Consider the following 144,179-nt stretch of genomic DNA (forward strand, 5'->3'; position numbering starts at 1 on the left):
ATGGTTAAGCATCTGCCTTCGGCTCAGGTCATGATCTCAGGGTCCTGGGATCGAGTCCCGCATCGGGTTCCCTACTCAGTGCAGAGCCTGCTTCTCCCTCTCCCTCTGCCACTCCCTCTGCTTGTGCTCTTCTGTCTATCTCTCTGTCAAATAAATAAATATAATCTTAAAAAAAAAGAGTAAACATAGGCAAGATTTTTGAACACGTTATGTAGTATCAATTAACTATAATTTATCAGGACCATGGATATTATTATGGTTTTCCTGCATATTTAAGTTCATGTGGCATTGTAGTTTTCCAAGTTTGAAATACAGAATGTTATTGAATTTGCACTCTAAAATATTCTGTACAGTTAGTATACAAAAATTTTCCCCTTAGCTTACATATAATGTTTAGATAACACTTAAAATATGTGACCATAAGGTGATCTTCAATACATAGTCAAAAATTCTCTGACACTTCATCTATCAAGAAGCAGGGTCTGTATTCCCTCTCCTTACTTATAACTGCCCTCCCCAATAGCGTAAAAGTATTACTTTGTGACTTCTGAGACTGAGTCATAAAAGGCCTTGTAGCTTCTGTCTTGTTCTGTTTTGTTGCCTTTGAGCCTTGAGCCACCATGCAAGAAGCCCAAGTACTCTAAAGCTTCCATTGTATGAAGTAGTCCAAACTACATGGATACATGAAGAGGTCATGTGTAGCCACTGGTTAATATTTCCAGTTGAGCTCAGCCTTTAATTCATCATAACTCAGGCATCATACATAAGAGTGAAGAAATTGCCAAATGGTTTCAGCCTCTGGCCATTACGGATATGCTCAGGTACCTAAGTCTTCTCAGCTGTGATACCAAAACAGAAGAGGACAAGTCATTTCTACCCAAATTCTGACCCATGGAACCTATGAGCCCCTAAAAAAAAAAAAAAAAAAAAAAGCTTTGTCAGTTTTGCCCATATAAATATCTGATAATTCAAATACTTTAATTCTTTTAATAATACTTTGATCTGTGGTAAACAATGTTTATAATGTGATAGAGAAAAATCTATGTACAATTTTTAACTTTGGGTTAAAATTTTCTACCCAAATCATATAGAATATAACTTTCATTCTAGAGTGGAACATCTATGTTCTTATCTTTAGTGTAAAGCAGAGAGGGTCAGATGACATAGCCTGTGATAACAAACAGTAAAGACATGGTGGTTAGAACCGGGGGCTCCTGAGGCCCCTGGGTGGCTCAGTCGTTAAGCGTGTGCCTTCCGCTCAGGTCATGATCCCAGGGGCCTGGGATTGGGCCCCACATCGGGCTCCCTGCTCCATGGGAAGCCTCCTTCTCCCTCTACCCAATCCCTCTGCTTGTGTATATCTAAAATTGATAAATCGATAAATAGAGCTAGTTACATTTTTTCCCTAATAAATATAGTTTCTTTTAAATGATGGAATGTGTACTTGGTTAATAGGAATTATCTTTGCAAAAAACAAGAAAAAGTCTGGGGAAGACTGGGATGGAGGGTTTGTTTTTGTTGTTAGCTTTTAGCTTTTTTACATATGAATTTTTAATCATGTGCATGCATTTTTTTGATAAATATCTGTAATTGGTAATCAAAGGCAAAATACTGGATTCACTGTGTGGAGGGATAAAGGAAGGCTCATTTAAGGTATGATAGTAAAAGTACAAATACAGCATAAAAAGAATTAGAAGGGCATAGGGGACATGGCAACCAATTACATAAATGCTGAAGTAGATGAAAGACTAAGAAGTGGGAGACTGGGATAAAGAGACACTCTTCACCTGAAATCTGATCAGAGCTAAGGAAAGGCAAGGAAATGGTAAGTTTAATGGAGTAATCAAAGGAGAATATATAGAGTAGTTTATTTGACTGCAGGAGTTTGAAGGAAGGGTGAGAATTGTGTTTATTAACATAGCAGTTATTGATTTAGGAGTAATTGATAACAAATGAGGTATGCTTTCTGAAGCAAAGAGAATTTTTTTTTCAAGATAGCATGGTTGTATTCCTGGAAAAGCTAGAAGGAGAAATGAAAACTCATTAGAACTAATAAAAAGTTTGGTGTAGTGGCAAGCTACAAAATAAAAGAAAAATACAATATTTCCTTTTTATATACTGTAAAACAACTCTGAAAATAATATATTTATAGACAGGAACATTAAATCTATATACCAAGTTATTAATAGTTGCTATTTCTGTGTATTAGGAGTAGTGAGTAATGTGATTTTCCCTCATTTTTATTACATGCTTTCTACATTAAACAATTTCTTTTTTAAAAAGATGACATATGATTTGTGCACATTATATCGTAAAAAATATATAATGACATTACATACAAATAAAATATTGAGAAAGAAGTGGAGAATAGTAAACTAGTAGCAGTTTGGGATATAGCAACAAATTAAAGAAGGAGTATGTGGGCCAGAAGAGCATACTAAAATTATGAAAATATAGTAACCAAAGGCACAAAATGAGAACTCAATTCTAAATGTCTAATTCTGGGGGCATCTGGGTGGCTCAGTTGGTTAAATACCTGACTTTTGATCTCAACGCCGGTCTTGATCTCAGGGTTGTGAGCTCAAGCCCCAAGTTGGGCTCACGCTGGGTATAGAGCCTATTTAAAAAAAAAAACAAAAAACCAAAAACAAAAAAAACCCTAATTCTGATAAATATATATGCTCATGGTACTGATTAAAGATTGTTTTTCTGTAACAATAAGAAATAACTGCAAAAACATTTGATAAATTATAAATTTTATTAATCATTTGGATGTTCTTGTTACATACCATAAATAAATATTTTTTCCTGAAGAAAAAGAAGTTATTTTCCTGAATAAATTATCTCAAGTTATTCCTGTTATAAAAACCACAGTAAAGGGAAAATACTTGTAATGTTGCAAATGGATTACATATAACCTAGATTATGCAAGAGTATTCCCCAAGAGGTGTAAAGAATTGCACAGTTTTAAAGAAATTAATTAGCAGAAATTCAAAATCTTTATGTACCATTTCTAATATTTATCTTCCTGAGATTGTGTTTTTATTGTGTTGGCTTTCTGACACCATTTCTAATTTTGCTTGCAATCTCCCTTCTCCCACTTTATAGAAGAAAGCATACCATTTACCCATTTACCCATTCAAACATGATTACTCAGAGGTATAAAAACTACATGAAAAATTGGCAACAATTTGCGCCTCTATTGTAAAAATGAATGACTCTAAAAACCATTGAAAAATTATTTTTGCACAAAAGGTAGCCTGTAATTACCTGTTTTCATTAAAATTGCAGGAGACCTAAATTGAATTTTTTTTAGGTCATAGACAATTAAAATTAATTTCAGTGATGGGCTACACAAGTTTTAAGGGGTTAAAAAAATGAATTTCATGGTCCTGATACTGTAGTTAACTGATATTTTCTCAATTCCTATGTAAGTATTTTTGTGAAAAATTTCTTCAGCTGTGTATCTATGAAAAATTGAAGAATAGAAAAAAATATTAATGAAGTCTGCCTTCTTGTAGCAGTGTAAGCAATATTGATCTATGGATGCAGAAAATAATTTTTAAAAGGTTACAGTAATCTCCTTAAGAGTTGTGAATTTAATTGAATATTGTTATTTACAAAATATAAAAATTTTAAGGTACCTTTATATTGTCTTGGTTAAATTTTCACTATTAATAAGCTCAAACCAAAGACATTTTAGCAAGGAAAATTGTTTTTAAACTTCACATATATTTAAAATTTACATAGATATAGTAATATAAATATGAAAGAATGTGCAATGAAAGATTTATAACATTTAAATATGCTATTATTACATATCCCATTAGTAAAGTTTAATTGAAATGAATTAAAATAAAGCTTGCTTATGAATTTTATTTTAATTGGAAGATATAAATCACCATGGTGTTTAGTTATAATTGGAGTCATTGAATAATGATGTAATGGCTTTAGATTAAAATTTTGATATTAAAATAAACATTATTAAATATTAAATATGTAAAGCAAAATTAAATCCCCTTAAATACTTTTAAATTAATATATGATTTTTAGGATTAATTGGGGAAACAATTTGATTTTTCAGAAACTCTTAGGGAGTGTACTAGTAATAGATTTGAAGACAACAATGCACAGGGACATGGGAGTGTATGGATTGGACAAGGTGAATTCAATAAATATGTTTATATGACCAATTAAACAATGGTTCTGAACTACAGGTATTCATTAGAATCACTCAGTGATCTTTAAAGAAATGATCATACCCAAGGTTAATTCCAGACCAACTGAATCAAAGTTTTTACACGTGAAGACCAGTCATTAGTGTTTCATTATATTATTTATTATTTAGAAGCACCCACCAACTTTTTCTAGTGTTAAATAAGAACTGTCTCTAAGGTTAATCCATGGAAAACAATAGGAGATGAGAAATAATATGGATTAACTAGAATCATTTTTCTCTTTGGTGCTGATATCTGTGAATGATTTTCAAATCTTTTTTCTTTTATTGTTTTCTTCTTTTCTCCCCCTTCTTCATGTAAGTGTAGATTAAAGAAATAATGAGGGATGCCTGGGTGGCTAAGTCAGTTAAGTGTCTGCCTTTGGCTCAGGTCATGATCTCAGGGTCTTGGGATCGAGTCCCACATCAGGCTTCTTGCTCAGTGGGACCCTACTTCTCCCTCTGCCTGCCACTTCCCTCACTTGTGCTCTCTCTCTCTGACAAATAAATCTTTAAAACAATAAAAATAAAGAGATAATGAGTTTTCAACAGCATAGCTTCCTAGATGTTAGCAAGGAGGATAAAAAATAGAAGACAATAAAGACAAGACAAAAAAGGAAAGATGCTCAACTGGAATAAGATAAAACATTTTTGTTTGGTTTTAGTTGATTTTCTTTTTTTTTTTTATATGTTTGTTTTTCAGCTGAAATAAATCCTTAAAGCTGAAGAGGAATCTAGGGGAAAAAGTTCCATTTTCTGAATAAATCCAGGAAGGACGAACACATAAACAATACTGGAAGATCTCCCGTTAGGCAAATGGGAACTGCTCCTTGAATCTCTTAGGAATTCAGTGGCTTTGGTCAGTATCCCCCATTCTAATTAATGTAAAAGTGCAATTGCATGTCCTCATAATCAAACTTCTTAACATATCCTTTTGCTACTGACTATTTTATATTTTAAAGAGAATTCAAAAAGGGATAGTGATATAATGAAATATCTTATAAAATAAATACACCGAGAAATCATGAAAGCCTATAAGAATTACATTATTATTTAAGAAATTTCTGTTTATGAGAATGTTGCAACAGTTGCAATATCATAGTATATTTTAGAAAATATTTTATAAAAAAAAGAAAATATTTTTATGTACAACATTTTAAAATAACGTATAAATTGATGTTTCTGACATAACTCTTTTCGCTATAGTTTTTCCAAATGCATTTTAAAAACCACGAGGCAAATTTTATCTGTAGTAAACTAAATATAATTTCCAACTCAAAAGCAATTCTGCATATGATAATAAAAAGAGTTTATATATATAGTTTGAATTTTTCTGAAAATGATTTTCAGATTACCTGGCAACCCTATATATTATATCATCAAATTTATGTTGTTTCTAAACAAATATAATCCATTCATCAGATTAGTTCATTTTTTTCCAGTTGTTTACACTCTTTCTCTAGAATTTGGTTCAATATTTTCATCACGTTAAAAGCAGAGTTTAAATCAAATTCCACACAAATTTCACATATTTAATTACCTAAATACTAAGACATCAGAACTGAGATACGCTGCACTGTGGAAATGTTCTACCTTCTGTCATATCCAAAATTAATATTTCTGCAATCCTTATAAATTGGTTTCTATGGACTGTCAAGTACCCCTCTGGGGCTCATTGTAAAGCACAGAGATTCTGTAGATGTAATGTAATAGCTTATTTTAACAGGGTCCACAGACATTTACTTCTAATTGGTCACACTGAATATGTGAAAATTAATCTGAAAGGTTAGGTATTCCTAAAGGAAGATCAAAATATTTTCATTATATCTGCCATAATTTGTCTCATTAAGACCATGAACAAGTCACGGCATTTTATGTTTGCATAGTGTTTCCTAATTTGGGATTTCAGAGACAAACAGTATAAAACTTTTGGCATAGCCAGTAATCACATTTAATAAATATACACTTTAGTTTCTTTGTTTTAATTTTGTTCCTCAAATTATACTGCCACATTATGATATCTAAAACCTTAAAATTGTTAAAATATAATAACTTATTTAATATCATGGTTTGAAAATCACTTATGAAACATTCTTTCTGAAATATTTTAATATATATTTTCCAATTAATAAAATACAATCAAGATTATTAAAATATTCCCTCTTTAACTCTAAATATTTATATATGTTAATATTAATTAAAATTATAATGACTATCAAAAGCTTTAATAATTTTATTCTACATTTAGTGGAAAAAACTATATTTCACAAATTAGAATACATCTATTTATGCACTTAGAGTTGACTTATAATATTTACTCTCTATTAAATAACAGAATATAAACTAAAAACATTATTTGGGGAGTATATTTATATATATTTATAAATTATACATATGCAAACATATACCAATATGCATTTATATATCCATATGCATACATATTTATATAGATATATTTATACATTTATATTTAAGATATTTATTTGTATATATATTTATTTTTGAATAAAGTTTGTGTAGAAATACTTACATTTTCCATTATTATAAGATTTTATTTTGCAGATGCCTTCATTAGGTTATCTTTCATATTTTTTCTCATTTTAAATTTCAGTTTTTTTGAGCTTTATTATACTTTTTTAAGTATAAATTTAATCAAGGCTAATGCTTAGGTAATTGAGCTAGCACTAACAGTTAATCTCCATTAAATATCTGTTATCTAACCATATCCTCTTTCTTTAGGTTATTTCTTTGGAAAATTTTCTTTTTATGACAGGTGGAAAGACTAGAAAATTCACTTCAATTCATGAAGTACTTGTTGAGTTGTTTGCATTGTTTTGTTAAGCCCAGTGCTGGTTGAATGAAATATGTGAAATGGAGATGTGAATTCATCAATGTACCAAACCTTGAGAATGTGATTAGTAAAAATTTGTTTTATTCTAGTTGAATAAATAAGTAAAGCAATACAAATATCATATGCCAGTAAGTGTGATACAGAGAATTAAGAAAGGGTATGGTTTAATAGGAATTTGCAACATAATATAACTAGGGTCAGGGTGGCTAACTGAGTTTTCAGAGTTCTCTTGAGAAGATAATATTTAAGATTTGACCAACATAAAGGAACAGAAAACTCTTTGTGAAAGATTAAGATGAAAAGAGTTATGGAACTAGTTTTGCAAGTTTGAGAAAAGAAATAAAGACATGGATATTTGTGATGATTAAATAAACCCCCTCACACACATATACACACAAAGATACACATAAAATATAAGATAAACTTTAAGGTTATCAGCATATGATGAATATTAACCAGGCAGTATGGATTGTCTTGTACCTTTGTATTTTCTATTTTTTCTACCAAACACAAAATGTGATACATTATCAGGTTCAAAGAAATTCTTAATGGGCTCTTTTTGCCATTGTATACAGTGGATGATGTAGAATAAATGTAAAGTAAATGTAAGCATAAAAGGCAGGAAGTAATTTTGCTCAATGTTATTTTCTGAAATTAAATGGATATATATGCTTTATATATCTATTCATACAATAAATAACTTAGAAAATTAGTGTGACTACGGTTTTTTTTAGAGAAAGATTTAAAAATTATATTTATCAGTACAAAAACCTGGTAAATTCACCAGAGGATCAACTAAAATTATTTCAATGTTCTCTTTTATAATTTGAATAATCACTTTTCTCTCTTGCTTTTAAATTTTTTGCTAATATTTAGCCTAGTTAAGTACAGTGGAAAAGAGTCTAATATACTTTTCTTAGATTTCTTTTATTTTTAGGAGTACTTCACAATTTATTTTATTAAAACATTAATTGAACATAATTATTAATATTAAAAAGGACATGCTTTGCTTTTGTTTACAGACTGATGAACACCCTCACAGACAAATGAAGGCATGCATCTATAAAGGGTCAAAACTACCACTAGTCAATTTATGTTCTGACAAAATGAACCATCCAAATATTAACATCTAGATTTTTTAAAATATTTTATTTATTTGAGAAAGAGAGAACATGAATGGGGAGAGGGGCAGAGGGAGAGGGAGTAGCATACTCCCCCTAAGCAGGGATCCTGACATGGGGCTCGATCCTAGGACCCCCAAGATCATGACCTGAGCCAAAGGCAGATGCTCAACCGAGCCACCCAGGTGCCCTTAACATCTGTATTTTGATCACATTATTAAGTAGACAGAAGTTTTGTCTTATATTTTATAAATACCTTATCATTTTTAATGTTTCAAGTCCTTTAAAATGACTAAATTTTGATTAAGATTATTTTCTGTGTCAGAAATATAATGTATCGGGGTGCCTGGGCGGCGCAGTTGGTTAATCGTCTGCCTTTGGCTCGGATCATGATCTCTGGGTCCTGGCATCTAGCCCCGGGCTCCCTGCTCAGCTGGGGGTCTGCTTCTCCCTCTCCCCACCGCTCATGTTCTCTCTTTCACTATCACTCTCTCTCTCTCTCAAATAAATAAAAATTGAAAAAAAAAGAAATATAATGTTCACTTTGAAGACTAAGTATGTTGACAGAGTAACAAGTACATTTGTTTCCATCATTTTATAAAACACTGTTATAAACACTGATTATAAGCACTGTTTCTATCATTTTATAAGCCACTGCATACAAGTGTATGCATGTGGGGGTATGTGTGTGTACTTAAAAAGTTCTTACAGTGGGGCGCCTGGGTGGCTCAGTTGGTTAAGCGACTGCCTTCGGCTCAGGTCATGATCCTGGAGTCCCTGGATCGAGTCCCGCATCGGGCTCCCTGCTCGGCAGGGAGTCTGCTTCTCCCTCTGACCCTCCCCGCTCTCGTGTGCTCTCTCTCTCTCAAATAAATAAATAAAATCTTAAAAAAAAAAAGTTCTTACAGTGTAAACACAGAGAAAAGTATAGAAAGAGAGTATGTAGTGTTCTGAAGAGTCTCTAAATCAGTATGTTGGAAGAAGTGTAACAAAAAAAAAATAGTAAAATGTGAAAAATAAATTTATGAAAACACAAATATCCTTATTAGTTAATTCTGGTACTCAGATATTATGAATACATCACAATTCAGAAGCTTGGATTAATTCTGTGCAATCTTGGATTGCCTTCTAAACTACTGTTTTGGATAAAGTTTGCCTTTCTTTTTAATTAAGTATCTTTATATTTCGGGTGCCTGGGTGGCTCAGTCGTTAAGCGTCTGCCTTCGGCTCAGGTTATGATCCCAGAGTCCTGGGATCGAGTCCCACATCAGGCTCCCTGCCCAGTGGGAAGCCTGCTTCTCCCTCTCCCATTCCCCCTGCTTGTGTTCCTGCTCTCGCTGTCTCTGTCAAATAAATAAATAAAATCTTAAAAAAAAAATCTTAAAAAAATAAGTATCTTTATATTTGAATGGTTGAAATGCAATTTAAATTGACATAAGCGATATCTATTATGAAAAAGATGCAGAAGTTTTACACCAAACACAAGTGTAGAAATGTGACTGGATCTCAGTAACAACTAGAATTGGTAACTTGCATGCCCAACTTCTGTTCCCTTTGTGAATGTGTTCTTTATTTATTCATATATAGATGTTCTTCCTATGCTACTTTGATACACAATGCAAGAAACACACATTCTAGCAACTCTTTAATTTTATATCATTCTCTTTTAGCCATGGCAATAATTCAGACCATAGTTTTTCTTCTAATTCATAATAATAAAGAGTCACGTATTAAATTGTAAGCTTTTTTAGGGTATTTTATGCCAGACCCAAATCTCTAGCCTGGAAGCAATGTATATAATAAAACCTTCTTGCTGAGAGCCATTAGAAGAGGGAATAGGATATGGGTCATAGGACTGGTTCCTAGAAGAAACTATATGCCAAAAGGAAAACCCTGTTTATTCCATGACAGTCTACACGCATTTTATTATATACTGTTATACTCAATTGTATTATTACTTTTTGAGAATCAATAATCTATGTAAATTTATTTAATCAAAATATTTTATGATCGAGGATGCTTTTTCTCTAACCATTATATTTAAAAATGATTTCATCTTATGTATGAAGTAAGGGCTAAAAGGAACTTACTAATATTTCATATATTGTGAACAATATTGCAAGTTGATATTTTCTTATTAAAAAGGGTTTTTAGGGGTGCCTGGGTGGCTCAGATGGTTAAGCATCTGCCTTCGGCTCAGGTCATGATCTCAGGGTCCTGGGATCGAACTCCCGCATCAGGTTCCCTGCTCAGTGAGAAGCCTGCTTCTCCCTCTCCTTCTACTACTCCCCTTGCTTGTGCTCTCTCGCTCTCTGTCAAATAAATAAAATCTTAAAAAATAATAAAAATAAAGCTTAATTTAAAAAAAGATTTTTAAAAAAGGTTTTTCTTACTTTTTCATCTGTATGCATGCATTTATATTGGAATTGTAAGGCCCTGTGCTCTTTATAGTTGGTCAACTGAATTGCTCTCAAAACAGCTATTTGGTAGGATATAAATTTCTCTCTCCTCTTTAGCGATATTTAAATTTTTACAAGTGATAAATAACTAATCAATATATAAGAAATATCACATATTATATAAAACAAACTAGAGATAATGTATCTTAGATTGCTTTTATATTTATCCTATGTGTCAATTATTTCAATGACAAACTAGACCACAGTTTGTGGATTTATTATTCCTGGCATCTTTCAATATTAGTTCTGATGGGGACAGCCAGACTGATGACATGGTAATCTACAAAAACTATTACAGCTTTACAACTATACAACTAGTGTGGTATGAATCATGCATTCTTTCCTTTGAATTTAGGAGTCAGGTTGCATGATTAATCTTGGATTCTGATTGGCCATTTTTTACATGCTGAAAAACATGATCAATTAAATTAGTGAAATAAACCCTGGAATTCAAGTAAGGCATATTAAACTGTGTCAGTCATAAAATCATGATTTTCTTGGATGGGGGCTGAAATCACTTTAAATGTTAATTAAATTAGTATAAAAAAACCTTAATTTATATTTCCAACATTTGTAGTTTGTCCTAAAATAGGCACTTTATAAATACTAGCTATTTGAAAGTTCTCAGAAGATTAATATGGTAGGAAATAATTAAACTTATTGTCAAATAAGTAAGCCAAAATTAAACTAATTTTATTGCAGTTACACCATGCATTTTTGAAACATAATACTATTTATTTTACCTAGCAAGAATATTAAGGATATAGATACTGAGACTTAGAAAGCAAAACAAAGTATTTTTGAAGGAAATAAAATTATGCTGACTTTATACTTTTACATTTCTTAATAAATTTAATTGAAATTTTAATAAGACCTTTAGATTAGATTTCAAGGAGGCTTATTATATTGATTAATATAAGTACTTATTTAGTACTTGATTAGTATAGTACTTGTTTTTCTTTTATGTGTGCATACAATAAAAGTAAAAATAATAAATATGAGAACTTCAAAAATAAAGATATATTTCATATATAACAGAAAAAGTATAGAATCTTCTTTAGAATATAGGATTGCAGGTAACCATTAAATATTCATTCAATGAATAAAAAGATGCAATAATAAAAAATAAAGTATAATCATAACAATGTACCATTTTGGAAACCAAATCATAAACCACAAGATGGAGCTGGAATTACATTTTCAATAAAATGTAAGTGAAAATTGACTTGTCATGTTTACAAAATGTATGCATTCTATGCATTACATGTATATGATTTTTAAAACCCCATAAAAGAATGTGTGTATCTAAGTATTCATACATGTTCATTAATGAAATTATTACTGTTTAAAATATGACTCTAGGGGTGCCTGGGTGGCTCAGTTGTTAAGTGTCTGCCTTCGGCTCAGGTCATGATCCCAGGGTCCTGGGATCAAGCCCCACATCGGGCTCTCTGCTCAGTGGGAAACCTGCTTCTTCTCCCACTCCCTCTGCTTATGTTCCCTCTCTTGCTGTCTCTCTCTGTCAAATAAATAAATAAATAAAAATCTTTTAAAAATTGTCTATTAAAAATAAATAAAATATGACTCTACAGTATACATGTAAAACTTATGAAATTACAACCAGAACAGTTATGTTTAAATTTTCATCATATATCTACCTCATAAAAAAGAGAAAAGAAAGAAGGAACAAACAAACAAATACAGAGTACAAACTGATTGTTACCAGAGGGAGATGGGTGAGGAGATGGGAGAAATAGAAAAAGAGGATAAGAGGTATAAACTCCCAGTAATAAAATAAATAAGTCATGGAGATGAAAAAGTATAGCATAGGGGATATAATGAGTAATGTAGTAACGTTGTATGGTGACAGATGGTGACTATACTTATCATGGTGAGCACCAAGTAAAGTATAGAATTACTGAATCCATATGTTGTACACCAGAAACTAATATAACATTGTATGCTAATTATACTTCACTTAAAAATAAATAAATATAATTAAATAAAGAGAGAAAATATAATGAGCCAAGCTGAATGGAATTTGTGGAAGTGACTACTGAGTTTTTTCCTATATTAGTTACCAAATAATAATATTCACTTTAGAAAGAGGATTTTATTTTATTCTTTAAAGATTTTTTTATTTAAATTCACTTAGCCAACATATAGTACATCATTTGTTCTTGATACAGTGTTCATTGATTCATCAATTGTGTATAACACCCAGGGCTTTATTTTTTGTAATCTCTACACTGAATGTGGGGCTCAAACTTACAACCTTGAGATAGAGAGTCATATCTTCTACTGACTGAACCAACCAAGTGCCCCTAGAAAGAGGATTTTAATCATGATACTAGAGATGATCATTTATACAAACTTGTGCATATTTTATATATGTGTAAAACATATATATTGAGCATATTATACATAATCATATATATAATTTATCATATATATTTGTTATTTATGAAAAAATATTTAGTCACATTTCTTTCATTGTATTAATTGTTTTTCTGTCTTTGGTATCCGTATGCACTGAGACAAAATTCATCTTCTGCAACTTCCACTTGGGAAATAGTCCCAGATTCCTATCTTGACCTCTATGCCTTATATGAATGTGTAGTAGAGTCATCTTAACCATAGCAAACCCTTAAAAACACTGCTAAAATAATAGTAGGTTTTTAAGCAATGGAAATGTATATAGCTGTGATTGTTTTTCAGTATTTTATTTCTAGATTTTTGACAAAACACTGAAAAGAGATAGCCAGGAAAGAACCAAAACTGTTTTCATTTTATTTATTTTATTTTTTAAAAGAAAATACATATTTATTTATTTACTTTTTTTTTTTTTTTTAATGTAGGCTTCACTGTGGGCATGGACTCAATGCAGGGCTTGAACTCACGACCCTGAGATCAAGACCTGACTTGAGATCAAGAGTCAGACACTTAACTGACTGAGCCACCTAGGTGTCCCTGTTTTCATTTGAAATTTTTAAATTGAGTAGAGATCATGCCTTCTGTTTGAATTAAGATCTTCTACTATTCGAAAGAACACACAATACCAGAGAAATAATACTTTATTGCTAAAGAGAACTTAGCACTTCTGATATATGCCAGTAAGTCTACCACTATATGAATATTTAAAAATTATCTCTAGATCAGTTTAAAAGTGGATTATAGACTCAAAGTTTCTCCCTAATGTACATATGATGTATTAAAACAAAGATGAAAACCACTGAAAAAATACATGAGGTTAGAAAATTTAATAAATACTTCTAAGGCAGTATAATCAAACCAGGATTTAGGACCATTCTGGGGTGCTGAGAAAATTCTAAGAAACTTCATTGTTCATATTTTTGTACCAATCCCTCCTATATTATCTCAGTTGCATTCTTTTTCGTAACTATAATAACTCATCTTGGTCTGATCCTCTATGAGGAAATTACTTCAACATAAAAAAAATACTAAAAGTTTTAGTGGTAATTTTAAATATGTTTACATAGTGAAATTGTTAGCCTTTTTTATGAAGAATCATGAAGAAACATCTCCTGGATGGTAAGAGGTGAGGTTAGTGTACTGCTATTGTATCAGATTGTCTCTTTTGATAATCCAATCTTGAGGAATAGAAGGCTAATGGAGGAGCTACTCAGATGAGACAGGTTATACTGAGAGAAGAAAAAGAAAATTTTGCACCTTAAATGATCATCTAGCCACCCAGGCGTCCCATGCCTTTTCATTTATTGATGGCCTGTAATAGATACTGGAGTACCTAAAAGAACATATTTGATATAACATTTTGAAAGGGATTAGAAGTGGGACGCCTGGGTGGCTCAGTTGGTTAAGTCTTTGCCTTTGGCTCAGGTCATGATCCCAGGGTCCTGGGATGGAGTCCTGCATTGGGCTCCTTGCTCAGCGGGGACCCTGCTTCTCCCTCTGCCTGCCACTTCCCTCGCTTGTGCTCTCTCTCTCAAATAAATAAATTAATTAATAAAATGTTAAAAAAATAAATGAAAAGGCAACTTATTGAATGGGAAAATATATTTGCAAATCATACATCTAATATGGGGTTAATATCCAAAATATATAACAAAGCAAAAGAAACAACCTGATTTTAAAAAAATAGACAGAGGACTTGAATAGATTTTTTTTTTCCAAAGAATACATACAGATGCCCAACAGGCACATGAAAATATGTTCAACATCACTAATCATCAAGGAAATACAAATCAAAACCACAATGAAGGTATCACCACAGATTGCTATTATCAAAAAGACAAAAAATGACAAGTGTTGATAGAATGTGGAGAATAGGAACCTCTGTACACTGTTAGTGGAAATGTAAATTGGTTTGAGTTACCTATGGAGGTAACTCAAAAAGTTTTGGAACTACCATATGGTCCAGCAACTGTACTTCTGGGTATTTATCTGAAGCAAAGAAAAACACCAAGTTGAAAGATATATGAACCCCTATGTTCACTGCAACATTATTTACAATAGCCATGATATGGAAGCAACCTAAGTATCCAGATAGATGAATGGATAAAGAAGATGCGTGCGTGTGTGTGCACACACACACACACACACACACAATCAATGGAATATTACTCAGCCATAAAAAGGAATGAAATTTTGCCATTTGTGACAGCATGCATGGACTTAGATGGCATTATGCTAAGTGAAATAAGTCACAGAGAAAGATAAATACCATATGATTTCACTTATTGTCGAATATAAAACCAAAACAAATAAACAGTGGTGCCTGGGAAGCTTAGTTAGTTAAGTGTCTGACTCTTGATTTTAACTCAGGTCATGACCTCTGGGTCATGATACTGAGCCCCATGCCAGTCTCTGCACTGGGCATGGAGCCTGCTTAGGATTCTCTCTCTTCCTCTGGCCCTCCCTGCTTCTCTCTCTCTCTCTCTCAAAGAGCAATAAACAAAGACAAAACAAACAAGCAAAATGGAACAGAAACAGACTCACAAATACAGAGAACAAACCAGAGGAGAGGGGCATGAGAAGATGGGTGGAACAGCTGAAGGAGATTAAGAGACACAAATGTCCATTTATAAAATAAATAAGTCATGGTAATATACAGCATAGGGGATATCTCAATAATATTGGAGTAATTTTTTATGGTAACAGATGGTAACTAGACTTATCCTGAGGATCATTTAATAATGTACTAAAATATCGAATCACTCTGATGAACACCTAAAACTCATAGGATATTGTATGTCAATTATACTTCGATAAAATAATCATCAAGGAATAAGGAATCCTAGAATATCACAGATGATTATAGGGATAATCTCATCTTAAAATATAAATAAGTTCATTGTCAAGACATTTACAATTAGTTGGTGGTGACTGAAGGAAACACTGTGTAGACTGAGACAAATGCAGATTTAACTATAAGGAGGGTTTTACTGTATAAATGCACCCATTATTGGTTAAAGGAGTTGCTGCATAAGATGCAGTTATCTAAAACCATAACCACACTTAAAGATTTATACAATATTAAATAAGATTGATATCACTTAGAGCCAAAACTATAAAGGTACAGATTCTATATTTAGAACTCTATGTTGCTATTCTAGAAGTAGTAAAAATATCAGAATACAGTTTGGTAATTTCAAAAGGTAAACAGAGGCACATTACAATTTTGAGGAGTTTGAAGAAGAAAACACAAGGGGTAAGCTCTTTGACATTAGTCTTCACAGTGATTATTTATTTATTTATTTATTTAATTTATTTGACACCAAAAGTAAAGGCAACAAAAACAAAAGTAAACAGATGGGACTGAATCAAACTAAAAAGCTTCGGCATAGCAAAGAAAACTATCAACAAAATGAAAAGGCAGCCTATAGAATGAGAGAAAATATTTACAAATCATCTATGTAATAAGGGGTTAACATAAAAATATATACAAGGCATTCATACAACTCAACAGCAAACAAATAAACAAAGAAAAACCAATAACCCAATTTAAAAAATGGGCCAAGAATCTAAATAGACATTTGCCCAAAGAAAACAAAAAATGACCGACAGTTACATGAAAAGGTGCTCAACATCACTAATTATCAGGGAAATGCAAATCAAAACCACAATGAGATATTCCTTCACCCCTGTTGGAATGTTTATTATCAGAAAGACAAGAGACAACAAATGCTGGCAAGAATATGGCGAAAAGGGAGCACTTGTACATTCTTGATGGGAATGTAAACTGATAACATCTAGTAAGGAAAATGAAAGAGATGGCAAGTTATACAACATGACTACTCAAGCAAGTACTATTGCTTCCACATTTTGTGGGGCATTTAGTAGCTCCTTGTCAGCTAACATTTTTGTGTAAATGCAATTGCATAAATAAATCTTACCATAATGTAGAAATGTCACTTGTTACACAGGTTATAAAAGTCAGCAAGTCTAACATGCAGCTGGTCTTGGCATTAAGCTGTTCCCCTATTATCTCTTTTGGTAGTTAATTAATTGATCTCATTGTAAAAATAGGTGCGGTAAAGATACTGAACAGGATTACAGACAGGGAAACTCTATGGAGAGATTTTAGAGAGAAATTTACACATTTTGCTTGAAGTGTTACATATTTCTAAATTTCAGAAACACGTACATTCAAATCAAAGGGTGTAAGTATCTCAGGTCAAACATAGTTATCTACACTTTCTCCTGATTTTGTGGATGTGAGAAAGTTGACCACATGCATGCAGCTTTGTTAGTCTCAGTTCCCCATTCAGTAATGTCTTTTCTCTACCCTAAAGGAACAGCCAACACAGTTTCAGTATTAAATCTACTATTCACAAACTAGTTTAATGGCATCATAAAAACATGCACAAAATAGCATTAAAGGTCAGCAGTAAACTGGCTAAATCTTCTTGCCTTTTAAATATATGGGTGACCAGCATACCCCCAAAAGCTCTGAGTTTGAAAATTAGCTGTTGAGCATGCACTGCAGTTAATTTTCATTGCTGTTTAAATATGATGCATCAGCAACATAATAAACCATACCTGCATAATAAACCCTACTTTGATGCAAATCAATATGCAGTAATGCTGTATAAAAAGAAACTAAATACATGGCATCTACAATACGCCTATGAATAGAGCATCACAAAGCTAACTAAACCATTTCTGATATGAATATTGGAACAAACTAGGAATAACCAACTGCATTACAAAGTATAAAACAAATATAACACAATCAAGTAGGACTTAGGTAATAGGAGTCCAACTCTGTCACATGGTTGTTTCCTAGGTAACCAGACAACGGAGTAGGGACATCTCAAATAATCAAAACTGCAAACGCTGTAACTTTAAAATGCTTTTGTACTTAAATCTTTACTGATCCACAAGAATAAAATTCAACTTAAATGAAATCCAGGGATAATTTTAAAACATGATAAGAAAAAAAAAAAAAAAAGAGAGAGAGAGAGAGAGAGAGAGTGGTCCCATACTCTAACCATCACATTATTCCAGAAGTAGTAGTTATTGCCTTGTTGGCGTTTGTAGGTTAGATAATCTGATAAATTTGCCTTAACACACATTCATCTTCTGGTTTGGTAGAACTGATTTAGAAAGATAATGTCATAAAAGCAAAGCTACTGCTAACTCTTCGTCCCTCTTAATTCAGTCTTCTGAGAAACTTTGATATCAAATGATCACTGGAATGCTGGATGTAGCATGGAAATAGTTGCTAATACATGCATTCTTAAGAGATCTGAATGATTTTTCTTTACCATTAGCTGAAAGGTAAGGAATTTTAAGGAAGACCTCAAATAAAAACTGTGCAGAATATATGTTAAAAAAAAAAAAAAAAGAAGAAGAAGAAGGTAGCGGGAGGGGAAGAATGAAGCGGGGGAAATCGGAGGGGTGGACGAACCATGAGAGACGATGGACTCTGAAAAACAAACCGAGGGTTCTGGAGGGGAGGGGGGTGGGAGGATGGGTTAGCCTGGTGGTGGGTATTGAGGAGGGCACATTCTGCATGGAGCACTGGGTGTTATGCACAAACAATGAATCATGGAACACTTCATCTAGAACTAATGATGTAATGTATGGGGATTAACATAAGAATAAAAAAATAAATAAATAGATAAAAATAAAATAAAAAAATATACGTAAAAACTGTGCAGAATGAAACACCAAATTACTAAAAACCCCATCATGAGAGTATTACGTTTTGTTTTTAAAATGACCATATTTATTGCTTTACAATGATAAAGCATTTGATTTTCCAATCCTTCCATCTCTTCAGTGTTAACATAACAATAATACGGTCTTCAAATTACTCTAGTCTGTACAAAGGGAAAAAAAAAGAAAATTAAAGGGGATGATGTTATTCTAAACTTTAAATTCTGTTTCACTTTGTTTTGTGTTGTGTTCAAGATACCCCATGTAGGCTGGGATAGGCAGAATCCGAAGAAGCACACCTATTTTATGTCCTGGAAGTAACTGGTCCAGAAACTTTCTTCCATTGATACTTGCTTTTAAGTTATTTATATAACAGGACATTACAGGACAAGTATACTTATGCAGGCATTTAAGCGAATTCTAACAATCTATAATGGGTGATAATATGATAATGTTATTTCTCCAGTAAAACATAACTGAATTGTTTATTCGTTCATTCATTTGCCAGACTTTAATCGATTACTTAGTCACTGGGAGGCACTGTGCAAGATGATGAGGGGGCAAAAAACTGACCATGACAAAGTGAATCCTGTTAAGTAGTCTTATGTTATGGAAGTTTGTACTGTTTAGCAGAAAGTACACATAGGTTATTTCTATTCCCCTCATACCAACACTTTAACATAAATGTTATCTTCATATTGCAACTGAGAAGGCAGAGAATTAAAAAAACTTATTCACTGTTAATTGGAAAGCAAAGAAACAAATCAACCAAATACTTCTTTCATGGTTCTATACATAAAGGGAAAACTAAACAAAATAAAAACACATAATCAAATAGGAATAAAACAAAACAAACCCAAATATGTAAGTAGAACTTTGGGGGAAATATCTGATTCAGTAAGTAGTTGTAGACTTAATTGCTTGCCCTGTAAGAGATCAAGGTTTTGATCAAGAAGATATACTTTTTCTGATCTTAGAACTTCAGATAAAGCCACAAAATTATGGCAAATAAGCAATTAGCATCCCCATATTCTAAAGAGAGTGCTAAACAACTTCAATGCCTCACTGCTGTGTTTATAAAATTACCGAACTAAAAATCTTCAACTCTCAGCTCACTACCAGAATCACCCCCACGTAAAAAAAAAATCTGAAAACTCAAAAGAAAGTTCTATTTTTTGTGAGTTGGTCTGAACTTTTTCTCTTTCCTCTGCACTGGTCCAAGTGAGCATGACTCAATGATATCTGTTGTTGGATAATTTTTACATCTAGAACAGGAGTTTGACAAGTATTATGAAACAAAAATAAAAATTTTCTTTATTTCACTGCTTGACATAGCCCATGTGTATACTGGGGAAAAGCCAACAGAAATTAAGGGTCATGTATTGTTAGGAACTCTTAAATAGTTAGGCTTCTTTTTTTTTTTTTTAATGTCTTCCTTTTTTTAAAGATTTTATTTATTTATTTGACAGAGAGAGACAGAGAGAGAACAAGCAGGGGAGCAGCAGAGGGAGAGGGAGAAGCAGGCTCTCCACTGAGCACGGAGCCCAATGCAGGGCTCGATCCCATGACCCTGGGGTCATGACCTGAGCTGAAGGCAGACACTTAACTGACTGAGCCACCCAGGTGTCCCAATAGTTATGCTTCTTTAGGTAAAGGGAATTCCTTGGTAAAGGGAGGTATAAATAATACCACACAGCTCTGACTCTTTTTGCTGGTATCAATCAAGGCTGTACACATATTGTTTTCTTCTCTGGCCCTGTATAAAGATTTTGACAATTCCTTAAGTCAACACAGTCATTCATTATAGTTATAATTAGACTTTATTTCAAATTTCTTCTTTCTGCATACATAACATTAAAGAACCTATAATGAGTACATGGCTAGAGATACATGGTACTAATAAACAATTGCTGACAATTTCTCAACAAATGTCAATAATTAAGAAGTAAAACAGAAGTCTTTTTCTCTATTTTTCCCAGGAATAATCTGTTATGGTGGTAGGGGAGGTGAGGAATTAAAAAACAAAACAAACAAAAGTACTAAAATGAAGGGAAGTATTTGCTGAGAAAATGAATACTAGAAAATGTGTTAATATGTGTATTTTTAGAATAATTCACAGTAGATAATGTAACAAAATGACCAAATATCTTAGTAGCTTAACAAAATAAAATTTGTTTTAACTCTTAGTGTGTCTAGGTCTTCAGGTACACCTCTTCTAGTGATACAGTAGTCCTTACTCATTCCAACTTTTAGCAACACTATCTTATAATAACACTAGACTAAATTGAAGTCCTACAGGGTCCTTCTGTCCCTCCATCAGTTGTCCCGAAAATAAGGAAAGGAAGAAAAAAGAGATTTCACATAACATTTCACGATAAGATGTGATAGTGAAATACATCACAACTACCCATATTCTATTAGCCATTAAAAAAAAAAAAAATCACAAGACTCAAACTAACTTCAAGAGAGGCTGAAAAACAGAGTCTTCCTCTATACGCCAAAAAGAAATGGAATTTTAAACTTCTAGCCAGTTTCTTATATTACTTTGCCTTTTGATAATCTAATTACTGTTTCATTCTTTTATCAACATACGCGATACATTATCCCCAAAGTAAAGACACCACAAAGTCCCTTATAGTCATTACATGCTATTCAAAGCCCAGGATTTCCAATTGATGTGTGATTCTCATCATCATGGTCAGATATGGTACATTGCGCTCAAGTAAGTAGGAACTAAAATAGATAAGTATATATCTCCCCACCAAACTCAGTACAGTGAATTGAAAGAGATAGGATGATTATAAGAAATATACTCATTTAGAAAAAGGAAGAATAGGAGGCAAAGAACAGGCTTTGAGCTAAAGAAATTCTGGAATATTCTGGGGATCTTACTCTTGATGTGTGGAAAGTTTCCTAATTTTACTTTCTAATAGAAATTTCCTTCTCTCCCCAAAACCCTTAGTTGATCTCCCCACATTATTTACCAAGTTTGGGGATCATGCCTTTGACTGTATATTTCCAACTCTTTGAAAACTTTAGAAAGGTTGGAGAGCCAAAAGTTGTTTGAAGTTTGAAATAGTTATCCCCCACCCGCCCCGCAGGGCTTATTTGACAACACAAATCCTCCAAAATTTTAATCTTTGTTTTATCTGTTTGCTTCCAATTGGATCCATGTTTAAGAAGTCATACTCATAGTTTTCTGTTAGGCAGAACTCTAACCCTTATTTTCTTTTTCACAACATAATTACCTGTGCCTTAATGTCACCTAAATTTGAGAAGTCACTTAAAGTTGGGATCTTTGTATTGAGTCACATTATTTAACAAAATGTTTTCTTTGTCTTTTATTGCACAAAACTTTGCATTTTAATTCTTAGCTGGATCTAGACTCAGTTGACATTTCCACCCGTGCAAATACTGTGAATATTTGAATTAGTTTTTTCCCTTTCATGTCTGCTTACAAACTATTCGGTTCCTTTCAGAACTCATCTTTTATAGGAATATCTGACCAAGTACAACCAATAATAATCCAAACACATTTTGAACTTTAATTTTCCACTCTCTTCTTGTATATCTACCAATTCAGTATATATGTGGTTTGCTTCTTAGGTTATGGGAGATGAGAGAGGGGTTTTACCCAATATATTACCACCATATAACAGGCACTGTGCCATCTTCCTAGACACTAAAATTTACTTTGCTTCCAGTTTTCTTAATATTAAACCAATACCACATATTTTAGGTTTTTTTTTTAAAGAAGTACTATAATTTAAGTAAAAAATAAGATAACAAATAACACAAAATTTTGATGGCTCATCAAAATTGTCATCTTATATATACACAGTCAAATAGGGAATTGCCAAGCACCTTTATATGGAGACTTAGCGACTCTGGTGTCCTCCTTCTTGTGGCATCTCCATTTTCCCAGGTCTCTTCCAATCATACACAAGATACACTGCTTTGATCTGGTCTATGAACAAAGAGAGAAACAAAGGAAGATGTCTTGGTCTAGTCCAAGGTGATATACATCTCTCCTACCCAAGTTTATTGGAGAGAACTTGCTTATCATCAGGGAGACTAGAAAATGTCCTCTGCCTACAATTAGAAAACAGGATTTCTGAACATCTTGTGTATCTTGACCACCTTCTGCATAAAAAAAAATTAGCATACCACAGAAAATATCATCTTAATGTTTCCTCCTCATTTAACCAGTTATCACATTAGTTCTGAAGGAGTATTTTCATCGACTGGATTATGCCTCCCCACCACCAAATTCATACATAGTTGTCTTAAACCTCAATGTGACTATTTTGCAGATAGAGCCTTTAAAGAGTAATTAAGGTTGAATGAGGTCATAGCGGGGAGACCCTAATCTAAGATGACTGATGTTCCTATAAGAAGAGGAAAAGATACCAGGGATCTGTATGCCCAGAGAAAAGGCCCGGTGAAGACACAACAAAAGATAGCAGTCTCACAAGTCAAGGAGAGAAGCCTTAGAAGAAATCAATTATGATGGCACCTCATCTTGGACCCCTAGACTCTAGTACTGTGAGAAAGAGATTTCTGTGTTTAAGTCACTCAGTCTATGGTACTTTGTTATGTCAGCCCTGGCAGACTAACACAAATATACTTTTTGTTTCTGTAAATATCTTAAGCAGTCCTCTGAATTTCAACATAAAAGTCTTTGACTGTGGTAAAAATATATTAAACACTCATCTTTCAAGATTTTGTGCTCACCTTTGGATTCCCTTTATTATTTTGTTTTTTTTTTAATAACTTTTTTTTTAAAGATTTTATTTTATTTATTTGAGAGAGAGAGAATGAGAGACAGAGAGCATGAGAGGGAGGAGGGTCAGAGGGAGAAGCAGACTCCCTGCCGAGCAGGGATATTTTGGATATTATTAGTAAAAATTAAATAAATATGCTATGCAGGTATACTATACAAAGAAAAGATTCCACCAGGAAATATAAAATGCTAGAAAAAAGGGACTTCTTAGTTGTCTCTCACTTATGAAGTGGAGAAAGTCATGAGAGCAAAGGGGTTGTCATAATAAGAGTGCTTGGCTTTGGGTGAAATTATATCCTGTGAGATAAATATGTAGAGGGGCTAAAAAGACATCAAACTAAAATATAAATAAAATCTAAAAATAGATTATTTCTTTTTTTTAATATTTTATTTATTTATCTGACAGAGAAAGACACAGCAAGAGAGGGAACACAAGCAGGGGGAGTGGGAGAGGGAGAAGCAGGCTTCCCGCAGAGCAGGGAGCCCGATGTGGGGCTCGATCCCAGGACCCTGGGACCATGACCTGAGCTGAAGGCAGCCGCTTAACTGACTGAGCCACCCAGGTGCCCCTAAAAATAGATTATTTCATTTCATCCAGTTATATGTTTCGAGGCCTGCAAACTTCTATTCATGTAAAATCCCCTCTCTCAGAAGCCAGTGGTAGAAGAGATACTACACACAGACGGGTGATACATTCAAGTTTCTATCTTAATATCTTTCTCCTTATAATGGGTTTCTATAATAAATTACTTGTTTGGAAAATAAAAACGGATAGAAGATTTCAACAAATCTACTATCTGTCAGTTGAGATGGAAACCACGAATCAGAAAAATATTGAAAAGCAACCAGGGGCGCCTGGTTGGCTCAGTTGGTTAAGCGACTGCCTTCGGCTCAGGTCATGGTCCTGGAGTCCCGGGATCGAGTCCCGCATCGGGCTCCCTGCTCGGCGGGGAGCCTGCTTCTCCCTCTGACCCTCCCCCCTCTCATGCTCTCTGTCTCTCATTCTCTCTCTCTCAAATAAATAAAGGAAAAAAAAAATCTTAAAAAAAAAAGAAAAACAACTAGTTTTCTCTGTGTATATTCTGATCTAGTCAGAATATGCATGGAATAGACCTTCCTGACACACTTTCTCATCTGTGTTTATACCCATTCCCAGCTACATAGCTAAGAAGTAGATAACATGCTATCTACACAATTTTCAAGATTTGACAACCTTAATGCCCTTTAAGGTAGAAGTGTCTAACACCTATCATCAACAGCGATAACTTCAAAACTCATAATAAATTGAATAATGCATAAGCACCATTAAATAGTAAAATTTTGATGAAATAGTAAAATTGAATAATGCATAAGCACCATTAAATAGTTAAATAGTAAAAATTTGATGGTCTTAAATTAGATTTTCTTTTTATATTGTTTGTATAATTGAAAAGATAAATCGAGCTGAAAAGTTATACTTTAAGCAACACAAAATCAATAAAAATATTTAAAATTAGTACAAATTATGCAAAATATAACATTAAAAACACACACATGTGATATATGCTGTTGTGTTGAATAGGAAACCACACTCACAAAATGAGTATGACATATCTAACACATGCTAAGTAATGAATAAACCATCCCTATCTTATTTCCTTTTAAATTACAATAATTTCTTTATTTAAAAAAAATATGCTATGGTATTTTTGACCTTCACTTGGTCAAAACTAACATATGTACTTAAATTACTTTGTAGTACTAAGTTATTGTCATGAAATTGATTAAATGAACATAACTGATTAAATGTCTTTTTTTTGGATTACCTTTTGAATAAAAGCGGAATTCTAAAAATGCTAAACATATTGCTTAAGAAACACTAAAGTCTAAAACGAAGTAAGAAGAAGCAGATGCCAAGATTCTTAAATCTGATTTAGACGATACAGTGAAATCAGATTAGAATTCTACAATAAATATGATGATTTAGAAAATAAGAAAGCATAATGCATAATATTGAGATGAAAAGATACTCTTATTGATATTCAATTTTCACACCTCAACTAAACAAATATTTAAAACTGAGAACATACAGTAAATAATTCCTCATTTAACTTTTTTCTCCCAATGTTCACTGTTGTTGTCCTAGAAAATTCTTTCAGGAAAAAAGTAAAAACCAAATATTTACTTTACTTTTTACTTTTTTTTTCTTAATTTTTTTTTAATTAACATATAATGTATTATTTGTTTCAGGGGTACAGGTCTGTGATTCATCAGTCTTACACAATTCACAGTGCTCACCATAGCACATACCCTCCCCAATGTCCGTTACCCAACCACCCTATCCCTCCCATCCCCCTCCACGCCAAATATTTAATTTAAAATAGATTGTAGTAAATAATTGGGCTGTGTTTCCTTCCAGGATAATGTTTGTTTGTTTTTTTTTAATTATTCTTTTTTTTTTTTTTTTTTTTTTTTTTATGAGAGACAGAGAACATGAGAAGGAGAAGCACCCCCGCCCCCGCCCCCGCCCAGCTGAGCAGGGAGCCCGATGCGGGACTCGATCCCGGGACTCCAGGATCATGACCTGAACCGAAGGCAGTCGCTTAACCAACTGAGCCACCCAGGCGCCCATTCCAGAATAATGTTAACACTTTCATAATCTGCCTATCTACAGCAGCTGGAATATATTTGTGAAAACTTTGTGACATTATTATTATTATTATTATTATTATTATTATTTTTTTTTTTTTTTTTTTTATGTAATCAGGGACAAGATGTTTAAGCAGATGAACCCTGGAAAAGAATATGTAAACATGAGTTTGTTTGATTTCCATCAGTCATGCACCGCAGTGCCTGCCGTTGTTCAAATACTGGGAATCCATCTAGTTAGATGAATTTTTAGGAAGAAAATTCACCTTCTTCTGTGATGTGTATTGATAGAAAATCACAGTATGAGATGGAAACTGCATCATGATAGAAAAGAAAATTAAAAGTTATAAATGATATCTTGTACTTACAAATTAATATATCATGTGGAAACTTTGTGAACAGTTTAGTATAATGAAAATAGCAAGCACAAAAGGGAAACTAGAAAATGAAACTATTCTTACATAGAAAATTATCTTAATCATCATGTCTGGAAAGACTAAATAGTGTAAGTAATATGAGCTCATTTTTTAATTTTATTTTTTTAAAAGATTTTATTTATGTATTTGACAGAGAGAGACACAGTGAGAAAGGGAACACAAGCAGGAGGAGGGAGAGAGGGAGAAGCAGGCTTCCTGCTGAGCAGGGAGCCTGATGTGGGGCTGGATCCCAGGACCCCGGGATCAGGACCTGAGCTGAAGGCAGCCGCTTAACGACTGAGCCACCCAGGAACCCCAATGTGAGCTCATTTAAAAAAGAGTTTGGAAAACGATATACAAATGCAGTTGAATGACAGGACCTGGTAAAAAAAAAATTAAAGAAACTTCTCACTTTTGTGTGCCACGGCACCTATACCAGGCGTTAGATTATTTTTAATAATATAGAGAATCGTGATGTGTGAACTTTCAGTGAATTTATAAATAAATATTTTGTTAAATCTGTTATAAAATGAAACCATCAAATTTCAAGTTATTAATTAAATGTTAACAATTTTATATTTAATGCTTAAAAAAGTTCCTGACATTAATATGTTCTCAGTAAATATTGCTGAGTGCATTCCATAGTGAATCAAAAAATACTTTAAGATTGAATTTTTCAGTCTACCCAGAATTTGACTTTTTGGCTTAGAATAAATAAACAAAGCATGTTTGAGGAAAAATGGCAAATATGAAAATACATGATTACAGGGATATATCATTAAAGTCAATGAAAATGAAGAGATCAAAATACTTCAAAGTTATTAAAATATTTGATGCTTTTACTAAGTTTTATATTAACTTATAAAAAACTATATTATCAATGAAAAAATTGACAAGAAAACACATACTTCATGGAAAAAATAATCAAAATATAGCCATTTATTACCTAAGACAAAAAAATAAAAATTACTTCTGTATGTCCTTATTGCATATAAAATTTGAGATGGAGATAAAAGTAAAAAATACGAGCCTTACATATACCTTTAACAACTGGACAGAATCTCAAGTTATTGGAAACGCCAATGGACATCAAAAGACATAACTTAAGCTTCGAGGTGGTTAAAACACACTTATTAAATAAATGAATTCAATTTAATTGAGATAACAAACTGATATCTATATTTTATTAAAGTAACTTTAAGAATAAATGGTTTACTTAATACTAAAGTTATCAAATTTTATAATCCTTTTGAAAAGTAGTACTAAATCCTTGTGTACCATCTTATAAAAAAGAATGCATGTAACATTTTTATTTGAAAAATTAAAAACCAAATGAAAATACATTGAACGTGGTAATCAGAATTTAGACTGGCTTTATCATGCAGCAGCTCATAATAAGATACCCAGGTATCTATATGTATTTTTTATATTTTTGTATTTATATAAGAATGTTTAGTTGATATAACAATTTATTTTAGGGGTACCCGGGTGACTCAGTCATTAAGCGTCTGCCTTCAGCTCAGGTCATGATCCCAGGGTCCTGGGATCGAGTCCCACATTGGGCTCCCTGCTCAGCGGGAAGGCTGCTTCTCCCTCTCCCACTCCCCCTGCTTGTGTTCCCTCTCTCGCTATCTCTCTCTCTGTCAAATAAACAATTAAAATCTTTAAAAAAAATTATTTTATATTTCCTAATTTCCAAGTAAGCCAATGCATTTAGAAACTAAAAATGAATGTCATCACATTAATTGGGCATATTAAGTCAAGAACTGGCTATAGGTTCAAGTGAACCAACATATTCAGTTAGATATGTTGAGGTTTCAAATGTCATAGTAATGTAATGTGACATTTAAATAATATAAGGTCCGAATTACAGAATTCATGCAGGAATATTTGAATGATGAATGATTAAATCATAATTACTTCTATTAGTAGTTCTTATAAAAATACTCTTAAATAATGTAAAAAAAAGGCAATATTAAAATGTCATATTTATTTCTTTTAAGATTTTATTTATTTATTTATTTATTTCACAGAGAGAGAGAGCATGCACAAACAGGGGTAGCAGTAGAGGCAGAGGGAGAAGCAGGCTCCCCACTGAGCAGGGAGCCCCATGTGGGGCTGGATCCCAGAACCCTAGGATCATGACTTGAGCTGAAGGCAGATGCTTATCCATGTGAGGCATCCGGGCACCCCAAAATATCACATTAATTTGAATTACCTATATTTTTATTTGCATCTAATCTGTACTTTATTTATCTAATTAGCTTTAATGAAAACTGATATATCATTTAATATCATTTATTAATTATAATTAAGAGATTCAAATCAGAACAAATAAGAACATCTTAGACACCACTTTTTTCATATTTGTCCCCTTATTTATTGAAAATAATGTGTAAAAGTAAGAGCAGTTTTTAGGCTATAACATTAAAAGTTAAAATTATAAGATTAAAATTAAAAATTAAAAGTTAACAAGTAAGATGACAAACTTAGAAAGAAATGAGAAAATTGAAATATTTAGTCTTGGAATAAAACATTACTTTTAGTCAGCAATGCTTCTAATACAACTGAATGTACAGCCATACTGTGATTAAACTTATAAAAATGGCATGCATTGTTTATTATTTCATAATGCAGAATTACTTCAATAGAAATATAGAAAATATTTTGCTAATTTCTTGCATAACCAGAATAATTCATAATTTGAAAATATAATTTTTACTGATTAACAAAATATGTGTCAGTTTCAAGCATCAAGGTGACAGAATTGTAATTTTAACATAATACTTACATTAATCGAAAAACAGGCATGCCACTATGAGAACTTCCATATTTTAACATAAATTGCTCTCCATTCTTTTCAAGAAATAAGAAAGGAAAATAATTGATTCAGCAACGGTGGGTTTGAAATGTGTTTGAAATGTGTTGTCCAGGCAAACACAAGGTGAACTTTCTTTCAAGGGCCTTTTAATAGTATCAGAAATGCTAGTTCAAAACTAGAGATACTGAAATAGAGGAAAATGATCCCAAGAAAGGACTGATTTTGTTTTCCCAGTATTAGTGATGATGACCAAGGTCCTGTTGCTTTATATACTATGTCATAATTTGGCATGAGAAATATAATAAAACTACACTTCTTAAACTAGGTGAAAACTTAATTGAAATGATGGTTAGTCTACTCTTACAAGTTCTTGGTTCCAATATCAGAACAACTTTAAAACAGCTGGAACGATCTGAAGATAACAAGTTCATTCTCTTAAACAGTTTCCCTTGCTGTTATGCTTCTCATGATCTTTTATTTTTCTTGCTATCTATGGATCTTAGCTCAGTCTATTATTTAAATTAGAGGGAAAACGACATTGCACCAAAGATTTTGTGCTTTAATGCTATAATCCAAGCAAAAAAGTTATTCAAGCAAACTGGCCAACTGTAACACTTAATGTATTACACTTTTGGATGAAAACCTAATAGCAATAAACTTTTGTTAAGTTGGAACCTCTAATTATGGAACATGGCTAGGAGGGGCCAAGACTTGCAAAATCTTATCATGTACTTTTAATGCATGTCTTCTATCCCCAACAGTACAGAGGGATATTTTAAAATTAAAACTGCATTAAAACAGCAAATTTCAAAACATTGGAAATACGAAAGCTGAATAAAACATATTAACTTCCTTAGGCAAATATCTTGTATGTTATGGAAAGATAGTTAATCTAATTGTAGAGATTCTGTGTCCACTAATATTAATTTTTAAAATTATGAATAATTCATTGCATTCATATATTAGTTACTACTGATAATAGTAACAGCTATCACTGATTTTGTTATTTTTAAATGTCAGGTGTTATATTGAGGACTTTATATATGTTTAAGTTTACATCAAATTCTCATGAAGGCAGTGTGTAGGTACAGATCCGCTGAGAGGTGCAGCTGGCTTTCACACCCAGATCTGTCCATCTTCAGAGCCAGGGACCTCAACCACTACACTAAAGTGAATTGAAATATAAAAGTAAGCACATGCTTTCTAGGGCTCATACTCTGTAATTTTCAAACAAATGAAGCTAACTGTTACAGAAAGCATGTTGGGCTGGCTACTGGCTACTGGAATGATTCCTTGTTTTCTTTTTGTCAGGTTAATTCTACATACTCTATGTCCAAGGCCAAGTTCCCTGGAGACAAATTCAGAGAAAGAGATTTGCATATACACTGTTTATTGGAGAGTACTTATATGGAGTACTCAGCAACAGTACTTAGGAGGGAATGAAGGAAGCAGGATGAAACAGACAAAGTTGAACTCCAAGGTACATAATTATACATTATATAGCATGGATAGATCTTAAAAACAAACCAACAAACAAAACTTATGCTAAGGGAAAGATATTAGACACAAAAGGCCCCATATTGGATGATTCCATTTATATGAAATGTCCAGAATGGAAAAGTCCATAAAGACAGAAAGTAGATTAGTAATTTCCAGGGCCTGGGCATAAGGGAAAATGAGGAATAATTGCTAATCAGTATGGAGTTTATTTTATGGGTTATAATTTCCCAAAATGGTGATGGTTGCAAAACTCTTTGAATATATTTAAAAGACTGAATTGTACACTGTACATGGATGGATTTATGGCATGCTAATTAAATCTCATTACCTGTTATAAAAATACAAAACAAAAGCCACAACTCAAAAAGTAATGCAAAATATCTCTAAGGGCACTTAATATCCATATTATGTAATAAATTTATCTTTTTAATCAGAGATTTCAAAATCCATTAAGACTTTCTGATTTCTAGTTAAGGTAAATAAGAATCAAATTCTCATTAATTTTAGTTTGGCTATATTTTTTGCTTATGGACTAACGGGCGGTATTTACCTGAGAATATACATCTAGCATGTCATATATCATCATCAGAAAACATATAATACTTGAACATGATACATTGCATGCTTTATCATTGCAAAGCTTATTGAAAGAAAATCTGATGAAAGAAGTGTTTGTATTCTGGTCACCTGGGCCGATCCGTCTGTTAAGTGTCTGCCTTCAGCTCAGGTCATGATCTGGCTCCCTGCTCAGCAGGGAGTCTGCTTTTCCCTCTCCCTCTGACCCTCCCCCTTGCTTGTGCACTCTCTCTCTCTTTCTCTCTCAAATAAATAAAATCTTTAAAAAAAGTGCTTGTATTCTAATCCAGTGAATCTAGATCAACCATTATATAAAGTAATATACTTCTTTATCATTTAAAAAAATAGTGGTACACTGAAGTCTGTGACGATTAAATATTTTATTTCTTTAAAAGAGTTTATTTATTTGAGACAGAAAAAGAGGGAGAGAGAGAACACAAGCAGGCGGAGTGGCAGGCAGAGGGAGAGGGAGAAGCAGGCTTCCTGCTGAGCAAGGAGCCCAAAGCTGGCTCGATCCCAGGACCCTGAGATCATGACCTGAGCTGAAGGCAGGCACTTAACTGACTGAGCCACCCAGGCACCCCTAAATATTTTGAAAAGTATAAATTTTTGTAGAAAAATGTGAAAAACACTTTTTTTGGTATAACTACAAGGTAAATATGGCCTAAATAACTAAAAAAACTAAAAATGTTGTTCTGTGCTATTCATTTAAGTATGTTATATGATTTAACTGTGTTTAATTTCTTAGATATTATTTCCCAACTGAAATAATAATATTGGACATTAGATATTCTTCTATGCATAATAAAATAGAAAAGGTACTAAACCATTTCTGATGATCTTTTCGAATGCACCAAAAAACTTTCTTATAAAGAAACAGTGTCAAAATCATGATTATTTGTCTATTATACATGGCCCTTTTACAATATTGTAATTATGGAAGGTGATCATTTACATTATAAACAGACACAGATTTAATCTTTATTTCAGAATTGCTGGTAGAGGTAAAGTGTTTAGATACAGTTTTAAAAGGCAGAAAAAATTGTTTACACTATTTCCAAAAAGAAAATAAAGAACATTATCTATGCTCACCACAATAATTTATTATTAAATGTATTCTGCTTTTTAAATATTTCTAAGTCTATTAACTAATTCCCTAGCTTCTTCAAATGACATTAACTAAGGATTTTAATTGAGTATCCAAGTATTTTCATTTGACTTTGTAGGTCAATTCACATTTAAAACCTGACAATTTAACAACTTTAATAGATGCAAACTTTTAAAACAAGAAGCCTAAATACATTTTAATATTTTAATGTAAGTTATGGATTCATTAGGTAATAATAAAATTTTATTTGGCATTATGAGTGCTAGAAGACTCAGTGTAGTTCAGAATATATATTACATATTTTTCATTTGAATATTAAATTATGACATTATTATGGGATAATGGAATATTACCAGCTAATTTTTTATTTTGTACACACATACATATAATCTATCATGCACTAACAATATGTTCAAGCACTCTTTTAACTATTAGGTACATCCAAGTAGATATTCTTACAAATGTGTGTATATAACACCCATTTTTTAAAATTAGATTTATATTTTAATAATAAGCTTATTTTACTACTATAACTTCACCTGCACAACATGGCCACGTTATTTTATAGAACATATATATGTATTTATATTGTTTAGGATAATAATGAAGTATGAAATAATAAATAAGAAAGAATGTTAATGCCTCTTTTCTCATAGCATCTTTATTATCATTTACTATCATATGTTTTCACAACTTCCATTTGTAGTAATATTCTAATTTTTGTTGGTTAATAAGTTGAAAATCTGTTTATAGTGTAAAATCCCACAGAGAAGTATAAAATATTATATTAATGCATTATGGAATGTTTCTCACTTAAAATATATTATGCATTCTTACAAAACACTTGAACACATTTGCATTATGTATAATCTTAAAACTTTCTTTTATGTCCCCAATTATGGTAAAATAAACACATTAACATTCAAACATTTAGACATGTATAGACACCTACTTGCATATTTGTCTTGTCATCTTGGGCTCCCATAAAAATGCCACAGACTGGGTGGCTTAAACAATTGAAATTTATTTTCTCTTCGTTCTAGTGTTTACATGTCTAAGATAAAGGTCCCAGGAATGTCTGTCTCTAGTAAGTCCTGTCTTTTTGGGCTGCCTTCTCCTTGCATCCTCAAATAACTTCCCCTGTGGTTAGGGTTTCAACATACAAATTTTGGGGAAACAAAAACATTCAGTCTATAACTGCTGTTTTTTAGGACTCTTTTTAAAAGTTTCTATTTATTTCTATTTGAAATTATTTGATTTTTTTAGTCATATTAATACAATTTATACAATAAAAATAACAGATATTGATATTAATCTGTAAAGCTAATTGTAGTTTGAGGTCTACAAGCAAAGATGCTAATACAGAGAGGAAAGTTATTTACTTCATTAAATGTAACACAAATTTTCGGGAGGCAATAGTCATTTATTCTATCCTAGCTCCATCCCACCTTGGAGTCATAGAAATCACTACATTACTGTTATGCAGGCAGATACATGTGATATATATATGCATTATTGTATATGATGTAAGAAGATGGTGATAGTATTAGATACATATCATATAATTGCAAATGTTAGTTTTGTAAACATCTAAGCTTATTATGTTGGACTTTTAGGGCAACTAAGAGATTTGTTAATCCTTAATGAAGGATTTTTCAGAGCATCAGGACCTCATCTTTCCCAGGAAGCATCCCTTCCCACACAGCCAAGTATGTTTCCTTTCAGGAGGTGGGGAAAATGTATAAAGTTGGGATATTACAAATGTCATATATTTACTAAAATGGTTATTTACAATGCCTATGTAAAACAATACAGCACTTGATATTCCAAACATTGTAGGTTTTTTTTTTTTTTTTAATTTCAAGATTGTATTTAAATTCTAGTTAGTTACCACATATGGTAAAATTAGTTCCAGGTGTAGAATTTAATGATTCATTACTTACGTATAGCACCCAGAGCTCATCACAGTATGTGCCCTTTAATTTTTATTATTATCCGTACAATATTTTATTAAATTTGTAATTTCTGTAATAGTTTGGATACCTTAACAGCTCCAAATACTTAGCCTCCCTGTATCCACATCCTTTTCCATATAACTTTGTGCAGCCCATCCTATTGCTTCTGAGCTCATCCATTTGACTTGACTTTGCCAACATTATTTTAACAAGTGTCACATAAGCAAACTTGATAATAAATTATGTAGCTAAACAGGCCCATTCTTGACTTCAAATATTGTAGTAAGACAATGCCCAAGTTAGCTCACGGGTGGTTGAAAAACATATAAGACAGAGTCAAATATCCTAAATGTCTCCAGTCATTCTAAACCAACCAAAAGTCAACCTAGCACAAGATGTGAATGAGCCTAGTCAAGATCAGCAGAGCCAGGTAGATGACCTATAATGATCATACAGTTACATGAGTGAGTTTAGTTGAAATAAGCTGAGTCCAGTCCATAACCCTGAAACCTGAAGACTCATGAGCTAAGTGAGTATTTATTGTATGTCACCGAGGTTGGTGGCTGTTTGTTATTGTGGCAATAGATAACTGTTGCACCTTAAAAAGTCATTTTATTTATTTATTTATTTATTTATTTATTTATTTATTTATTTATTTATTTATTAAAAAAATATTTTATTTATTTATTTATTTGAGAGAGAGAAAGAGAGAGAAACAACATGAGAGGGGAGAGGGTCAGAGGGAGAAGCAGACTCCCCGCCGAGCAGGGAGCCCGATGTGGGACTCGATCCCAGGACTCCAGGACCATGACCTGAGCCGAAGGCAGTCGCTTAACCAACTGAGCAACCCAGGCATCCAAAAGTCATTTATTTTAACTAAAATAATAGCATCTAGTAAATTTATGTATTTATTATATTTTTAAATTCTGACAAATGTAGGGGCACTTTGGTGGCTCAGTTGGTTAAGTGTCTGCTTTTGCTTCAGGTCATGGTCTCAGGGTCCTGGGATCAGGGACATGCTCTTTACCCACCAGACTCCCTGTTTAGCGGGGAGTCTGCTTCTCCCTCCGCCCCTTCCTCCCACTGCTCATACTCTCTCACTCATGCTCTCTCTCTCATGCTCTCTCTCTCAAATAGATAAATAAAACCTTTAAAAAAATTCTTCTGATAAATCTAATATATGTATTCTGATAGTTTACATATACATAAAAATAAAAAATCTGAGTCCCACTCTTCTTTTCTTGAATGTTTACAGGAGAAAAACTTTGTATCTCATCAACTTATTCATCAATCAGCATTTCATCCTTTACTCAGTTTCTGACTTATAAAATCATTGTTCATTCTCACATAAGTCACAATTCACCTTGATAATGTTTAACTCTTTCATAGACCATTCCTACCAACATCATACTGGCTTGGAGGAAAGGGTTATATTCTTATTTCTATTCTGTTCAAAGTATCAATCAGGCCCATTTTTTTTACTTCCCCTTACACATCTAAGAGGTGACTATAAAGTCAACAGAGGAAGGAAAGGATGGTGGGTAAAAGCATGTTCCTTGGATCACATATATTGGGCTCAAAATATATTGTTCAGGGGCGCCTGGGTGGCTCAGGTGTTAAGCATCAGCCTTTGGCTCAAATCATGATCCCAGGGTCCTGGGATAGAGCCCTGCATCAGGCTCCCTGCTGGACAGGAATCCTGCTTCTCTCTCTCCCACTCCCCCTGCTTGTGTTCCCTCTCTCGCTGTGTCTCTCTCTGTCATACAAATAAATAAAATTAAATATATAGTTCACATGTTAGTTATGTGACACTGGGCAAATGACTTATACATGCCATGCCTTAGCTTCCTCTCTGATAAAATGTGGAAACAGTACCTGTTTCATAGATCTATAGGAGATATTAAATCAGTTAATTTATATTAATTTATATTAAGTACTTAAAAGAGTGTCTTATACTAGCATTAATTAATTTTAGAGTTTATTACTATTACCACTATTATTGCTAAAAAGATTTATAAGGTATGGTGGGAAGAATAATGGCCCCCCAAAGTCCACAACTTTGGCATTGTGAATATGTTAGATTCCATGGGCAAAAGGAATTAAGGTTCCAGACGAAACTAACGTTGCGAATCAAATGATCTTAAAATAGGAAGAAATAGGGAGACTACCCTGGATTGTAAGAGTGGGCCCAATTTGATTAAAAGCATCCTTGAAAGTGCAAGAGGTGGGAAGAAGAGGACAGTCAGAGAAAGAGATGCAACAACAGTTCAGGATCAGGGAGGTAATGTTTCCCGCTTTGAAGACTGAGGAAGGGGTGTCATGAGTCACAGAATGCAGACATCATCTAGAAGCTGGGAAAGGCAAGAAAGTGGATATATGCCTAGAGCATCTGGAAAAGAACGCAGCCCTGCCAACTCATTGATTTCAGCCCCCAAAAAGCTGTCATATGTCTCACCTATAGAACTAGAGAATAATGAATTTGTGTTGCTTTAAGCCATTAGCTTTATGGTAAATTGTTATAGCAGTAATAAGAAACTAATGCAAAATGATAGAAATTTCAACAGAGAAAATTAAATTGGATACAAGATATATTTGATCTTATATTCCAAATTCCCAATTCTTCCCATTAGAATCCAATATGTATTTATACAACTTGTCATCTTCTTCACTGCAATAGAAATGCACCTTGTTTTCACATAAGAGAGAATTCTAAAGTTTAGGAGTCCCATCTCTTGCTTACATCTATATTTGGAGTCCTCATTCCCAAGATGTTTGAGACCAGAAATGTCAGTTATACCCAGAGGATGACCTTAACCTATGGCCCCTAAGACAAATCCATTAAAATTATAGTATAAAATATAAAATTGTGCAGAAAATGTTAGGACAGCAACTGAGGCTTCTTACAAGGTTGGGAACTTGGCACACAAACCATTCCTTAACGGATAAGGGTGGTTAACCGCCCAGACTGTGCATACAAATAATGTGGTTTATCTTTAGTTCTTGGTTTCTTTATGAAAGTCTGAATTTCTGTATGTGCTAAATTACTGAGGGTAGTCTACATAACCAGTACTATCACAAAGAACTTTGGGTGTTAAGTCATTAACAGGACTCCTGGAATAGAAAAATTGTACATGTTATGTCTTTTTTATTGCTGGAGAAATGAGTATACTCAGACCATTCACAGGAGGAAGGGAGCATAAGATAACCTGTGCGTGTGGGGCGCCTGGGTGGCTCAGTTGGTTAAGCGACTGCCTTCGGCTCAGGTCATGATCCTGGAATCCCGGGATCGAGTCCCACATCCGGCTCCCTGCTCCGCGGGGAGTCTACTTCTCCCTCTGGCCCTCCCCCCTCTCATGTGCTCTCTCTCTCTCTCTCTCTCAAATAAATAAATAAAATCTTAAAAAAAAAAGATAACCTCTGCGTGTGTGCATGGATCTCTCCAGATTCTGCCTGTGCCTACTTTTCTTTCTGATCCTGTCATGTATCTCTGCAATTTAATAAACCTTAACAACAAATACAACTATATGCTGAGTTCTGTGGGTCATTCCAGCAAGTCACTGGTTATTGAGGATATAGAAATATAGAAATATTAATAGTTTCTCATTAATATATAATTATTCAGTCTGGCCTAACACTACATTTGAGAACTTTAATAGAATGTAATAGTAGATTCTACACTGAAACTTAGAAATCAAAGATAAGGTTTTGTTTTTTGTTTGTTTTTGTTTGTTTGTTTCTTTTCTCTTCTATCAAGTTGAGATAAAGATCTAGATTCACCTCTGTCCTTCCTACGGTTACCTGCTTTTAGTCAACTTCAGGAAAAAGCAACAAAAATATGGTTCAAATAGCTAGTTATTTTCTTCTTTACCAGAATGATCAGTGTACCTCTATTTAAATCACTTCCTAATTAAGATTTTCTCTGGAATTTTTAAGCATACAGTAAAAGTATACAACGGAAACATTTTCATCCCAAGGTAAGTACAGCTTATCCACAACATGTTCAATATTCCAGTATGGTACAAAGAAATAACAGTGAAGTCATTGTCAATTTCCAATGTGCCATTTTAGCATTTGCATTTTAGTGTAATAACAGCATTTTGTGTCTCCATTACCATACTTTAAAATTTTAAAAAGCTAGTAAAAAATAAAGAAGGAGAGTGCTATCTCTGGGGCCAGACCATTTGGGTTTGAGCTATGCTTCTGTCATTTTCAAATTGTGTGACCTTGGGGAAATTACGTTAGCTCTTCCTGATTCCATTTCCTCATCTGTTAAGTAGAATTGATAATCTGATAATACTACTGATATCCAAATGGGATTTCTGTAAGACTTAAGCAAATTAATACATGTTAAGTGCTTAAACCTGAACCAGGCACATGGCATTTTTTAAATATTAGTTATTATTATCATTTAAGCTTTGGTATATATTGATTCCAAGGTTTTACCTTGTTAGTGGTGTGGAGAGAAACATAGATGGAGAAAGTGGTAAGTTTTAATATAAGCAATTGAAAATATGTTCAAGACCATCACCAGAGCTACTGAGATTTTCCAAAAAGATCCAACTTTTCCTTTAACAAAATAATAGTTCAAACTTTCTGAATGTAAAGAAATAAAGGAAAAGGAATAAGAATCATATGCTTTAACATTTAGTCCATCAGTGGTTAACACATCCATTAACATTTATAAGGCTTTCCTAGAGTGCATAATGATTTGACTTTGTATGTTAACATGTGCAGAAAGCTAAAGATGTGATACCTAACAAAGATGACCAGTTTTTCAATCTCAAAAGAATATTATCTAAATTAATTTTATTCTCTGAGATGACTTTAGATAGAATTATCTTTGCAACATGAGAACAATATATGGAAATAACAAAAGTAAAAAATGGATTGAGTATCAAATATTTAAATAGATTTTGCCAGTTTTTCCATAATCTTAGAAGTCTTTATTATTGCCAAACAACTGAAATATAAATTGCAGGACTGTGGGAACACATATAGTATGGCATTTAATTTAAAGACAACATATCAGATAAACTAAATAAAACTGAAAACTCCAGATATGGAAAAAAAAAGGTACATGTAAAAAGAACACACTTTTTTTTTTGGTCTCAAAATGAATATGTGTATATGTATGTTGTCCTCATATAAAAATGGAGAATTTTGAATAAAATATGTAATGTGTATATCATTGAAGAATCATTAAGTCAAAGCATAGTGTTAAAACTTGAAATATTTATTATTGTGAACTAATTGTTTTGTCATAAAAGAAATTTATCAAGCAAAATTAATACAGGTGATGTTGCACTTTACAGAATGAAAAGAAAATATGTGTAATAACCCATAAACATGTGTATTAACCCATAAATTAGATTCATGAAATTAATTACAATCCTCTTCTTAATGTTATCTTAATTGGCAGTATTAAACGCAATTGAATATATATTTATGAGTGATGTACCATATTGCAGATTTTGAAACAGGAAATCTCAGTATTCTAGAGATATCAGCTTTATCCAAATATATCAAAGGATTTAATATATGCTTCTTGAGGTAGGTCTCTATTTGCTATATACTTCCCTCTTATGACTGCTTTTGCTGCATCCCAAAAGTTGTGGACCATCATGTTTTCATTATAATTTGCTTCCATGTTTTTTTTTTTTTTTAATTTAATTTCCTGGTTGAACCATTCATTCTTTAGTAGGATGTTCTTTAGCCCCCACACATTTGTGTTCTTTCCAAACATTTTCCTTGTGGCTGACTTCAAGTTTCATAGTGTGTGGTCAGAAAATATACATGGTATGATTTTTTTTTTATAGATCTTATTTATTTATTCATGAGAGATAGAGAGAGAGATAGAGAGAGAGGCAGAGGGGGAAGCAGGCTCCCCGGGGAGCAGGGAACCCAATGCGGGACTCGATCCCAGGACCCTAGGATCATGACCTGAGCTGAAGGCAGATGCTTAACCAACTGAGCCACTCAGGCACCCCATGCATGGTATGATCTTAATCTTTTTGTACTTGTTGAAGACTCATTTGTGACCTTGTATGTGATCCATTCTGGAGAATGTCCCATGTGCACTCAAAAAGAATGTGTATTCTGCTGCTTTGGGATAAAATGTCCTGAATATATCTGTTAAGTCCATCTGATCCAGTATGCTACTCAAAGACATTGTTTCCTCATTGATTTTCTGCTTAGATGATCAGTCCATTGATGTAAGTGGGGATAAAGTCCCCTACTATAATTGTATTATTATCAATGAGTTCCTTTATGTTTCTTATTAACTATTTTATATATTTGGGTGCTCCCAAGTTGGGGCATAAATATTTACAATTGTTTGATCTTCTTGTTGGATAGACCCCTTTATTATGATATAGTGCCCTTCTTCATCTCTTGTTACAGTCTTCGGTTTAAAATCTAGTTTGTCTGATACAATATTGCTACTCTAGCTTTCTTTCCACATCCAATAGCATGATAAGTGGTTCTCTATCCCCTCATATTCAATCTGAGGTGTCTTTAGTTCTAAAATGAGTCTCCTGTAGGCAGCACGATACTCTGTGTAGAAAACCCAAAAGACTCCACCAAAAAAATTGCTAGAACTAACACATGAATTCAGCATGTCGTGGGATGCAAAATCAACATAGAGAAATCTGTTGCATTTTTATATAAAATAATGAAGCAGCAGAAAAAGAAATTAAGGAATTGTCCCCTTTTACAATCTCACCAAAAACCATAAGATACCTAGGAATTAACCTAACCAAAGAGGTAAAAGTTCAGTACTCTGAAAGCTATACAACACTTACGAAAGAACTTGAAGATGAAACAAAGGAATGGAAAAACATTCCATGCTCAGGAATTGGAAAAACAAACATTGTTAAATTGTCTATACTACCAAAGCAATCTACACATTTAATGCAATCCCTATCAAAATGGCACCAGCATTTTTCAGAGTGAGAACAAACAATCCTAAATTTGTATGGAATCACAAAAGACCCCTAATAGAAAAAGCAACCTTGAAAAAGGAAAACAAAGCTGGGGGCATCAAAATTCTGGACTTCAAGTTATATTACAAAGCTGTAGTGATCAAAACAATATAGGGACACCTGAGTGGCTTAGTCGATGAAGCATCTGCCTTTGGCTTATGTCATGATCCCAGGGTTCTGGGATCAAGTCCCACATTGAGTTCCTTGCTCAGAGGAGAGCTTGTTTCTCCCTCTGCCTGCCATTTCCCCTGCTTGCTCAGTCTCTCTCTCTCTGACAAATAAATAAATAAAATCTTAAAGAAAAAACAAAACAGGGCGCCTGGGTAGCTCAGTTGGTTAAGCGACTGCCTTCAGCTCAGGTCATGATCCTGGAGTCCCGGGATAGAGTCCCACATCAGGCTCCCTGCCGAGCTTCTGCCTCTGGCCCTCCCCCCTCTCATGTGCTCTCTCTCTCTCATTCTCTCTGTCTCAAATAAATAAATAAAATCTTAAAAAAAAAAAAGAAAAAACAAAAAAACCCTGTATGGTACTGGCAAAAAAACAGACACACAGGTCAATGGAAAAGAACAGAAAACCCAAAAATGGACCCACAACTATATGGTCAACTAATCTTCAATAAAGCAGGAAAGAATACCCAATGGAAAAAAGAGTCTCTTCAACAAATGGTGTTGGGAAAAATGGACAGCAACATGCAAAGAAAGAAACTCGACCACATTTACACCATTTACACCATACACAAAAATAAATCCAAAATGAATGAAAGACTTAACTGTGACACAGGAAACCATCAAATGATAGAGGAGAACACAGGCAGCAACCTCTTCGGCATCGACTGTAGCAACTTCTTACTAGACACGTGGCTGGAGGCAAGGGAAACAAAAGCAAAAATAAAGTACTGGGAATTCATCAAGATAAAAAAAACTTCTGCACAGTGAAAGAAACACTCAATAAAACTAAAAGCCAACCTTCAGAATGGGAGAAGGTATTTCCAAATGACATATTTGATAAAGGGTTAGTATCCCAAATCTATAAAGAACTTATGAAACTCAACACCCAGAAAACAATCCAGTTAAGAAATGAGCAGTAGACAGGCACCTGGGTGACTCAGTCAGTTGAGCATCAGACTCTTGGTTTCAGCTGAGATCACAATTTCAGGGTTGTGAGATGGAGACTCGAGTTGGGCTCTGCGCTCAGTTCGGAGTCTGCTTGAGATTCTCTCCCTCTCCCTCTGACCCTCCCTGTGCTTGCTCTCTTTATCTCTCTTTCTAAAATAAATAAGTAAATCTTTAAAAAAAAAATAAAGACCCATGCAGGTGTAAGTAGATTTGACTTACGTAGAAGGAGAAATGTCAGTTCATGCAAAGACGGGAGTGGGGAAGTGAGTTTTCTAGAACAAAGTTAGGTAGAGTGTTGATGCAAGAAAAGGGAGTTTCCTTAGGCACACATCTATGTAAAATTTGTGGATAATTTGTAAGGCAAATCTATAGCTGTTAGTAGAAATTATGGAGGTGATTTTGGTATATTACATGAGAGAAAATGTTCTGAAGATTTTTAGAGAATAGTGGACCTAGGAATAAAATAAAAACATAACAGTTTTATTGATTGCATTGCATATTCATTTGTCCAGTCGGCTTAACAGCACTAAGAGTGCTATTAAAATAAATTATAAGTAAGGATGATTTAAGTTTGGGGATTGGCAGAGTGGCTTTAAAAGAGAGTTATGGACCAAATTTTCTCTATCTATAAAATATAATTTTTTAAAATATCAACTTGTAGCTCCAGGAACTTGAGTACCTCAGCTATGTAATTCACTGTTGTATCTTTAGGTTTAGCAGGATACCTTGCACAGAATGAGACTCTGCATATTTACTGCATTGATGAATAAATAGGGTTGGATGAGAATTAACCAAAACAATTCATCATAGATTCTAGGATTATGAGTTGTATGGAAACCAAATTTTATAAATGCAATGAGGTCTTAATGAATATTTCAGCTAGAATTAACAACAGAAATACATGAGGGCACTTCTATAAAATAAGCATGATAAATATATCACTTGATATAAAAATTATCTGACATAGACTATTGTAATTTACTTCAGTTTAAGCATTATATGCATGCCTAAAATAAATATTTATTGCATGAATGATATATTAACATAGGAAAACCTAATCCTCATTAAATATATTAAATACACATAAATTGACATTTTAAAATTATAAACTATCCACATGTCATTAAACATTTTAATTTTTAAGAAATGATATCTTAAATTATTCATAAGTATCACATTACATTTCATTTGAAATTATATATATATATATACATATATATATATACACACATATATATACATATATATTACAAGTATGGCAAGCCTATCTCCCCAAATGGCACAAATAAATTGAGGTTGCAAGAGATCAAAGACTATCAAGTATTTTCATCAATGTATCAGTCTAACCAGATGAGACAATACATGGAAATGTATACAACTACATTAGTTTTCTTTTTTTTTAAGATTTTATTTATTTATTTGAGAGAGAGAGAATGAGGGACAGAGAGCACGAGAGGGAAGAGGGTCAGAGGGAGAAGCAGACCCCCCGCTGAGCAGGGAGCCCGATGCGGGACTCGATCCCAGGACTCCAGGATCACAACCTGAGCCGAAGGCAGTCGCCTAACCAACTGAGCCACCCAGGTGCCCTAGTTTTATTTTCTAAGCTTAGAGAAGAATTATGATTACACCTCAAAATTTAAATTTCTTAAAATGAAGTGTGATTGTGTGATTTAGAATGTTGCCAAAATCCATGTAATAAATATGACTTTGGAAGCATTCTAAAATAATATGAAATAGGTTTAAAAATATTAATCTGTTAGAGAAAGACATGTATCATATGATCTCACTGATATGAGGAATTCTTAATTGCAGGAAACAAACTGAGGGTTGCTGGAGTGGGGGGTGGGGTGGGAGGGATGGGGTGACTGGGTGATAGACACTGGGGAGGGTATGTGCTCTGGTAAGCACTGTGAATTGTGCAAGACTGTTGAATCTCAGATCTGTACCTCTGAAACAAATAATGCAATATATGTTAAGAAAAAAAGAAGAAGAAGAAGGTAGCAGGAGGGGAAGAATGAAGGGGGGGAAATCGGAGGGGTAGATGAACCATGAGAGACGATGGACTCTGAAAAACAAACTGAGGGTTCTAGAGGGGAGGAGGGTAGGAGGATGGGTTAGCCTGGTGATGGGTATTAAAGAGGGCACGTTCTGCATGGAGCACTGGGTGTTATGCACAAACGATGAATCATGGAACACTACATCTAAAACTAATGATGTAATGTATGGGGATTAACATAAGAATAAAAAAAAATATATTAATCTGTTATAGCCATGCCTTCACTCCAGAGGCATATTATATGTTTGCCACCTTTACTGTTGTACCTGATGTGGAAATAGTGGACATCTATAATTAATAACTTGGTTAACACAGTAGGATGTTAATGTGTTACTCCCTATGAATGTGATAGAATCAGTATGAAGATGGAGAAGCTATGCCAAAAGCTTTCTGAAAGCAATCAGCCTCATCTGATATTAAGAGATAACCAATTACTTGATGTTTCAACTGATGTCCCCTAGTAAATACAGCATTGAACAAAAATTCTCAGGGTTTCAGAAATTATGATCCAGGCAAATTAGCATATCATCAGAAGTGGAAATCCACTCCATGACACCAAATTAGAGAACTAATAGGAAGCATAGAAAAATAAAATTCTAGGGTGCCTGGGTGGCTCAGTCGTTAAGCGTCTGCCTTCGGCTCAGGTCATGATCCCAGGGTCCTGGGATCGAGTCCCACATTAGGCTCCCTGCTCGGTGGGAAGCCTGCTTCTCCCTCTCCCTCTCCCACTCCCCCTGCTTGTGTTCCTGCTCTCGCTGTGTCTCTCTCTGTCAAATAAATAAATAAATAAAATCTTAAAAAAAAAAAGAAAAAGAAAATAAAAATAAAATTCTAAAAAAAATGTCCAAGAAGAAATCTGTAGAGTACAGCAGTTAACAGCTGTGGAAACAGGTGCAACACACATAACTAAAACAAAGTAAAAAAGAAAAAAAAAACTATTAAAAGATTAAAATACATATCTTTACCCAAAGAACAGAATTCAAATATGGAAGAGCACACCATATTAGAGCCATTAACTTTTTTCAAAATTGTAAAGTATGTGAATCTGATCTTCTAGGGATTTTCTACTTGCCCTTCATCACTCTGAATGCACGTGTATTAAGTACTTTTAATGGTTGTTGATTATTTAGAGAGCCTTGGAATAGTGCTTCGTCCTCCTTTGCCCAAATTCAGAATCATAAAGAAGTGGACAAATCTCCCACACAGGGATCTCTATGGTTTGGAAACCAGAGTAGGGTGATGTCTTTTCTACTGGGAAATCCTGAAAGAAGTGCTAAGAAGAGATGGATAGAGCATGTACAACTGCTGAATATACCACTCATTCATTTGGGAAATTGTTCCATCTCCTAAGGTAAAGAATGAATAATGGACAGAGAGAGAAGGGAAATTTTCCAAGCTCACTTCACCTGGTTCCTACTTTGCAAGATTAATCTTTAAAAAGGAAAATAAAACAAATTATACTATATTACAAACAGCTTCTTAAAACTTAGATGTTGCCCTGGGTGGCTCAGTCGGTTAAGCATCTGCCTTTGGCTCAAGTCATGATCTCAGGATCCTGGGATCAAGCCCGCTTTGGGCTCCCTGCTTGGCAGGGAGCCTGCTTCTCCCTTTCCCGCTCCCTCTGCTTGTGTTCTCTCTCTCACAGTCTCTCTCTGTGTCAAATAAATAAATAAAATCTTTAAAATAAATAAATAAGGGGTGCCTGGGTGGCTCAGTTGGTTAAGCGACTGCCTTCGGCTCAGGTCATGATCCTGGAGTCCCGGGATCGAGTCCCGCATCGGTCTCCCTGCTCAGAGGGGAGTCTGCTTCTCCCTCTGACCCTCACCCCTCTCATGCTCTCTCTCTCATTCTCTCTCTCTCAAATAAATAAATAAAATCTTTAAAAAATAAAATAAAATAAATCACTCCCTTTGGAGACCTATGATATGATGAGATATCACTCTCATGAGTGGTTACTAATCAGTTCCTTAAAGTAAATCAAAAGGGAGATTATCCTGGGTGAGCCTCCCCTAATCAGATGAGCCCTTAAGAAAAGTGATGGGTCATATGGCTTCATCTGACCAATGGTCTTGAGGAAATAAGCTATCACATTGTAAGGGAGCTTATGGAGAGGATCATGTGGCAATGATCTGATGCCAACCTCTAAAAGTTGAGAGATATCCTTGGCTTATAACTGGAAAAAAAAAATAAGAAAGAAAGAAAAGAGAAAAAAAGAGAAAGATTTCACTCTCACAAGAACAAAGAGCTGAATTCTGCCAACGAGTGAGATTGAAAGATGACTGTGAGCCTCAGATTAAGTTGCAACCCTGCTCAACAACTTGATTTAAACTGGGTCAGACCCGGAGCAGAGGACCTAGTAATCTCTACCTGTACTTCTGCTCTATGGAAACTGTGAGACAATAAATATATGCTGTTTGAAACCACTAAGTTTTTAGTAATTTGCTATACAATAATATGTAACTAACAAATATTTCCTATTTCAAAATATACTGCTATTTTACATTCTAGAAATATAAGTATAATCAAATTTGAGTTTATTATTTTAAGGTGATTACTGTGAGCCATAATTTCAAGGTAGATTTTCCTGAGAATCAGACTTTGAGAGGGAGATTCGCATGCCAAAAGTTTGTTGGGAATTGCTCTTGAAAACTACACTGATGAGAAAACAAGAAAGCAAATCAGAGAGAGAAATTGAACTATGATGCAACTGGCAAGAAGGGCCTCAGCTAATACCATGGAATGTTCTGGAGTGGGAGGTCTTTCAGAGTTGCCCAAATTAAGATAAGGAGACTGCAACTTCATATCTACACATCCACCAGTCATTAGATTTGAGCTGATCTTGGGGAGGTTGATGTTTCCAAAATTTCTTTGGATGAAGGCAGTTCCTATAAAGTGATTCATATGTGGACATTCACCAGTCTACACTCCCAGGAAGAGTAGGAATGAATGCCTTTGCAGTGTGATTACAGAGAGATTTCTCATCTGTGAAGCAGAATGGGGCCTGGGCTCTGTAGTCTCTGAGGTGGGATAACTGAAGAGAGATATTCACTGTACTGGAATTGTGAAGTCATTGAGAGATTGTACGCTATGAGTCAGCAGCTGCAAGGGTAGCACTGAATGTCCCCACAACTCTTAGTTCAAAATAAGCAAGAAGTAAACAAAATGAAAACCCATCTTCCTGGAATGTTTCTCCACTGACAAAGCATTGTGTTCAGTGCACAGGAAAAATTATTAAAATGTCTATCTCCATTATTGCTTTGCTTAACTGGCAACCACATGTCTTCTTATTAAAAATGTTTGCTCAGATCTGCCAATTTTTAATTTGGATATTTGCTTTCTTATAATTGAGTTTTGACAGTTCTTTATATATTTTGAATATGAGTCCTTTATCTGATATATGCTTTAGAAGTATTTTAGTCTATATTAGTCTATGACTTGAGGTTTTAATCTTTAACAATGTCTTTTGAAGACCTGAAGGTTTTAATTTTGATGAAGTTCTACTTATTAACATATTCTTTTTGGATCACATTCTTTGCTACCAAAAGTAAGTAATCTTTGCTTAACCCAAGGTTATAGAATTTTTTCTCATATATTTTATTCTAGAAACGTAATAGTTTTAGATTTTACAATTATTTTTCTTTTCTTTTCTTTCTTTCTTTCTTTCTTTCTTTTTTTTTTTTTAAGAGGGAGAGAGACAGAGAGAGCGTGAGTTGGGGGGGGGCAGCAGAGGGAGAGGGAGAGAGAGAATCTTAAGCAGGTTCCACACCCAGCACAGAGCCTGATGTGGGGCTCAGTCATGATCTTGAGATCATTACCAGAGCCAAAATCAAGAGTCAAACACTTAACAGACTGAGCCACCCAGATGCAAAATTTTATCTTTGATCCATTTTGAACTTTTTTATATATTGTAAGGTATAGACTGAAGTACTCATTTGCATATGGATATAGAATTGTTCCAACATCATTTCTTGTGAAGGATATTTTTTCTTTAATAATTGCCTTTGTATCTTGTGAAAAACCAGTTGTACCTATACATGTACATCTATTTCTAGATTCACTGTTCCATTTATTTATTGATGTCAATATCACACTCTTTTTAATACTGTAACTTTATAATAAATCATCAAATCTGGTATGGTTGCCCTCCAATACTGTTGATTTTTTTCAATTTTGTTTTGGCTATTTAAGTATTTTGTACTTACATATGATTTTTTATTGAGATACAATTGATATATACTCATATTAATTTCAGTTGTACAACACAATAATCCAATATTTGCATATATTGTGAAATAATCGCCACAATAAATCTAATTAACATCTGTCATCATACATAATTATACAAATTTTTTCTTATAATGAGAACTATTAAGATCTAAACTCTTAGCAACTTTGAAATATAAAATACAGTATTACTGGGGCACCTGGGTGTCCGACTCTTGATTTCAGCTCAGGTTATGATCTCGGGGTTGTGGGATCAAGCCCTGCATCAGGCTCCTTGCACAGTGCAGAGTCATTTGAGATTCTCTCTTTCTCCCTCTGCCAACCCCCATCCGCATACATGCTCTCTCGCTCTCAAATAAAAAAATAAAATTAAAAAAAATATATATAGTATTATCATCTATAGTTGCCATCTTGTATGTTGTATCCCATGACATTTATTTTATAATGGGAAGTTGTATCTTTTGACTCCTTTCATCCATTTCCCCCACCTCTCAATCCATACCTCTGGCAGCTACCAATATGTTCTCTGTATATACGAGCTTGATTTTTTTGTTTTCGTTTTTTAAATTCCACATACAAAGAAGATCATATGGTATTTGTTTTTCTCTCACTTATTTCACTTAGCATAATGTGCTCAAGCTCCATCCATGTCACAAATGGCAAGATTTCCTTCTTTAATATGGCTGAATGATATTCAATTGTATATTGATGGACACTTAAATTGTTTCCATATCCTGTCTTGGCCATTATAAGTAGTGCTGCAACAAAAATTAGTGTGTAAATATTGTTTTGAGTTAGTATTTTTATTTTCTCTGGATAAATACCTGAAAGTAAGATTGTTACATCATACAGTATTTATTTTTTTATTTTTTATTTATTTTATTTTTTTTAAGATTTTATTTATTTATTTATTTGAGAGAGAGAGAGAAACAGCATGAGAGGGGAGAAGGTCAGAGGGAGAAGCAGGCTCTCCACTGAGCTGGAAGCCCGATGTGGGACTCGATATACTAGTTCAAGCTGACAATGTCTCAAAAGTAAAAATATTGAATTCTCAATTTTATGGACAATGGAAGCATTTTGAAAAAGAACTATTCACATTTTGATAGACACAAGTTGAGCCTGAACATAGCTTGAAAATTCTTTTATTGGAAGCAAAATAGCTTTATAGGTCTTGTAAATAGTTGTGGCTCTGACACTGTCACATATTTTTAATTAATAGCATTTCTATTATTGCTGATAATTGGAAGCAAGTATTTTTGGGATCAAGTTATTTTTGGTTGATTTGAAGATTTAAGCACTAATGGCATGTAACTGTGCAAAATCAACTGCTAAGGAAAACAGCAAGAAATTCAAGTGTTTTGTTGTTGTTAAACAATGACTCAAAATGAAATTGTATGCTGTTATTCATAATAATATTAATTAGCAATTAATTTTATGTGTATAAACTGATATTACTTATCTATTACTTTCAAGATTACCTAACTTTCCCCTTTTTTCCTCAGTTTGTTTTTAAATAAGTGATTTATAACATTATTACATTCATATATAAATACATGAATGTGTAAATGTTTATTTTATATCATATATAAAATATAATATAAATATATCATTTATACATATGATGTACTTTTTCCATAGAGAGATTTTTTTTTACATGTGAACAAACAATTTTCAAGTCTTTCATAACAAAGCATACCTACACGTGTAAAATTAATGATAACTGGATTTGCCATGTATGATACTGCATATAATAAATACTGATAAACTTGTCCAGGTACTACTACATATTTTTTTAAAGATTAAGGAAACAAATTATAGACATTACATGGATAGTGTTAATAAGGTCCATATAATACAGAATAATTCAATGCACATAGAATGTTTATTTCCTCAGGCATATACTGTGATTTTCAGACTACCTGGAAAAATGTCATTTGGTGTGTATATATTTAAATAATATTTATTTAAGTGACATTTAGCCAATACATGCTGCTCTGACCTAAAAAGAAACGGGCACATTTTCATCTCATTTCTAAATATATCATCCTTCCTATACCTCTATATAATACTCTCTATTTTCTTAACTTTTTTTTAAAGATTTTATTTATTTGTTTGATAGAGAGAGAGAGAGAGCACAAGTAGGCAGAGTGGCAGGCAGTGGGAGAAGGAGAAGCGGGCTCTGCTGAGCAGAGAGCCCAGTGCAGGGGTCCATCCCAGAACCCTAGGATCATGAACTGAGCCGAAGGCAGACACTTAACCAACTGAGCCACCCAGGAACCCCTATTTTCTTTTCTTTTCTTTTTTTTTAAAGATTTTATTTATTTATTTGAGAGAGAGAGAATGAGAGAGAGCACATGAGAGGGGGGAGGGTCAGAGGGAGAAGCAGACTCCCTGCCGAGCGGGGAGCCCGATGCGGGACTCGATCCAGGGACTCCAGGATCATGACCTGAGCCGAAGGCAGTCGCTTAACCAACTGAGCCAACCAGGCGCCCCGGCACCCCTATTTTCTTAACAGTTAATGTAAGCTTTTTTAATCCCTTTTTATAAAACCAAGGCTTTGGGGTGCCTGGGTGCCTCTGTCACTTAAACATCTAACTCTTGATTTCAGCTCAGTTCATGATATCAGGGCTGTGAGATAAGAGTCCCACGTCAGGCTCCGCACTGAGTGTGGAGCCTGTTTAAGATTCTCTCTCCGTCTCTCTCTGCTCCTCCTCCAAATACTTGCTCTCTCTCTCTAAAACTAACGAACTAACTAAATAAATAATAAAATCAAGATTTCAATTTTTGCTCTGAGTCTATATTTCTCTTTCAAGTTCTCATTATTGAAATTATTGCTTTTCTCTCATACATGATCAATTTCTATTTCTATCTCTCTACTAAATCATTCTTATTAGCATATAAATAAGTTCTAAAATTCCCATCTCAAAATATATCTTTATCTATCTATAACTATCTACCTATGTATCTCTCTATATATGCATTCCAAACTTGAATCCATACCCCTTTCCAGCTATAAAATCATTTTTCACAGAAAATTTTTTCAAAAAGTGTATTTTTTATAGTAAGTTAATCTTCATCCTTGCCTCACTATTTCCCTAAACAACTTCCAGTAGACTTTCATCCCAATACAATACTGAAACTGTTCTTGATATTCACCAAAGACTTCCATATCACTGTTCAGCCAAATTAAGCCTACACATGATTTGTACATACTTTACCAGTCCATACCATGTTTTAAAAAAGTGCAGTTTTATTGGCAATATTTAAAAATTAAGACATCACAATTATATTTTTGTTATCTCTAAATTCTTGAAGATCTGGCAATGTCAAGGTATGCCTAGAAATAATGCACTAGAGGTGAAGAGCCTTATAACCTGAGCAAAGGACACTCTAGTTCACTTGAGTTAGAATCATTCCCTTTGACTCCCTGAGACTATATCATCATTTGCTATTTCTATTCCTTTTATTATTCTTTTGGAAGGGGATGGAGGCATGAAATTACCTACATTTATCATCTCACAGTTTCTTTTTGTTTGTTTGTTTTCTTTTTATCCTTCATTTATTTAAAATATATATATATAGATGTAGGGGTGCCTGGGTGGCTCAGTCATTAAGTGTCTGCTTAGGTCATGATCCCAGGGTCCTGGGATGGAGCCCCACATCAGGCTCCCTGCTCAGCAGGAGGCCTGTTTCTCCCACTCCCACTCCCCTTGCTTGTATTCCCTCTCTCACTGTTTCTCTCTCTCTCTCTGTCAAATGAGTAAATAAAATCTTTAAAAAATATATAGATGTAATGACATACAAGAAATCTTTACATATTTAATGTATACATCTTAATGAATTTAAAGATAAGTTAAATTGTCACCATATACAATGCCTTAAACTTAACCATAACCTCTACAAATTTCCTCCCCTCCTCTTTTTTAAAAACATTTATGATCATCTTAAATTTTTAAGTATACAGTACAATATTGTTAATTATATGCACTCTGCTGTACAGTCGATCACTAGGACTTATTCATCTTTTATAAGTGAAACTATGTACCCTTTGATCAATATCTCTCTGATTTCCCTTCCCCCAGTCCTTGGTAACCCCAACTCCACTCTCTACTTCTATGAGTTTGACTATTTTAGATTCCTGATAGAAGTAGGATCATGTAGTATTTGTTTTTCTATGCTTGTTTATTTCTTTTTTTTTTTTTAAGATTTTGTTTATTTATATGACAGAGAGAGACACAGTGAGAGAGGGAACACAAGCAGGGGGAGTGGGAGAGGGAGAAGCAGGCTCCCCGCTGAGCAGGGAGCCCGATGCGGGGCTCGGTCCCAGGACCCCGGGATCATGACCTGAGCCGCAGGCAGATGCTTAACAACTGAGCCACCCAGGCGCCCCACTATGCTTGTTTATTTCACTTAGCATAATGCCTTCCAACTTCATCTATGTTGTAGCAAATGACAGGATTTCCTTCTTTCGCAAGGATGACTAATATTCTATTGTATGTCACACATTTTCATTATCTGTCCATCCATTAATGAACATTTAGGTGGTTTTATCCACATCTCGACTAGTGCTCCAATGAACATGAAAATACAAATATCTCTATGAGATCCTAATTTCAATTCTTTTGTATAAATATCCAGAACTGGGACTCTTGGATCATATGGTAGTTCTATTTTTAATTTTGAATAATCACCATACTATTTTTCATAATGAGTATACCATCTTACATTCACATCAACAGTGTATGAATATTCCCTTTCCTCCACATTCTCCCCAACACTTGTTATGTATGTCTTGTCTTCTTAATAATGGCTATATTAACAGGTGTGAGGTGATATCTTCTTGTGGTTTTGACTTGCATTTCCTTGATGATTAGTGATGCTGAGCACCTTGTCATATATTTGTTGGGTATTTGTATGTCTTCTCTAATGCCAAGTTACAAGGTCAAACTCTGCAAACTTCTATTAGTAAATTCTATCTCTAGGTTAGAGTAATGAAACCAGTGCTGGTGGAAACACCAACTAGGAATTGCTAAGCCTGCCACCTCAAAGAAGAATGATAACTGTCGCACAATATAAATTGCCCAAGGGCATAAAGAAATAGGAGAAACTATCCAAGAGCTGCACGAACTGCGTATTATACACCCAGCCCATATTGTTTCAATAGCCCAGTATGGCTGGTATAAAAGCTCACAATGTTCTTCTTCTTCTTCTTCTTCTTCTTCTTCTTCTTCTTCTTCTTCTTCTTCTTCTTCTTCTTCTTCTTCTTCTTCTTCTTCTTCTTCTTCTAATTCTTCTTCTTCTTCTAATTCTTCTTCTTCTTCTTCTTCTAATTCTTCTTCTTCTTCTTCTTCTAATTCTTCTTCTTCTTCTTCTTCTAATTCTTCTTCTTCTTCTTCTTCTTTTTTTCTTAACATATATTGCATTATTTGTTTCAGAGGTACAGATCTGAGATTCAACAGTCTTGCACAATTCACAGCGCTTACCAGAGCACATGCCCTCCCCAGTGTCTACCACCCAGCCACCCCATCCCTCCCACCCGCCACCACTCTAGCAACCCTCAGTTTGTTTCCTGCGATTAAGAATTCCTCATATCAGTGAGATCATATGATACATGTCTTTCTCTGTTTGACTTATTTCGCTCAACATAATACCCTCCAGTTCCATCCATGTCGTTGCAAATGGCAAGATTTCATTCCTTTTGATGGCTGCAGAAGAAGGTAGCAGGAGGGGAAGAATGAAATGGGGGAAATCGGAGGAGTAGACGAACCATGAGAGACGATGGACTCTGAAAAACAAACTGAGGGTTCTAGAGGGGATGGGGGTGGGAGGATGGGTTAGCCTGGTGGTGGGTATTGAGGAGGGCATATTCTGCATGGAGCACTGGGTGTTATGCACAAACAATGAATCATGGAACACTACATCTAAAACTAATGATGTAATGTATGGGGATTAACATAAGAATAAAAAAAAAAGCTCATGATGGATGATATTGAACTACCAAGAATTGAACAAGGTGGTATCCCCCATGTATGCAGCTGTGCCTGATAATGACACCATCTTAGATACATTGGCTATGGTCCTAAGAGTGTACCATACTGTGCTAGACTTAGGAAAAATTTTTTTTTAGTATATCCCTGGCTGTTGAGTCACAAGATCAATTTGCTTTTATGTGGAAGGGTCATCATGGACTTTTCAAGTGCTTCCTCCAAGTTACCTGCACAATCCCACAATACGTCATGAGATAATAACCCAAGACCTGCCCCTGTTCTCCTTCCCTACATCAGTAAAATGGGTTCATTACACTGATGATATAATGATAACATGTGAAGACTTACTTCTGCTGCAGGACTCTCTACAGACTTTGCTGGGACATTTGCAAGGAAGAGGCTAGGCAGTGAACCCACAGAAAATTCAAGATCCAGACACTGCCGTAAAGTTTTTGGTAGTTGTTTGGTCAGGTAAGTCATGTGTTGTTCCAGAGGCCTTAACTAATAAGGTGTGAGCCTATTCAACTCCTAAGAATGTGAAAGGAGTGCAAGTAGGGATTTGGGGGTTTGGGAAGACTTATTCCCCAACTGTCATTGTGTCTTCATCCCTTATACTGACTAATAAATAAAGGACAAGTTTGGGACTGGGAATCAGAGCAGCAAGCCAACTCTGAGAAGGTAAAAATACCAGTGGAGCAGATTAAAATTCTGAGCATCTCCCAAGCAGGGCTACTATTTGAATAAGATGTGTCTGTGACTCTGGAAAGTACAGTGTTGGACACTGTGGCAGAGACAACAGAAGGAGGGAATACTAAGATTTTGGTCCCAGCTCTGCAAGGGGGCAGAAACCAGATGTAATCCATAAAGCAACAGCCCCTAGCAGTGTACACATTTCTCCAGGTAGAGCCTCTCACTAAGGAACAGCATATTATGGTAAGAATTTTCCTTCCTATCAAGGGATATATTGAGAATATGTTGTATTGACTCACCTCTGTCATAGCTCAAACCCCCAATTTGACTAAGTGGCATGCGTATTTGCAGCAGGGGACTACTCTGTCTTCCAGTCCACTGTCTTCAGAAATGCAGGTGCTACTAGGCTCTGTAGAGTATGTAGATACTACAAATGTCCCCACCCCTATTCGTGCGGTGGCCCTTGTGGCCTGCAGAGGAGTAAGGAAATTCCCATAGATGTCTAGTATACAGAAGGATAGTCAGGGCAATCTGCCCACAAGGACTATAGTGACTACTCACTCCAACACTGACACCACCTGGATGGAAACAGTAATGAACCACAGCAGCCAGTGAGCTGGACTAAGAGCGGTTTGACTGGTGATCAGTTATGAGCCCTAGTCATTAACCCTTTGCACTGACAGTTGGGCTATTCTAAAGGAATTAACTCCATGGCTTAGGTAACAGGAATCTGAGAGGTAGATGATCACAAATAAGCACTTGTGGGGTGAGGATATATGAAAAAAACATTTGGATTCACCTGCAAGAATCTGAGGCAGTCCTCGCTCTTACACATCCAGTCTTGTAAGACACTGACACGCCCCCTGGCAATTAGCAAGCTGATACTTTAACTTGGGTATAAGCTCTAGCTATTGGTCCTTTAGTAGATACAGCAGATTGGGTGCATAGAAAGAGTGTCAACCATAGTGCCCCAGTGGAAGACTTTTCTATACAAGTTCCTACTAAACATCTATCTTCAACCTTAGGATCCTGGTGTTCTATGGTGTTCGGTCACAGGTCTGTGACTCATAGTGGCACACGCTATCAATAACACTGGGCATGGATATTCTTTTTTTTTTCTCCAACTATCTAGGAAGCCTATCAAACTGTTGATTAGAAGGGTCTTAAAAATACCACTCTCAGAGCCAACGGTGGCTAAGCTCAGATATGGGATGGGTTCATGTGGCTTACCTTCAGTTATGAACGCTTGATCACTCACAGACCCCTATGTTGGGAACAGAAAAATCACTGAACAGAACCAGCTAAATTGTCCCAAAGATATGGCATGGATGTCATTAGAACTCTATAGTCATTCTATCATAATAAAGATAGTGACCGTTTTGGCACTGACTGGTGCTACCACCCACATATTTATTGAGAGGGTCAGAATGGGACCCAGTGGTTGGTGGCACTAATCTTTGGCCTTAGCTTCCACTTGGGTGGTTGAACCACTGCACCCTGGGTTTTCCCTGAGCACAGAGGAGAACCTGCCTCAGAGTAACAGTTGCCAACCTCCCTCCCCTCAGTGGCAGTTGGGCACATCCTGTTTTTCACTTGGTACAGTCATCGGAACACCATCTTTGTCCCCTCCATTGGCTTGGAAGATGTTCTTTGTTGTGGGGTTTACCATGTGCATATTATGATGTTTAGTACGAGCATGATTCCAGTAGCACTCTATCCAGTTGTGACAATTTTAAAGAAGAAATTAAAAAGGAGTTTTTACAATATTCAAAATATCAAATATGTAAATATAGTAGTAAGACAGATCCAAATGCAGTACTTTTTAAAATGTTTTTATATATAGTTTAGTATGCATTTGTCAGGAAAATGGCATACTTGAATAACTGGATAGTAATCTAGTAGTGCCACCTTAAAGAAATATATGTAAAGATATTTATATAGAGTCTCAATTTTTAAAGATTCCAATGTTTCCTTTAACAGGTTAAATCACAAGGAATAATTACTGGAATTCTAAATGCCAATATATTCTTCATAAGTGGCCAAGTGATCTTTTTTTTCTTTTTTTTTCTTTTTTTTTTTTGTTCTTATGTTAATCCCCATACATTACATCATTAGTTTTAGATGTAGTGTTCCATGATTCATTGTTTGTGTATAACACCCAGTGCTCCATGCAGAACGTGCCCTCTTTAATACCCATCACCAGGCTAACCCATCCTCCCACCCCCCTCCCCTCTAGAACCCTCAGTTTATTTTTCAGAGTCCATCGTCTCTCATGGTTCGTCTACCCCTCCTATTTCCCCTGTTTCATTCTTCCCCTCCTGCTACCTTCTTCTGCTTCTTCTTCTTCTTTTTTTTTTTCTTAACATATATTGCATCATTTGTTTCAAAGGTACAGATCTGAGATTCAACAGTGCCAAGTGATCTTTTTACCACCTAAATCACATTATGCAATAGCACTATCAGCCAACATACCCCCACCCTACCACAACCACTAGCTTTATGTTCTGGAAGCTGTCCATTCAGAGTAAAATCTATGGTTCCTGCTCTGACATATAGGGTTCTTTGGTCTAAGGTGACCTACTACACCAGCCAAATCCCATGATGCTCCACCACTTGTTCCCTAATAACCAATGCCTTTTTCTTATTCAACAAATATACCAACCCTTTCCAGGCTTAAGGCCATTGAACAGGCTGTATTCTTATGGAGTGCCCTTCTGTGGCTCTAAATCATCCTGGAGGTTTCACCTTGAATATCATATCCTCAATTAAGCCTTCTGTGATAACTTTGAATGCCTCCCTCCCATTACTTGCTGTAACAGCTTTTGGTAACTTTCTTCTACTTGTACTTTACATTTTGTGTTTTTTGTGCATTTATTTGTTTTTCAAACCGTTGTCTCCTTTCCCACCCCATATTAGGAGAAGAGAGATTATTTATCTATTTTTCTCACCATTATATACATGGAATATAGAACAATAGCTAGACACATAATTGACTTTCATAAATGCTTGTCAAATGAATTTTATTTTTTTAATTTTTTTAAAGATTTTTTTTTAAAGATTTTATTTATTTATTTGAGAGAGAGAATAAGAGACAGAGAGCACTAGAGGGAAGAGGGTCAGAGGGAGAAGCAGACCCCCGACTGAGCAGGGAGCCCGATGCGGGACTCGATCCCGGGACTCCAGGATCATGAAGGCAGTCGCTTAACCAACTGAGCCACCCAGGCGCCCAGTCAAATGAATTTTAAAGATGCAGTGTTAAGAGATAATATCTCCTAAATGTGATTTATCTTTGTATGTTAACTAATTATCTGATTTAGTTACAACATAATAAATCAATTAAAATTTTATAAAAGAATACTATGTGTTCAATTTGAGTATTTTTTTAAATTAGGCAATAACTACATAAGGAGAAATGTATGACTTTTTGCATTTTTGCAAAGTGATATTTAGGCCACTTAAAATAGACTTTAAGAGGTCTTCACAATATTAATACCAAGATTTTGTTATTTTTTAACTGAGAAACTATGTTAAATATTAAATAAAGTATCCATATACAGTAATCTCTTAAAATAGGACTGTTAGAAAGATAACTGTAAAAACTTGCTATGGTAACTTTGAACAACTTTGAAGAAACAATAAAAGCACTTTAGCTTACTTTTGATTGAAATAGGTGAGAAATGCAGAAAATTGAATGAAGTTTATATTTGCTTATCTGTATACTGGAAATGAGAATTTCCATGAATATAAAACTAAGTAAAATATAAATACATTTTTATTTGGAGTAGAAATGCATTTCATTGACAACTTTATGATTGAAACATTATTTCTTTTAGGAGCATTTATTTTTCTTTTTTTCCTGAGCAAATATTGAATACTATTGGAATAAAACAAACATTCACAGAGCAACCTGAATAAAATCATCTATTCTTTGAAATGTTACTTTACTTATTCAAACAAATCCTTCATTGCCTTCTATTATAATTGAGAGTGGATTCTATTTCCTGTATTTTATAACATAACAAGGCACTTTCCCTTAATGTTTGGTATTTCCATAAGTTTACCTTAAATTGGCACCAAAATTCTGATTTTAATTATGAAATAAAAGTCTCAAAGTCCATAAGTTTTGATGTATAAAATTAACTGGAAATTCTTTTTGTTTTGTTTTGTTTTTAAACTGGATACTAAAAACAAGAACAGCAAAAGAGTGACTTTGCCCATAAAGATAAATGACTTATAAACTGTTTTTATATTTAACTCAGATATGCCCTAAAACTACAAAGGAATTAATCTACAGTAAGCTACGATTCTGATAATAAACTCTCACTTCCTGGGTAAGAAGTTTTGTCATTCTGACTTATAAATTATATTAATCTGATCAGGAGTCTTCTTTCTAGTTTTTACTTATTATTGTTTTAATTTTTCTGCCTTACTTCTCCAGTGTGTTACTGGGCTGTTCTTTTCAGTCTTTTACTTTTTCAATAATTCCAGGTTTAATATATCTAAGGTATCTGCATATAAATTGCAATAAATATGTTCCTAACCACTCTTCTTTATCTTGTACCCTAAGGCAGCTGGTGATCTCACTGGTAATATTCTTATCAATTCATTAAGCCAATAACTGTGGGCCAGATCCCCTGTTTTACCTGAGATTTTTTTCACTGTCCTGTATCTGATTCAATAGGGACCATTCATCTAGCTTCTTATACATATAGTTCTCATACTAGTTGATTTACAAAACTGTCTCAAATGATTTAATTATTAACTAGTTCTGTTATTATTGGCCCTATATTCATTAAAACATTTTAGATTAAAAGTGAGAGAATTCTAACTTAAAATACCTTAAAAAATAAGGACATATTTTTATACAGACATTTAGGCATGGCTGAAACTAAATGCTCAAGAGATCTCTGATCCCAGGCCATCTCTTCATCTCTTAGACATATTCTTGCTAATTGCTGGACATGATGTCCATTAGTAACCTTATATTTACACCATATAAATTTTTTAGGCAAAATCTTAACTAAAAATTGTGGCACACGTTCTAGAGGAGGTGTTTGCTTGGCCTAGCTTGAGATGCAAGCTGAAATATGTCTGAAGAAGGAGAACCCATTTTTTAAGCAAAAGATGATCAGGGTTCCAGAAAGATATAAACAGTATGTTTATTACATATTTCTTTTCCTATATCACTTCTTCATTTTTTAAGCATCTACTTAAGAATGCATAATATAAACCCTGAGGAAACAAGAAATGTCATTTTGGTTAAATCAATATATTTCCTCTTTGCAAAGCACTACCTGTGCGTTAAGATACCTTACATTCAAAGTACTCCAGTTAATTTTTTTGAGGGAAATTTTCACACATGCAAAAATGTAGAGTCTGGTATAATGAACCATCAAGGATTCATTACCTAAATTCAACTTATCAACTCAGAAATGATTGTGTTTTATCTATAGATCCTAAAAAAAAAACAAAAACAAAAACAAAAACAAAAACAAAAACAAACCCACCCAACCACCCCCAGTAGATTATTTTTAAGCCAATTTTAGATATTACATTATTTCATCCACATGTATCTCAGTATTAGCCAGTGGGGATCTCTCTAATTTGGACCCTTGTATTTTTGACATGACTAAAATTGTCTATTACAGTTTCATTTGCATTGCTGTTTGCACAATATCCCAGGCACATCTTGTACTTTTTCTACCAGACCTGGAATCAGTTTTTTCTCCAAGGAACCCTGGGGATTCCACTGGGATTTGCATACTTTAAAATACTATTTTGGGGCACCTGGGTGGCTCAGCAGTTTAAGCATCCCACTCTTGGTTTTGGCTCAAGTCGTGATCTCATAGGTCATGGGATCAAGCCCCGCATCGGTTCTATGTTCTGCGTAGAATCTGCTTAGGAGTCTCTCTCCCTCTCCTTCTGTCCCTCCTGCTTGTGCTCACTCTCTCTCTCTCTCTAAAATAAATAAATAAATCTTAAAAAAAAAAGAAAGGCACTGAATCATTGCCACTATTCAAAAGGTATTGAATTGGGCCACTGTAGTGTCAGATATACAAATTAATACAAACATGAAAATTTACATTTATATTTTACAGATAAATAAAGTGAAATTAGATAACATATTTTAATACTGAATATTTTAAAGAGCAAAGTTTTTGTTATTGTATTTATTTTGTTGTATGTTATATTATATATTTTATATATTATGTGATTGTATTATAATTATAGGAAATATACCATTAATTATACATTTTATGCAGCTCATCTGGAGTAAATAATATACTTGAGGTAAATAATTAGTTCATGACTTCAAAGACTCTTAACATAGATTATACCATAAATACTAACTGAGTTGGATTTTCTATCTTACTTCTGAGAATTTCACCTCTTAAGAATTGTAACATAACAAGGCACTTTTGCTGATGTTGTAATAAAGCATTTCTTGTAGGAAGTTAGTTTCCTAATCAACATATAATTTAAATTCAATTTATTGGCCAAATGACAGAGAGTATGCAAAGTTGTTATGATTTTTTTTATATAGGTGAAACAGGTAGAAGAAATTGATTTTTTCTACATAAACCAATATTGTATTAGTTCTATATTAGATTAATTCCTTGGAGGTAGAGGGAAGGGCTGGTTGATTGATGTTATAAATTATTAGCCTAACAGGTTTGGACTAATTATGTTCAGTAAATAGCATTTTATTTTGATTTTTAATTGTAAGTATACTACAATAATTGTAGAAGTTACTTTTTCTAGTCATTTCAACTTTAGTCTATAGTTTTTATTCAATAAAGAATAAATTATTCCATTAAATATTCTTGCCAGTCAGAGTTGAGAGATAGTCTGTTCAGAAATGTCAGCTTTCTGAATATGTTTAGAACAGTTAGAACTAGCAACACAAGTTTTAAATACCTGTCATGGGCTGTGACAGCTTAAAGCCTCCCTACTTCACATTACAAAATAAAGTTGAAAATTAACTTGCACATTTTGTAGTGGGTTGAATAAGTCACAAATGACAGTGTTCTTCCTCTGGATAACAAAGGAGGCAACACAAGCACACATAATTAAATTGATGATTTCTGTTTTCTTCCTTGCTGAAAAAAAAAGACACAAAGAATACACTTCATAGTAGGTTGTTAGCAATTCATGGATTCTTCAGCACTTACTTTAATGTGAATATTTGGTATTTATTAGGTCAGCTGTAACAGGACTTTTAGAGTTAACTGGTGTTTTACTGCAGCAATGACTATACCTTAAAATCAGGGAAAAGAACTCAGCATAACGTCCCCTCTTTTATATTTAAGATTATAATATGCTTACCTAGGTTCTCATATGTTTTTGCCAAATATAGGAAATCCATAATTATAATTACACAATTATTTTTTTCAAATACCTAATACTTTCAGAAGAGTATAGTAGGAAATAAAGTGGAAAATAAGAAGAAATAGATTTTGCCCCCGGAAATTTTAATTTTTCATTTGAATTTTTGAACTCAAGTTGTCTGTCACAATAACTAGGATAGAGTCTATAGACAACCTGATAAGGTTATTGTACTTGTTTATTTTAAATCTCTAACAATAAACATTTATTATCATGCTCAAAGATCTATTGGGAAAGATCTTCTTTAAACTGTGAGTCTGCTCATTGGCTGGATGTATTCTGCTCCATGTGTCATTTGTTCTTCTGGGACCAGTAGGCTACCTGGGAATGTTCTGTGGTAATGGCAGAAACCTAGGAAGACAGGGCCTATGTTCTTGTCTAACTGTGCTTAGTGCAAATCAAGCCTTGGCATGAATCAACTCTGCTACCATACCACTGACTAAAGCAAGTCACTTGTCAGCCCAAAGTCAAAGTGTGGAGAAATATACCTCAAGGGCTAAGCAGATTATATTGCCAAGTTCACAACATCAATAGAGCAGGAAACTATAATTTTTACATGGAGTGTGTGTGAGTAGGTTGGGGGCATGGAAGAGTGGATATTTACTGAATGATACTCTAGATGATACTACCTCCAGGAGAAGTGGGGAAAAAAATGCAAGTATGACACTGGGAATGATGGTGGGAGGAGTCAATTCTACTTCTATACAATATATCATGTTTTCATTTCAGTGCATATGCTGCATCTTAGAAAATGGCATCCAGGTGTTATGGCCAAGACTTTTGTATGCCACTGTTGTGTGACACTGGAATGACACAACATGCACCTCTGGGATGTGGTATATGGGAAAAGCAGTGCATCCCAGGGTCATGTGCCATTCAGAACACATCCTTCATCATAAAATGGGTCCCTTGGTCAGAGGCTATGTTCCAAAAGATCCCACATCAGTAAAGAAGTCAAAATTTTACTTTAAATACATATTACCTTCTGTTTCTAAGTAAGTAAATTTATTTAGAATATAATGATTTTCATTTATGTATTAGGCTGAAGAAATTCTCTCTCTCTCTCTCTCTCTCTATATATATATATATACATATATATAGCTGTACATTACTATAGACATTTTTAGGGTTGTTCAACATGTTGAAAACAAAACAACAGGCCCAAAATGGAGTCACTTATGCCAAGTCCCATGTCACCAAACAGACTTGACAGTTTTAGCTTTCCCAGAAATGAGTTTCAAAACCTGTCAATCAGGAATCATGTGATCAACACTGGTTAGGTGATCTGCTTAATAGATCCCGCCCATCCTCTTAAGTAACTTTACAATAACCAATCTGCTTTTTTGCCAATATAACTTCCTTGTTTCCACTTCCTTCTGTCTATAAAAGTCTCTTTTTGTATAGCTCTTCTGAGCTTCTTTATATTTGCTAAATTGGAATCAGTTTTGCTCAAATAAACCTTAAATATTTTTAATATACCTCAGTTTATTTTTTAACAAACAACTATAATATTTCAGCACCCTACTAAAATACTTATTAGACTTTGAAAAGAGCACTTATGCATGTGTATTTCTTATATCATAGACTCAAATATATATATTGAAAAAGAAAACAGTTATTTACAATGTCCCATATAACTTAAATAACTGTAAGAGACTGATATATTTTAATATAGATATTCTAAAATATTTATTTTTAAAATTAATGAAGGAGATTGCTGGAGCTGATTCTTTTGCTCCAAAATTTTGAATTATAAGTGTCAAAGTATCTACAAAGTTATTATCAAACTGATTAACAGAAAAAATTTATTACAGAAAACAATTTTATATAGTTTATAGACATTGAGAGATATAAAATTCTGTGAGCCAATGTCTTATGATATAGTGTATTCTTCTTAGTTTAGACCATGCTAGTAATTATACTCGTGATATTTATATTAGCTAACAACAGATATTACGAAAGTCATATACCATGCATTTTTGTACTTCACAAATGCCCTATGAGTTACATATCTTGTTAAATTTCCATTTTTTTTATTCTTATGTTAATCCCCATACATTACATCATTAGTTTTAGATGTAGTGTTCCATGATTCATTGTGCATAACACCCAGTGCTCCATGCAGAATGTGCCCTCCTCAATACCCACCACCAGGCTAACCCATCCTCTCACCCCCCTCCCCTCTAGAACACTCAGTTTGTTTTTCAGAATCCATCGTGTTAAATTTCCATTTTATAGAGGTGAAGTGACAGAACTTCAACGTTTATTCACTAAAAGAAAGGATGGAATGCATAAGAATCCACTTATTATAATATGCTCTGAGTTGGGGGTAGCTAACTGGCTATTTTTAGGTGTGTGCGATTTGGAATATATATATTGGTGTTCATTGTATATGATCATGCATTTCTCTACATGAAGAGAACATAATAATGCTATTGCATATTCATATATCCATGATAATCTTTGTGTGTGTTTGTGTACTTGTGTGAATGAGTGTCTATATATAGGTAAATATGTGTGTATGTATGTAAGATATATATGTATGTATATACGCACGTGTATCTCTATGTGTAGACATTTACACTCCATTGTATCATGTTTTATACACTTATTTATATTTGTTTTCATGTAATTATCTGCAAAAAAGATGGTTTAATAATTAACTTGTCTATGATACTAAAAAGTTATTTTCTATACAGAATAAGTAAAAACTATAATAGGAGCAATATATTTTATATTAACTTGGTTTGCAATTATCTTTAAAAAGTGATGTCATGTATAAATAGGGACTCTCCAATAGGCTAACCCTCAAAAGTTGGCCTTTATGAATGTTTAATATATTTTTTTATTAGAAGACTGACACATGAGGGGCGCCTGGGTGGCTCAGTCGTTAAGCGTCTGCCTTCGGCTCAGGTCATGATCCCAGGGTCCTGGGATTGAGCCCCACATCAGGCTCCCTGCTCCGCGGGAAGCCTGCTTCTCCCTCTCCCACTCCCCCTGCTTGTGTTCCCTGTCTCACTGTGTCTCTCTCTGTCAAATAAATAAATAAAATCTTTAAAAAAAAAAAAAAAAAGACTGACACATGAGAAAAAAATTATCTAACTGTGATGATTACTTACTGATTGTTGACACATTCTTCCTTGTGAATTCTAAATTCTCATGAAAAATCCAAAACCCAGGAATAATATATGTACCTGGACAAACTTACAATGCTAATTTGTAAATTAGGTCTATCTCATTTCAGCACTAATTGATCAGAGACATGATGAGTTCAATGAGGATATTCTATTAATTTAAATGACTAAATTCTACACCTGAAACTAATATTACACTGTATGTTAACTAACTAGAATTTAAATAAAAACTTGAAAAAATGGATTTTTTTTGGTTTATTTTTCTGGATTGTGAAACATAAACAGAATTGCTGTATATTTTTTTAGTTAATTCAAACAGATCTGCAAATTCACATTATCAGTTAATAAAATAAAATATAGAGCTTTCATTTTAAGATAATGAGACTCGTTTTTATCATTCTTTGTCTTCAATTATACTTTCAACTGATAATTAGAATCCTAAACAATTATTTAAACTTCTTTTTAAGTTTTAGAGTATAACTTACTTTGTATTTGCTTCATTTACTAGGTTACAGAATTTTAGATTAATACAAACAGTGAAAAATCTATTCTAATCATTCTAATCCACTTTTCTAAACTGGAGAGGAAATAATTTAAGAAAAGATATGGAAAAAGAAAAAAATGTATGCAAACATGGAGTAACACTATGCAGATTTTAAAAGTAAATATGAATATAATTTATGGTATAAATGATTATTCTGGGATTCCACACATTTACTACCATAAATTATTCACATAGAGGATGAAATTAACTCAGATTTCAGAGAGATTTTTAAATTCATTATACGCACAAATATATTTAGAATTTATAAATAAATTCCTCTTAGAGTTTGATTTCCATTGTCTTAGCTTTCTGTTTACCCCCCTTAGAATCACCATCTCAAATGAGTTACAGCTATATTCCTTTCAACCTGTTTCTAAGGGTGTCTGCTTTGGAACCTAATAATAAATAAAAATAACAGATGTATCTATGTAGTACTTATTAGATCTTTACTAAATTCTAGGTATTTTGATTCATATGTTATTTCCGTGACTATAACCATGCTCAGAGGTATAGAACTGTATTCCTCACTCCACAGTGGAAGAAATTAAACCTCAGAAAAGTATACAACTTGCTGAAGGCACAGTTAACAAATGAAAGTACATAGTAAGAATGATCCAGGATTCTATTTAAGTCCAAAATCAGTACTCTCAGTACTCTTAGGCAGGCAATTAATAAGGTATAATTTAGTATCCAGGCTGCCAGGATATAGAATACTTTTATTCAAAATGAGATGAGATGAATGTGTATGTTGTGTGATTATAAAGATAAAATATTGACTTTGAGAAACATAAGTGTTCTCAAAATAATGATCCATGTTTTAGGAATGATGAAATTAAATTCTAAAACTTAAAGTGTTTTGTTTGTTTATCCTACCACAAAAATAGGTTCTATATGAGAATGGTCTGTATAATTTTAATTCCATCCCAATAATAAGTTTTAGATATAGTATATTAGAATTTCACAGACAGCTGTGAAAAGAAGTTCTTCGATAAATTAGAAAAAAAATATTAAATAAATTCACAATGTTTATTGTGTGCCAATAATTTTTCTAATATGCATGCACATACATGTATATATTCATTTAATTCTCATAAAAACTCTGACATACATAATTTGTTTTCTAGTAATGCATTTGAAAAAATGATCTGGAGATTTGAGTTAGGCCTATGGTTTTATGAAATTGTCAAAAAAGCTAATGCAAAATTAAATTAAAAATGCTTCATAGTGACTCAATCCATTTTCATACTTACTATATCCCAGAACACTTAAACTTTGGGAGACTAGTCAGACTTTGACTGCTTTCATGCTGTTTTTAATACAGCAGGGGAGAGAGTTAATCAGATATACTACAATTTCATGTAGTAAACAAGTAAACTAGGTCAGGAAGTATAACTGGAGAGAAAGAATAATTAGGATAATCATAATTATAGAAATCACATATTTCAAGGTTGTCATCTTTGAGAGTTATGGGATGAAAAAGACATCACAGTTTTTTGAAGGACCTAGTGTAAGAGAAAGCAGCAGACATGGAACCAATGAGAAAATAACCAACTGAAATTCAAATGGTTAGTAGAATATCCAGTTGTTTAAAAACCCTAGAATGTAGATAGTTGTCATAACTCAATGAAAGATTTTAAAAAATAATGTTCAATTCCAGTAGACCTTTGAAGAATATGGGGGTTAGGGACAGTTACCTCCCACATAGTCAAAAATTCGTATGTAACTTTTGATCCCCCAAAATCTTAACTACTATTAGCCTACTGTTGACTGGCCTTACAGATAACATAAACCGTTGATTAACAAATATTTTAACACATATTTTGTATGTTATATTTATTATACACTGTATTCTTATAATAAAGTAAGTGATAGAAAAGAGAATTTAAGAAAATTATAAGAAATACAGAATACATTTACAGTATTACTGTACTGTACAAAATTCACATGAATGGACCCACACAGTTCAAACCTATATTAACTTTGCTCTTGCTATCTTCTGTTAAAATGTACAGATCATTAAAATAGACTTATGAAATTTTAAAATTCTAATGCTCATTTGGATACACAAATCTAAATTCCATTTGTTTTCTGGAAAATTATCTTTTAGGGAAACACATTTAAAAGAACTGGCAATTTAAATTTTTCATGTTATAAATGTGAACATATCTCCATAAATGAATAACATTTTGCATATTCTCAATATTTAAATAAATCATGTGATGACAATGGGAAAGAAACTTGTGGCACTAGAGATGCATTTTCATTTAGTTAAAGTAATTTTCTTTTCAAGTCTGCAAAAATGTAATATCTCATTCTGAAAGGATGGAGGACAAATAAAATGGTCTTAGTCTTGTATAAATACCTCTTTACCTGCTTGTTTCCAAACAGAATATTAAAGAAGGTACAATACTAGTTAGTATGATTGTTGTAAATCGGAGATTTTATTTTTAATGGCAATAGTTCTTTGCTTTATTATGTACTCTTTTTTCATTGTAGTTTTTGATAAAGCATTATTTTTTTGTTTGTTTTACTGTACAAATTCTCATTAGCACAGAAAATATTTAATGAATATGTTACACAGCATGACCTGTGTGGATAGAACATCTTCTCTAAAAGAGTAGAGCAGTAGGAGGTAATTAGAGCTCTCCATGATATTTATTGCTAGTAATCTTCCATTGACATTTGAAGTTGATAGGCAGTATTTAAAGTTTTCTACTATTGGATTAGGCATGCAGCTTTCCAAACTCTACCTAACATAAAGGTTCATCTGAGAATTGTGAAGATATTTTTTCTTCAGGTTTCGGTAAGATATGAAATCATCTAACCCCAATTTGTGTTTAATACAGTTGTGAAGCACGAACAATCTTGCAAATACTATCTTGCAGTCTGAGTAAATATAATAAAATTTAAAAAATAATCAAAATTAAATAAAATTTCATTGCCATGTTGCATAAACATGTTTATATAGAGCCTTCCAGTATTAAATGATCTTAAAAACTCAAAGTAGCTGCTAAAATCAAGTCAGTAATATAAAATCACAAAAGCATTGAGAAGACATTTATCAGATTTCTTTTTAATTCATAAGAGAAAACTAAAGGCAAATGAAAACAATTAGAATGCAGCCTTTTGTAAATCTTGTGTGTATGTGTGAAGAGAATAATGAAATGAATATAAAATTCCTGAAGGAAGGTAGGAAGCAAAAGGTGTATTCTGTCATTTTTCTTGCTATATATATTTCAGATAGAAATACTGAAAAAGCATTTTTGTAGTATTTCTACCATATGTATTTCTCTTTGCAAATGCGGATCAAGATAAGCTGCCTGTTAAATATTAAAGTGGGGCGCCTGGGTGGCTCAGTCGTTAAGCGTCTGCCTTCGGCTCAGGTCATGATCCCAGGGTCCTGGGATCGAGCCCCGCATCGGGCTCCCTGCTCTGCGGGGAGCCTGCTTCTCCCTCTCCCACTCCCCCTGCTTGTGTTCCCTCTCTCGCTGTCTCTCTCTGTCAAATAAATAAATAAATAAATAAATAAATAAATATTAAACTGATGCATTTCATTAAAGATTTGTTTTTCCTCAGGGCGCCTGGGTGTCTTTGTTTGTTGGGCGACTGCCTTCGGCTCAGGTCATGATCCTGGAGTCCCTGGATCGAGTCCCCCGTCCGGCTCCCTGTTTAGCGGGGAGTCTGCTTCTCCCTCTGACCCTCCTCCCTCTCATGCTCTCTGTCTCTCATTCTCTCTCTCAAATAAATAAATAAAATCTTTAATAAAAAAAAGATTTGTTTTTCCTCAAATAGTATTTTTTTTTAATTAAAGGCTTTATTTTATCAATTTTAATGGGAAAACAAATGCTTTTTGTTTTAGAATTCCCAAAGTGAATACATTAGTCTCCTTGTTTCTATTTTGTTACTTTTCTAAAGTTTATATTCACCAGTAAATAATCTCTAAATTTATCTTTTGTTTCGATAGGAGCATAATTCTCTACATGATTCACTCAAATTTATTTTCATTTCCTTATTATTTTCAAATAAATATTTTGGGGGATGTCACAATTTTATTAAATTTATTTTATCTCATCTTCAGCCTATGTTCTTCCAGCAAGACTTTGATGAAGGCTGTGAAGGCTAGAATGTATAGGTTTAGACACCCTTCCTTTCAGTGATTTTCATCTTATGCTTATATGAGAAATCTAAAAAGGTTCACATTTCTGAGAATCTCCTAATTTTTAATAAAAATGAAACCATTCAATTTAATGGGTATAAGTAAATGGAGAACAAATAAATTACATTAAATTCTGTATTTATTAACATCATTGTTTGAATGTGGTTTCTGATTAGGATTGAAACAAGATGGATGGGATAAAAGAAGGAAAGGTGAAGTATAGACTTATTTGATACACATAAAGGTATTTAAGATGTAATCAATGTGTATAGCAGATTCTTCTCATAACAATTTAATCCATATTTCAGCTCTGAATATTTATTTCATGCTGATAGGCAGATAGCTATGGAAGAGAATAAAAATAGGAACAGTTATTAGTTTATAATTTCTGGCTTTTGTTCCCCAAATAAAACATTTGTCCAAATTAGAGAAAATATATTCACATTGTGTATAATCATTGTTGTCATCTGCAGAAAAAATTATACATTTACATTGTACATTTACATAATGTAAATGTATTACATATATTTACATTACATTGTACATTCATAAACATTAAATTTAAAATTATATTAAATATTATATTTATTTCATCTGTTGTGATACCCTATTAAAATGGATCATCTCTAATGCATATATTTCTGAAGCATTCTTTATTATATGTTAAAACCAAGATAGTTATTTTAGAGGAATATCTTATTTTACTTTTTTATTTTTATTTTTCTGTTTTATTTATTTATTTACTTACTTATTTATTTATTTATTTATTTATTTATTTATTTTGGGGAGAGAGAGTGCACAAGCCATGGAGAAGGAGAAACAGGCTGCCCATGGAGCAGGGAACCCAATGAGGAGCTTGATCCCAGGACTCTGGGATCATGACCTGAGCCGAAAGCAGCTGCTTAACCACTGAGCCACCCAGGTACCCCTATTATTTTAAATTGCCATACTAAAGAAATGTATCAGTCTTTAAAAGAAATATATGTCTAGAAAAGCAATAACTTTGTAAAAGTTTAAATTGTGCCAATGCTTCAAAATTGATTCATAAATTACTGATGTGAGTATAGTAATAGTTTCAGTGTTTGCTTTGTTTAGCAAGTTGTTCTCATATGATTTCAGAGTAAGGTGTAGGAGATGGTGTAACATTATAACAGTAAATACTTAGGAAATGCTTTAGGTTAAAGATCCTCCTTCACAAGTCACTATCTGTGCCTTACATTTACAGAAAGCCACTACATCTCTGATTGATTCCCCATATATCTCTATGAAATGACTGATCCCTGGTGTTCTGGATAGAACTAAGAATAGCATTTTGCATACTAGAAGTCACAAATATAATTAACCTGTGCCTGTGTTGTTTAAGCAAATGAAAAAAAATGCTTGTATAAGTCAAAACCAAGGGAGATGTACCTTTTCTCTTAACTTGAATCTCCTGCAAATACCTATGATAAAAAAAAAGAGAGAAAAATATATGTATATGTTTAATTTTAGGGCAATTTCGCATTTGTAGAAAAATTGTGCAGAAAATACAGAGAAATCCCATATATTCCTTGCCCCCCCTGCACAGTTGCCCAATTATTAACATCTTACACTAACGTGGTGTCTTTATTATAGTTGATGAGTCAATATTGATACATTATTAAGTCCATAGTTACCTTAGAGCTTTCTTTTAATGTTACATGGTTCTAAGGATTTGGGCAAATGCATGATGTCACATATGCACTATTAAAGTATCATATGCAGGGCGCCTGGGTGGCTCAGTTGGTTAAGCGACTGCCTTCGGCTCAGGTCATGATCCTGGAGTCCTGGGATCGAGTCCTGCATCGGGCTCCCTGCTCAGCAGGGAGCCCGCTTCTCCTTCTGACCCCCCCCCCATGTGTTCTCTCTCTCTCATTCTCGCTCTCTCAAATAAATAAATAAATCTTTTTTTAAAAAAAGAATAAAATATCTATGAGTAAATTTAACCAAAGGGGTGAAGGATCTGTGCTCTGAAAACTATAATACATTGATGAAAGTAATTGAAGATGACACAAGTAATTGGAAAGATATACTGTGCTCTCTCTGTCTCAAATAAATAAATAAAGTCTTTAAAAAAATAAAGTATCATATGCAGTGGTTTCACAACCCAAATTTCTTGTGTTCCATCTATTGATTGTCTCCCACTCTTTCCAAACCCCTGACAATCACTGTTAGTTTTTGTTTTGTTTTGTTTTTACCATTCCCATAGTTTTGCCATCTCCAGAATGTCTTATAGTTATAATCACACAGTATGTGGCCTTTTCACATTGATTTTTTTCACTTAGTAATACCATTCAAAGTTCCTCCATGTCTTTTTCTGTGGTTTGATAACTCATTATTTTCTTATTGCTGGATACTATTCAATTGTTTGGATGTATAACATTTTACTTACCCATATTCCTGCTCAAGGACATCTTGATTGATTCCAAGTCTTGGTAATTAAGAATAAAGTGTCTGTGAACATTCATATGCAGATTTCTGTGTGTTTTTACTCATTTGGGTCAGTACCTAGGTGCAGGATTGCCCAATCATATTGTTATTCTGTAAATAGCGTTGTACAAAATGGTCAAACTATCTACCAATGTGGAAGACATTTGCATTCCCACCAGAAATAAATGAAAGTTCTTCTTACTCCACATCTTTACCAGTACTTGGTATTGTCAAGGTTTGGAGTTTTATCCATTCTAATAGTTTTATAGTGATATCTCATTGCTGTTTTAGTTTGCAATTTCCTAATGGAATATGATATTGAGTATCTTTTCATGTGATTATTTGACCTCCTTTTGTGAGGTATCTATTCAGATTTCTACCCATTTTAAAATTGGGTTGGTTTCTATTGTTGCATTTTAAGAGTTCTTAAATTCTTGGATTCCAGGTTTTTATATAATACGTGTTTTACAAATATTTTATCCCAGTCTGTGTCTTGTCTTTTCTTTCTCTTAACTTTTTTGCAGAAGAGAAGTTTTTAATTCTATTATTTTTTTAAACTTTTAAAAAATATATTTATTTATTTGTCAGAGAGAGAGCACAAGCAGGGAGAGTGGCAGGCAGAGGGAGAAGAAGTCTCCTTGCTGAGCATGGAGCCTGATGCAGGACTCAATCCCTGGACCCTGGGATCATGACCTGAGTCAAAAGCAGACGCTTAACCATCTGAGCCACCCAGGCATCCCTGAAGTTTTTAATTTTAATGAAGTCCAACTTACCAGTTGTTTCTTTCATAATTATGCTTTTGGTATTGTATCTAAAGAGTCATCACCGCTATGAATAAGGAGAATCACTCAAAGTAGCTCAAAAATATGTCAGTCAGTAGTTTTGTTTTAAAATGTAAAAAGCAGCAACTGAAAGGATTTATTAGTAAATAAGTTCTTGATATTAACACATAAATTCCATACATCCAGAGAATTATATTTAGTAGTTCTCATAAAAGGGAAAGTGAGATCTTTGTTCCTCTTTCTTCACTGCCCATATCCAGCATCTACCCATTAGCCCAAAGCTTGGGTAATTGTATAATATTCTGATATCAGGGAATAATAAATAGTTTATAATGTGTATATTTCCATCCAAATGGAAATAAAATTTAATTTAATTATTTAATATAGGAAAAAAATGGAGTCATCACCAAATCCAAGATTATTTAAATTTTCTTCTTTGTTATCTTTTATACATTTTATAGTTTGCATTTTAAATTTAGGTGTATGATAAGTTTTGAGGGTTTTTGTGTGGGTTTAAAGAGTGTAAGATCTTAGTCTATATTATTTTTTTTGTATGTGAATTTCAAATGATTCCAGCATATGTATTAAAAAGACTATCTTTTCTCTGATGAATTACTATTGTTCCTTTGTCAAAAATCAGTTGACTATATATTTGTGGATCTATATCTGGACTTTCTCTTCTGTTTAATTGATCCATTTGTTTATTCTTTTGCCAATACCACACTGTCTTGATTACTGTAGATTTATAATGCATCTAAGTCAGTCAGTGTCTGTTCTCCAAATTTTTCTTCAGTGCTGCGTTGGTTATTCTGGGTCTTTTGATTTTCCATATAAGTTTTAGAGTCAGTTTGTTGATATCAAAACTAAGCTACTGGGATTTTGACTGAGATTATGTTGAATATATCAATCAAATTGGTAAGAAGTGACATGTTAATAATACTGATTCCTCTTAACCATGGACATTGAATATCTTACTATTTATTTAGATTGTTGGTTTCATACATCAGCATTTCTTTTTTTAAGATTTCTTCATACAGACTTTGTACATTTATGTTATATTTATATTGAAGCACTTTATTTTTTGTGTGTATGTGCAAATGTAAATTGTGTTGCATTTTTAGTTTCAAAATCGAGTTGTTCATTGATGATATATAGAACAGCAATTAGCACTTTTATGCCAACATACATCTTGTAAACTTGCTGTAAACACCTACTAGTTCTAAGAATTTTGTTGTTTTTATTAATTCTCTGGGTAGAAATATACTTTTTATAAATGTCTTTATATTCGGGTCACCTGGGTGGTTTAGTTGGTTGAGCGTCTGACTCTTGGTTTCAGCTCTGGGTATAATCTCATGGGTTGTGAAATAGAGCCCTGCATCAGGCTCCGTGCTCAGAATGGTGTCTGCTGGAGATTCTCTCCCTCTGCCCCTCCACCAAATCATGTTCTCTCTCTCAAATAAATACATAAATCTTTAATAAAAAAACAAATAAATATCTTTATATTCAAGGTTCTGTGAATTCATTATTTCCATTTTTACCATTCTACACTTTACTGAATATTTTTGATAAAATGGAATGAAGTACATAACTAAAAATATAATTTCCATGATTATTATTATTGTTCTTTTTATTACCTATTTTCTTAATCTTTCTGATATTTTACCATAACATGTATGGGTAATAGAGTGAAACATTAATCATTTTTTTTCAGACCCATCAAAGACAGAAAACATATATATATATATATATATATATATATATATATATATATATACACACACACACACACACAATTTCACAAATGCATTAAATTTATTCCCAGGAATTCTTCAAAATAAGTTACTTTCCACTTTAGACTACTTGTATTCTTTTCTCTTCTCACTTACTCCTCAAATCCTGGTCACATACATACCCTTTTCTAGATCTGATTGAGCCAACAACACCCAGTTCTTGATTCGTGCACCTGTTTCATATTTTTTACCTAGCTAACCCTATCCTATTTTAAATTGAGGCCATCATTCTGAACAAGAATCAAGTCCCAGCCCAGTATAAAACAAGAAGTCATGCATGTCTTATTAGTTCATGAGTCTCATAAAAGATCCATACTTGTTGTAAGAAAAATATTAGTTTTGGACCAAGTGTACAATCACTAAATCACATAAGATTCCTAAAACTATGTTCATTAGGAAATGGGGGGATCATTTTTCAATGTCAAGAAGACTACATTTGATAGTGTCTGAATTTTTATTCTCTTGTCATTCTTCTCTGTTTTATTATGTACTATATGATTTGATTAGTGTTCTTTGCAAACAGCCACAGAAGAGTAATTCCTAATCATTTGAGAATCCCAAAGTGACAGATTTAAAGAACTGGTTGTATCAGTGTCATCAATCTCACAAACCTTATAATGATTGAAGCAAAGTTATTCTCACTGCCTAGGACACTTGAAAATTTGCACCATGTATCATGTACCATGATAATAATTATACCATTACAAGTAAAAATAATGAGAAAAGTAACAATAGTAAAATCTCTACATAACAGTAAAATCTCTACATAAAATTTATACAAGCCTAAAGTGAACTGAACATGCATTAAAATCAACAACAGCCAAAAGAAATGTACAAATTACACCAATATCTGTGCATTTGTGGGTGTTTTTACAGAATGTGTATATATCTACTCAACATAAATTTAACTTTTGTATGAAACAATGATTTTTAAAGGATTGTTTATAACCTAAAACATACACACTATCACTTGATTGGGAAAAAAATGCGACATGGCACAGTTCTACCATGACCAGCTTTCATTTAAAAAAGCATTGATTCGACAAAATGGAAGAAGAGAGAATGTAACCTCAACATAATAAAGACCATATATGACAAACCCATAGCTAACATCATAGTTGATGGTGAAAAGCTGAAAGCTTTTCTTCTAAGATAGGAACAAGACAAGGATGTCCACTCCCACCATTTTTATTCATCATAGTATTGAAAGTACTAGCCACAGCAGTTAGGAAAGAAAAAGAAATAAAAGGCATCTAAACAGAAAAGGAAAAAGTAAAATTGTCACTATTTGCTGATGACATGATATAATTTATAGAAAATCCTGAAGCCTCCATCAAAAAAAAAAAAAATAGAACAAATAAATAAATTCAGTAAAGTTGCAGGATATAAAATCAATATACAGAAATTTGTCATGTTTCTATATAATAATAAACTATCAGAAAGAGAAATTAAGAAAACGATCCCATTTATAATGGTATCAAAAAGAATAAAATATCGGGCGCCTAGGTGGCTCAGTTGGTTGAGTGACTGCCTTCGGCTCAGGTCATGATCCTGGAGTCCCAGGGTCGAGTCCCGTATCGGGCTCCCTGCTCGGCGAGGAGCCTGCTTCTCCCTCTAACCCTCCCCCCTCTCATGTACTCTCTCTCTCTCTCATGCTCGCTCTCTCAAATAAATAAATAAATCTTTTTTTTAAAAAAAGAACAAAATATCTATGAGTAAATTTAACCAAGGGGGTGAAGGATCTGTGCTCTGAAAACTATAATACATTGATGAAAGTAATTGAAGATGACACAAGTAAATGGAAAGATATACTGTGCTCATGGATTGGAAGAATTAATATTGTTAAAATGTCCACACAACCAGAAATAATCTACAGATTCAATGCAATTCCCATATAAATACTAATGGTATTTTTCACAGAACTAGAAGAAATAATACTAAACTTTGTAGGCAACCACACTAGACCCTGAATATCCAGAAAGTCTTGATTTGATGAACAAACCTGGAGGTATCACCCTCCAATATTTCAAACTGTACTATAAAGTTATAGTAATCAAAACAGTATGGTACTGGAATGAAAATAGACACATAGGTCAATGGGGCAGAATAGAGGATGCAGAAATAAACCCACATTTTATATATGGTCAATTAATCTACAGCAAAAGAGACAAGAAAATACAATGGGGAAAACACCGTCTTTTCAATAAATGTTGTTGGGAAAAATGGACAGCTACATGCAAAAGAATGAAACTGGACCACTTTGTTACATCATATACAAAAGCACACTCAAATGGATTAAAGACTTAAATGTAAGACCTGAAACCATAAAACTTATAAGGAAAACATGGTCAGTAAACTCTTTGACATCATTCTTAGCAATAATATTTTGGACCTGTCTCCTCAAACAAGGACAACAAAAGCAAAAATAAACAAATGAGACTACATCAAACTAAAAACCTTTGTACAGTGAAGGAAACCATCACAAAACAGAAAGACAACCAACTAAATGGGAAAAGATATTCACAAATGATATATCCAATAAGAGGTTAACATCCAAAATATATTTAAAAAATTTTATAGCTCAGTATCAAAAAACTCTCACACAATCTGATTAAAAGTTGTCATTTTCCCAAAGAAGACATGCAGATGGCCAACAGGCACATGAAAAGATGCTCAACATTACTAACCATCAGGGAAAGGCAAGTCAAAACCACAATTAGATATCACTTTACACCTTTTAGAATGGCTGTTATCAAAAAGACAAGAAGTAACAAGTGTTGATAAGGATGTGGAGAAAAGGGAACCCTCACATGCTGTTGCTGGGAATATAAACTGGTGTAGCCACTTTGGAAAATGGTATGAAGGCCCCCCCCCAAAAAAAAACTACTATAATCCAGCAATTCTACTTCTAGATTTTTATCTGAAAAAAATATATAAACACTAATTCAAGAAGACATATGCACCCCTATGTCTTTAAATTTTTAAATATGTCTGTTAACATCAAATATGTATAAATATGTACTAAAGGCCAAATATGTATCACCAAGTAAATATTCACCAGAATCTATGTGAGTTTATACGACTTAAAGGATAGTCATGACACAGTCTGATATGAGAGCTCTTATACATTGCAGAATTTTATTTTTCATGATTTATTATAATTTTATTTCCATTTCAATTTGATTTCTTTTTGAGGAAAGCAGTCTGAGAAATTCATAATATGAGCCATTCTATAAGAATCTGTCTTGAATTCTTTAAAAAATCAAATTAAAAATATTTTAAAGTTTGGATGGGAAAAATATTCCAGAATAAAAGATATAGCAGAGACATAACAACTTAGTGTATTGCAAAATTAATAATAATTAATGTTAACTGTCTTAGGAATAATAACACATTGTAGTTTATTAGAAGAAAGTCTATTTTAAGGGGAAAAATGAAAAATATCATTATTCTTGGTGAAGATAAAATTTCCCAAGCATATACATTTTCTAATTATCTCACATGTATTTGCCCCCATATTAAATTTTGGAATAAGAATTATTTCTGTTAGTATATTATTATTTATTGCAAGTGGTTTTTAATATTATTATTGATATGTTGTGTATAACTTTATTGACAGTCTTTTATTTTTTTTTTGACAGTCTTTTAGACATACTTTTAGGTTATGCTACTTTTATTTCTATTATCACAATACATCCAGTATCAAATATTTATTCTGATGACTCTTAGTTACCTGGACATTTTTTTAAGGGAACATTTTACAGATGTATACTTATTGAACTCTTCTATTCTTGAAAGTATACACACACACATACACACACACACTGTCTATTCCTCTTGCACACTGGAGACAATTATTTATTTGTATATTATCAGGTCACAATGTTGTTTTTCTTAATTTTTCCAAAATCTGTAAGTTTGTTCCAGTGTCTTTTGAAATTTAGTGTCATAAATCGTCTAAAGTTTTATATTTGGTATCTTGTAAGTTTCCTGCTTTTTCTAACTGGTTTTCCAATGTATTATTTTAACACATAAATTACCCACATTGCGACATAATGACAGCAAAAATACAAAACAAACCAGAAGCAATAACAACAACATATTGTAGCTAAAGATGTTATGTTGTTGTTTTTTTTTAAGATTTATTTATTTATTTGACAGATAGAGACACAGCGAGAGAGGGAACACAAGGAGGGGGAGTGGAAGAGGGAGAAGCAGGCTTCCCGTGGAGCAGGGAGCCCAATGTGGGGCTCGATCCCAGGACCCCAAGATCATGACCTGAGCTGAAGGCAGACACTTAACGACTGCGCCACCCAGGTGGCCCCCTAAAGATGTTATGTTTTTAAGCTTTGCCTGATTTATCAACAGCCTCTTTAAAATTATAGATTCACATAATTTTTTAGCTCATCTTTTAAAAATTATTTCAACATCTCTTCAACTCATTCCTTCCTTCAAATCTTTATGGAATTAGTTGGATTAAATAGCTAAGAACTCTCTTCCATTTCTATAATCTTTTGTATCTTCTGTATCTCAAAACTTTGGTCTTTATATTTTTAGTTATAATTTATATTTTTGTTTTCTATTTTACTAAATTTATTATACTTTTAAATTGTTACATTACTTTCAGGTATAACAACATAGCTATCCAACTTTTCTATACATTATGTATGCTTACCACAAGTGTAGCTGCCATCTGTCACTGTATATCGTTCTTAAGATATCATTGGCTATATTCCCAAATGCAGTGTCTTTTAATCCTGTGACTTATTCATTTTATAGCCAGTAGCCTGTATCTCCAACAACCTTAATTTTTAATATTAAAATTGCATTCTGCGTGCCCATGAACATTTTTGATACCACCCTGTTCCTTTTTTTCTGTCTACTCGCTCTAGTTCATTAATTTAATACCTTCATCATTCATTTTGTGTTTCTATTTTTTTTAATGTTCTTATTTTTCTCAAGGAAAACCTAATCAGAAACAGCTTTTTCTTTTAATTTAAGCATGGCACTTAAGTCTCATATGTGGTACTTTTCATATTTTCAGATAAGAAAGCTGAGACATAGGGAAGTAAAGGAACATCCCTAATAACATAGAGCTAATAAGAAGTAGAATGGAGACACTATTACTTTTCTTGTTATTGGGTAGAATGGTAGTCTCAAAAGATATTTGCATTGCAGAGTCTGTTTGTGACCCTATTTGGGTGTGGGGGAGATATATGCAGACAAAATTAAGGATCTTGAAAATGAGCCACCAGAAACTCAAAGAGGCAAGAAGGATTTTCTCTTAGACCTTCTAGAAGGAGCAAAAAATGGGTGACACCTTGATTTCAGACTTCTCACATCCAGACTGTGGAGAAATAAATTTCTGTTATTTTAAGCTAGAAAGTTTTTGGTAATTTAAGGAAGCCCCGAGAAACTACTGCAGTTTTTGGTGACTGAAAATGGGATGCTGCTGCAACAAATAACTAAGATGTAGAAGTGGCTTAGTAAAGGCTGGGATGATTTTAAGATTCATGAGAGCAAAAGTCTAGATTGCCTTGAACAGAATGTTGGAAGAGCTATGAATGTCCTAGAAACAGCTCTGAAGGAAATAAGGAACCTGTTACTGGAACTAGAAGAAAGACAGCCCTTGTTACCATGACAGAAAACTTGGCTTAAATATGTTCTATGGTTATGTGGAAAGTAGAACTTGTAAGAAATGAATTTGTATATTTAGTTGAGGAGATTTCCAAGTACTGGAGATATGACCTGGTTTCTCCTTGTTGCTCATAGTAAAATGTAAGAGGAAAGAGATAAATTGACGAAGAAACTGCTAAGCAAAAAGGAAACAGCACTTGATGGTTTGGGAAGTTCTTGGCCTATCTAGATTGCACAAGATACTAAAATGTGGAAATTCGCTGTTGGAAAATCACGCTCCAGACAGAGGACCAAACATGTGGCTACAAAGCCTTTTGTTGAAGAGATTGATTGTGTGACTCATGGACGTACTACTCAACCATCTCAACATAAACCAGGAATAGCGATAGGTTTAATAAGGAAAGATCTGTTGAGGTCCTTCTTATCTGATGGCATGGACCCCTATTCCACATAGGAGAATCAGGTTTTTGAGAATACTGTATCAAAAGAAATGTTGTCTGCTTGGACTAAAAGAGGCAGAGACAGGATGTAATGAGAGAAGGTTGTCAGATTTCCAAAAATTCTGAAGGCAGGGAATGGATTCAGAGAGCTACTTGGCTGCCAAATGTTCTACCATTCAAAGAGGAAGACTGACTGTGGAAACAGAGCCTCCACGCACTGCACAAAGATATGTAGGATTGCCCTGGGCAGCGCAGAAGGCAGAGCTCCTGCAGTCCCAGAGGTCAGAACATCTAATTACAGAGGATTGTTCTCAGACATTGAAAAAAAATGGAATTTATCCTGCTGGATTTCAAATTTGTTTGGGATTAGTGACCACTTTAGTCCTTCCAATTTTTATCTTTTGGAATGAGAATCTGTAGCCCATGCTTGTCCCACCATTATATTTTAGAAGCAGATTTTTTTTTTTTCTAATTAAGGTTCGTAGATGGTGATCAAGTTTGTCTCAGAATTAATTTAGTCTCAGTCTCACCAGTGCCTGATATAGATAATGAAATTTGGGACTTTTTGAGCTGATTATGTTTAAATGAGAATTTGAACTTAAGAGTTGATATTGTAATGGGTTGAGGCATTTGTGGTGTTCGATGGGGTAAATATATTTGGTATGTGGAGTATTAATTTTCGGGGGGGGGGAGGGGCCAGTAGATGTGTTGTTATGGGTTGAATAATGTCCCCAGTAAGGATATGGCCATGTTCCGAAGGCATGAATGTAACCTTGTTTGGAGAAAGAGTCTTTGCTGACGTATTTAGTTAAGAATGTTAAGAAGTTATCTTCCTTTGTATTCTCCTGGGCTTTAAATTGAAGGGCAAATATCTGTATAAGAAACACATAAAATAGAAACAGAGAGGAGACCATATGAAGACAGAGAAAGAGGCTGGAGTTACGCAGCTATGGTGGAGGCACACACAGAACCTCCAGAAGCTAGAAGGGGTAAGGAGGTATTCTCCTTTAGAAACTTTGGAGGGAACGCAACCATTCCAGAACCTTGACTTTAGATTTCTGGCCTCCAGAGTGTTGAGGACATATTTCTATTGTTTTAAACCACCAAATTTGTGGTAAAGGTTTCATTCTGCTAATTGCTGTATATCTATAGAATGTTGAACTTTTTTCTAATCATAGATACTCCTTTCCTCAATAAACTCTCCTATCATCCTGGCTTTGTAATGTTCATGACTAATGTTTCTAATGAGTGCTAAAACATCTTAAAGTTATGGGATTTTAATTTTAATTAAGTTTAATTTAATTTGATTTTTACAAACTCTTCCCCAATTATTTTTTACATGTGCTTTTCTTTCAAGTGATACCTTTAAGCATAAGACTCAGATTATGTCCAATTCATACTAATCTTGAAATTCATTTTACCCAAAGAAGTTACTTATATTATTTTTTACCTAAATTGATACCTTCCCATTTATTCATTGTCAGTATTCATTGAAGCTTATTTGTACCGATCTGTTGCTTTGGAGTGAATATAAATGATTAAGTTTACACCAGTATCAAGAAATAGTCCACTTAGTTATAAGTGCTATAGAGATTTAACAGTCTATTGCTCTTATGATGGTAAAATATTTCTAGATAGTCCTGAAACTCTGGAAAGTTTAACTTCATAATCTCATTTTACCATCTTATATGTTTATGCTTGTTTTTTTTTTTTTTTAAGATTTTATTTATTTGACAGAGAGAGACACAGCGAGAGAGGGAACACAAGCATGGGGAAGGAGAGAGGGAGAAGCAGGCTTCCCGCGGAGCAGGGATCCCGATGCGGGGCTCGATCCCTGGACCCTGGGATCATAACCTGAGCCGAAGGCAGACGCTTAACGACTAAGCCACCCAGGCGCCCCTATGCTTGCTTTTTGAACCACTTACAGCAAAAAATAATAATCAATGATCATGGGCAGTACAAATATTTATTTATATAATCAACAGATATTTATGAAAGTTCTATGTGTAAAATGCACTGCATATGTTATCAAAATATTGTCTATAGCATAATATATTTAATATCTTTAATGAAATATTATATCTTATATTTATGTCCTCTTAGTTATCTGTCTCATATGTACATACATATATTCTGTCAAATACTATCACAACATAAATTAATTATATGTACTTTTTATTGTTTAATTTGTTGAAATCACACTATCCTTCAAAAATATATTTTTTTAAAGATTTTATTCATTTATTTGACAGAGAGAGAGACAATGAGAGAGGGAACGCAAGCAGGGGAAGTGGGAGAGGGAGAAGCAGGTTTTCCGCTGAGCAGAGAGCCCGATGTGGGGCTCGATGCCAGGACCCTAGGATCATGACCTGAGCTGAAGGTAGACGCTTAATGACTGAGCCACCCAGGCGCCCCCCAAAATATTATTCTATTGGCCAAAAAGAAATCCATTTATGATAGATATAATGGTGATGTATCCTCTTTTATACTAGGAAAATAGTTAATGAAAATGTCTGTATTATTTTCACCTTTGAATGAAGGGAAAAATGCAAATTGTGAAATTTTAGCAATTTAGTTATTTCTTTTAAGTGCATCAATGTATTTCAATTGAAATAGAATTACATACTTACAATTAAAATGAAAAAGTAAGATGGCAAGTGTATCTGAGGAATTGTAAACTGTGAAGGTAGTCATTAAAGATGAAAGAAATTGGGACGCCTGGGTGGCTCCGATGATTAAGCGTCTGCCTTCAGCTCAGGTCATGATCCCAGGGTCCTGGGATTGAGCCCCACATCAGGCTCCTTGCTCAGCTGGGAGCTTGCTTCTCCCTCTCCCTCTGTCTCTCCCCCTGCTCATGCTCTCTCTCTCTCTCTGTATCTCTGTGTCTCAGATGAATTAAAAAAAAAAACAAAAAAAAAACACAAAAAAACCCACAAAACTTTAAAAAAATAAAAATAAAGATGAAAGAAATCCATACATCACAGAAAACAATAGTTCTAAATGAATTTATGGGACTATAATTGTCCACATTATTTCTGTCTCATTATTTCTGTGAGGCAGTACCGTGTAAAATAAAAAAGCATGAGTTATCTTAAACATTGATTTTAATTCCCACTTTCTGCTTATTACCAACACCGAATACCTCTTCCCAGCTTCCTTAGGTTAAATCAGGAATAAATTATGTCTATCTAATGGAGATTTAGTAAGAATAAAAGTAAAGATAAATATAACTGTCCTATATTATATTTTAGTGTCTAAAATTTACAATGTGCCTTCATTGTTATGATAGCAAGTTTTATGTGTCAATCTGGCTAAGCTATAGTTCTCAGTTATTCAATCAAACACTAATCTAGGTTTTGCTGTGTGGCTATTTTGTAAATGTGATTAAAGTCCATAATTAGTTGGCTTTAAGATTATCCCAATTAATCTGGGTGGGTCTGACTTCATCAGTTAAAAAGATTTAAGAGCTGAAGTAAAATGTTCTTGAAGGAAAAATAAAATCTACCTATGAATAAGAGCTTGAGATCATGCCTGATAATTCAAGCTTGCCCTTTCTTATGGCTTGCCTAAAGGACTTTGATCTTGCTTGCCAGCCCCCACAATTGAGAAAGCCAGTTCTTTGCAATTAATTTCTTAATATATATTTCTGCTAGCGATTTTATTATTCTGATGGAACCTTAACAAAAAGTGTTTTTTAGCTGCTACATATTGTTATTTTTCCTATATCTTGGATGACATAACTAATGTAGGGTAATGTTAAGTTTGCCCAAATGAAGTGGAAAAACTGGAATAATTTTCTTTGTGCCCCTACTATTGATAGTATGCCACAAAAATGTATGTTCAGTATTGTTATGCACCTATCTTTCAGTGCATAGCTGTATATATTTTAGGCAAATTTTATGTTAAAATGTGAGTGTTTCTTTTATATATATATATTTATTTATTTTATTATGTTATGTTAATCACCATACATTACATCGTTAGTTTTTGATGTAGTGTTCCATGATTCATTGTTTGCGTATAATACCCAGCGCTCCATGCAGTACGTGCCCTCTTTAATACTCCACTACTCTTATAAGATTTTCAAGAGCAAACACCATACTTTCTAACTTAATATGCATGGTCTCTCTATTTTCACCTAGACTAAGTCTAGTCAGTCACACATTTTCATTACATTTCAATAGGTATTCAAATTCTCTCTAACCAACTTATAGTTATTGCTTTTAGATGGTCAAGCTTTGAGGAACATCAGAACCAAGGACACTACTGAAAGGATAGTCTGGTCCAATAATAATTAATTATTACTGTTATTAATTGTTAATAACAAAATACTAATTATTAATAATAATAAAATAAGATTAAGATACAAAATAAATAAAGTAAAACTAAATTAAATTAAATTTAAAAGTCTACATAGTAAATTGGCAAATCTGGATTGTAGTCACCATGAGCATTGTTGAAATGGGAACGTTGTTTCTCTGTAAATTTTATCATTATGTAAACACTTAAGATTGATTATAATTAGGGGCGCCTGGGTGGCTCAGTTGGTTAAGCGACTGCCTTCAGCTCAGGTCATGATCCCGGGGTCCTGGCATCGAGTCCCGCATCTGGCTCCCGGCTCAGCGGGGAGCCTGCTTCTCCCTCTCCCACTCCCCCTGCTTGTGTTCCCTCTCTCGCTGTGTCTCTCTCTGTCAAATAAATAAATAAAATCTTTAAAAAAAAAAAAATTGATTATAATTAGTGTGAAACATGTCCTCCTTTTCCAAGTTCAGGGCTTAACTGAAGTTTTAAATAAATTTAGAAATTTCCCTAAAATAGTTGTCATATTTTTTGGTTAAAAGCAGTTACTATGGGGGGCGCCTGGGTGGCTCAGTCAGTTAAGCATCTGCCTTCGGCTCAGGTCATGATCCCAGGGCTCTGGGATCTAGTTCCCCATCAGGCTCTCTGCTCATCAGGAAGCTTGCGTCTCCCTCTCCCTCAGCCTGCAGCTCCCCCTGCTTTTGCTCCCTCTCTCTGTCAATTAAATAAATAAACTATTTAAGAAAAAAAGTTACTATGTAATCAACCTAAAATTAACTTTTGAAATATTCTTTACTATAATCTCCTTGATAGTAAAGATAGTTTTTTACTTTTTCCTTTTAATCCTTAAAAATCCCAACAATGGGGGCGCCTGGGTGGCTCAGTTGGTTAAGCGACTGCCTTCGGCTCAGGTCATGATCCTGGAGTCCCGGCGTCGAGTCCCGCATCGGGCTCCCTGCTCGGCAGGGAGTCTGCTTCTCCCTCTGACCCTCCTCCCTCTCATGCTGTCTGTCTCTCATTCTCTCTCTCTCAAATAAATAAATAAATAAAATCTTTAAAAAAAAAAATCCCAACAATGTTTTACACATGGTAAATATCCAAAAAATAATGACAAATTATCAAAAACATCTTATTCTTTATATACTAAAATTTATTTTTTGTAATTTTTTAAATTTATCTACTTTTTCTTCAATAAGTGGACATTTTACTACTTAAATTATCTTTCCTTGCCTTTCATTTTGGTTGAAGTTTTATTTATTTTTATTTTTTTTTGTTTTTTTCTTCAGAGAGAAAGAGTGAGGGGAGGGGCAGAGGGAGAGGGAGAGAGAATGCTAGATGTAGAGCCTGACGTGGGGTTTGATCTCAGGACTGCAAGATCATGACCTCGTGACCCTAAGACCATGACCTCAACCAAAATCAAGAGTGGGAAGCTCCACCGACTGAGCCAACCAGGCTCATTCACTTTCAGGAAAATTTACTAAATAAATAAAAATTTCCAGTTTGATTTATGTGCTTCTTTTCTAATACATTATATATGTTTTTATCGTATGCTAATATATGTATACCTAAACTGAAAAGTCTATGAGTCAATATGTAAACAAAGTTCTTAGCAGTTTTTGTTCCAAAAAATAAATGTAAAATACATCTAATTGCATCCTAGTCATTTTAAAGAGATATGAAATATATTTCGGGAGTTATGTTTTCTAAATGATGGCATATATACTTTGAAAAAATGCTTTAAGACTTTCAGAGATAACCCTTGCTTTTCTGTGTGTGTGCATGAAAATGTAAAGCAAATCACTTCTCCCAAAGCAAAAGAATAGATGATTATGTTGATAGAATTTCAAATGTAAAAAACAATAAAAGTTATTCATATTTGACAAATCAATTATTGATTTAGTTTCTTCCACATACCTGCCAATTTCATTGACAAGGTAGGCTTTTAAGATTGATATCTATCATCTATCTATATGTCTATCTATCATCTATTTATCTATCTGTCATAATCTATATCTGACATTGCTAGAGTAAATATTTTAACCATTATGAGTTTAAAATGGTTGGGCCAGATAATAAAAATAGAATTTAACAAAAGCCAAAAAAAGATTAGTCATTTGCTAAAATAAGTAAATTATCTTGTCAGGCTAATTAATCTGTCAACCAAAAAAAGATAGTTAAAAGGATTAAACTTAATTTTAATTTCTTAAATTAATCTTTGTAAAATGTAATGCAAAATTAGTATAATTATATTTTTCAAAATTAATCCAATATTAAAACCATGCTGATTTATTCTATATTGCTTGATTTAAATAGGTCAATACTTTGAATGCCCTTAACAATTGATGAAGAAACCATGGATTTTATTTTTCCACTTTGTAAAATGGACAATTCACATTTTATTTATTTATTTTAAAATATTTTATTTATTCATTTTATTTTATAGACAGAGAGAGCAGGGGGAAGGGCAGAGGGAGAGAATCTCAAGCGGAGTCCATGCTGAGCTTTGGAGCCTCATGCGGGGCTCAATCTCACCACCCTGAGATCATGACCTGAGCTGAAACTGAGTTGGATGCTTAACAGACTGGGTGACCCACCTGCCCCAGACAATTCATGTTTTAAACCTCAAATGCTAGAACAGTTAAATAGAAACATTGAATGAATCTTAAAATAAGTTAGACCAAAGGGTAAACTTGGCAAATAAATAGGGCCCGGTGGTCTAAAATTTTATTTCGATTAAAGAAGAGCTGGAGTATAATTGAGGAGTTTTACTTAAACTATTACTACTTAAACTTAAATTACTACTTAAACTATTCAATTATATTATCAGTTTCCTTCAGATTCTGTTTGATTTCCTTAAAATGATCATTTATCTATGTAAGGTTTTCTCAGCATTGCTCTTAGGAATAGGTTTAAGCATTTTGCTGCAATAAATCAGCAAAAAATGTTTTATACTTTGGCCAAAACTTTTTGAGCATTATATCACCAGATTGTTTCACTTACATAAAATGTGTGATAAATGTGTCTGGATTTTGGTTTTTGTTAAGAGTGAGAATTAAGAAAGTCAGTAATCTAATTCACTCCATTTTGTAAAAGAAAAAAAGTCAATTATAAAGCACATAACAGTTAAGTACATTTGAAATATTGCCTAATTTAAACATAAAATCATTCAGCCTGAGAAAAGGAATATTTATTTATTGAACCTTTGCTCTTTTAGAATTGTGTTTTAAAATTTTCAAACATATGGGGTTTTCTATGTATTTTATTGTTATCTATATTAATTCAGTTGTGATCAGTTAACTCCATATGATTTTTGTCAAGTTTTTTTAAACTGATTGTTTGGCCCAGCATATATTCTATCTTGGAGAATATATTATGTGCACCTGCAAAGAATGTTTAGTGTCTTATATATATCAATTAATTCAAAGGGATTGGCAGTATTATTAAAATTAAATATGTGTTTGCACATGTATGTCTAATTGTTCTATTAATTGCTGGGGGGTGTGGTAAAATCTTCAACTATGATTTTGGAATTGGCTGCTTCTCACTTTTTATTTGTCAAGTTTTGTTCCATATATTTTTGAGTTCTTATATTAATCTACATATGAAGTTTATTTCTAACTAACGAATTGACTTTTTATCATTATTAAATGCTGCTCTCAATCTCTTTAATACCTCATGTATTGAAAACTATTTAATATTTAAATAATTATGCTGGGGCGCCTGTGTAGCTCAGTCATTGAGTGTCTGCCTTCGGCTCAGGTCATGATCCTAGGGTCCTGGGATCGAGCCCCGCATCAGGCTCCCTGCTGGGCGAGGAACCTGCTTCTCCCTCTTCCACTCCCCCTGCTGTGTTCCCTCTCTCGCTATGTCTCTCCCTGTCAAATAAATAAATAAAATCTTTAAAAATAAATAAATAAATAATCATGGCTTTCTTCTTATTATTCTTTGTATGATGCACACAGGATCCATTTTATCTTTATATTTAAAGCATGTTTCTTACAGGCATCATGTAGTGAAGTTTTGTTTTTTTCATCTGGTCGTACAATTTCTGCATTTGAATTTTGATGTTTAGTCTATGAACATTTTTTCTTTTGTTTTCAAGCAGCATTATTGAGATATAACTTATATACAAAATATCCATTAATATTAAGCTATCAGTTCCAAGAATTTTGACAGGTATATACAGTTGTATAACCACTACCATGATCATGATACAGAATTGCCATTACTTCCCTCCCACACCCCAATCTAACAACTGGAAACCAATTATTACTTTCTGTCAACCTAGTTTTGTCTTTTATAGAATTTATTATAAATGGAATCATACAGTATGCAGTCTTTTGTATCAGACTTCTTTCAGTAAAAGTAATGTTTTTATGATTTATCTATGTTGCTGTGTGTAACAATAATTTAGTCTTCTAAATTTTGAGCAATATTTTAGTGTATGTATATCTAAAATTAGCTTATAAATTAATACTCCTAATGTACCCTTTTGTTTCTTACTATGTCTGTTATGAATATTTTTTTAGAATAGGAACATTTGAATACAAATATTCGTGTTGACATATTTTTATTACTCTTAGGTAAATACTCAATGTAAATGCCTTGCGTAAATACCTAAGAGTGGGACAAAGGTCATCTGATAGATGTAGTTTTAAGGAAAGTGCCAAATTGTTTCACAAAGAGGCTGTAGATATATTTATTTTTTCATTCTTGTTAACAGTGTATGAACATTATATACCTGATATTTCCCATATTTATAATTTTATCTATTCTATGTACAAAGTAGTACTACATTATGGTTTCACTTTGCACTCAATATTGATTAATAATGTTAAATAATTTTTCCTTTATTTATTTGCCATTGGAATTTTTTTTTTTTTTGGTAAAATTCTTGTAAAGTTTGTACCCATTTTTAAATGGGTTGTCTTATGATTAAATTTTTGAAGCTTTTTATTTATTCTAGATACAACTAATTTATCAGATATATGATTTGCATATATCTTCTTCAAATACGTAGCTTTTCCTCATTTTCTTAGCAGTATCTTTGAGGCGCAAAAAAATTTAATTTTTATGGAGTCCATTTGGTAAAGATCAATTTTTGTATGTTTCTTTTCTTTTGTATTCTCTTTAAAATATCTCAACCAAAGCCTAGGTCACAACATTTTATCCTGTTTTCATTCCTAAAGTAGTTGTATTTTCTTAGTTCTTGTATAGCCCTATGAGACATTTTGAGACACTTTTTAGGTGATGTAAGTTTTGAAGGTTGTTCTTGTTGTTGTTTGTGTATGAGTATTTACTTGTTTTGGTAACTTTTATTGAAAAAAATTATCTATTTAAATTTGAATTACTTGGTATTTTGTTGAAAAATCAGTCCATCACCTATTTGGCATCCATCACCAAAAAAGTCTTTTTGGACTTTTTTTCTGTTCCTTTTTTTTTTTTTTTAATTTCCTTTTCCTGATACCAGGAAAACAGTATTAGTTACTATGATTTCATAGTAGGTCTTGAAGTCAGATCATGTAAATTCTTCAACTTTGGGGGGAGATGGATTATTTTAGCCATTCTAAGGCATTCTCACATGCATATATATTTTAGAATTAGATTGTGAATTTATACCAAAGACTTCCTTCTCTCTTTTTATTGGGATTTAACTGACTATAGCATGATATAGAAGGAACTGACTTTTTAACAACAGAGTTCTCTGTTTAATGAGCATAGTATATTTCTTAATGTATTTTTCTTTAATTTCTTTTAGAATTGCTCTTCAGCTTTCAATGTACATATTGATACATATTTTGTGAGGTTATATCTAAATATAGCACTTTTTGATGATATTTTAAGTTTATTTTAATTTCTAATGTTGAATGTAGTAAGTAGAAATATAACTGATAATTTGTAGATTTATCTTGTATCTTTTGACCTTGTTAAACTCACTTATTAGTAACTCTTTGGTAACTCTTTTATAGGGACCTTAGAATTTTTCCTATAGATCTTCAGTCGTCTGCAAATAGAGTATATTTTACTTATTCCTTTCGAATTGGTATTTTTATTTATTTTTCTTTCTTTGTAAAAATGGTTATTGCATCCAGTACAATAAGGAATAGGAATAGTAAGAATGCATATCCCTGACCTATTCTTAATCATAAAGAAAAACATCCATTTCTTTTACCATTAAATGTGATATTAGTAAGAATTTTAGAGATATGCCCTTTATTTGTTTCTTCTTTCTTGAGTTTACAAAGCCTTTTTTTTGCTTTCATCAAGAGTCAGTGTTAAATTTCATCTCTCATTTTTACATCTATTGAGATGACCATATGGTTTTAGTTTTTTAGTTTATTAATATGGTGATTTAATTAGTTGATTTTCTTTTTATTTCTTCTTTTAAGATTTATTATTTATTTATTTATTTATTATTGTTGAGAGACACAGAGAGAGAGGGGGGTGGGGGAAGGTCAGAGGGAGAGGAGAGAGAGAACCCCAAGTAGATTCCATGCTGAGTGTGGAGCCTGATGTTGGGTTTGATCCCATGACCCTGAGATCACAACCTGAGCCAAAACTAAGAGTTGGATGCTTAAACTACTGAGCCACCCAAGTGCCCCTGAGTTAGTTAATTTTCCAATATTAAAGCAATGTTATATCCCTATGGTGGGATAGGATAAAGGTGGTTTGGCTATTTATTCCTTTTGTTTGTGCTTTGGCATTTTGTATCTCTTAAGTAGTTTGTCCTCTTCCTTTAAGTTGTCTAATATCTTGGCATAATTGTACTAGCAACATTCCTTTATTATCCTTTCAATCCCAATATCTATAATCATGTCACCTTTTTGTTTCTAAGATTGGAAATTTATAGCTTCCTTCTTTTTTCTTGATATGCCTGGCTAATCCACCTGGTTCACTGATGTTATTGATCTTTAAAAATGACTTTTATTCTCTTTTTTTGTGTGTGTTTTAAGTCATTGATTTCCCCTCTAATATTATTTCTTTTCTCTTGCTTACTTTGGATTTAATTTTCTTTTTAAAAGGGACCTCTTCATAATATCGGGTTGGAAATATTTCAAGACATTCTTAGCTATCACAGTGATGTGTGAATGCTATCGTCTTGCAATGCCCTGGTTGAGGAAAACTAACCATGCAACCTTCTATACATTGAAGGATACTTTATAAAATAGTAACTAACCATTATTTCTTAGTATATGTTTATCAGATTGGAAGGTTCTTCTCTTACTTAAGACACAAGAGCAATACAGTTTGCTGGGGAAGATAGTGGTCAGGCAACATATAATTTGGGTTACATGAAAACACTAAACTACATGTGACAAGAGTCTCCAAAAAGTAGTTGCAAAATAATGACCATGTGAAGGGACCAAAAATAAGTATCTGCTTTCTTCATCTTGAATTAAGTTTATGATATTTTTAATCATTTTCTAAAATACTAGAAAATGTTGTTCATGTCTTTATGAGGAAGAGCAAATATCAATTGTGAAGAGCAAATATCCATTTATAAACTTCATGAAAGTACTAAAAATAAGTATTTCCAGTATTTATAAGTATTTTTAGTTCATTGTCTTGATGAACTCTTTCAAATATAATTATAGACTCCCAGCATATTGAACTTGTTCCCATTAGATTAGTTTGGAAAACACTTTTATTTACACAGAAAGCCATATGTACAATCTAATACCACCTAAATGCTTGAAGGATTATGTGTAACACAGGACTAAAAAGTACTGCCTATTTCTATGCAAAGCGACAGGAAATGGATCATTTGGAAGAAACTAATCTATACTTACTCCTAGGTCTAATTTTCTGAAGTCTTAAAATCATTTGTATTTAAATTGACTGACATTTCCAGTTTATCCAATTGTTAGCGATATAAAGTTGCAGATCACAAAAATGGTGTTTTCTTTAAAAGATAAGAAAACACATTTTCTGAATCTTCTCAGAGTAAATATATTTCAAAAAGGCTTTAATGGCATTCCTACTTTTATCTCAGAGAGTGTTTTTATTTTTGTTTTTTTTTTAAAGATTTTATTTATTTATTTGAGAGAGAGAGAATGAGAGAGAGCGAGTACATGAGAGGGGGGAGGGTCAGAGGGAGAAGCAGACTCCCTGCCGAGCAGAGAGCCCAATGCGGGACTCGATCCCGGGACTCCAGGATCATGACCTGAGCCTAAGGCAGTCGCTTAACCAACTGAGCCACCCAAGCGCCCTCAGAGAGTGTTTTTAGATTTATAGTTTGCATCTACTATCCTTTGCTTTCATCAACTTACCAATTCCTAATAAGGGTAAATATATGAAGTTTTGTCCATTCCACTCATTACGAAGAACTATGTGGTACTTACCACAAATAAAGTTGAATGAATATCTTATAATTTACAGCAAAAATCATTTCAGTTCAAAACTTGCATTTATAACTTCTTGAAATTTATCTATGTCATTCTACTTGTTTTTGTTTTTAAACTGGCACTGGGACAATTCCGTAAGTGTCCCTCTTTCACAGTGCTTTCCCTTTTATGACCCATAACTATCACTATTGTCTACATATTACATTATTATCTTTTCTCAAGTAATTTTATAAAATGTATTTTAATCAGTTAAAACATGAAATGAATGGGAATATTTTATCAGTAAATTTTTTGTTAAATCTTTCAACAAAATGGATTTGATACACACTCAACCACTGCAGAGAGATCTAGACTAAATTTAGAACAATTTAAGCATCCAGTCAATTCTAAATCAAAGTAATACACTAATAACTTGACAAAAATTAACCAATATTTATCTTTTTGATGTCATCCACCAAAGTTAGAGAAATCAGAGTTAATTCATACTGACGCATTTCCACAACAAATGGAATAATTTAATAAATTATATTATGAATAAATTAATTATGAATGACAGACTGTCATTACACTTATTTTCTGGGAACAATGGCAGTTCACATTTTCTTATTTAATATACTTTGTCCCATAAAAATACTTTTCATGAAGTCTGAATTAAAATCTCATCAGAGTTGATACATACTCCTTACTGAAAATACACAGTCCTTGTCAAGTGATTCTAAAGAATCTTTTGTTTGTTTGTTTGTTTGCTTGTTTGTTTTATAAAAGGAGAGACCTCATAGATCAAAGTGTAAAATAAAATATAAAAACAAACAAACATACAACAAAAACAAAACTTACTAATCTAAGCAGTTCTTTAAGTGTAGCCTTTTTAAACATGAAGAGCTGGTACAAGGCTTAAATGTATTTTTCCTTCCATATTTTCTTTTTCTCCCAGTAAAATCTTCCTTTACTTATCCCCAGGAGGTAAGGGGAAAAAGGACACAATTCATATTTAATAGGGTTTCATAAAAAAGAAGAAAAGTATAGGGGTGCTTGGGTGATTCAGTTGATTAAGTGTCTGACTCTTGATCTCAACTCAGATCTTGATCTCAGGATTGTGAGTTCAAGCCTTGCATTGGGCTCCATGATGGGTGTGGAGCCTACTTATATATATATATATATATATTTTTTTTTTTCCATGTGTTTGTTCAACAAATGGTATTGGGAAAATTGGACGGCCACATGTAGAAGAATGAAACCAGACCATTGTCTTACACCATACACAAAGATAAACTCAAAGTGGATGAAAGACCTAAATGTGAGACAGGAATCCATCAAAATCTTAGAGAAGAACACATGCAACAAACTCTTCAACCTCAGCCATCACAAATTCTTGCTAGGCACGTCTCTGAGGTAAAGAAAACAAAAGCAAAAATGAACTACTGGGATTTCTTCAAGATAAAATGCTTCTGCAAAGCAAAGGAAACAGTCAACAAAAGTAATAGGCAACCTACAGGATGGGAGAAGATATTTGAAAATGACCTATCAGATAGAGGGCTAGTATCCAAAATCTATAAAGAACTTATCAAACTCAACACCCCAAAAAACAAAGAATCCAGTAAAAAAATGGGCAGAAGACATGAACAGACATTTCTGCAAAGAAGACATCCAAATGGCCAACAGACACATGAAAAAGTGCTCCATATCACTTGGCATCAGGGAAATACAAATCAAAACCACAATGAGATACCACCTTACACCAGTCAGAATGGCTAAAATTAACAAGACAGGAAACAACAAATGTTGGCGAGGATGTGGAGAAAGGGGAACCCTCTTACATTGTTGGTGGGAATGCAAGCTGGTATAGCTACTTTGGAAAATGATATGGAGGTTCCCCAAGAAATTAAAAATAGAGGGACACCTGGGTGGCTCAGTGGGTTAAGTGACTGCCTTCGGCTCAGGTCATGATCCCAAGGTCCTAGAATCGAGCCCCACACTGGGTTCCCTGCTCAGGGGGATCCCACTTCTCCCTCTCCCATTCCCCCTGCTTTGCTCCCTCTCTCTCTCTCTGTCAAGTAAATAAAATCTTAAAAACAAAAGAAGTTAAAAATAGAGCTACCTTACAACCCAGCAATTGCACTACTAAGTATTTACCCCAAAGATACAAATGCAGTGATCTGAAGGGGCACCTGCACCCCAATGTTTATAGCAGGAATGTCCACAAATGCCAAACTGTGGAAAGAGCTGAGTTGCCAAATATTTTGTATTATTATTTTTCATTATAAATAACAGAAAGATGAGTAGAAAATTCCAGTGGCTCCTCTTAAAAAATATTCACCTTTAGTCTTATTTTATTTTATAAAGGTAGTAGTGGGTGAAGACAAACTCAGTTAAAAATGATCATTTTGTGTTGAAATTAGCCTACAAGAAAAACTTATTTTCTGAATATCTTTTATCTCTGAATGTGCTCTTTATCATTTTAAGATAAAAACATATGCAATTACCTATTTAAGGGACAATCATAGTGATATAAGAAATGACATTTAAGGGGCGCCTGGGTGGCTCAGTCGTTAAATGTCTGCCTTTGGCTCAGGTCATGGTCTCAGGGTCCTGGGATCGAGCCCCGTATCGGGGCTCCCTGCTCGGCGGGAAGCCTGCTTCTCCCTCTCCCTCTCCCACTCCCCCTGCTTGTGTTCCCTCTCTCACTGTGTCTCTCTCTGTCAAATAAATAAATAAAATCTTAAGAAAAATGACATTTAAAAATGAAAAATTAAGTGTAACCCAGAATGTATGATGGAACAATTTATGGAGTAAAATGTAGAATATATGGGCTCAAAAACTTCCAAAGATTTGCTTTAATTCTGGGCTGGAAGTGGAATGGAGAAAATTTATTACTTCCCTAAAATACAAAAACAAATAATTCCAGATAATTATATTATTCACCTAGGCTAGTTTTGATCACATTTCAAAATCAACTTTAAAAAATGAGAGATAAAGCTCTGTCACAAACACAATTATATATAAATATGGATATGGCTGTAGACATATAGATATATAGGTACAGATATAATTTTCAGATTCTCCAAATCTCTAAAACAAGGAACTTTATTTCATCACATAACTTTTGCTAACTTCATGACAATATTTATGAGTTTTTTTAAAATTCCAGTATAGTTAACCAAAAAATTTTAAGAGTTAATCTTATTATGTATCTTGAGACTTTAAACCTTAAGCTTTATTCCCTTATTTTCTATAGACATTTTATTGTACTTAGTATTCCCGTTCTTCTAACCATCTGTATTTTTTAAGTTGAAAATCCATGAACACTTGATGTGTCCTAAAGCATGCTGTGTGCCTTTTCCCCAGAGCTCTCATTTACGGTACTATTACTGAATAGAGTATCATACACCTCTCGCTGAAAGCAGAAAACCAAAATGCCTGCTCAAATTTTTGAATCAAACTGATTATTGCTACTGTGTCACAGTTTGCTCTTATATTAGATTTCAACCAAATTCAATTACACAGTGTGCTCCTTGCTGCCATGGGATGAATGGCAGCACAAAGATGAATGAACACAACTTCTGCAATTGATTGATCCCAACATGCCTGCAGATTGATTAATGTGTCTAGGAGCAAAATGAAAAATAATATTCATCTGTAACTACTGGTCAATTTTTAAATTAACTGAAAATTTCATGAAATATCATGCATTTAATAGAATTTTTTAAATATTTTGAGAAGGCTAAACAAATGTATAGAACTATTTTTTTCTTAAATAGCTACTTTAAAACAAGAATATTTGTCCTAGGTACTTGAATTTCTAATATTTATAACATTTATTTGTTATAAAATAATAAGGTATATGTAATGATAATGAGGATATAAATATAATTCAAAGGAATAAATAGCAATGTATATGAATTGGAAATATTTTATGTATACAATTTGCTGTTGTATTAACGGGTACTGCTGACACTTAAAATGGCAAGCAGTGTTATATTAAATATTATTTTATATAATATGGATTTACATATAGCATGGTTATAGTAAATATAATTCCTTGATATTCCGGAGATTATAATATGCATGATTATGGGACTTGCAAGATTTCTTTGAAGGTTGATATGAAGATCATGATATGAAGGTTGATATGATAGAGTAATAAGTGAATATTTAAATCATATGTTAGAAATCTAATCCACTGAGGATAACTAAAAGCAGATAATGAGTTTATTTATAATAAATGATAAGTTAAAGGATAAGAGTTTAAATTTGATGTTGCATGTCAACATTTTGGTCAAAGTACTAGGTCCTTCAGGGACCCTTGGATGGCTCAGTTGGTTAAGCATCTGCCTTCTGCTCAGGTCATGTTCCCAGGGTCCTAAGATCCAGTCCCATATCCAGCTCCTTGCTCAGCGGGGAGCCTGCTTCTTCCTCTGCCTGCTCTGCCTGTCGCTTCCCCTGCTTGTGCTCTCTCTCTCTGTCTCTCTGACAAATAAATAAATAAAATCTAAAAAAAAAAAAAAGTCCTTCAGTCATTAGCGCATAAATTCATCCTTATGTTGTTGGAATCTCCTATATCTCTAAGACTTATGTCAAAATTCTGGCCAGAATAGATCAGAGAGACCCAAACTCTATTCTGAGTCTTTCCTTTTTATTCTTTGGGAAGCTAAACTCTCCCCAGGTCCCTAGCTCAGCCCTAGGGATATCCACTTATGTGGTAAGACAGTAAAATGGATTTAGGCATGTTTGTATGTGATTAGTTATGAATATGTTGCATGGACAATTCTGTCTGTGAAGGAGTTGGGGATTATTTTTTTCCGCTTTTGACAATTAATTAAAATATATTTTATTGTTTTACAGGAGTTTCATCTCATAGTGCAATAACCCTGATATACTAAAAAAAAAAAATTGTTGTGAAATCTCATTTCTATTCCAATGCTTCTGTTACAGAAGTGACTACTGTATAAGTTATGGGTTCTGCAGCAAGCAAGCTTATAATTTATCCATATCTCTATTAGTGGAAGCGGGCCCCCAAAGGCCTCTGCTTAAAGCTATTTTGCATTATAATCAGACGGAACTTTGATAAAATTGATATTCTAGCTTCTTATTCAGAATTTATGTGACACATGCCCATATCCAATTTGTAGATAAGATATTATAATAGAAAAAAAGGAACTTCACATGCAACAATTCAGCCTTTGACTTTCCATATAAGCATAGTATGCATTGGAATTCCAATATTTTGGGGAAATATTTCTACACATGAATCTGATTCGTTTTTTTTTTTTTTTTTGACTTAATAAAGCTCGTTTCATCATCATTTCAAGGCTAGTGTCAAGACCATTATGTCTTAGTTCTTAAGAATACCAGTATGGGGGGGCGCCTGGGTGGCTCAGTTGGTTAAGCGACTGCTTTCGGCTCAGGTCATGATCCTGGAGTCCTGGGATCGAGTCCCACATCGGGCTCCCTGCTCAGCGAGGAGTCTGCTTCTCCCTCTGACCCTCCCCCATCTCATGCTCTCTCTCTCTCTCCTTCTCTCTCTCAAATAAATAAATAAATAAAATCTTAAAAAAAAAAAGTGCAGGTACTTAGAGGTTACCTGGTCTTTAAAAAATAAATAAATAAATAAGGAAACTATATATGCCAAAGGGTGAAGGCAATTTTTATAATTAGGCTTATCAGAAATAAAGTTGATATTTTGACCTGTTTCTCACTGATTTTTGTTTATATCCAGATCAATTATAAAATTATTTTTCAAGATCAGAGCTTTTTATTTTCCCAAACCTTACTTAACATATAAGCTAACTCAGCTGTTGATTGCTATTATATTTACATATATTTATGCTAGTCTAAAACATATTTTCAATATAAAGTACAAATAACATTATTTGACAATACCATTGATTATTATAGGTTTGAAAAGGAATTTCATATCTCTTTGTTTCATTGTCATTTAAAATAAGGCATAAGTGAAAGGAATTTTTTTTTTTTTAACATTTTATTAGAGAGAGAGAGTGCGCACATGCACAGAAGCAGGGCGGGCAGCAGAGGAAGAGAGAGAAGCAGGTTCTCTGCTGAGCAGGGAGCCCGATGTGGGGCTGGATTCCAGGACCGTGGGATAATGACCTGAGCCAAAGGCAGACGCTTAACTGACTGAGCCACGCAGGCACCCCCTTATCTTATTCAAGTTACCAAACTCCCTTTACTCAATGACACAGAATTTCTCCTGATCTCCAAGTAATGCAGTTATCTTTGAGGACATCCTCTACTCTTCTTTCTATTTTCAGTTACTGACCAATGCTGTGAATGTATTCTTGTCAATATCACTTGCATGATAAATACATGCTTTCAAGACTGATCATGGGGGAGCACATCTCTGGGACCTTCACTGATTCAGAGCTGAAATACTACTCCCTTGTGTTCCCACTCTAACATGAACACACTTCTAATTTATTGAGTCACTATTTGTATACTTATAGTATCTATCAAAATGACAGCTCGTAAGTATCAAATTAATGAATAAATTAATGTATAGTTGGATTTTATTATCTTTTACAGCATATTATATTAAACAGGATATTTTAAGAAATGGAATGCAATCCTGCCATAGCTGAATTTTGTGACACTGTAGGATCAAACATATATATATATTTATATATATATATCATATATCTATATCTATATCTATATATTTATATATAGATATATCATATATATATATAGGAAGATATAAAGTCTAGAAAATGATTAACATGCTACAGAAAGGAAAGCCATAAACTAAATATCCAGTTCCATTACATAATACGTCTTTAAACCCTAAGCAGTTGATTTATTTAACAGCTTGGACTACAATGTGAATTTTTCTATCTTTGAGCTTTTTCCATTAGGCTTTCTCATTTATCTAACCACATCTTCCAACTCGCAAGGCATTTCCTGTTTTAAGAGCTCACAAACAAATCCCACTTGTTCCATTAAACCTTCCCAATACATCTCCACCAGTGGTTGTACCTCATGTTATTTACAAGTTGCATAAAAAATCATTATAATTCATCAATGATAAACTATACCCATACTGCCCTGTGACATTTCCTCCACCTTTTCCTAGAGTCATATATTTCTTAGAGATAATATTGGCTTATATCTTGCCTACACAATTAGATGTAAATGTCCTTGAGGGCATGCCTATTTTATATCTGTTGATTTCCCTAGCTCAGAAAATATGCCATGTATATTTGTTCCTTATTTTTTTATTAAAGAGTTACAGGAAAAACTGCACTTGTATATATAAAGCATATATACCATGACTGGTATAAAAATTTCCTCTCATACAATATAGATTATTTTAATTACTATAAAATGTGACTTACAACTTCATTTTTTGCTGGTTCCTCATGAATTATTGCCAATCAATTTGAGTAAAGGGCATATAGTTTTCCTGATTATCAGTATTCTATTCATTAAGACACCATAATGTGAACACCGCATAATACTTTGAAATGCCACTGAATTATGCCAATTATTTTATATTATTTTAAGTTGAAGTGGTATTATTTTGTAGCTCAATTGCTTTCAAAATCATTGCAATTAAATGGTGATGTACATCACTTCTTTGTATCTACACAGAAAACTGTACAAATATTATATACTGCTTACTGAGTTTTGCTGTATATTACTTAATTGTCTCTCTCTCTTTTTTTTTTTTTTTAAAGATTTTATTTATTTATTTGAGAGAGAGAGAATGAGAGACAGAGAGCATGAGAGGGAGGAGGGTCAGAGGGAGAAGCAGACTCCCTGCCGAGCAGGGAGCCCGATGCGGGACTCGATCCCAGGACTCCAGGATCATGACCTGAGCCGAAGGCAGTCGCTTAACCAACTGAGCCACCCAGGCGCCCTAATTGTCTCTTTCTTAATGAATATACATATGCTGCCTCTGGTAAACATCGTTCTGAGTTAATGAGCAGCGAGAGTTTTTTATTTTAGTTTTATCATAATCATGTGTCTGTTTTTGTCATCTGTGGGCAATGATTAGTTATTTCATTTTATATTTCATAGTTCTTTTCTTATTCTTATATTTCCTGAAATTTATTAAAGTCAAGTTACCTGATATAACAAAGATTTCCACACATAGCCATGACATTAGATGTTTTCTATATATAGAAATATGACACAATTAAAGATAGGTTTGGAGGACTTGTAAATGTTCTACAGTAATAAAATGTATGATTAAATTGGTGTAACAAAATTAATTTAATGGAATGAACAATGTCTACTTCTAAAGGTTTCCTGTTGAACATTGCCCCAATATACACTCATTTTTATAATTTTAAAATGCCAAGATTTTATTTTTTTTAAAGATTTTATTTATTTATTTGAGTGAGAGAGAAAGAGCACATGAGCAGGGAGGAGGGACAGAGGGAGAGGGGCCTGAGCAGGGAGCCTGACCAGGGTTCCATCCCAGGACCCTGAGATCATGATCTGAGCTGAAGGCAGATGCTTAAACTGCTTAACCAATCGGGCCATCCAGGCATGCCGAAAAATGCCAAGATTTTAAATAATTTTTCAGTATTATGTTTAAGTTTGGTCTCTATAAACAAAGCGCAACAACTAACCAACTTCCACTACCATAAATAACAGCAAAAACAAAAGCAAAACTGTGAAGAAACAAAATACCAAGCGACCAGAGAGTTGAGATTTTAAAATAAGGAAGGTTAGTTTAATCAACGACTTTTTTTGAAAAAAATCAACGCTAAGTAATCCTTTATCATAATAAAAGACAAGCTTTTGAATATTATGTCTCTTCAATGATCATGTTTGACCGATAGTTACTTGCTGCCGCAGAGTAGCTAAGACTTAAAAGTAGATATGGAGGATCCCAATACAGTGGAATTAACAGAATCCCAATTTTAAACTTTAAAACAGCTGGTCAAGTGAATAACTTTGAATGGATATTTAAACTGAGATGAAGAGTTAAACATGGAGTTTTAAATGACAAGAGAAATGTGCACTGTGTTCTTAATCTCTTCCTTCCAAAGACTATCTTGCTTTCTTCATTATTACTCTTCACTTTAGCCAGATACTTCCACTAGCAATCCCTAGCCGGCTCACACTGAATATTAAATATTTGTTAATGGCATATACAATAAACACATCAGTGTGTCTCATTTGTAAGTAACTGAATATAAAACTGTTATTTTGCAAATTTCAATTGTAATCATTGTCCCCTTTATTATCTACCCAATTATTTTTCTGAGGTTTACATTTTTTCTTTCTCTTTCTCGTTCCCTTATTTCCTTAATTTATCTTTCTTTTTTTACTTATCTACTCACTAAAATCTGTACTAAGTAATAATTTTCAGACTATCATTCTCAATAATCTTTTTTCCAAACCATCAAAATTCTTCCAAATATTTCATTATGAATATCCTTGGCTAACTCCTCTTGCAGATTATATTCCATTTGAAAGAAAGAGGAAATAAAAACAAGTAAGAACATTTTGTACTTGTCGTGGATGTAGCTCCAGAATGTGCTACAGTGCTTAAAACATTTTATGATTTTATTTTATTTATTTATTTTTAAATATTTTATTTATTTATTTGAAAGAGAGAGACACAGCAAGAGAGGGAACACAAGAGTGGGAGAGGGAGAAGCAGGCTTCCCGCTGAGCAGGGAGCCCGATGCGGGGCTCAATCCCGGGATCCTGGGATCATGACTGAGCCGAAGCCAGATGCTTAACGACTGAGCCACCCAGGCGGCCCACATTTTATGATTTTAGATGACTGAAAAATATTACTTAGTTTGCTATAACTGTTTTATAACACTTTGACTATTTATTTTAATTTAATTAATTTATTTAGATAGAGAGAACCTGAGCAGGGCAAGAGGCAGGAGAGAATCTCAAGCAGACTCTGCACTGAGTGTGGAGCCCCATGCTGAGCCCGATCACAGGAGCCCGATATCATGACCCGAGCTAAAATCAAGAGTTGGTCACTTAACCATCTGAGCCACCCAGGTGCTCCTTGACTAGTTTTCTAAGTCTACATTCTATCAGTGCTTTTTTATTTTTTTAAAAGATTTTATTTATTTATTTGTCAGAGAGAGAAAGACACAAGAAGGGGAGCTGCAGTCAGAGGGAGAAGCAGGCTCCCCTCTGAGCAGGGAGCCTGATGTGGGACTCGATCCCAGGACTCTGGGATCATGACCTGAGCTGAAGGCAAACCTTAACTGACTGAGCTACTCAGGCGTCCCTCAATCAGTGCTTTAATCCTTATTTATTATTCCGATATTTTCTCAATATGGGGTTATATGATCACAGTTGCACTTGAATACATGACTTTTAATTACTTGACATGTTAAACTTTCAACATATATAAATGTCTGATCTTTAATGTTTATATATTTCCTTAAAATTGGTTATTCATTTCTCAACCCCCTCTTTTTCTCTCTTCTCTCTTTCTCTATTTTTCCCATTTATTTCTTCTTCTCTTTCTCTTTTACTGAAAGTATAGTGAAGAAGAAAGAGAAATAAGATAGAGGTGAATAGAAGACGACCCTGGAGAAAAAGAAGAATCTAACCTGGCAAGGAGGTGGGGAAGGCCATGGCCTACATACATAACAAATTAGCTATTCAGCCACTTTCATTACCTTTTATTCCACTCACCTTCCATTATCCTCTCTCTATTTTACCATTATAGACTTATTTTCTTTGCCATAAAACACTTCAGCTTTGGATCAAGTAAAATATTGTCTTTGGTTCTTATAAACACTATTCTTAGTATACAGAAAAATATAAATCAACAATATATATGTAACTAAATTAATAAATTCACAAATAGATAAACAAGTAGAAAATGTTTATAGATAGATGATAGAGAGAGAGAGATGATAGATAGATAGATAGATAGATAGATAGATAGATAGATAGATAGAGATATATATGTGACACCACAAATTGATATTTTCTTACTCCTTTTGCATACTCAGTAAACAAGGATTTTGCCTCGCTACTTAACTTCTGCTAAAATTCCCCCTTATCTGTTAATCCAAATTTTTAAATTAATTGTACAATCCCAACCTCATGAGCTTATTCTCCACTCATTCTGTTTTCATTATCAGTAGAGAAATTTGCTTGCTAATTTACAGAAGATCAGTAACATTAAGCAAAACTTCTGCAATTCCTTTTCTTGAAATATAATTCCATTTTAATTTTCAACTACCCATTTCCACCATCATATAATCTTTATTGTTTTTGTTTTTTTAAAAATACCTGTTTTTGTATTCACACACATGTACCTTAATTGTGTCTAGCTTGTGATTTCTCCTCCTCAAGGTCTAGGCTTTCTGAATCACTCCTCGTCCATTAAATTCAGCCTCATCTTTAGTTATATATTTTTTATTTAATTTAAAAATTGAACATCTCAAATAGCACTAGTAAAGGAGAAGACTCTTCATTTAACTCATATATGATCTGTCTTCGCTGATACTATTATTAAATAAGAGCCTATATTTCTCTTATCATCTTCTACTTAGTAATCAAACTCATAATATTATTTGTAAAATAGCATTGCACAATGCTCTGGTTAAGTTGGCCTATTATTTTTATATTTTATTTTTATGTTTATATTTTAATTCCACTGAAAATGTTCTATATGTCTCTTGATTTCTAAGGATCACTGGATTTTGTACTCACTAATTCTTTAAAATCTCCATTCTATTGATGTAATCACTCCATCTTTTTACATTTTTTTCTTTATTATGGCTTATCAAATATCTTTTGTAGAGCCATCTTCCTCCAATAGTTTACCATCAGTATACTCTTTGCATTCTGCTCTGTGGTGATATATTCAACCCTTGTCTTCTCTCTCACATATAACTTGATGAATCTCAATCTAGAACTCTTAATTTATCTAAAAATACATATTCAGTATCCAATAAACTTCATAAGCATTTTTAAATACTAGGAAGTGAAGACCCAAAGATGAAAAAAAAATGTCTTTCTTATCTCCATGAAATACACAGAAATATATGAAAATAATTAGCCATGCACACTTCAAACTGCAGTAAGTGCTAAAAAGAGATAGATATATGTAACAGGAAGTTTTACAGCAAGATAATTTATCTAGTCAAGTATGTATGGAAACCCTTTTCTAATGAAGTAAAATAATTTCAGTCTCAAGTAGTAGCCTCAAACTTGGCAAAAGAGGAGATTTCCACACAGAACAGAGCTAACATGTGCAAGGACTCTGATAGGAAAGAATGTGACACCCTATAGGAATTATATGGGTAATAGAGTTGGGATGTTGAGAACAAAAAGATGTGTTTATTGCAAGGTAAAGATAGAGAGAAATAGCTACCAAAATATAAAGGCATGTTAAGTTTTTTTTTTATTGTTCTTTGTTAACATTGCAGTAAGAAATAATTAAAAATATGAATTATAGTAGTTGTCTTATGTGGATATTTAAATTAATGACTTTTGCCTCTGTGTGAACATTAGATTGATGAGATACAAGAAGGACAATAAATAATATCTAGAGGTTAATCACTGTAAATTAGTATGGGGAATATAGATTTCTATTGGGGTATAGAAGTATTCAGGGATACAGAGAAACCTGCATTATTTTAGACATAATCAGAACTTCCATTGAAAGGACCTGGTGATAAATTAGATATGGAGAGTGAGGGTAAGTTAAAGATGTCATGACATTGTTACAATCACATAACTGGATTGTTAATCATGTTGTTGCTAAGATAACTGAAAGAAAATTAGGTTTATTGGGCGCCTGGGTGGCTCAGTTGGTTAAGTGACTGCCTTCGGCTCAGGTCATGATCCTGGAGTCCCTGGATCGAGTCCCTGGATCAAGTCCCACATCGGGCTCCCTGCTCGGCAGGGAGCCTGCTTCTGCCTCTGACACCCCCCCCCTCTCATGTGCTCTCTCTCATTCTCTCTGTCTCAAATAAATAAATAAAATCTTTAAAAAAAAAAAAGAAAATTAGGTTTATTTTTGTCAGAAGGGGACACTTTGATATTTGTTATGCTTTTGAGATCTCAAAGGAGAGAGGCCACATAGGCATTTGGATATGCATAGAAGTGAGATATCTGGGAAATATAAATAAATTAGTGAAATATTTGTATATAGACAGTGAATTATACATGTGGGCATAAATATGATTGCTTAAGGGAATATATTTCTTAGACAATATAATTGCGAAGAAAGACAAAGAATCCTCAGGAATTCAATCAGTGTTGGGGAAGAAGACGATGATTCTGTAAAGGAAACATGGAAGTAACAATCAAAGAGAAAGAGAAAATGGGTCAGAAAAGCTTGAAGACATGTGCATCAAAAATGATGTGGCGGGTGCCTGGGTGGCTCAGATGGTTAAGCGTCTGCCTTCGGCTCAGGTCATGATCTCAGGGTCCTGGGATCGAGTCCCGCATCGGGCTCCCTGCTCCTTGGGAGCCTGCTTCTCGCTCTGCCTCTCTCTCTCTCTCTCATGAATAAATAAATAAAATCTTTAAAAAAAAATGATGTGGCAACCATAGTGTTAAATGCTGACAAAAAGATGAAGATTGATAGATGGATATCTGTTTAATACTGCTGTCCTTAGCAGGAACTGTTTCATTGGAGGTGATGAAAAGAACACAAGCATAATACCTAATATGTGCAGGTGCTGTTCTAAGCACATTAAATATATTAACTCATTTAATCATTAGGATGAGAAATAAGGCACCACATTTTTATAACACTCACTACACAGATGAGACAGGTATGGCATAGAAACTCTAATTATAAGATGGCTAAAAAATCAGATGGCTAGTAAATAGTTGGGATTTGGATATAAGAGGTCTGCTTAATGAGTCCTTGACCATTTTTGATAATAAGCATAAGGTAGTTTGGAATAAGATGTGATGAGATAGGAGGAAAGTAAACACAAAGTAGACACAGATAATTCTTCAGGAGTAAAGGAAGCCACATATTTAAGTAAATGTAAATGAATATTGAATATATTAAGGTAATAATAATGTCTGGTGAGCTTAACATACAGAAATAATTAAAACATACATAAAATAACGTAATTCAAAGGGGTGCTATATGTGGTTGAATTGTTCCAAGGTCTTTGCATTTTCTGGGATATGTGTATTTGCCTTTCATCAAAATGCAGCTAGTGGTTTTTAGATTAAGCACTGAAATAATTGTGAAGAAAAATACAAATACCAAGCAAATGGTGAGTCTGGATAAAATTCAGCAAAAGAGTATAGTATAATGATAAATAACAAAGAGATTAATCTCAAATATATATTAAATGTATTTAGACTTTATCTCTGGAAAGGATACAGTGGGCAGAAACAAGGTAGTGATCCTGCTGTTACATAGAAATATCTGATAAATTACAAAAATCACAATTTTAATTACATTAGAGAGCTATGGAAACAATAATAAATTAAGATTCCAGAGAAAGAAGTCCTTCCTAAGTGTGATATCATTGGTTATTTTCTCCCAAGAATACTTGTTGCTCTGATATTAGGGATTTTGAGGACAGATGAATCTACCACGGAAAAGGTGGCAAATTAGACTAATCCCTTACAAAATAGATCAGTAAAAAATATAGAAATGCTCTCCCTTTTTTAACAACTAAATCACCCTTTGTCCTTATACTAAGTATTATCACGGATTGTGGCAAATCAAGTATCAAGTCTCAGTTAATTCTGGATTCCACACAGACCTGTATCTCTGAAAAAAATAATACATTATATGTTAAAGAAAAAAAAAAAAAGAAGAGGATAGCAGGAAGGGAAGAATGAAGGGGGGTAAATCAGAGCGAGAGAGGAACCATGAGAGACTATGGACTCTGAGAAACAAACTGAGGGTGTTTGTTACGCAAACAATGAATCATGGAACACTACATTAAAACTAATGATGTAATGTGTGGTGATTAACATAACATAATAAAAAATAAATAAAAAAATTCTGGATTCCAAGTTTCTTTTTTACATAGCTATCTAAGGATTTTTACTGTTTTTACTTATGTGAAAAGCACAGAAAAACATAAATAGGAAAATACTAAGTGAATTAAATTAAATAGCTACTTATGGATGATATGCTTTCAACAGACTACTTCATTAGTTTAATCAATATCTCATAGACTGTTTTTTTTAAATTTAAAACTTTTAATCTGATCCTTGTAGTAAGAATATAGAGACATAGGGGAAACTAAATGAAGAGTAAATCTGACTTAAATTAAAACATCCCCTGATTTAAATTGGAACATTGACATTTGTAAATAATTTGTCAGAGAGCATTTGGTATAGGGTAAGCACATTAAATGATACATAAATCTAAAATCAGCTAACACTAGAGATAGAGAAAAGGTTAGTTAGGGGATTGAACATATGAAAGTTATAAAAGGCAACTTAATTGCTTAAAATTTTCATTGAATATAGGATATACATGTCACTTTTCATTTGAAAGTGTATTGATTTGTTTCCTTACCTTGCTTTGGAATCTTATGAGCAAGTTTTATATGTTCATTACTATTTAATTTATAAAAACATGAACCATTTTATGAAATATTTGTATCCTTTTAAAATTATAGCACTGAATTAGTTTCAATTACAAAATATTTTATTGTGAAAAAGTCACATTTTTTAAAAGTCACCTTTTTAAATGCTACAAAAATAATTTCTAAGTATTATACACAGGTTCCCCAAATGATATATGGTATTTACTTAATTAATTATAATTTCTCTCTCTCCCTCTTTTTTCCTCCCTCTTTCTTTAGCATTAATATTGACATATGTATATACATATGTGTTTATATATATATAAACTATACTATAAATAATGCAATAAATATATTTTAAAAACAAAATATTATGAAACCGTAGAAAAATTATCAAAATCCAAAACTGACACCAATACAGTCCTGTAATCTCACATAAAGACTCTATTCCCATTTCTCTAAGGGTCTCACTGATTTTTTTTTCAATGATTCAAAATAAGATATCACATTTATTTTTGTTAAAAAGACACATGTTTAAAAATCCTTGGCCTATTGAGTGCTTACTAAATCACAAGTCTCCAGGTTAGCACATGTGTATATTATCTCATTTAATATTTACGATGACCTCTGATATACATTATTATCTCTGCTTAACAGGTGAGGAGAATAGGCTCAGAGGAGTTGACTAACTTTCCTAATGCCAGGAAAGGGTTTTTCTGATTCCAGACCAGGCTTCTTATTTGTTAAATCTAGCTTCTGGAAGAGAGGGAGAGGCCTCAAGGCTTCCCTATAGAAATTTTACTAACAATTTGTGCTTTTACTAACAGTTCATACTTGAAAAAAAAGTGGCAGGAGGGTGCCTGGGTGGCTCAGTTGGTTAAGCCTCCGACTTAGGCTCAGGTCATGATGCTGGAGTCCTAGGATCCAGTCCTGCATTGGGCTCCCTGCTCAGCAGGGATTCTGCTTCTCCCTCTGACCCTCCCCCTCTCATGCTCTCTCTCTCTCAAAAAAATAAATACAATCTTAAAAAAAAAAAAAAAAAAAAGAGTGGCAGGAGATTCTGCCTTGTGTTTCAATAACTAAAGAATAAAGTTTTAATCTTGCTTGGGAGGCTTAAAAAAATAAATAAATAAAAATACAAACCTTGGCCTAAAAGAAAATTTTCCATAGATCTTCATGTAGAGGTATCAGTCATTAGGGTTTCTTGTGTGTGTGCATATGAATCAAAAAGGCATTATAGGGCGCCTGGGTGGCTCAGATGGTTAAGTGTCTGCCTTCGGCTCAGGTCATGATCCCAGGGTCCTGGGATCGAGTCCCACATTGGGCTCCCTGCTCCTTGGGAGCCTGCTTCTCCCTCTGCCTCTCTCTCTCTCTCTCTCTCTCTCTCTCTGTCTCTCATGAATAAATAAATAAAATCTTTAAAAAAAGGCATTATAATTATGCATCATTTGCTAATAAGTAATGAATGTGTGACTCCTACATTTGGACATTTATGATTCATCATGAAAATTCTTTCATAATAAGTAAAGAATTTAAACAGGGTAAAATTGAAAAATATGATGGACTATAATGGAAACCAAATATATAATGAACAAATGTTTATTCCACATTCGTGTCAGTGGTGGTAGATATTGCATTCGCATTATCAAGAGAATACTTCAAAATCTACTTATATTAATAATATAAAAACACACACATACACAGACTCCCATTAAAAGTGTTGCTGTGAGTGAATAAATTGTTCACTATAAACTTAAACAGAGAAACCTACACTGGGCTTCCATGTAGTTTAAAAGACCTAATTAAGTGGCACCTGGGTGGCTCAGCTGGTTAAGTGTCTGCTTTCGGCTCAGGTCCTGATCTCAGGGTCCTGGGATCGAGTCCCGCATTGGGCTCCCTGCTCAGCAGAGTCTGCTTCTCTCTCCCACTCTCCCTCTGTGCTCTCGCTCTCTCTCAAATAAATAAATAAAATCTTTAAAAAAAATTAAAAAAGACCTAATTAAAATAGTTACTTTTGAAAATCATATCAAAGATCTTAACTGCTAAGTACATTTTTTTTAAAGATTTTATTTATTTATTTGAGAGAGAGAGCACATGGGGGGGGGTCAGAGGGAGAAGCAGACTCCCTGCCGAGCAGGGAGCCCGATGCGGGACTCGATCCAGGGACTCCAGGATCATGACCTGAGCCGAAGGCAGTCGCTTAACCAACTGAGCCACCCAGGCGCCCGCTAAGTACATTTTTTAACATCGTTTATTCTCATATGAATGAAGTGAATATATGATAAAAATACTGACATGTTGGATATAAAGTTAGAAATCAATCTCTTTCTAGCTTAAGACAGTTTTAGCATTACTTTAATTATTCCATTTTTAAGACCCTCAAGTTATTAATCTTTAAGAGTGCATTTTTAGCAAAGTATAATCAACAATTAAATAAAATCCAAGTAGGAAATATAGAAAATGTAAATATTTTAATCAGTCAAATATATAAAGAAAGAATATTAGATAGTTCTCTTTACATAAATTCTTAAAAATGATTTATAATCAACAATGTGCCAGTTTTGATATGGTACCAATCATTTTCCTGTATTGCTAAATTAGCCGATTGCTTTTCTACTATAGGCTTTCTATTTGTAGAAAGATTTATAAATGCAAATACCAAGATTGAGATCCTAAATTTACAAATTTGGAAGGAGGAAAAAATATAAAAACAATCTTGTATAGTGATTATTGTATGTTGGTATGTGCTTACAGTCTCTTTAATATGTTCTTTATTATATACTTACTATGCATCATGTCTTTATTAAAGCAATTTAACATATTAACATGTTTAATTTCATAGCATGATACTTTGTGCCAATTATGAACCAGACTCCACTCTAAAAGTTTTACATATATTAACTTCATTAAATTCATGGTACACAACTTTTGAAATAAATATCAGTCACTAGTACATTGTTAGTCAAATTATATACTGAAGAAATTTTGCCTTTATCATTTAATGATATGCAACAAATTCATGATGAAAAAAATCCCAAACGTTCACAGGTACTATTGTAAAATTTAGAAGAAAACATAGGAAAATAATCTATATGTCCATGAGCTAGGAAAAGATTTCTAAGAAACTGTGCCCAAACAATATATCATTGGAATTAAAAAAAAAAAAATACTACTTCAAAGACACTAATAGAAGAATGAAAAGACAAGAAACAGAATAGGAAAAAATATTGGCAAATGGCATATTAGATAAAGGAACTTATATCAAGAATATATAAAGATATATCAAAACTCAATGATAAGAAAACAAGCAACCCAATAAATAACAGGTAAAATATTTGAACAAACCCTTTACAAAAAAGGGTTTGTATTGTATACAAGCACTTGGAAAGATGCTAAACATTAATAATCATTAGGGAAATTAAAATTATAACTACTATGAGAGAGAGAGACAGAGAAGAGATAGAGACAGAATAATGAGACAAATAGCTGGAGAAATGGAATTTATTGATGAATATAGTTAAAGGGTAAGCAGGAGATTCTTACAATATTTTCACATTCCATAAACTCACATTTATATCAAAATAAAAGGTTACAAAAAATCCAGAAAAAATGAGAATTATATAACATATAAAATGTTAATTTATTCCATAATCATTAGACTATATATGACTAAAGAAAGATGTAATAATGCTTCTCCTCTACACCCTCTTCCCTTTTGTAAAATAATCACTCATGTCATTTTTAAGGACACACTGTTACCTTACATCAAATTAATTGCCTTAAGATCATTCATTAACTTTACAGCATTTCATAACACTTCTTCCTCTTTTAATATTGCCAATTTAACACAATCAACTTCAACTTTTAACACAATCAACGTTCGTTCCAACGAAAGTGAATATTTTTCCATATTTTCTCCTTATACTTTTTTTCAAATCTAATACTAGAAAATTTAGGGGTGAGGGGCCCCTGGGTGACTCAGTCAGTTAAGCGACTGACTCTTGGTTTCAGCTCAGGTCATGATCTCAGAGTCCTGAGATCAAGTTCTGCATCGGGGCTGCTTGTCCCTCTTCCTCTGCTCCTCCTCCTCCTCTCTCTCTCTAACTCTCTCTCATAAAACAAAAACAAAAAATTTTTTAAAAGATTACGAGTGCTAGAGGACCTCTATTTACATCTCCCTAATTCCATTACCATGTTTGCTAGAATTAGGTATTGTCCTGAAGAAGATTGTGATATTCTTACCCATTAGACTGATTAATTTTTCTCTGTATCATTGCAATATCTAACATTGTCAGATATTTTAGAGATTTTTTTCCTAAGTTAATGAGTGTAATAAAGTTTAAAATTATTTTAATTTTTACTTTCTCATCATTGATGATATTAATCAGCTTTTCATAGACTAGTGGTTCCATAGACTAGTGAGTTATCCTATTCTGCTAAGTATTTGTTCACTTGTTACACTCGACTCTATTTGCTTATCTTTTTTTTTTTTTTAAGATTTTATTCATTTATTTGACAGAGAGACACATCGAGAGAGGGAACACAAGCAGAGGGAGTGGGAGAGGGAGAGGGAGGCTCGCCCGCCGCTGAGCAGGGAGCCCGATGCAGGGCTCGATCCCAGATCATGACCCCAGCTGAAGGCAGCTGCTTAACAACTGAGCCACCCAGACGCCCCTGCTTGATTATCTTTTTATTATTAGTAGTATGTTTGAACTATTTATACTTTGTCAACTATTCGTGTTTTCTCCCAATTGGGTTACCAATAGTGGTTGAGATCATAATCACTTAAAACTTCTCACAAGTGACAAATGTAAAATATTGAAAAATTATTTTTAAAACATTTATAGCATTGGAAAAACCATAAACCTGCAGTAGTGGAACAAAAATTTACCTTTGCAAATGTACAGCTACAATGTAGGCATGAGATGATAGTTGCTGCTTTTGTTGTTACTTTATTTGCTCCCCACTTTTTTGTTTATTTTTTTGTTGATGGTTCTTTCCTACTCTCTCAGCACTAGTGCCACAAAACCACAAATTTATTGGTTTAAATTTGCAAAAAAAAAAAAAAAGGATAGAGAACTGTAGAAAGGGTAAAATTCCAATTCTGGGTATTCACTTTGCCCAAATCCCTGCTGCCTGCTAAAGTATGAATGCATTGAGGAAAACACCTGGGAACTTTGCAAACAAGCAACCAGTATATGAGTAATCTGCTCCGAAAAGACAACAATGCACTAGATGAGCTTTGTGAATTTATTGTTTTTATAATGAATTCAATCCCTGACTTGAGCTAATCTTAGGCAGCATCATGTTGAGACTTTTGTAGGTGAAAAGGTCAGAGCACAGAGCCCTGGACTAGCATATCAGCTGGAAATTTAGGGAAGAGGTGAACATCAGAAGCAAGAAAAATGCAGAAGTATTGAGCTATAAAATATGGAAATAAGCCCAGCGCAAATCCCTGGCTGACTACTAAACTAAAAAGGTATTGACAAGACCTCCAAGGGGCAGTCCAAAATATCAGCCTTCAGAAGCTGAGAGAACTGAACACATACGTCAATGCACTTTATGGAAGCCAGATTTTGTAGTACGAGTCCAAGGACTATACCTAATAGACATAAAAATCAACAACAGAGAAAAGAACATAACAGAATTCAGAGTCACTACATTATATTAATATTTATTGCAATGTCCGGTGGTGGTGGCTATGAACATATGCCTTTCAAGTCTACTGCTCTGAGGAAAATAGTTTGACTCTAGAAAGAACCTAATTCATTCAGTCATTTGTCATGAGCATAAGGAGATAATTTTTATTAAAATAATGTCTGGGGTGCCTGGGTGGCTCAGTTGGTTAAGCGACTGCCTTTGGCTCAGGTCATGATCCTGGAGTCCCTGGATCGAGTCCCGCATTGGGCTCCCTGCTCGGCAGGGAGCCTGCCTCTCCCTCTGACCCTCCCCCCTCTCATGTGCTCTCTCTCTCTCAGTCTCTCTCTCTCAAATAAATAAATAAAATCTTTAAAAAAATAATGTCTGACTTTTCGGTCAGGCACTTCTGCCTTATCCAACAAACTATGGCAAATGTAACAGTAGCACACAATAAACCTTAGTGACCTGTATATAACACAAGAAAACAGAAACAAAATGAAATATATCTACTATCATGTATTTCAATATTACATATTTTGTCTCATAAAAATAGATGTTTTATGTGGCATGTATATATGACCAATACAAAAGGCTCTTTTAGTCTAAGTATATCAATCATGTGCTTTCTTTATAAAATACCATGTTACACCTGCTTTTTAAGGAGTTTATCATGTATTCTTAACATTTTCAAGTATCTTCATTAGTCATTTTTTTCCCTCCGAAGGATAAAGAGAATATATACCTAGGTTTATTTTTGTATTTTTATTTTGCATTTTACCATTTTATATTTATCTAGTTTATCTATAAAGATAGATACACATTTTATTTGTATTCATTACCGACTCTTTATTTGTATTTTGGCTTAATATGTAATTTTTTGCTATTTGCTTTTTAAATTATATTTTACTCCTCTATATTTATCTGTATAGAAAGTTAATAGTTTTATAATCAGTTTATATTATTATATTAATTAAAATTTAAAATAAAATAAAATGAAATTATATTAATAATCAATGTTAAAAACATTTATTTTGATTCCCATATGTATAAGATCTATAGTATAAACAAGTACATATTAAAATGCATTTAAACCTGTGCTATTTCCCCAAATTTTCTTTACTTTGAATGATGTAGGAGATAGAATATGTCATAGTCAGTTTAGCCTGCATTAACAACATGCCATAAACTGGGTGACTCAAACAACATAAATTAATTTGTTACAATTCTGGAGGTTAGGAAATCTGCCAAATGGTCATTTCTTGTTGAGGGTTCTCTTACTGGTTTGTAGATGGCAGCCCTCTTGTTGAGTCCTCAAGAGAGAGCCCTGGTTTCTTCATCTCCTTATAAAGGCACTAATCCAGTCATGACTGCTCCATTCACTTGACATCATCGAACCTTAATTACCTCCCCCAAAGCCCAGCCTCCAAATACCATTATATTGAGGATCAGGGTTTCAACACGTGAATTTTGGTTGAGACCCAAACATTCAGTCTGTAACAGGATTTTAGATATATGCTCTATTCATTATTTATTTACCATTATATTTATAAATGATACATGCCGTATAAGTATATATGTGTGTGTGCATATATTGTGTATTAATACATACTCACGTGCATGTGTTGGAGGAGGTAATCAAGAGGACATGACTGCTGGTTGGCCCTAGAGCCACTCCAGGGTGATCAGAGGCTCCCCAGCCCCTCCCCTGTCATCGGAACGTATGTTCTGCCTACTGTTCCCACAGTGTTGCATGGAGCCTTGAGAGAGTAGATGCCATTGAGACCAACTACACTGAATACATGACTGAACCCAGTTAAGACCTCTATATATACTTTCAAAATTTGATGGGTAAGTACAAAGATGTACTTGTGTTGCCACCAACCAAGACAATCTCCATAAGTAAGTTATTTTGCTTGTTAATACTGCCACCTGCTAACCTTCAGTCTCTCCTTGGCCTCCATATACAGGGACTGGTTTGTGAACGAACAGCATGTAAGAATTATAGGACAAGAACACACAAGAAGTTTTAAAGAATAAGGGAGAAGGAATGTTTCCATTTAAAAAGTTATGATGTTTGAAACAGCATGATACTAATACCTTTACACAGTGAAATATAATAATTGGAGAAATATCACATAAATATTTAAATATTTTATTTTATAATATATTATTTTATTTAAATATTTAAATATTTAATTTAAATTACATCACAAATGATGACTTACTCAAATTTTAATTATTGGGAAGTAAAATAAACTTACTCAAATTTTAATTATTAGGGCATAGAATAAAAGTAAAAAAATATTAGGAAGGAAAATTATTAGGAAGTAAAATAAAACTGGTAAATAAAATAAATAAACAACATAAAAGACATGACCTTTTAGTGTGTGATTTATTGTCTAAGGAAATGTAAACAAAAACAACAGAATGGCACTGCAGCAAATGCATTTGTATCATTTTAGTATAAAAATGATTCTACTGATTAAATATAACTAATAGTTCTAATAAAAATAGTGATATGACAGAAAACATAATAATTTTAAACACTTTATACAAAATTTAACCATAAAATAAATACAAAAGATAATGAAATTTTGTAATAATTATTATGTCAATTCAAGTACTAATGCTCATGGTATAAATATAGGCTTCAAAAACAGATAAATAAGACAAATGTGAATCCCTTAGAATAATAATGGCAAAAATAATAAGAATCCATTCAACAAATGAGAATTTCAAGTGTATAATTAGTTCTTGAAAATACGAAAGAATTATACACTATACTTTATCAAATTAGTGAAGTTTTAAAAATTAGCATTAGCAAATGATTGTTAAAACTTATAAAATATTTTTGGAAATAGAAATAATCAATATGATGGCAAATTTTCAGCATGAGTTCAGTGACATAACCACTGACTTAATTCAGTTGTTATAATTTTAATTATAGGTAGTCAAAGAAATTAATTGGGGATGTGAATATTAAAGAAAAATATATCTGCTAGGATTCTGATTGTCATACTATTTATAATATTTATGATTATTAAACCAGATCCCAATTGCTGTATAATATATTTTGTGGGCATTAAAATATTGGATGAGATGGTTAATTATTGTGATAAATACCATCAGTTACATACTCCTTTTTTATTACAAAAATTATTTATGTTCATTGTAAGAAATATATTTTAAAAATAAAGTTCTGACATGAAGTAATTACTTTAAAGAAGGAAAGAATGCCAAGTAAGCTATACCTGGAATGAGAAATGAATCATAAAATCAAACAGTAGAGATGAAGTGGTAATGTGAGGATACTATGAACAGTATTATAGCACTAGCTTTTAGAATTTAGAAAAGTGCATTACTGTGAAAAATATTTTTAAGTGCAACATTGGACATAATATAAATATTTAAAAATTGTTATATGATGTTAATATATTCTTGTGTTCGTAGTGTGGATTCAATAAAATACTGTGGATATTTTCCCATATAATCTTTAAAGTCTTTTCAAATATTATTTTTAATTACTCTAATATAAGCCACTATTTTAAGTATCATACTTATAATCATATTAATGATTGGGGGGAAACAAAGAAGAGCATGAACAATTATTGACAGCATCCTGAAAATTCGTGTTATTAAGTGTAATCCTTTTTTAAAGCAAATTTTCAAAAGTAACTGAGTATTTTTGGTATAACATTCATGTGCAAGAATACCTAGTTTTGGTTTGTATCATAGAAATATTAAATACTTTATAATTTTTATTCTTTTCATCATAACTTACATAATCACAAAGAATTTTATACATTTTTGTATTCACATACAGAAAAGGAGGATGAGATTTTCTATTTTTTATGTGCTAGAATAGCATTTAACCTAGCATGAAAGAACTAAGTAACAACAAATGAGGATTTCTTTCATTGTAGAAATAAATCATGCTATCTTCTCTAAATTTAGTAGAAAAAATAAGTATTTGTTTTCTACTCAGGAGAAGAAGAATATACAGATGATTCAGCATAACATGAATTATGAATTCATTACATTCATAATAGGGCTAATATTATGTAAGAAGAATACACTTATGTTTTGGAATTGAAAAATAAGAGAAAATTTGCCCTTGTATATTGGTACATCAAAATCATTTCAGAAAAAAATTCTATGCAGTAAAGAGTGCGTCCTGACCTTTGTTTATTTATTGTGTTCTGTATCTTCTTAAATATGTTGTTATCATCATTATTATAGGATATCTGTTAAGGATTAAGCAGAAAATGTGTCTACCACGATATCAAATTGAAAATTAAATTTGGTTCATTTATCTTTTGTGTTTTGTAAATTAATATATAAGCAATAAATGAAAATTCTACAGTCTGAGAATTAGTAGGCTTTCTTAACCTGCCTTTAATTCTTCAGAAATAATATGTATATGCTTACAGAAGCTGTATGAACAAAGTAAAAGTCAAAATAAAATTGAAACCAAAATCTTAGTTAACATTCCACAAAAATCTATCTTTATTCTTTACTAATCATTATTTAATATTTTATTTTGAGTAAAATATTATGAATTATACACTATTTTCTGGGTAAATCGAATATTTACAAATGTTGAGTCAATTTAGCATTATCATATCAATATAATTTCAAAATCACACTCGGCTTTCAGGTATATCAATATCTATTTAAATTTGTCTCATCTAATTACTTCTATCATCTCTCTATCTGTATCTATTTATCAATCTATCATCTATCTATCACATCCTTCCATCCCTCCCTGCCCCACTCCCTTCTTTCCCCTATTCCTTCCTTTATCCCTATCTATTTGAAGGCTAAGCAATCTGAGAATATTATGTTTTTCCCAGTACTAATTATGGAGAGAAGCATTTCAAAAGCAATAGTAAACTAATAAAAAAATTCATCAACCATTTGCATTTGATAATGCTGCTTAACAGAACAGGATCTTTGCTGTCCAGATTTTGTCTGAGTCAAAACAGACATCCAAATTATAACTTTGTAACATCTGCTTCCTACAGGGGACTATTTGTATGGACTTTGACAGATGTGAGAATTGCAAAGAATGGTTGTAACAAATGAGACAACTAATAGTGCTGTCTTTAAAAATGCAGCCAGTCTGAGTTTGTTGAAATGAGCTTCAGACTGAGTCCGAGATGACATGCACCTGTTCCTCTAAACTATTGCTCTGGAAAAATATAATGACTTTTAATTATCATTTTCCATCATGTGAAATATGAAAAAAAATGAAATACCACAGAATATTGTAATATCACAATAGCATGTTCTTGAAGGTCTCTTGATTTGTGCAGAGTAATGGTAAATTTTATTGCCTGGTGAATACATAGTGCAGAAATGAATGTGATAGAAATGGATTAGGCTTGCCATCGACTTCTGTATGCACATGGCTCTTTACAAATGGTATAAATAATTTTGTAAACTAAGGATTCATAATTGCGCACCAGAATACAAGTGGGCAATCTTGATGTAACTCTAATATCTCAGTATGGAAAACCTGTTGAAATATCCTCTAAATAAGACAATTAATATACTGAAGACTTAGAACAACAAAGTTCTCATGATGAATTCACAAGGCTAGGATTAAAATAGTGACATTTTTATTTTAAATAAATAAATTTTAAAAAAAGAAATATATTTGTAGATGTATAGTTCAAAAAAAGAAAAATGGCCTATTGTACGTTCTTTGGGTTTAAACTTCCCTGCCAATACTTTGATACTCCTCTCATGAAGAGTTGGAGTAGATATGCCTTTCTTTTGAGTGCCATAATAGTTAGAATGTGGTGAAAGTGGTACTGTATGGTTTCTGAGACTATGTTAGAAAAAAACATGCAGTTTTTGCTGGTTTCTCTTGAGACATCTCTGGGAGCCTCCACCTTCCATATAACAAGTTCAGTTATACTGAGGCTACAAGGCTAAGGAGACCACGAAGAATAAGATGCCCTAGGAGTCTCAACTACTCCCAACAGTTTCCCAACTAATCCAGACATCAAGCATGTGAATAAAGAATTTTCTAGATGACTCCAGGACCAGCCATTGTCTGAATAAGAAACTCTGACCAAGAGGGGTGTCTGGGTGGCTCAGTTGGTTGAACGTCGGACTCTTGATTTCAGCTCAGGTCATGATCTTGGGGTCCTGGGATCCAGTCCCATGTAGGGCCCCATGCTCAGTGTTGAGTCTGCTTGGGATTCTCTCTCTCTCTCTCTGCTCTTTTTCCTGCTTGCACTCTCTCTCGCTAAAATAAATAAACAAAATCTTAAAAAAAAAAAAAAAAAAAGAAACTCTGACCAGTGACTGAATAGTAGACCTCAGTCAATCCTGAGAACTATGATACATGATAAAAATAAGGGAATGTTGTTTATTATGTGCCTAAATATGGGGTTATTTGTTTCACTTCAGTAACATTTCACATCAAGAATATTTATTATATTAAAATTTTATACTAGATGATCTATGGTGTTTAAATTTAAAGAAAAGCATAACCTATCTTGTACTTTGTAAAAGATTCTGTTGACTTTGAAAATAATAATTAAAAAAAAAACAGTTATTTACCAGCCAAATTGGTTTATTTGGAAATAGCAGAGGAATTGCAATTTGGGACATGCAATCTATGATAAAACCATAGGCAAGTCCAGAGAACAAAGAAGAAGGACATTACTTTATAGAAAAAAAAGGAGGAAGTTGGGAGGGGCTATTTTGAATCACAGTCCTTCAGAGGAAAGCAAGAATTCAGAGTGGCTAAGGTTTCTCATTGGCTGAGTTGTGGCAGTTTCTCATTGGCTGAGATGTTGTTCAGCAAGGAGAAAAATCGTCTTTCTTCCTGCTGGGGTAGTAAAGTAGTCTTCTTCCTATTGGAAAATGCAAGGTGAGCTTCTTCCTCTTGGGTTCTGTAAGTGATCATGAGTTGGTAGGATGTGAATTCTTCCCCTTCTGGCCTCCCAACTCAATTTAAAATGAGATTTCCTTTATTTCATTTCACAAATCTTTTTTTTTTTTTTTTTTCCTGAAGGGTTGTTATTTGTTTTATTAAAATGTAAGATGCAAAGCCAAGTGCATGCAAAGAGCTGGTGCATAAGTCATTATAAATGATATGTTTATTCACAAATTAATTTTGTGCTCACTGTTGTGTAATTAGAAGTCTTTTTAGTAAGTATGTATCCTAGGACTATTTGCCTGAATTTGCTCAACCTAAGTCTGGGCTATCTTGGTTGTGGATAAAATGAGATCATTGTTTTGGGATATATACTATGGATTTCTATCCAGAATAAAATGTAAAAGTGCTGCTCTTGAACAATCCTGATCTATAGTAACAATCCTGATCTATGGTTGCTTAGGGATAAGAGAAAAGGTTTACAAAGAAAAAAATGTGAGAGGTGATTTATATGTTTAGTATCTTGATTTCTGTGATGATTACATAAGTCTATTCATATGTCAAAACTTACCAAATTGTTCACTTTTAATGTGTGCTGATTATTGCATGCCAGCTGTGTCTTAAGATATTTAAAAAGCCAGTATATAACTGGGAATCTGAATCTAGAAAACTAGAAATAGGAGAACAAAATAAAATTGAACCAACCAAAAATAGTAAAATGACACACAGAACCCCAGTCATATTGATATCTATGTTATTAAATATAATTAAGATTTGTATTAAATAGGTCCATTAAAAGTCAGAGATCATCTGAATGGAAGAATATATTTGGAAATGATATATCCAAAAAAGGATTAATATCCAAAATATATAAATAACTTATACAACTCAATGCCAAAAAAGAAACAAATAGTCTGATTAAAAGATGCGCAGAGGGCATGAACAGACATTTTGCCAAAAAAGACATATAAATTGCCAACAGACACATTAAAAGATGCTCAACATCACTCTTCATCAGGGAAATGGAAATGAAAACCACAATGAGGTATTACCTTACACCTGTCAGAATGGCTAGAATTAAAAAGACAAGAAACAACAAGTGTTGGTGAGGATGTAGAGAAAAAGGAACCCTCATGCACTGTTGGTGGGAATGCAAACTGGTGGAGCCATTGTGGAAAACAGTATGGGGTTTTCTAAAAAATATTAAAAAGTAGAATTACCCAGATGCCTGGGTGGCTCAGTTCGTTGAGCGTCTGCCTTTGGCTCAGGTCATGATCCTAGGATCATGGGATGGAGTCCTACATCAGGGTTCCTGTTTGGTGGGAAGCCTGCTTTTCCCTCTCCCCTTGTGCTCTCTCTATATATCAAATAAATAAATAAAATATTTTTTTAAAAAGTAGAATTACCAAGGTTGTATTTCATAAAAAGTAATTTTTGAAATAGTTAAGAAAAATTAACAGATGCTGTCCTGCTTTATACTATTTTTAAAAACAGTCACTTACAGGGGCACCTGAGTGGCTCAGTCAGTTAAGTATCCAACTCTTGATTTTAGCTCAGGTCATGATCTCAGAGTTGTGAGATTGAGCACCCCCCTCGGATTCCGCACTGGGTGTAGAGCCTGCTTAAGATTCCCTCTCTCTTTCTCCCTCTGCCCCTCCCCTCCTTTCTAAAAAAAAAAAAAAAAAAAAAAAATTCTGTAAACAAATATTGACCTCTACTTAAAAGTTATATTTAATCAAGTTAATTACAATTTAACTACAGTTAGTAATAATCCTGAAATGTTTAGGAACAAAGTGTACTAATGTCTACAATTTTGAAATTTGTCAATATATATCACACTTACTGGTTGGATAAAAGGACTGATGTATAGGTATGTGATAACGATATGTGATAAAGGAACTATAGAACAATTAATATGAGGATCTAAGTAGTGAGGACATTTTTGTTTACTGTGTAACTCTCTGGACGCTTCTGTTTATGCTTTCCTAATAAAGTGAGGAAAAAAATCTACGAAGAAAACTATATATTTATTAATAAAATGTTCTCTCAGATTTTCTAGATTTCCTAATAGGGGAAATTTCTATGTGTCTGAAGATATTATAAATCTTAGTCACTGCATACTTTAACTTTTTTGAAAAGTTTTCCTCTTATTTTCTTATTTTATTTCTAATTTCATTGTCAACTACTTATCAGGAATACGTTTGCCTCATTCATAGAGCTTTAACATTTTCAGTGTTCAATAAAATTGAATGATTTATGATCTATTGCTATCTTACACTTACTTGTTTTTATTTTTTTTAAAGATTTTATTTATTTATTTGACAGAGAGAGAGACACAGCAAGAGAGAGAGCACAAGCAGGGGGAGTGGGAGAGGGAGAAGCAGGCTTCCCGCTGAGCAGGGAGCCCGATGCGGGGCTTGATCCCAGGACTCTGGGGTCATGACCTGAGCCGAAGGCAGACGCTTAAGGACTGAGCCACCCAGGCGCCCCGGGGTGATTATAATTTAGTCAGCAGTTCTCCTTGCGTGGCTAGATCATGCTCTGTTTTTTAATATCTAAGAAATTTTTTTCTAGTTGAAAAACGAAATTAACAAATGATCACTTTTATTATATATTAAATACACAATAGCAAATATTCATTAAATGTTTTTGCCATATCACTATATCTAATTTATTCAGCTACAATAAATGAGATTGAAGTAGTTGAGAACCCTATTTTCCAGTTCCTCCACTTTTGAAAAAAAAAAATTGACTTCTTGGGTGCCTGGGTGGCTCAGCTGGTTGGGCGACTGCCTTCAGCTCAGGTCATGATCCTGGAGTCCCTGGATCGAGTCCCCATCGGGCTCCCTGCTCGGCGGGGGGTCTGCTTCTCCCTCTGACCCTCCCCCGTCTCATGCTCTCTCTGCCTCATTCTTTCTCTCTCAAATAAATAAATAAAATCTTTAAACATTTTTTGACTTCTTTTTAGCCTAATTTACTCATTATCAAAATAGGAATATCTTTATATCTATCTAGTATGGCATAGACTAGTATAAAAAATCTTTAGCAGATTTCCTTGTTCATAGAAAGTTACTGTCATCACCATCCTCAGCATTAGCATCACATAGTGTTACAGTTTTGTGTTTGCATTATAATTTGTGTTTGCTGCTCTCCCACTCTTGGCTTTCTTGAAATTAGGGACTGTAGATAATTTAACTATGTAGCTTTATTTCCCAAAATAAGTTCCTTCATAGTGGTAGATAAGAGGTGCTCAAAATAATAACTGGCATGAATTACTTTATACTTGACGGTAATAGATCTTCTAAAAGAAGTTATTTGATTTTCCTATTTAAAAATTACATTGATTTAACATCACACATACTTCTAAAAAGCAATGCTTTGGTGCTTCAGGGAACTCCTACACTGCGAAAATTAAGTACATTAACCTATGTTACTACAACCATATCTTGCTGTTTCGTTTCCATGGAGACTGTCATGTTGTTAATTGACTATTACATTAGAAGCTATTAGGCACTTAATGTGATTCTCAGCAAAAAGCCATGGTTCAAGATAATGAAATATAAGCCATGCATCTTAAAATTTTCTTTAGATTTATACCACAAAACATTTTTTTAAAGATTTATTTATTTATTTGAGAGAGCGAGCACATGAGAGGGGGGAGGGCCAGAGGGAGAAGCAGACCCCCTGCTGAGCAAGGAGACTGATGCGGGACTGGATCCCGGGTCTCCAGGATCATGACCTGAGCTGAAGGCAGTTGCTTAACCAACTGAGCCACCCAGGCGCCCTAGATTTATACCATAAAACATTTTTTTTTAAAGATTTCTACTAATGAACAATAAATCTTGTACAACTTTTATTTTAATTACAACATCATTTATGGGCTTTAAAACCAATGCTTAAAATAAGTACCTATTTTTCTTTTGTTAGAGAAATAAAATTTTAACCGGCAGGGAAAAATATCTCCCATTACAAACATCAGTCAGCATTATTCAATTTATTCCATGTATCATTGAAATGATACACAAAATTTACAGAAATAAAGTGATACAATGTCCCTTATGTATTGTTTTATATTATATAAATCAAACTGTTGTTATAATTCCTTTTCACAGATTCATATTTCTGCCTAGGTAATACATGTACATTTTATTCAGTAAACTATTAACAAAACTACCATTTATTTTGTATGAACTTCTCATACTGTTCTAAAGTTTCTAAATTATCAAAGAAGGCAATGTGATTAATTGTATTTTTTTAATTTGGAGGCATTAAGTTTAAAAGTTAATTTTTCTGGTGCAGTAATTTATATATCTTATTTCATGGGCAAAATTATATTGATGCACTTGGTTATTTTAAGAGTATTTTTTTAGCAGTTTTAGATTCACAGCAAAATTGAGAAGAAAGTACAGAGATTTCCCATATATTCTCTGCTCCATGCATCTATAGCCTCCCCCATTATCAATATCCCTCACCAGAATGGTATGTTTGTTACAATTGATGAACCTACACTGACACATCATAATACTTGGTGAAGTGAGGAATGACTGAGGGTTACCTGTGGGCAAGAATTAAATATGGGTGCCAGTGAACACATAAAAAATAACAGATTTGATTCTCAGAACTCAGATTTTAAGAATTTTTAATTACTGGACTTAGTGAACCTGGTAAATTTTCCATCCCTTGAGACATAACCTTTATAAACGTAACCAGGTATGGGTAGCTGGAATTTCACCAAAAACCCACCTGATTCTAATATAAAGACGTGGCATAGATGTGGCTGTCTTTGCAAGGAAAAAAAAAAAAAAAAGATATCTAATGCTTGGTAGGGTACCTCTGATATCTCTAATGCAGGATGGGTTGGGTAATGGGCAGAATTATGTCCCCTCAAAGTTGTCTACTTCCTAATTCTTGGAGCTGTGGATATGTCACCTTCTACGGCAAAAGAGATTATAAACTTGTGATTAACGGTAATGACATTACAGTGGGGATATTACCCTAGATTATTAGAATGGGCCCAATCCACTCACAGAAGTCCTTAAAAGGAGAAGTAAATGGCAAATGTATAGATCATAGAGATGTGACATGAAAGGACCTGCCCTTTTTTTGCTGTCTTTGAAGGTGGAGGAAAGGAACCATGAATCAGGGAGTGATGACGATTTCTAGAACTCGCAAAAGGCAAGGGCATGACTTAACCTCTAGAGCCTCCAGAAAGAAAATTTTACCGTGAGGAAATCTTGATTTTAGCCAAATGACACTCATATAAGACTTTCCATCTAAAGAACTGTAAGGTGTGTTATACGGAAACAATGAATCCCGGAACACTACATCAAAAACTAATGATGCAGGGGCGCCTGGGTGGCTCAGTCGTTAAGCGTCTGCCTTCGGCTCAGGTCATGATCCCAGGGTCCTGGGATCAAGCCCCACATCGGGCTCCCTGCTCGGCAGGGAGTCTGCTTCTCCCTCTCCAACTCCCCCTGCTTGTGTTCCTCTCTCGCTGTGTCTCTCTGTCAAATAAATAAATAAAATCTTAAAAAAAAAAAAAAAACTAATGATGCAATGTATGGTGATTAACATAACATAATAAAATAAAATTAAAACAACAACAACAAAAAGAACTGTAAGGTAATACATGTGTGTTGTTTTAACCCACCAAGTTGGCAATTTGTTACAGGAACAATAAAATGATAATCATAGTAATACTGTTATTCCTTTGAGATTCAAAAAAAATCCCAAAAAACTGGACACCCAACCTTTAGCTGTGTAAAAACGGTATCAGGTAATTAATATTCATTCTTTAAGTAAATAATTAGCTAAGTTGAAAATGTCTTGAATATTTGGAAGTGATAGTTGAGGAAAGGATAGGATTATGAAAGCAGACATAGACATAAACAGGAGAAAAAATCTCCAGTTAAGTTATTTCTAAATATGAAATAGAATTTGGCCCTAAAATCAAAGTTATTGTTTGGTCTAGAAGTTATGGAGTCATTTAGGCAATATTGTTGGTGTATGTTGGTCTCTACAGTTGGTATAGCATTGTGGATTCTAAGAATACTTTACGTTTTTTGGTTGTTTTATAAATCAGAGTATATTTTTATTGATAGAAATTTAAAAAATAAAGTGATGATAATTGTATCATAACATTTATTTATTATTGATTATTTCATTCAATGTAAGTTTTGATATTCACTTGATATGCATAAAATATGTCACATGGTAGGAATAAAGCAGTCAATAAAATGGTGATTATCTTTGCCCTCAAGTTTGAAGTTTGTTTGGTTAGAAAAACTTTAATCAAATACCTTTGTAAATATGGAATTTTAAAAAGGACAGTTGCAATGAGGCACATATAGGAAGTTATGAGAGTGAATAAGGAAGGGATTGATGTATTGTTGAACTTGGGCCTGAGAATAATCAACAAACTTTTCTCCAAGAAAATGTTTATCTTACTTAACCTCAGGCACTTACTGCTTTCATTATCACTAACTGATGCAAATTGCCGATATTCCTTTTCACCATAGTTGCTTTATTGAGGGTGTGGGTTCTATGAAAAATTATTTCACGATTTCTTCTGTTTCAGCATCTCTAGGAGGTTGTGTGCATCTCAGAAACATCACCCAACTTGGAATAGGAGAGTAACATTATATCAATTGTTCTCTTGTCATGAGTAATGATATATTGTATTAGGCAAATGCAACTTAATTATCTGGGAAATGGGTTTAGCATATGTGATATAATTTTCTGATGATACAGATTTGTTAAAGTGCTTTGGAAATTGTAAAGCTTTGCATACATTTGAAGTGTAATTACTATAAATTTCTGAGTGCTCTCTTCCCAGTTAGCTAGTCAGAGGAATTGCAAATGGATATTAAAATGAATATATAACAAAGTGGTCAAGACTGATCACAACTGAATGTGTTTTCTGAGGTATTTGTATAAAAATAAGGCTTAACATTAATAACTTTCTCTTTAGTGGTGGAGTGTTGGCAAAATGCATCAGATCTGTTGAAAGATGTCTGGGAATATATGGGCTACACTAACTATCTAATTAATGGAATGGAGTAAACAGCTTTTGGGTTTTGTTTTGTTTTGTTTTTCCAGTATGGCTGATACGGCTTTTCTCCATGACTGCCTCATAAGTTTGAATTGAATCAAATGTTAAGGATATGGACAGAAACTAGCAGATACCATGGTCGTATTTAGTAATTAAATGAACCTGACATTATTATTTTATGACAAGCATTGACCATCCTGAAATAAAGGGCCAATAAAATAGTCAGAAATATTAAGGAATCTCTGTCTTTTCATAGTGCCATCATGGGACCAATGGTAAACCTGGTTTTCTTTTCTTTTCTTTTCTTTTTTTTTAAGATTTTATTTATTTATTCATTAGAGACAGAGGGAGAAGCAGGCTCCCAAGGAGCAGGGAGCCCGATGCGGGACTCGATCCCAGGACCCTGAGATCATGACCTGAGCTGAAGGCAGACACTTAACCATCTGAGCCACCCCGGCGCCCAACCTGGTTTTCAACTTACATAGGAAAAAGGAAAACTAACCAAGATTCTCTTAAAGATGTCAGGGATGTCTGCGTTTTGTCAATTATATAAAGATTATTTTAATGATTATCCAAAATCATTAAGCAGCATAAAGTGTATTTTTTCACTTATATGGCCAGCAGTTTCAAAATAACATAAAATATGTTTTTTGAAATGAATAGCACATGTCACAATGTATGCCAAGTTTCAAAAAAAAAAAAAAAAAAAAAGAAAGAATAACCCCCCAAATGCATAGGACATTAACTGGCATGACATCTCTGAAACAGACAATCAGTAACAAAGAAACAACACAAGAGTGGAAGAAATAGAACTTTTATTGTTCATCAAATAAAAATGTTGAATTCATACAGCTTTATATTTTAAAAAATATTCTCTGACCAAAATTGCTAGCTGTTTTCTTCTATTACATGATTTACTGTCTTGGGTCATAGTGATTTATAAAAGATTTTACCTGCTGCTTTTGAAAATATAGCTAAAATTGATTTATTTATCTTCTATTTTGTATTTAGTCTTTATTGTTGGCAGATCCTTTTTCTACACAGGTCTAATAATTACATGGAGAATATGGCTACATTTTGGAACGTAGGATTTACAAAAGAGTCTGTATATAGAACATTATGGATAAATACACAAAAGTGAGGAAAATTAGAGAAATATGGTGCATTTATCTATATAGCTTCAATATATGTATTGAAGTATATGAACTGTCAACTTTCCATAATCTCACCAACAGTGAGGAATTATGAAAAACAATTTGTTAGTTTCAGAAAATTGGCATGTTTATACTTTTCCATCTGTCTTTTATAGGCAAAAAAAAGCAATTGTCAAGAATTAGTTATGAATTTGTATTCTCACCTATGTTCAAATTTTGTCATACTTTTTCAGTTTATCTATTAGATACATATAAATACATTTTTAACATAGTTTTTTCTGAGTCATTTTTAGTCAAGTATTTTACAACTAGATTTTTGTTTTCTATTTGTGTAGAAAATATGTATATTTGTATATGCCTATTATTTCCACTCAGATACAATACCCATTGTTTCTAGCACTTCTATAAATTTATTTGCATAATTAACCCTTAAATCTTTCTGCACATATATTTTATTATATGGTCAAGTACAGATTTTTTTCTGTTTTTTCAATTTGCCTTGTAGTTCTCTCAAAACTACTTATTACCTTTTTTGTTGTTGTTTAAAGTCACTTACTTTATCATATATATAAGAACTTACAAATTGCTAGTTTAAATCAAAAGCTTGATTGCAGGGGTCCCTTGGTGGCTCTTTCGTTAAGCGTCTGCCTTTGGCTCAGGTCATGCATGATCCCAGGGTCCTGGGATCTAGCCCCACATCGGGCTCCCTGCTCAGTGGGAAGCCTGCTTCTCCCTCTCCCACTCCCCCTGCTTGTGTTCCCTCTCTCACTGTGTCTCTCTGTCAAATAAATAAATAAAATCTTTAAAAAAAAAAAAAAGCTTGATCTCAGAAATTCCTCAAAAATGTAAATTAATATACCAAGATCATTAATAATAAAATTAAAGCAAAGTGAAAAGCCATGTCACTCTTACTGTCAGAGACTTCATTCTGTTCCCAAAAGAAACAACCCACAGTCATCTTCAGTTAGCATCCAAAAATGTCTGGTGATATTCTGGCTTTTCCATTACTCTCCATGTGGCTTTTTGTACTTTGATAACCTAAGAATTAAAGCAAGGAATTTGCTCCCACCCCTAGTAATGCTTAATATACAATGTTGAGCAGAAAATAACAGGAAAACCATGATGAGTTTCCCCTTTATGAAAAGGGAAGAAGTATAAAAATTTTGAAATCCTACTGAGAAGCATGATGAAGGCTGTTGTCTCCCATAGGAGTTGAAGATTGTGTTGTTGATCTGTGAATCCTTTCAGGTAGCTTTTCATTCTTCTTTATCCTTTTTGTATGGTGTGGGAGTCTGATTTAAATGAATAGGCTGCTTTACTCTATAGTTTCTGATTCAACCAATGGAAAACAAGAGCTGAAGTGTTTATCCCTCAGATTTTCTCCCTGGGGATCCTCTGTGGCCTGGCTATACCTCAACCAAAAGTCATATCTCCTTTCAGGAAACCTTTAATGCCAAATTCTCTTATTGTCCAAGTTCCAATTTTCCCTTATTCCCTCTTATTTGCAGACACAGGAGGAATAATGACATTTTGCTCTTTTTAGTTTTGGGGTGGCTACATTATTTAGTTTTGTTTGTTTGCACACTATCCTATCCACACCTCCACACCTTTGTGAATAGTCTTATTTCTCGAATCTCTTAAAATCACCCAACTATAATATGCCAACTCTACTAGTATTTCATTGCAGCACTTTAATTGATTGAGGGATTGGTACTGGAAATAGTCCCAGGAAACCAACTATCCAGATGAGATTTGGGATTACATTGATCATGCACATTTGAGCAATTCAAGGATCTCTGATAATTGCCATTGCCATCAATCCTGAGGGGGAAAGGAGAAAAAAAAATGGCTAAAACACAAGGGATCCCTGGTAATATTCAATAAAAATTGGTTGCAGATTGAATAAAAGGAATGCTAAAAAAAGAAGTTGAGGAAAGGCAGTGATTTCAGGTTTGAAGAATTTGGCATTGTGATTCTATTCACTGAGAATGAGGATTTTAGAAAAAGAGGAATTGAGGGGAAAAGATGAGTATTGCAATTTTTGAGATAGTGATTTTGTGGCACTTACAAACTATCAGATTTGTAATTGTATTGTAGGTTGTTGGATATATGGATCTGAGAACATGGACAAGCTCTAGGGTGAAGAAATATATAATTCATATGCATAAAATCATGACTTGAAAGCATGAGTGTAGATTAATTTACCCATACAGGAACTAATAAAATTTATAAAAATAGAGATAGTAATAAAATTTGGAGAATTTAGAAGGGGTAGAGAATGGAAAATTGACTCAGAATAAACAGAAGTGGCATCCTGATAGATATAAAGATAAGTGTTCTCAAGCAAATGCATGGTAGAACTGTCAAGATGCATATACGGATTAGCTCCTTCCTGATGCTTGCTAACACGACTCTTGGCTTCATGCATATTTTACAATGATCAAACCACAAAACCTTTGGAGGAATATGGGTGTTGACTTAAATGATTCTAATTTCGTTTTGAGGCAGCTCCACAGCAAAGATCTATACTCAATTCAAGGGAGTGATAAAACCTGAAAGACCTCTTGTAGAAAGAAGTTTTTATTCACATGCAGTTATATATTTTCAAGTTTCACATATCTAGTTAAAACCTAATTTGTATTGTCAAATCAGCTTTTCTTGTGTATACATGCAGTACTCAATTTGCTTCACTTGCTCTGTTCATATTTAATGAAATAATTCTGCCCATCTCTTATTTCATTAAGTATATGTAGTAAAACTAAGAACCAGAATAGAACATAAGGATTCTCTCCCTTCCTGAAGCTAATGAGATTTACTCCACTCTCATTGTTCCATTTCAAATATGTTGCTAATGAGAGGACTGAGAATGATAAATCTTCTGAAGTTTAGAAGATTTTGAGCTATTTTATATTTCTTTATAATTCCTTGTGGTAAGAATAATCTGCTAAAAGTACCTGATAATTGCTAATTTATCAGCACCATGGCCCGTAATAATTGCTAATTTATATGATGGAAATATCTGAATAATTTCCTGCTTTTTGAGGATAAAGTACACAGTAATAATTTATGAAAAATCTATTAAAAATAATAACTGTCATGCTAACATAAAATTTGTTGAGAGAACATTTACTATACTTTCCAATTATAATTTCTTATGCAATTGTAATTTATTTAATATATTATACACTGATACACAATATAGTAAGGAAAATAATGTACTAGTATTAGGAAGATCTTTATTAGAATCCAGGTTCTGCTACTTACTAGCTGAATTATTCTGTAAACTTGCTTTAATCTTGAAGCCTAAATTTTCTCTTTTCCATAAGTAGCAGAAAACTATTATCAAAATCTATGTGTGAATAATTGGTCATAAAATACTCAATAAATGGAGGCAGCTCTAATAACTTTTTAAATAAATAAACTTCACTGAGTTAATTTTAATATTAGATTTTAAAATATTTTGAATTTTACCTATTATCAAAAATTATTACAGATAGAGACTAAAGTACACATTAACTGTTATTGTTCAACATTTTTTAATGGAGGCTAAGGTAAAAATGTCCTACCCTTGAACTTTCTGCTCTTGTTTTAAAAAATTTTGGTCTCGGTGAAATTTTCATTCACTTAAATGGGACTACTTAAAATGGTGTAATTTGGCTAGTATTGTTTATTGGGCTATGTAGTTATTTGGAAAACAAATGAATGGAGATTACAAATATTGACTGTCAAGAAACTGAACCTGGCATATCTCCTTGAAAATTTTCTGATATTCTCTGCTTCCGGGGTCTGTACTTCTGTGGATGTGTTGGGTGTATTCCGTTTCTCTTTACAAACAGCTTAATTACTCAATTTTTAAAGTGGAATTAACAGGGTTTTTTTTTTAAGATTTTATTTATTTATCAGAGAGAGAGACAGACAGAGGCAGGCAGAGGGAGAAGCAGGCTCCTTGCTGAGCAAGGAGCCCGATGGGGGACTCGATCCCAGGACCCTGGAATCATGACCTGAGCCGAATGCAGAGGCTTAACCGACCGAGCCACCCAGGCGTCCCGAATTAACAGTTTCAACTGTTTTTAAATGCTATATAACTTTTTATTCTTATAATAAATATACATGGTGATTAGACATGTGAGCACCGTGAGTTGTAAAACAGGTGTCCATCACAGCATCCTTTGCATATGTTGTTTTCACCAATAATTTAGTGGAGAGGCAAAACACAGTTATGGAGAGAAGTGTCATCACTTATTTTATCCTCCATTGAATCTACTTGCTCAGTGCATTCAGGTAAACAAAAGCCAAAATTAATGTTATGTTATTTAATCCCCTTATAGGGAAACTAGGTGGTGTTTTTTGACCAAGATCACTGGATCTTTTTCTAAAAACAAATGATCATATTAATATGTTCCTTAAAACTTCTAGGGCACCTGGGTGGCTCAGTTGGTTAAGCGACTGCCTTCGGCTCAGGTCATGATCCTGGAGTCCCTGGATCGAGTCCCACATCGGGCTCCCTGCTCGGCAGGGAGTCTGCTTTGCCCTCTGACCCTATCCCCTCTCATGTGTTCTCTCTCATTCTCTCTCTCTCAAAATAAATAAATAAAATCTTAAAAAAAAAAAACGTCTATACAGTATTATATCTATAAAGAACTACATTAAAAAGTTGCTTTTCATTTCTATATTTTTATTGTTCTTAAAGTGTACCTTATATTGTGCTTGCCTACTCAATCACCATGTTTTCTGATCTGTGAAATCAATAAAGTAAACCAACACTGCCATTACACTTAAATAACTTGCATTCTAATGAGAGAATGAGATAACAGAACAAGTCATTATAATTGAGCATGATTAATAAAAATTGGAAATATTACATATATTTATAGATAGGTATGGTAGACACCCTAAGGCAATTTTGGTATTAAAGGTTAGTATCCTGAAAAAAATTATATCCTAGGTTAATTATTGAAAATAGATTAGAACTAAGACAAGGAAATAATTTGTGTTATTGGGAGAGGAATAGGTGGAATGGTTGGAATAGGAGAGAAATTTAGGTAATAAAGGTGTAGATAATTAGATAGGTGGAATATCATCCTCAACTCCAAACAACAAGAGAAAATATAACCCTTCGATGGATGTAAATTGTTTAATTTCATTAAACTAATGGAATTTCTGTATTACCATTCTTTGAAGGAAGCTAAATATCCTAAGGGGGACTTTTGTAGGGACAGAGGAATCCTATCTCATAGTGATCTTGTATGGATAGGGGACTTAAATACCTTGTAACCACTTTTTGTCATACTCTCAGGCATAGTAAAGTCTATGATATGTAATACAGACATATATATGTACCTATATATATATAAAGATATAGATTTTAGCAATATAGTAAAGATATAGATTTTATTGTTATATAAAGTCTCTTTCTTTGTCCCTCTATTCTAATTCTTCCAAACAACACAAAACATTGGTAAGAATGTAGGTGTAGATTGTATAAGGTGCTGGGCTCTGGAAATTCATTTTCATCACATAGTTGTTTATATGCTGACAATTACTTCATTTTGAAGTGTATTTGATATGAGGTTGATTTTGTGAAATTCTTTTTTTAATTTAAATTCAATTTGCCAACACATAGTACGTCATTAGTTTCAGATGTAGTGTTCAACAATCCAACAGTTGTGTATAATACCCAGTGCTCATTACATCACATACCCTTCGGATTTTGTGAGATTCTAATTTAATTTTTAATGTACAGATAGTGACATATAAGGGAGTTGGTGGTGGATTAATTCAAATTTTGAGGGTACAGTAGGGAAAATACCATTCCTGGGTACTGCTTTTCGTGAAGGGACTTAAGTTCTCTCTTTTTTTTTTGGCTAAAACTGAGTAAAACAGAAGCTATAATATTTTGTACTTTAATATGATTAATTGGAAGACATATATGTATATATATATTAGCTTTCAATAAGTAATTGAAATTTATATTTCAACTTGATTTAGCTTACATTATTAGAATTTGTTACTTGATATATTTAATGCTTTTCTATTAAAGTATAATTGACATACAATGTTACATTAGTGTCTGGTGTACAACATGTATTTAATACTTTTGTTTACTTTCATAATATGATAATCTCTAGTCAGCTATACTGGACAGTGTACTTGAAAATGAGAGAGGGAATATGCTAAGAAGTGAATGTCCAATCAAAGGTAGAGCGTGACCTTGGAGTTTATTTAATTAGTGTGCAAGATATGGATAGAGGTAACTAACAGTTAAAAGGACAAAAAAACTAATTCAAGAAATAAGTTAGGGAAAATGAGTATGTAACTATTTGAATGTAAAAGGAAAGTTTAAAGGATACGTGCCTTTTAATATCTTTATAAGCATGCATACCAATGTTTGCTATTACTTAATAATACAGTATATGTAGTAAAGATACAACAATTAGAGTATAAATAATGTATACCAAATTCAAGATACTGGTTATCTCTGATAAGAAGACAGTTGGATGAAATCTGGAAGATACATATTTAAGGACCTCAATTCTATCTATAAAGGTTTTTTTTTTTCTTTTACTCTTTTATAATCTCTTTTAGAATCTGTGGACAACCGACTTTCTTTTTTTTTTTTTTTTAAGATTTTATTTATTTATTTGAGAGAGAGAGAGACTGAGAGAGAGAGAGCATGAGAGGGGGGAGGGTCGGGAGGGTCAGAGGGAGAAGCAGACTCCCTGCCGAGCAGGGAGCCCGATGCGGGACTCGATCCAGGGACTCCAGGATCATGACCTGAGCCGAAGGCAGTCGCTTAACCAACTGAGCCACCCAGGCGCCCGACAACCGACTTTCTAATATATTCTGTAGTGAATTTATTTTTCTAAGTAGGACATTTAAAGAGTATTTAACCTTAAATTTAAGAATACATATATAAATGATTCTTATTTTACGGGATGCCTGGGTGGCTCAGTTGGTTAAGCATCTGCCTTTGGCTGAGGTCATGATCCCAGTGTCCTGGGATCAAAGTCTCGCATCAGGCTGCTTGCTCAGGAGGGAGCCTGCTTCTCTTTCTGCCTGCTGGTCTCCCTGCTTGTACACTTTCTGTCAAATAAATAAATAAATAAAATCTTAAAAAAAAATATTGTTATTTTACATTGATTTTATTAGGGTGCCCTTATGAATCCATGAAATCTGCAGGCTAAGCATTTATAACTCAGATAGTTCTCTACTTCTTTTTTTTTTTTTTAAGATTTTTTAAATTTATTTATTTGAGACAGAGAGAATGAGAGAGAGAGAGCACATGAGAGGGGGGAGGGTCAGAGGCAGAAGCAGGCTCCCTGCCGAGCAAGGAGCCCGATGTGGGACTCGATCCAGGGACTCCAGGATCATGACCTGAGCCGAAGGCAGTCGCTTAACCAACTGAGCCACCCAGGCTCCCTGGTCTCTGTGTTATACAGTGTCTCTGAGTTATCCAGTATATATACTGGATCTTTTGTATTGAAGAAAGTGTATGCGTGTGTGTGTATGTGCATGTGTGTGTGTGTGTGTGTGTTCAAGGGGGCATGGTGGGTAATATGTCTTGATTAAGATAGGGTATACACTTTATTAGAAAGGCAGTTAGAACATCTGGACTCTGCTCTCCCTTCTGAAATTTTGGCAACTGTTCAACAGGTTCACACCATCTACTTAGAGGTGTGGCAACATACAATTTCCATTGAGAAATGGCCTCTGAAAACTGGATATTTTTCTTCTAGATATTGTAGCTCCCTGGACTTTATTGCTTCCCCAAGGAAAGTCAAATTCACTCCTTATTTAATCTACCCTGAAGCAAATTCTATGATCAGAGAGGAACAAAATAAGGATATGAACTACCTGTTCTTCTCTCTACATACTGGAAAAGATTACTGAGAATTTTCAAAATCCAAACCCCTTATCAGTTAAGTGCTTGCAAAATAAGTATCTTCGTATGTGATATTTCTGTGCTCTGCTTCAGGATCTTCTGTTTCTTTTTTATTCTTAATTCATGTTCATTTTCTTTTCATTGTTGTTTTTCTTTTGGGGGGTGGGCAGAGACAGTTGGGGGATGCAACTATTAAGGCCAAAACAATTACGTGAAGAAATTTCATCTATTATCTTAACAGCATCACTTTAAACTTTTTTCAGACTTGAAGTTTGAGGGGGCTATTTAACTTAAATACACACTTATTAATTTGGTAGAGCATTATGACAATCAAAACTATGAGCAGTCCCAGAAGTGGATTTTCTTCTCTCTTGTGTTTTATTCTTTCTTTTGAGCTAGGATGTAGGATTCATTAGAATTTGCATTTAGTCTGGCTTCCAATTACTATTTGTGTCTGCCCCTTGTGTATATTTAGAGGATATCCCTAGATGCATTATAAAAAGTTTTTCCTCACTTCAAACCTGCTCCCCCGACACACACACACACACACACACACCACAAATCAGACTTTGACACAGACTGGCATCCATATAATCTATAGTTCCAATGTAAATAATGTAGATAATTTGTACCATCAACATGTACAGTAGCTATTTTCATCATTGCTCATACTTTCCCATGTGTTCAGTCTCTTCAAATTAAAGGTTGTTCGTTAAGTTCTCCAAGGTTATTTTCCATGTAAATACTAAAAGAAAGCTTTAATATCAGAGACAAGTTAACCTGGAATCATCATGTAAATTCTTATGATACTGAACTGTATTAAAGACAATTCCCTAAAGTTTGTCTAAAAAGAATAACATTCTTTCGTACCTGTCGCTCTTGTTAGAGCACTTGCAGTATTTATATATTATTGATCATTTCCAGAATTATGTGTATGAGAGTTCAGTGAGGGTTCTGGGACCTTTTCATCTTACCCAGTCACTTTGTTTTGTATCCTTAGAAGTGTAGTGCCTTCAGGAGCTGCTCAAAATTTTCTTCTTAAAATTGATAAACATGTTTTTTCTTGTTAAACTTATATTTTGCTGGTTTTAGTAGCAACCAATTTCATTTCAAGCACTGTTATTTCACATTTCTAAATACATCCACTTTAAAACATTATGCTTACTCTTGCACTGTTGGTGGGAATGCAAACTGGTACAGCTACTCTGAAAGACAGTATGGAAGTTCCTCAAGAAGTCAAAAAAATAGAATTACCCTACAACTCAGCAATTGTACTACTGAGTGTTTACCCAAAGAACACAAAAAATGCAAATTCAAAGAGATACATGCACCCCAGTGTTTATAGCAGCATTATCTCAAAAAAAAAAAAAAAAGTGGTATATAGATACAATGGAATTTTATTCAGCCATAAAAAAGAATGAAGTCTTGCCATCTGCAATGACATGGATGGAGCTAGAGAGTATTACGCTGAGTGAAATAAGCCAGTCAGAGAAAGACAAATACCATAGGATTTCACTTATATGTGGAATTTAAGAAACAAATAAATGAGCAAAGGAGGAAAAAAAAAAGAGAGAGCAAGAAAGAGGGAAACCAAGAAACAGACTCTTAATTATAGAGAACAAACTAATGGTTACCAGAGGGGAAGTTGGTGGAGAGACTGGTTAAATTGGTGATGGGGATTAAGGAGAGCACTTGTGATGAGCACCAGGTATTATATGGAAGTGTTGAATCACTATATTGTACATCTGAAACTATTAGTACAGTATACGTAAACTAACTGGAATTTAAATTTAAAAAAAACTTTTTTAAAAAAAGAAAGTGGGATATTGAATTCCCCCTGTTGTAGAATTAAAATAAAATAAAACATTATGTTTACTCTGGCCACTTCTTTAATGTCCTCCCATACAGTTTGGTTTCACCATTGGACAGTCATATTGTCTCCATCTCTGTGTGTATAATTACCCACAATGGTCCAGGTACACTGGAAATCAGGATCTAAAAGACAAAAAAGACAAAGTACTTGCTGCCACAGAGCTATGAACCTATGAAAAGAGATAAATGAGTGATACAATATGATACAGTATGAGAAAGGTAAGAAATATGTGAACACAGGGTGCCTGGGTGGCTCAGTTGGTTAAGAAATATGTGAACAGGGCACCTGGGTAGCTCAGTTGGTTAAGCGACTGCCTTCGGCTCAGGTCATGATCCTGGAGTCCAGGGATCGAGTCCCGCATCGGGCTCCCTGCTCGGCAGGGAGTCTGCTTCTCCCTCTGACCCTCCTCCCTCTCATGCTCTATGCCTCTCATTCTCTCTGTCTCAAATAAATAAATAAATAAATAAAATCTTAAAAAAAAAAGAAATATGTGAACACATTAGTGAGGCAGACAGAGGTAGATTTTGTTTGTTTATTGGTTTTGTTATTTTTTTTACTGAAGATGTATGGGCATGTTCAAGAGTGTTCAGAGAAACATACCAACTTCTGAAGGTTAAGCAAAATATTATTGGGAATATTAGTCCAACCATGACTAAAAAAAATCACTCTCCAAAACTCTATATCATTCAGTACAATTTTGGGAAAATAAATAAGTAGAACAGTCATTATCTGTAGAACTATTACTTTTATTTTTCCTTTATTATTATTAAGGGATTTCTTTACACTTTGGGTTTGAGTGCAGTAGCTTTTTAAGGGAGCAATCATATCTTAGTCCATTTGGTATCCTTAAAACCTAGCATACTACTTAGCAAATCACAAGCTCATGTTAAGTACTTATTAATGAAACTCTAGATATTGGTTTCTTTTTTTAATTGTCTAGAAATATATTTTATCACAATATACTGATTATAATGAAATTGTATTAAAAGACAAAGCATTTGTATATCTTGGTAAGTCAGATACATAACAATTTAAGCCGTACATGTCAGCTTTAAACTGTGGCAATTTAGGGGCGCCTGGGTGGCTCAGTCGTTTAAGCATCTTAAGCATCTGCTTTCGGCTCAGGTCATGATCTCAGGATCCTGAGATCGAGCCCCACGTCGGGCTCCCTGCTCTGCGGGAGGCCTGCTTCTCCCTCTCCCACTCCCCCTGCTTGTGTTCCCTCTCTCTCTGTCAAATAAATAAATAAAATCTTTAAAAGAAAAAAAATAAAAATAAAAAATAAACTGTGGCAATTTAGAAAGAGAAGCACGAAGATTCCTGAGTATCATTTAACATATTACATTAAAGAAAAGTACCATTCATTTTTATATTTTGTCTTTTTATTTTTATTATTTCATTTCAAAAATGTGTAATGGATGCCCAGCATATTTCTAAAGGAAGAACTAGATCCCTGGACTTATAGTAAAATAATTCATGATTATTGATAGTAAACAAAGCACTAGGGATTGTTCTAAGCGATTTATAAGTAATTACCTCACAAATCCCTATGAGTTAAACCTCTAAATTCACATCATTAGGTAAAATTAGTAATCTTATTTTACAAATTAAAAGGTTCAGGCACTGAGAGGTGAGATAATGTGCTTAATGTCACACACCTAGTAAGTGGCCTAAGCCACAGTTTACAACTGCCCATTGGACTAAAATATCTATATTCTTAATATAGACATTATACATTATCAACAGGAGTTTGAAGCAAGTAGGCTAAGACCTGTTATCATAATTTCATATATTAATAGTTTTAAAAGGAGATCTAAGGGGCGCCTGGGTGGCTCAGTCGTTAAGCGTCTGCCTTCGGCTCAGGTCATGATTCCAGAGTCCTGAGATCGAGCCCCACATCGGGCTCCCTGCTCGGTGGGAAGCCTGCTTCTCCCTCTCCCACTCTCCCTGCTTGTGTTCCCTCTCTCGCTGTTTCTCTGTTAAAAAATAAATAAAATCTTTTAAAAAATAAAAAATAAAAAAAATAAAAGGAGATCTAACTCAAAACACAGTATGGAAACTAAAATATATATTTAAATGCATGACACGTAAGAAAACATGGAATTACTATTTCAGTAAATTGATTAAAGTTTTTAAATATGTGTCTTCCTGAAAGATGGACCATAATTACAGTATATTTCTTTCAAACTTGTTATTTAGACTGTAGAACTTAAGGAGAACATAACTTTATAAAACTTAACTGACAGAATTCTTTCTTCCAAATCAGTATTTTAACAATCCTTATACATATTGTAGTCATTAATTTTCTTTTTCATTTTTTCAAATTTTTATTTAAATACCAGTTAGTTAACATATAGTGTAATATTGGTTTCAGGAATAGAATTTTGTAATTATCACTTACATATAATACCCAGTGCTCAACAAAGTGCCCTCCTTAATACCCATCACCTGTTTAGCCCATCCCTTGCATACTTCCCCTCCATCAACCCTCAGTTTGTTCTCTATAGTTCAGAATCTCTTATGATTCTCTACCTTTGTTTTTACCCTTCCCCATGTTCATCTGTTTTGTTTCTTAATTTCCGCATACGAGTGAAATCATATGGTATTTGTCTTCCTCTGACTGACTGATTTCACCCAGCATAATATACTCTAGCTCCATCTACATCATTACAAATGGCAAGATTTCATTATTTTTGATGGCTGAGTAATATTCCATTACACACACACACACATACATATAATATTCCATTATATATATATACACAGATACACAGACATACACATATATCCATTCCTCTGTAAATGGACATCTGGGCTCTTTCCAAATTTGGCTGTTGTGTGCATTGCTGCTGTAAACATTGGGGTGCATGTGCCCCTTAAAATCAGTGTTTTTGTGTCCTTTGGATAAATACCTAGTAGTGCAGTTGCTGGGTCATAGGGTAGTTCTATTTTTAACTTTCTCAGGAACTTCCATATTATTTTCCAGAGTGGCTGCACCAATTTGCATTCCCACCAACAGTATAAGAGGGTTCCCCTATCTCCACATTCTCACCAACATCTGTTGATTTTTGGGTTGTTAATTTTAGTCATTCTGACAGATGGGAGGTGGTATGTCACTGTATTTTTGATTTGTATTTCCCTGATGATGAGTGATGTTGAGCATCTTTTCATGTGTCTCTTAGTCATCTGTATGTCTTCTTTGGGGGAAAAAAAAAATGTCTATTAATGTCTTCTGGCCCCTTCTTAACTGGGTTATTTTGGGGGGGTGTTGAGTTTGATAAATTCTTTATATATTTTGGATATTAACTCTTTATCAGATATGTCATTTACAAATATATTCTCCCATTCTGTAGGTTGCCTTTTAGTTTTATTGGTTGTTTCCTTCACTGTGCAGAAGCTTTTTATTTTGACAAAGTCCCAATAGTTTATTTTTGCTTTTGTTTTCCTTGCATCGGGAGACACACCTAGAAAGAAGTTGCTATGACCTATGTCAAAGAGGTTACTGTCGGGCGCCTGGGTGGCTCAGTTGGTAAAGCAACTGCCTTCGGCTCAGGTCATGATCCTGGAGTCCCGGGATCGAGTCCCGCATCGGGCTCCCTGCTCGGCAGGGAGCCTGCTTCTC

The sequence above is a fragment of the Mirounga leonina genome, unplaced genomic scaffold, assembly GCF_011800145.1.
Source record: "Mirounga leonina isolate KUSES-001 unplaced genomic scaffold, KU_Mleo_1.0 Mir_129, whole genome shotgun sequence".
Lineage (NCBI taxonomy): Eukaryota > Metazoa > Chordata > Mammalia > Carnivora > Phocidae > Mirounga > Mirounga leonina.